Consider the following 106,746-nt stretch of genomic DNA (forward strand, 5'->3'; position numbering starts at 1 on the left):
CCGATTTGAAGAATCCTAGAATGGCAGATTTGAAAGGTACCCTAGTAGTTGCCTAGTCTAATCCATCCAGAGAAACTACAGCATCCCTGACCATAGGCCACCCACCCTCTGCTTAAATACCACCAAGCAAAGCAGAGTCTACCACCTCCTGAGGCAATCTGTCCCATTGTTAAATAGCTTTCAGCATGAGGGTGTTTCTCCTGAGGCTTAACCGAAATCTGTGTCTGCTGCAATTCCCAGCCATTCTTTCCGGTCCTGCCCCTCGAAGCAACTGAGCAACTCTCCACTTTATTCTGACTAGAAAAAAGCGCCTTTTTCATTGAAGGGAAGGGGTGATCTTATAAATAATGACGACGACTACAACGATAATGATGATGATACCCAGCCCATCTGTCTGGGTTGTCCCAGCTGCTCTGGGAAGCTTCCAACAAAATATAAAAACAATAAAAAACATCAGGCATTAAAAACTTCCTGCTACAAGGCTGCTTTCAGATGTCTTTGGAAAACTGTATAATTGTTGGGTTCTGATGGAGGGTGTTTCCCAGAGTGGTCACCTCTGCTGAGAAGGCCCTCTGCCTGGTTCCCTGTAACTTTGGGCTATTTTTGAGCTATTTTTAAGAAAATTCAGAACAAAACTAGGCTTCCAACATGTGTTTCCATTCATCCAGATTTTCCCAGACACTTCAACGATTTCTGTCCGAACACTGCTTCCGTCTGCCGTATTTCGGCTAAGCCCGGAAAATTCCCAATGTATGGCAACCCTGCTGTAACTTCACTTTTCGCAGTGAGGGAACCTCCGGAAAGCCCTCAGAACTGCACCTCTGGTGAACATGTCATACCATTTTGAGGGTCTGCCTGCTTCTTCCTGCTGTTTTAGATGCAGCACCCATTTTGTTTCATGCCACACTGCCTGTGACAGACGTTTTGTGACCGGTGGCTATGGCACTTCCTCAAAATTTGGAATGTGCCCTCTGGTTGGGTACTGTAAGCCTTAAAAGCATAGTAAGAGCCCTGAGAGATTAGGCCAAGGGCTCGCCTGGTTCAGCTTTCTATTCCCACATGACCAATCAGATGCCTATAGGAAGCACATGAGCATGTAAGGAGCACATGAGCACAATGGCCCTCTCCTACACAAAACCCCTAGCAGGGCTACACTGCCTCTCATACGGACAGCAACATGTAGCCATTATGACTGCAGCCTTATTTTCCACGAATCTGCATCCATTCCTTGCTTGTGCTTCCTAGATGCAGAGCCGGCCCACCCATGAGGCGAGGTGAAGCGCCCGCCTCAGGCGGCAGAAGAGGAAGAGACGGCACTCTGCCCATCCACCCAACTGCTTCCACCACCCAGAGGGAGGTGTTCTGGCCACCTCCAGGTGGAGAAGCTGAGCAAGAGGCAAAATTTGAGGAGTGTCTTAGCTGCTGCCAAATTCGGCAAGAGCCAGGGCATGGCACAGCAGGGGTCAGGAAGCAACCATCTCGGTTTCACCCTAGGTGGCGAAACAGGACAGGTTGCCCATGCCTGAGAACACCTGATTTCCCAATTTGCAAACAGAATGCTGGACTAGATTAATCTCTGTTTTGATGCTCCCCGTCTGTTCCTTATGCCCTCCAGGGTGTTTTGTGTGGAATCAGGTAGATTCCCTACTCTTCAAGAGAAAGATAACAACTGTTAGAGAGGGGCAGGAGTACAACTTGTTCTTGATAGACAGTTTTGCAAGCCAGGTTGTTTTATTTGGGGGAAGTTAATAGTTGACCCAGCCGGGCAGAAACTCAGAAATGGCGAGCTCCTTTCCTTGCCAAGCAGGATGTATTAAAGGTCAATTTCTGGATACAGCAGAATGTGAACAAATAGTACCAAGAGAAAAGAGAGGTTCTGGGGAACCGGGGAACCAGTGAGTCTATTTCCCAGAGCTGTTGCAGATTAGTTTGGCAACATATGCCCCCACTCTCAAATTATTCGTACCCATTCAACAATGCGATTAAAGGATCACCGGCTGACAAGTAGCTAACTGGAAATCTCATTGTGCCCATGCTGAGGGAAATTATTTTACACAATGTCTGAAACAAAATGTCCAGTCTTGTTAACAGAAAAGCCAAGAGTAAATAAGGTGTCAGGAAGATGTGGGGGTTTCCCAAATAAGAGTTTTGCAGCTAGAACTGAATATTGCAGGACTAGTGCTATAATGAGCGACCCGGGTGGTGCTGTGGGTTAAACCACAGAGCCTAGGACTTGCTGATCAGAAGGTTGGCGGTTCGAATCCCCGCGACGGAGTGAGCTCCCATTGCTCAGTCCCTGCTCCTGCCAACCTAGCAGTTTGAAAGCATATCAGTGCAAGTAGATAAATAGGTACCACTCCGGCGGGAAGGTAAATGGTGTTTCCGTGCGCTGCTCTGGTGCCGTAAACCCAGAGTCGGTCACGACTGGACCTAATAGTCAGGGGTCCTTTACCTTTAGTGCTATAATGAGACACGTTGCATGCATGTAATACATTTAAATCACATGACTTCCCCCAAAGAATCCTGGGAACTGTAGTTTGCTAAGGGTCCTGGAGGGGGTCATACCATATAGGCCACCATCTCCTTGAAGGCAACGGGCATTAGCTCATCCTTCGACACTGCATTCTGACAACACAGTCAATACCCTCTGGCTAGATTGTAGGAGTTAGGACGGGCAAGGTCTAAATGGCATGTGGTTGGCCTTACCATTGCAAGCATCTTGCCTCCATCCTCGGGTCTCAAATGTGGAAACTGATCTCATAAAACCAGACCAGGCAGTGAACTGGACAGCTCCTCTGAATTTGGATCAAATATGGCAGAGATGCCCAACAGGTTGATCGCAATCTACTGGTAGATCCCCAGGAGGTTTTGGTAGAATGTGGTCGATTGCTGGGTCCCTTTTCCTTAGCATTGCTAAAATCAATTCCAGTCCTGCCCCCTTGCCTCACCCTCAATTGTTGCACAATCTGCAGAACGGAAGACGGAGTTTACTGAGTGAGGCTGTTTGTTTCCCCAGCGATTTGTTGGTGAGTGGTTGTTCCTCATTTACCCCCAAACTCTTAAAATTGGGTCTTTCCTCCTCCCTAATAAAAGCTCAATAACTTTGACCTGACCCCCCCTCCAAAACGGGGCTTTTCTTCCCCCAAAAAAGTCAACAACTTTGACATGAACCCCCCAAAAACGGGGGCAGATCACTGCCAGTTTTTAATTCTGTAAGTACGGTAGATCCCAGTCTCTTGGGAGCTGGCCACCCCTGAAATATGGCATCCGACTTAGTGGAGAGTTGAAGGACATTATCCTCAAAGAGCCTTGCACACTTATCGCTGCAGCTGTTCAAGCAGTCCAGCTTCCCATTGACTGAGGCCAAAGACTGCAGATCCTTAACAATTTTGGGTTGTTACTTTGCTGCCTTCACCACCATGTGGGAGGCACAAATATCTGATCTTTGCGATGAGTTTTCCACCATTCACACTCTAACCATCTCCAATGTCTGAAGATCTTTGGAAAACTGGGGGGCATTGCAGGCTATGCAACTTCAGAGAAATCAGGAGCAACTGTCCCACTCGCCCTTCTAATCTCACCATTTCACAGTGAGGCCAGGCCTTCTTTCGCATTTCTGTACACCAGAAAACGAACCCCTATCCCTCCAGAGAGACAAAGTCACCATCAGTACTCAGAACAGCTCCAGAAAATGGCCTGGCTGTGGCAATAGTCCCAGGGTTCTCCAAAATAACCCCTGAGATGGCCTCCATACAAGATTTCAGCATGGAAAGTATTAACCACCAGCGTTTGGGTTAGGGGAGAGCGATGCCACACCAGAAAAAGCAAGTCCATGTTGAGAATTTTGTCTGACTATCCCTGCAATGTGGAGACTAAGAGATGGACAATGAAGATGGACCTGAAGTTCTCTCTGCCCTTTCTCTGTTTGATGTTGGGGCTGTAATCATCAGTCTCAGTTACAGTAGAACCTCAGGTTACATACGCTTCAGGTTACAGTCTCCGCTAACCCAGAAATAGTGCTTCAGGTTAAGAACTTTGTGCAATAAATGTTGGAAATGCAAAGAAAAAGAGGGGACATTTTATCATATGTGGTGGGAATGTAAAAAGGTGGAAAACTTCTGGGAGATGATATATAATGAGATGAAAAAAATGTTGAAATATACATTTATTAAGAAACAAGAAGCATTTTTACTTGGCATTGTAGGAGATGATATAAACAGAAAGGATTGTAAGTTGTTTTTATATGCAATGACGGCAGCAAGAATATTATTGGGAGAAAAATGGAAGCAAGAAGAATTACCGACGAAAGAAGAATGGAGGATGAAATTGATGGACTATGCAGAATTGGACAAACTAACCAGAAGAATTCGAAACCTGCAGGGCCAGAGATTCACAGAAGACTGGTGTAAATTTACGGACTATTTGAAAAGTAATTGTGATGACCAGATTATGTTTGTAGGTTTGCAAGAAATTTTGTGAGGTAAATTATTTGAATTATTGCAAAAATGTTTAAAGAGGTGGATTGTGAGTTAAGATAATTAAAGGCAATAGGAATTTAAGAAATGCAGAAGAAATGATAAAAATGGTGGCTCATCAGAGGTGCTGATGGAAGTCCAAAAAGATTGTATAAGACGTGAAGTTCTGTGGAATGTATAATAATTGGTATGTTGAAATCAATAAAAATTATATATATATATGAACTTTGCTTCAGGATGAGAACAGAAATCGTGTTCCTGTGGCGCAGTGGCAGAAGGAGGCCCCATTAGCTAAAGTGATGCTTCAGGTTAAGAACAGTTTCAGGTTAAGAACGGACCTCTGGAACGAATTAAGTACTTAACCTGAGGTACCACTGTATTACTTACGTAATTTCATAAAATTTATATGCCTCTTGATTCTTGTCGTTGTTTAGTCGTCTTAGTCGTGTTCGACTCTCCGTAACGTCATGAACCAGAGCATGCCTTGGAAACTCTCACATTCATCTCAAAGCTGCTCCTTTTTTATGTCCACGGAGTTTTCTCGGCAAAATACTGGAGTGGCTTGCCGGTTCCTTCTCCAGGTGGAGGCCAACATTGAGTTGGAGGGGGTCACATTACAGTTAAACCTTGGGTCTCAAATGCCTTGGCTCCCGAACAAATCAGCTCCCAAATGATCGAAACCCAGAAGTGAAGGTTCCTGTTTTCGAACGTTCTTATGGAAGCCAAATGTCTGACGGAGCTTCCTGCAGCCAATCACAAGCCGCGCTTTGGTTTCTGAACGTTTTGGAAGTTGAATGGACTTCCAGAACGGATTCCGTTTGACTTCCAAGGTACGACTGTATTACGAAAGAACAGTATTCTCCCTTAGTCACCCTCCCCACAGCCTTATGTTTTGCGTGACAAATTCAAGCACAGACCAGAACTTTAGGTTTGTGAAGTTAATGTGGATTAAAGGGCTCTGTTGCCCGGGTGCAACAAATCCACTTCCAAATAGAAATGAACTTTAATTTTATTTTTTTGCAGTTAAGAAAGTGACTGGGAAACACATTGAAAAGTGTGGAACCAGGGGTGCCAACTTGAATAAAAATATGGGGGAGGGCAGGTAAGCCCCATCCAACACAATCAAACACATGACGTGTCACACATGCAAACACCATTTGAATGGCAATGCCCATCAACTTTGTGGAGACTCTGGCCCCCTCAAATATTTTAGAGGGTGCTGAAGGGACTTTGGCCCCTAGGAATTGCCTCCTATGTGTGGAACAAACAAATGGAAGAGGCATAAATGACCCACAAGCAAATCAGGGTAACTGCTCATTTTCATACAACCACCTAGCAAACATATCAGAACGGAAGCTCAGTTAAGACCAGATACAAGGCCTCTCCATTGAGTATTCATCCTGACTTGCATGGCGGATTACATAATTAAATCTGGTCTTTATTTGTTCCGATTTGTTTACAGGATAGTTACACAACAATGAGCATACGGCTCATGCAGGCCTCATACGTATCACTTGGACCCACCCAGCCGTAACAGCATTTGGGAAGCTTTTAAAAAAATATTATTCAGCAGATGGCTGGTTGGCGAATACCAGCTGATCCATGTATGATTGTGAGTCACTTGGAAAACATTGCTGAAGCTTTTGATACAGAACTGTTGACAAACGTACTTCACCGCTGCAAAAAATTAATGCGTTAGATTATAGGAGAAGAGCTCCTTTCCCCTCATTGCATGATTTTGTAGGATTTGTAGGAAAATAACGAAGTAAGGGGCAAACAACACGTGAATGCAACAAACTCCATTGAATTTGTATAAAGTGGTGGCGGGGAGCAACACAGCAAATGGGATTGTTGAAACCTTCCCCTGCTCACCCTTTCTGCAGAATGCCCACTCTACCTGCCACATCAAATCACCAAGCTATATATGTTGTTGTTTAGCCGTTTAGTCATGTCCGACTCTTTGTGACCCCATGGACCAGAGCACGCCAGGCACTCCTGTCTTCCACTGCCTCCTGCAGTTTGGTCAAACTCATGCTGGTAGCTTCGAGAACACTATCCAACCATCTCATCCTCTGTCGTCCCCTTCTCCTTGTGCCCTCCATCTTTCCCAACATCATGGTTTTTCCAGGGAGTCTTCTCTTCTCATGAGGTGGCCAAAGTATTGGAGCCTCAGCTTCAGGATCTGTCCTTCCAGGGAGCACTCAGGGCTGATTTCCTTCAGAATGGATAGGTTTGATCTTCTTGCAGTCCATGGGACTCTCAAGAGTCTCCTCCAGCACCAGAATTCAAAAGCATCAATTCTTCGGCGATCAGCCTTCTTTATGGTCCAGCTTTCACTTCCATACATCACTACTGGGAAAACCATAGCTTTAACTTTGTTGGCAAGGTGATGTCTCTGCTTTTTAAGGTTTGTCATTGCCTCATATTCATATATATTTCCTTTAAGGAGCTCAAGGCAGCATACATGGAGGTGCCCTCCAAATTTGATCCTCACAACAGCCCTGTGAGGTAGGTCACACAGAGAGTTGGTAACTGGACTCAAGGTCACCAAACACCAAGCAACAACCTGCATTATAAGACATGCATCATGTTAACACCCGTCTTTATGGCCTAGTTTACACATACAAGTTTGCACACACCTGAGTGGGCCACCACAGCTCAAACCCAACACTTTCCCAACAGTTTAGTTGCAGCAGCCAGGCACCGAGGCATCATGCAGAAAAATCAGCTGTTTTGCCCTTGATAACTGGTCGCTGAATGGGTGAAATAACTCCTTTGAATAGTGTTGGCTGAGAGGATATGAAAGCTGAGAAAGCAAGAAGAGCGCAGTAAAAAGAAAATTCCATCTACTCCTGCATTCTGTCTCCCCCAACGTGGTAAATCAGAGATACTGGGTTTGTGGATCAACACATGCACATTGGCAAAGGTGTAGAGGCGGGAGGATGAGAGCAACACAGAAAAGAGTTTAACACAGGTGACCATTTTATTAGCTACTGCTTTCATGACCTGGGGAAGAAACACTGGTTTTCCAATCAGTGAGGGTGTATATGATTTGGTAGCTTCGAACAAATATAGCCAAGATCAGCCAGAAAACCACAAACCACTTGGTGGGGTGGGTGGGAGATATCAGCCCCTACCACTCCCCCACTGCAAAAACAAACCCTTAGCCAAAAATGATTACAGCATGAGAGACCAGAGAAAAGTAATATGTGCAAACCTAAGGCTGAAACTGAACTAATTCAAAAACCTCAACATACAAGTTCTTTTTGTCTTCCAAGCTGGAAAGTTCATGCAATTGATTAGTTTTCCTAGCATCTCTCTTTCCCTTGTACGTGGGGATCAAAAGCTTGAGGGTTGCTTTCTATTTTATTTTAAGGAACTTAAAACACCCCCCCCCCAAATCCGGGGCAGCTCTCAGGAAGAAATGTCAAAGAAAAGCAAGAGCTTCTTTTCCAATGGGTCTCCCTCAGATCTGAATGCAATAAAAGGAAATCGAGAGGGTAAAATGGAGCACAAGGGACTCCCATACCTTTGTAGGGTAGGGAAAGCCGGAAGGTGCTGCTTTTTTATTATATTATTATTATTATTATTATTATTATTATTATTATTATTATTTGAGAAGCAAAGCAGCTAGTAAGCCTGATCTTTACTGACATCTGCCAATTATGATATGAGAAATTGTACTCTCTGGAAATCTATTTTCTACCTAACAACTGAAAGTAACATGCAGAAAACAGCATTTCTAGAGAAATCAAAGACTGGAACTGAGGGAAGTCGGGGGGTGGGGTGGGTGGATTCTGTGGGGGGAAGGAGGGGGAGTGAGGAAAAATGCGGGGGGGGGGACAAGGATGATATGTTTTTGGATAATATGTCTTGTTATAATTTTGAATAATAAAAAAATTAATTAAAATTAATTAATAAACAAAGAAAAGAAAGTTACAACCCCCACCTTAGGTTGCAGAGACAGGATCCACTGCAAGGATACCAAATATAAAGGGTGCCATGAATATGCAATGGGTGAGGTTATCAGTTTGGGGCAGATGTCCCACAAAGGGTTCTGAGAATAAAAACACATTTATTCTTTATACCTCACCCATCTGGCTGGGTGGCCCCGGGAAAACCTAATGGGGCATTCATTCGACAAAATGGTTCCTCTTCTGACATCTATAATGATAAGCCACACCTGCATGGATTGACTGGAGCTGCGGTTTGGAATTCCTCCTAAAATAAATGGCATTTGTTTCTAAAATGCCAGTTGCAGGGATGACTTTAAGAAATCTCCTTTGGGTTTCCCCCAAAGAAAAGTCGAGTATCTGGAGCAAATTTTGGGATGGCTGCACGTGTGTGGTTGGAGGATGGGTGAGTGGAGTCTGCAGCCTATGGAAGATTTAAACTCGACAAGTTACCTTGTTTTGTCAGCTTCTCAGGTGGTTGGGAAGGCCAGGTGTTGTCGCTCCTGGTGCTCGAAGGTCTGGCTGCCTGAATAGCTGCAAGGGTCAAAGGTCGCTGGGGCTCTATCCAACTGCTGCTCGATGGACCTGGGAGTGGCAAACAGGAGGCAGGCAGCCCAGGGACCAAGGAGGAGTTTGGAAAGTCAAGAGGCTGTCTGGGAATTGATGGCTACAGCTCAAGGGGGCAGGAAAAATAAAGGGCTGAATGCAAAATGTCAGGTTGCCACCCCTCTGCAACCCATAGCTGTCAACTTACAGATTTGAAAATAAGGGATCAGCATCCAAAATAAGGGATTTTAGTCAACCAGCAGCCAAACAAAGCCTCAAGTGGTCGTTCCCATAGCGCAGCAACCCGGCAAAGGGGATGCAGCAAGGAAAACCACCGTCACCTCTCCGCTGGGAAGCGCTGAGCAAAGGCGTGTCCCCAGGCAACGCGGCCGATTTGATCGGCACAAGGCATGCAAGCCAGTCGTTCTTAGACTCCTTATTGGGTGAGCAACGCAGCCAAGCAACACAGTTGGTGCCTCCCTCCTCCCTGGCCGGCAGGCAGGGAGGGAGAGGAGCTGCTTCCTTTGAAACCCGGGAAATTTAAGGGACATCATCAATAAGGGACAGCAGCGGGAAACCGTGCTGGGATAAGGGACTGTCCCGCCAAATAAGGGACGCTTGACAGCTATGCTGCAACCCCCAGCTTTTGTGCCTTTCCCTTGTGCCTGCCATAGGGGGAAAGTTTTGAGATAACAGATGGTGTGCACACTATACATTTAAATACAAAATCTCCTGCAAAAACCCCCAATTTTCTGACGGTGGTGGGAATTATAGTTCTGAGAGGGGGAAACTACAGTTCCCATGATTATTATTTTTTAGGGAACCGTGTGCTTTAATTGATCTTAATCTGAAAGTATTGTTGTGTACACGGTCAAAGTGGTAGGAAAAACTTTGCAAAAGCTACTTTGCCAAAGGCTATCTAGTGAGTTCATGGAGGAAGCAGGGTTTCAATTGAGGACATTCCTGGCTTACAGATCAGGCAACAACTACACCATATAGCTCGGATGGTTAGAGCAGGGTGCTGATAATGGGGTGGCTGCATATTCCTGCATTTCAGGAGTTGGACTAGGTGATTCTCAGGGTGCCTTCCAGCCGTACAATTCCTTGATTCTATGATTCTACTGCTTCTCCACTGTTATGTACTGAGTTGAATAGGATCCAAAATGCAGCAGTCTGATTGGTCCTAGAACAATAGGATCCAGAATGCAGCAGTCTGATTGGTCCTACAACAATAGGATTCAGAATGCAGCAGTCTGATTGGTCCTAGAACAATAGGATCCAGAATGCAGCAGTCCGATTGGTCCACAGGAGCCACCCAATCCAGCTCCAGGTGGAAGTGAATCCGCAACCTGATTGGCCTACAGGAGAATTCTGGAATTAGCCAATCACGTGGGGCCCATTGTGTAAATAATGTATATAAAGCAGACATTCTGGGGGAACTTCCATTCCTCCTCACCACTATGAGCTGAAGAAAGAGCATGGAATCCACTCTCGACTCCGAGTATATTTCATCCACATTTGTGGAAACTTTGGGGGAAAGAACTGTGAAGGATCTTTAACAAAACTGCTGGTCCTTGCAGGGCTGTATATACTCTTTGCTGACAAAAGACTGGGTGGGAGGGGAGGAAGGAATAGCAATTCTGCAGCAAAGGAGCCCAATTTTTTCTCTGTTGCAATAAAAACTCACACGACGGGAGTGACTTTGAATAGGTTTGCTTACATTTCATAGCTCATTATGCTTCTCTGCTACTCTTTTGCATGGGCAAAGGGAATAAGTAAGGCATATGGAATAAATACCCACCATCCGTTGAACACTAGAAGTCCCTCTAATGTGGGATTCGCATGCACACGCATACATTTTAAAAAGCTGTCTTCGCAGTCCCAAGGGGTGGAAACGCGTTGGGGATCTTTACGTAAAAGCAGGGGTCCTTAGGAGGACGTGACCAGCAGTGCCAAACGATGTGCTTAATGCAGAACACACACAAAGTGCAGGTCCGTGGGATGTGCAAAAGTGCTGCCGTGAGTTGCCAGCGCATCAAAGAAAAGGGCAAGTGAAATCAGCAGCAGATGGCGATCCTCAATGTCCCTCACTGGAAAAAACACTACGGGTCCTCATCTTCCTCAGAAAACAGGTGTGCATGCTTCGTATCTTCAAAGCAGCTCCGAAAGAAGGAGAAGAGGCTCTGGCTGAGGTGGCGCTGGCTGGACTCAAAAGTGTGGCCTTCATCAGGGTAGATCTGGGCAACAGACACCACAAGGTTAGGGAAGTTTCCTTTTTTATTCTATAGCACCATCAGTTTGGTATGGCGCTTTAACACAATACCAGGGGGACCTTACAACCTGGAATGTTTTCTTGCAATCCTGGGTAGGCACACATGGAAAACAACCTCCAGTTATTTTTTTCATTCTGCATTCGCAATTTGTGCTCATCACGGCATCCCAGCATTTGTACGCTGTTATTTTTGTTGCTTCTTGTCCTTCTTAGTAACTTATTTTTCTTTCTTTCTTTTACAAAAAGTAAACTCAAAGCAACTCGCAATACAGTCGTACCTCGGAAGTCGAACAGAATCCGTTTCGGAAGTCCATTCGACTTCCAAAATGTTCAGAAACCAAGGCGCAGCTTCCGATTGCCTGCAGGAATCTCCCGCAGCCAATTGGAACCCACGAAGGACATTTGGGTGCTAAAGAACATTTGCAAACCAGAACACTCACTTCCAGGTTTGCAGTGTTCGGGAGCCAAAATGTTAGACTCACAAGGCGTTTGACTTCCGAGGTACAACAGTACCAAAAAATAAAAAATATCCATTTACCATATTTTTCGCTCTATAGGACGCACCGGACCATAGGAGGGGGAGAAAAGGAGAAAAGAAAGCTCCCCCTCTCTGCTCAGCGTCCCTTCAGCGAAGCGGCAGGAGAAACGGAGCTCCTTCCATTTCTCCTCCTGGTTCGCTGAAGGGGCGCTGTGCAGAGAGGGGAAAATGTGCAGCGCCTCTCCAGCGAAGCGAAGCCTGGAGAGCAAGAGGGATTGGTATGCACCGACCCCTCTCGCTCTCCAGGCTTCAGGCAGATATCCGCAAGCCTTCGGAGCGCAGCGGGAACTCCTGCTGCGCTCCGAAGGCTTGCGGATAGCTGCCTGAAGTCCCCGGAGCGCAGCAGGAGTTCCCGCTGCACTCCGGGGGCTTCAGGCGGCTTCAGCGAAAGCAACACGAAGCCTCCGGAGCGCGGGGGGAGTCTCCCTCTGCACTTTGGAGGCTTCGCATTGCTATCGCTGAAGCCAAGGAGCCTGCACTCGCTCCATAAGATGCACACACATTTCCCCTTAATTTTTGAAGGGGGAAAAGTGTGTCTTATAGAGCGAAAAATACGGTAAATCTGAAATAAAAGCATAAAATGTTAATATACATAAAAGTACCACCACTCTCTGGAAAAAAACATCCAAATTGGATCAGAACCACCGCACAGTGCTGCCAAACCCCGCTTCCCAACAGCTGCTCCAGAAAGATGCCCTAATCAATGGTATCGAATGCCGCCTGGAGATCAAGGAGAATTAACAGGGACACACGCCCCCCGTCTCTCTCCCAACAGAGGTAATCAGACAGGGCGACCTTTACCGTTTGCAACCTGAAACTGTTTTGGGTTGGTCAGCTTGCTTCATTTCCAATCTTTTCCTCCTGAAATCCCGTAACTTTTTATTATCTCTAATGTTTCAGTGTGTGGGGTGGCCCTGCTTTCATTGCAGCAAGTGCAGGAGCGCCCCTCCACACAGCGATAATGCAGGAATGTTGTAGAAACGTCACAAAACATCTTAATAAGGCAGAATGATGCATGGAGGGTTCAGCATAAAATCAACTCCACTTCAGCATAATTGCAGAATACACTCGCAAAAAAAGAAAAAACCACACCAGTCTGGTGGGGCACAAAGAGCAGTTCCTCACTGCCAGAAACCTGGTCCCTCTTTCCTAATCCATCCTACCTGGGTAGTGTAGTTGTTAGACTCCGCAGCTAGAAGCCGGATAAGAAGTTCAGCTGTATGTTGGAAATGCACTGTAGCTGCCAGAGGAAGGAGGGAGAATGTGAGACAATGGCTAGCACATCTGATTTGCGTCTGTCTGTCTCTCTGTAGGCTCCCTTCTGAATGGTCAATTAGGAGTAAGAGAAACTGGCGACAAGAAGGGGTGGCTTTGGCATATGGAAAAACCAGTTCTAGCATGGATAGAGCCATAAGAATTCTAAGGTCTCAAATATAAATTAAATGTACATAAATGCAAAGACATACATAAGTATATAAACCACGTGTCTGAAATAGTATAGGAGAACAATCTTGAAGCCCTTTTGACTCTCCCAGTGACCTCAAATATTCCTCTGCAGTAAGGGAGGGAAATGAGGAAAGCCTTCCCATTGCCTTTTCAGTTGCAAATCCTATCTTAAGGGATTATTTGTGTATGAATAGGATGAGTCTTTGACCTGGATTCAGGAATTGAAGTATTTGCTATCACGAAAGAATGGCCAGGCTGCCCAGGAAAAGCAATCAGTGACCATTAACAGATATCCTGGCAGACAGAATTTCTGCTGTAGACCGCCTCCTTCTGGTGATGTATATAAGATGGAAGGTGATCTTGGGCTACAGGGTGGGCAATTTCAAAAGTCTATATAAGGGCTTGTGCACTATTGTTCAGGGTTCACCTCCCTCCTGCATGTGGCGAGTGGGGACCCTGTTGCAACAGTTTAATAAAGATCAGGCTTACTAACTGCTTTGCTTCTCAATATACTCTGGTTGGTCTCTGTTATTTTCTCCTACTGATAGGGAACCCATTTAAGGACTTTATACTGGCTCTTGGACACCCCATAAGGGAAAAAGGAGCAGGTTTTTTCCTATGACAAATGCCTTAGCTGAGATTCCTATATTGCAGGGGGTTGACCCTAGGAGTCCCTTCCAACTGTGATCATTCCTGGAGAGAAAAACCACTTAACTAGGGGTGGGAAACCTGGGCCTGAGTCTAATTTCATGCGTAAAGGTAAAGGGGATACCTGACCGTTAGTTCCAGTTGTGGATGACTCTGGGGTTGCGGTGCTCATCTCGCTTTATTGGCCAAGGGAGCTGGCATAAAGCTTCCGGGTCATGTGGCCAGAATGACTAAGATGCTTCTGGCCAACCAGAGCAGCACACGGAAACGCCATTTACCTTCCCGCCGGAGTGGTACCTATTTATCTACTTGAACTTTGACGTGCTTTTGAACTGCTAGGTTGGCAGGAGCAGGGACCGAGCCCATTATGCAAAGAATATGCAGTGCCTAATTCGACTTGCATTGCACCAGTTTATTCAGATTACATACACAGGTGACTGGCAGCTGATTTCCCTTTTAATGCTTCTCGTTTTTAAAAAGCAAAATACTCCAATTATGCTTTTTAACCCCTGGAGGACCAGGAAGGTGTCAAGAGTTTCCACTACGCTTAAAGGTAAAGGTAAAGGGACCCCTGACCATTAGGTCCAGTCGTGACCGACTCTGGGGTTGCGGCGCTTATCTTGCTTTATTGGCCAAGGGAGCCGGCATACAGCTTCCAGGTCAGGTGGCCAGCGAACCAGAGCAGTGCACGGGAATGCCGTTTACCTTCCCGCCGGAGTGGTACCTATTTATCTACTTGCGCTTTGACGTGCTTTCGAACTGCTGGGTTGGCAGGAGCAGGGACCGAGCAACGGGAGCTCACCCCGTCGCGGGGATTCGAACCTCCGACCTTCTGATCGGCAAGTCCTAGGCTCTGTGGTTTAACCCACAGCACCAATTTCACAAGGGTGTCAAAGAAGGGGGGGAACTTAAGGGGAAATTATGAGAAAAAGGGGTGACACATGCACACAGGGGTGCCCTACCCACTTTGGGCTCTTGCCCCATCCACTGCCAACCTGTGCCCCCCAGCAGTCCTCAGTTCGGTGTGTGGGGAATCCCTACTGCTGCTTCTCCCTCACCTCCCCACTTCAGCGGCAGGAACAATGGCTTCCACTGCCCGTGCTCTTTCCCTGTGGGCAGATGCACAGCCTGGACCCAAAAGGAAGAGGACATAGACAAATGGGCAGAAAAGAATAGGGACGAGGTAAGCCAACTCAGGGAAGGAACCCACTAAGGGCATTACTCCCAAGGAGAAAAGATGGGAAAGGTCTGTTTCTAGCTCAGTGCTAGAACATCTGCTTTGCACACAGAAGGTAAAGGTAAAAGTCCCCTAGATGGTTAAGTCCAGTCAAAGGTAACTATGGGGTTGCCGTGTTCATCTTGCTTTCAGGCCAAGGGAGCCGGCGTTTGTCCACAGACAACTTTCCGGATCATGTGGCAAGCATGACTAAACACTTCTGGTGCAATGGAACACCGTGATGGAACCCAGAGCACACGGAAACGTCATTTACCTTCCCGCCACAGCAATACCTATTTATCTACTTGCACTGGTGTGCTTTCGAACTGCTAGGCTGGCAGGAGATGGAACAGAGCAATGGGAGCTCACTCCGTCATGGGGATTCGAACTGCCGACCTTCCAATTGGCTAGCTCAAGAGGCTCAGTGGTTTAGACCACAGCGCCAGCATCTCCAGGTAGATCTAGGAGAGTCCTCTGTCTGAAATCCTGGAGATCCACTGACAGAGTGCAGAAGGTATTATAAGGCCCCTTCCTATCTTCCTGTATAAGGAGGCAACTGTGAAGGAGGCCATTCCAGTACATTGTTCCCAGCTCCACCCCCCAAACCCTGGAGTCAACCTGAAGATCATTGTTAGGGGATGGGATGGGCGAGTGGGAGAGTCAATGGAGAGGTCAAACCTTACCATCTCCAGTTCCATGGGCAAGGAGGACATTTCTGTCCTTGAGGTGGGGCGCTTCCTCCAACACAGAGGCCATCTGGAGGGAGGAAAAGGAAAAGGGTGGAAGAGGCAGGAACGAAGCACCAAAATATCTGTCTCCCTCCCCACTCTGCTCCTGTACAGCAGCAACAAGGAAAGCTTTTCCTGTGCAATCAGGTTATAAATCAGGAGTGCACTTCTGCAAGCAGGAATTGGAGGAATTGCCAGCAGCCCAAGCTCTGCACGGACATGTTGTAGGTTCCGGCAAATCACACATGGATACACAGCTGGCAAAAAAAAAAGCAACCCATATTTTTCGCTCTATAAGACGCACCAGACCACAAGACGCACCTAGTTTTGGGAGGAGGAAAACAAGAAAAAAAATATTCTGAATCTCAGAAGCCAGAACAGCAAGAGGGATCAGTGTGCAGTGAAAGCAGCAATCCCTCTTGCTGTTCTGGCTTCTGGGATAGCTGCACAGCCTGCATTCGCTCCATCAGACACACACACATTTCCCCTTACTTTTTAGGAGGGAAAAAGTGAGTCTTATAGAGCAAAAAATACGGTAATTGGTGATTTCGTGGGGCAAGTGGAATGGGGAAGCTGGGAGCCACTGAGAAGGTAGCACCAGAGAAACGGGTTCAAAATGTAACAGCTCATTTTCTTTCCATTTCTTTTCTTCTCTCTTCTTTGGGGTCCCAGCAAAAGAAGAACGGGTACAAAAACTTATGGAATATGCAGAAATGGCAAAACTTACGGGAGAAATAAGAAATCAAGACAACCTTTTTATAAAAGAATGGAAATGGTTTATGGAATACAGTGGTACCTTAGGTTACATACGCTTCAGGTTACAGACTCCGCTAGCCCAGAAATAGTGCTTCAGGTTAAGAACTTTGCTTCAGAATGAGAACAGAACTCGTTATCTGATGGCGCAGCGGCAGCGGGAGGCCCCATTAGCTAAAGTGGTACTACAGATTAAGAACAGTTTCAGGTTAAGAACGGACCTCCGGAACGAATTAAGTACGTAACCAGAGGTACCACTGTATTTACAAAAAAATTGTAAACAGATAAGAACATTGGCAGGATTATTGTAATCACCCACAGTTTTATAAGAATATATATTTAAAGTAGATGGATAAACGAACAAATTAAGTTAATTTGGATATGCATAAAATATTAAAAATAAATTTAATGAACCACAGAAAGAGGGGGAACGAAGTCAAGTTTCGAAATGTTAAAATGATTGTAAAATTACCGTATTTTTCGCCCTATAGGACACACTTTTTCCCCTCCAAAAATGAAGGGGAAATGTGTGGGCGTCCTATGGGGCGAATGCAGGCTTTCGCTGAAGCCTGGAGAGCGAGAAGGGTTGGTGCGCACCGATCCCTCTCGCTCTCCAGGCTTCAGAAAGCTCTCCGCAAGCCCTGGGAGCTCTGCGGGAGTTCCCGTCGGCTCCCAAGGCTTGCGGATAGAAGCCTACATCCCGAAGCCTGGGGCGGCAAGCTGGGGGGACAGCGGGGAGGTGGAGCACCGCCATCCGACCTGGTTTGGGCTTCAGGCAGTTCTCTGAAAAGCATGGGAGCCCGGCAGGAAATCGCGCCGGTCTCCCAAGGCTTGCGGAGAGCTGCCTGTTCTGGGGGCTGGGATCAGGAGAAGCTCGGGCTTCCCCCGCCCCAGCCCCGCACCTGGGGGGGAGATAAAATTTTTTTGTTTATTTCCCCCCCCCCAAAAAACTAGGTGCGCCCTATGAGCTGGTGCGCCCTATGGGCCGGTGCGCCCTATGGGGTGAAAAATACAGTACTGAAATGTATAAAACTGAAAATCATAAAAAAACAATGAAATGTAACAGCTCAGGGTCTGTGTCTGCCAGCTCAACTGTGGGCCTCCACTGCATCAGTGATATGTTAGGTCTTCTTTTTACAATGGAGTCACTTAATTTTTTTTCATTCACAGTGTTTTATTATTTTGCTTTGTTTTGTATGTGAGTTTTACTGCAAACTTCTGCAAGCACTCTGTGACCTAGACAGTGGGGGTAGGGATTTTCAGAAATTAATACAGCTAAATAAAGCGAATCTTCCTCCTAAAGGATCCTGGGAAAGTTGTCTTCCCCTCATCAGAACCACAATTCGCAACACTCTTAGTAAACTACAGTCCCCAAGAGTCTTCAGGGGACATAGTAAAGGTAAAGGGACCCTTGACCATTAGGTCCAGTCGTGGCCGACTCTGTGGTTGCGGCGCTCATCTCACTTTATTGGCCAAGTGAGCCGACGTACAGCTTTCGAGTTATGTGGCCAGCATGACTAAGCCGCTTCTGGCGAACCAGAGCAGCGCACAGAAACGCCGTTTACCTTCCCACCAGAGTGGTACCTATTGATCTACTTGCACTTTGACGTGCTTTCGAACTGCTAGGTTGGCAGGAGCAGGGACCGAGCAACGGGAGCTCACCCCGTCGCGGGGATTCCAACTGCCAACCTTCTGATTGGCAAGTCCTAGGCTCTGTGGTTTAGCCCACAGCGCCACCCACGTCCTTTCGGGGGACATGGAGTCATTTAAATGTATGATAAAGTTGTGAGAGTGCGGGAGAAATCTCTCCACCTGAAAAAGGCAGTAGGGCAAGTGACACTCGCGCACCTTGGGAAAGAAAAAGTTGGACTTGATTCACACAACCTGAGCATGCCAGTGTTGCCTGCAGATTCAGGGGGCTTCTCTGCAAAAGGGGCAGTCAAGTAATGCTTGAGAAATAAGACCTGCCAGACCAGAGCCGGATTTACATATAAGCTAAACAAGCTATAGCTTAGCGCCCCACTGTCTTGGGGCCCCCCAAAAAATTAAAGCGGGAAAAAACCCTGGATGTACATTTCCCATATATAAGATAAAAAACAAATAAAATAAAACCTACATACAGCAATGGTGTTTTGTCTTGTGTAGGCTCCTATGATGTAAGTAATGGGCGCCGCCTGCTAGCCTGCTCCCTAAAATATCACTGGTTTGCTCATTTCTATATATAGGGTGCCTACATTCTGCATGGACTGGCTGCATGGCAACATGTGCAAATGGCTTGAGATACCTATTAGGTCCATAAATTATCATATAGCAGATATTCAACACAAAAAACCGTGACAATTTGTTGTTGACAAAGGACAGCTGGACATATAAAGGGCCCCATTACCTTCAGTAGCTTAGGGCCTCATCAAACCTAAATCTGGCCCTGTGCCAGACTCTACCCCATTCAATACCCAAGAAGGGGTGGGAAGGGGCAGAGGAGGGCACAAGTAACAGAGAGGCCCTCTTTCCTGCCCCTTTCTCCATACCGTGTACGCAGCATCCTCTCGGGCTGGCATCCCCAGGTAGCGTTCGGAGAAGGTGGCAGCTGTGGCAAGAGACAGAGTTAAGGGATCTTTGGAGTCGCTTCTTCCAATAAACACCTCCCCAGTACAGCTGCAGAACCCCAAAGCAGTGAAATGGACAATCACCTCTCCCCCCGGTAATATAAAAATATAATAATTATTATTTCTACTCCACCCATCTGGCTGCGTTTCCCCAGCCACTCTGGGCCGCTCCCAACAGAATTAAAAGCACGATAAAACATCAAGCATTAAAAACTTTCCTAAACAGAGCTGCCTTCAGGTGTCTTTTAGAAAAGTCAGATAGTTGTTTATTTCCTTGACATCTGACGGGAGGGCGTTCCACAGGACGGGTGCCACCACCAAGAAGGCCCTCTGCCTGGTTCCCTGTAACCTTGCTTCTCGCAATGAGGGAACCGCCAGAAGGCCCTCGGCGCTGGACCTCAGTGTCTGGGCTGAGCGATGGGGGTGGAGACACTCCTCCAGGTATACTGGGCCGAGGCCATAGCAGGTCCAAGGTTTTGTTGCTTCACTGTCCCTGTCTTTTCCAGTGAAACTGCATGATTTATACATGCAGCAGAATTCATCCCTTTTCACAGAGTATATCGTGGTGCAAAATTTAGATTCCTTTTTTTTAAAAGAAAAAGAGAAAGAAAACCAGACCGTCTCTACCGCTACTCACCGTGGAAACGGAAGCTAGTAATGGGTGCCACACCAGTTCCGCATTTAAAGAGGTCTTCCACTGTTGCCATGAGCTTCAGTGCTAAAAAGCCTCCATAGGCCTACACAAAAGCAAACATACATTTTATTTTTCATTCATTCAAAACGTTTTATTCCATGTTTCAATTTTTTTTTAAAGCAGCGTGCCATGTGACACTTTGAACTTTTAAAAGAACTATCGCAGCTTGAAAACAACAGCAACAAAACTGCAAACGGAATTTCAATCAGCAGCACATCATTTAAATCAGGGTTGGTGAACCTGCTGTTCCACTGTTGTTAGACTACAACACCCATCACCGCTGCCCATGCAAGCTGGGGCTGATGGGTGTTGGAATCCAACAACATCTAGGAGGGCCACGAGTTCCCCATCTTTGACACAAGGTATGAAATGTGTGGTCGCAGGGTGCAGGCACAGAGGAGCATCATGTTCTCAAGAGGCAGAGAACCATGTGATTTACCTTCCCGTAGACAGCTGTGCGCCTGCGATCCACGTAGGGAAGCTGCAGCAGCCACCTGCAACACAAGGAGGGGAAAACATGTTTATGCAACCTGATGCTCCTGGCATCATCTGCCAGCCGCCACCACTGCCCTTCTCCCTGGCTGTACATTTCCTTTGTGTGTGTGTGTGATTTTTATTAAGTTTTCTATTTTACAACTTAAAATATTCATTAAACAACCTGAAAATGTCAATGGCTTCCCTTCTTCGCTTTCCATGGTTCAATTTGGATACCATAAATCCCTGAATATTTTACATAAACTAAACTATTCAGTAAAAAGGGACGCGGGTGGCACTGCGGTCTAAACCACTGAGCCTCTTGGGCTTGCCGAGCAGAAGGTTGGCAGTTTGAATCCCCGCGGCGGAGTGAGCTCCTGTTGCTCAGTCCCAGCTCCTGCCAACCTAGCAGATTGAAAGCACGCCAAAAAGTGCAAGTAGATAAATAGGTACCGCTCTGGCAGGAAGGTAAACAGTGTTTCCGTGTGCTGCTCTGGTTTCGGTGTTCCGTTGCGCCAGAAGCAGCCAGAAGCTGGCCGCATGACCCGGGAAAACTATCTATGGACCAACGCCGGCTCCCTCGGCCTATAAAGCGAGATGAGCGCCGCAACCCCAGAGTCATCTGCGACTGGACTTAACTGTCAGGGGTCCTTTACATTTTTAAACCATTCAGTATTCCATTAGTACATCCATCAAAACCTGTTTAGGGAAGCTTTTAATGTTTAGCAGGTTATTGTATTTTAGTGTTTTGTTGGAAGCCGCCAACTAGGGAAACCCAGCCAGATGGGCGGGGTATAAATAATAAATTATTATTATTGTTTACATTGCTGAATTTATCTTAATGCTGCCAATGTTTTCAAGTGTACACAGTTTCCCCCACTATATTCAACAAGCATTTTCCAATCTTCTTCAAACATATGTTCTTCTTGTTCTCTTATTCTATATGTTCGGTCTGCAAGCTGCACATATTCCATCAGTTTAAGTTGCCATTCTTCTTTAGCTGGGACCTCACCCATTTTCCATTTTGGGGCTAACGAAACACGGGATGTAATAGTAGCATACATAAAGAGTCTTTTCCACCCACCGCCCATAGGTTCAAACCTCCAAAACAGCCCCATGCCTTTAGCTCCTTCTTCCATGTTAAAACCCTTGCTGCACAACTGCAGCAAATCAATGTGTTGATGTGGGTGGGTGTGCACAAGAATGCTTCCCAATCTTATCTGGTCTCTGTTATTGGTCCCTCATGGTATCAGATAGGCAGGAGGGTCAGGGACTAGGAGCACGAGCAAAGGGGGGAAAAAATAACGAATTCCTTACTTCCAACGTGCAAAGGGAACAATAGGGACATTGCTTTGCTAAGCCCCAACTAAGTATTTGCAAAAAAGTGAGTAAGCCTTTTAAGCTCATTGAAATTCTTAATTAGGTTGGATGTCAAATACAAAAAATGTGGAGAGGTGAAGAGGGGGAAATTATGCTGCTGGGCAAGACTGAGGGGGAAAGCCCTAGTCTGCAGAGTGTAATAGTCTTAAGATGGGGGAAATGTTGTGCAGACTGCAAACCGAAATCCAGTTACTGAAGAGTGAGTCCTACTGAACTTCACAGGGCTTAGGTAAAGGGACCCCTGACCATTAGGTCCAGTCGTGGCCGACTCTGGGGTTGTGGCGCTCATCTCGCTTTACTGGCCGAGGGAGCCGGTGTACAGTTTCCGGGTCTTGTGACCAGCAGGACTAAGCCGCTTCTGGCGAACCAGAGCAGCGAATGGAAACGCTGTTTACCTTCCCGCTGGGAAGTATTTATCTACTTGCACTTTGATGTGCTTTTGAACTGCTAGGTTGGCAGGAGCAGGGAATGAGCAACGGGAGCTCACCCCGTCGCAGGGATTCAAACCACCGACCTTCTGATCAGCAAGTCCTAGGCTCTGTGGTTTAACCCACAGCGCCACCCGCGTCCCATCTTCACAGGGCTTACTTCTGAGTATATATATGCAGTTGTACCTTGGTTTTCAAACGTCTTGGAAGTCGAACATTTTTGTTTTCAAACACCGAAAACCCGGAAGCAAATGCTTCCGTTTTTTGAACGAATGTCAGAAGTCAAATAGCTTCCGCTGAGTTTTCTTCAATTTTCTCTATTGAATTAGCGCCTCAGTTTTTGAAGCCAAACGGTCTTAAGGAACGGATTATTTTCCAAAACCGAGGTACCACTGTATATACATAGCATTGCCCTGCAACTTAGGATACAGGCCATGCTTGGCACAAAAAGATCTCCAGCTGCATGAAAGGCTGTGGAGACAAATAAGTAAAGCTGCAATCCCTTTTGAAATAGGAAAAGCAGAAAGAGTTGAATCTGCCTCTTGTCTCAAGGGATGATCGTGACTGGCTGATATGGAAGTAGTGATCAGTTTTTTTTCTTTCAACTGGTATGCAGACCCAGGAGTGGGAGATAGGTTTGGAATTAGAGGATCCCATCCCATAATCTATCCTGTGGAACAGGGGTCACTAACGCGGTGCCCACGGGCACCAGCGTGCCCACCAGCACCTCTTATTAAGCCCATAAAAGTTCTCAGTAAACAGATCAAAAATCCATAATGCACAAGAGACGGTTTGCTCTTCCTGCTCAGTTCCTGGTTGAATTAGCTCAGCTTCTCCTACACTGAGAACACCCCCTCTTTAAACATGCCTACATTTCACTGGATGCCAAGATAGGGCACCCACCTTCTCTCCCATTCTGAGCAGGAGAAGGAAGCAAAAAACTTCTCTTTGTTTGAGCGCACAGTGATGGCTGATGGAGGTACACGTTCCCCACTGAAGGGGGCTGATTCTGTCGTCTTCTGCTCTTTTAGATGTGGCAGCCATTTTGTTTTACGCTACACCCGCCCCCCATTTTGTGACTGGCACCCATGGCACACTCTCAAAATTCCAAATGTGCCCACTGGCCCCCAAACCTCAGGGAACCCTGCTGTAGACCCAAGACATTTTGCTGCTTGAGGCTTCTGTCTCCTTTCCAACCCTAGGTTCATTGTCCCCAAGACTGGCTAAGTGACTTGGCACCTGAGACAGAAAAACCCACAACTGCCTCTCTCTGTGCTGGCAAAAGTAGAACAACGATAAATCGACTAGCAAAGAATTTGCCGTCCCTTTCAGACTACGCCCAAAACCAGCTTCCTCACTCTACCTAATAGCAGGGCCGGTCCTGTGTTAAACAAGAATATAAAAATGTGAGGTTCAGGCGTCCTTACCGCATGAGAGCTACATGGTCCTTGACATCCAAGGAGCCCAGCTGGCGGCTGACCTCATGCAGCAGCTTGAGTCCTTGGTTTCTAGATCCCCGGGCATCAAATTGGACCACCACAGCACCCAAAGAGCTAGAAAGGACGGTGTCCCAATCAAGGCGGAATTCCTCAGTGGCCAGCTGGCCTCCTGGGGATTCTGGCCTGGGGGGAAAAGGCAATCAGAGGTTAGAACATGGATTAATATTACACCTACCAGCTAGTGGCCTAGGATATGTTTGCACCTGAAGTAGAACCCAAACCAACAGCTCTGGGACGGAGCTCTCTTTTTTTAATTTTAATTTTTTTACAACTTTCCACAGGGACAGCAGGGGGAAAAGGTACCTCTGCCATAATTCCCTGTCAAAATTTCAGGTTCCCCCCTCCCTCCTAGTCCACTTTCTCTCCCTATCTGTACTGGGCATCTTCTAGCTTGTTCCTCTCCCTGCTGATTCATTAATGAATTCACAGCTGTGAGGACAAAAACGACATGGAGGCAAGGCTAAGCTGGGATACCACTCACAGCTAGGAATGGAAGGATCTGCCAGTTGCAGTTCTCTCTGTTTCCGATTTCTCCAGTCTCAAATCCGGCTCTTCGCATTCCTGCAGCAGTTTATGGATTTTCTCTTTTGGAATCCGCCCAAAAATTATTCAGCTTCTTAGTGTAATCCCACCCCCAATAAACACATTTCTGTATGCAGTTTTGCTTAATGGACACACTTCTGCAAGAAGGCATTTTTTTGCATGTCATTCCCACTAACATTTATATCAGGGGTCAACAAACCTTTTCAGCAGGGGGCCAGTCCACTGTCCCCTCAAACCTTGGGGGGGGGACAATTTATTTTTTTTGGGGGGGGGGATGAACGAATTCCTATGCCCCACAAATAACCCAGCGATGCTTTTTAAATATAAGCACATATTCTACTCATGTAAAAACACACTGATTCCCGGACCGTTCACGGGGTGGATTTAGAAGGCAATTGGGCCGGATCTGGCCCCCGGGCCTTAGTTTGCCTACCCATGATTTACCGTATTTTTCGCTCTATAGGACGCACCTTTTCCCCTCCAAAAATGAAGGGGAAATGAGTGTGCATCCTATGGAGCGAATGCAGGCTTTTGCTGAAGCCTGGAGAGTGAGAGGGGTTGTGCGCACCGACCCCTCTCGCTCTCCAGGCTTCAGGAAGCTATCCGCAAGCCTTCAGAGTGCAGCAGGAGTTCCCTCCGGGCTCCAAAGGGTTGCGGATAGCAGCCTGTTCTGGGGGCTGGGGTCGGGGGAAGCTCGGGCTTCCCCTGCCCCAGCCCCAGCTCCGCGGCTAAAAATGAAGCCAAGACAGCAAGCAGGATCCATCCCGCTCACTGTCTTGGCTTCTGCCAAAGCCGTGCGCAGCCTCTCCCAGCTGGAGAGGTTGTGGATGACTAAAGAGGATGGATCCCGCTGGCTGTCTTGGCTTCTTTGCTCTACCCCAAAGGGCTGGGGGGGGGATAATTTTTTTTCTTAATTCCGCCCCCCCCTAAAAACTAGGTGCGCCCTATGGTCCGGTGCGCCCTATGGCGCGAAAAATACGGTAAATCTTTGTGCATGCTTTCTCCTAATGTATGCATTTTTATAAGCACTGATCGGTTGGACAGCTTCGTTGCCAAAACAGACTAAGTGCGAAATCCAGAGAGGGGGGTTATTTTTTGTTTAGTTTTGGAATGTGCAGATTGGATAACTTTGCCTTTAAATGCAATCTGAATCTTATTTCTCTCTCCTCCCCAGTACTCACAGCAGCAGGAGCAATGGACAGAAGGCACGCTGGTGTGGTGGCGGCAGGCTCACACGCACAGACAGGTCTGAGTCGTAAGGGAAACAGGAAGAAAAAATGTGACTGGATATAGGAGGAGAGGCCTTTGTTCTCGATCCAGTAGCATGCTTCTTATGATCACAGCCATGCAATGAACTTCCTGTGAGGGGCTTGGGAAGTAGAGGGGCAACCTTTGTATCCTCACCGTAGCTAGCAAGTCGAAACGACCTGAATTCCACCAACGGCATCTCTTTATGCATAAGGGCATCTTGCAAAAGGCGGTTCTCTTCCAGGAGAAGGAAGTCTGGGAGCCAGGAATGAGACAGATACCAACACTGTTAGTAGCTCCCTGCACAAGTCAGTTGTGGATGCCAGTCTTTTAGAAATGGTAAAGGTAAAGGGGCCCCTGACGATTAGGTCCAGTCGTGACCAACTCTGGGGTTGCGCGCTCATCTCGCTTTATTGGCCGAGGGAGCCGGCGTACAGCTTCCGGGTCATGTGGCCAGCATGACTAAGCCACTTCTGGCGAACCAGAGCAGCTCACGGAAACGCCGTTTACCTTCCCGCCATAGTGGTACCTATTTATCTACTTGCACTGGCATGCTTCCGAACTGCTAGGTTGGCAGGAGCAGGGACCAAGCAACAGGAGCTCACCCCATCGCGGGGATTCGAACTGTCAACCTTCCGATCGGCAAGTCCTAGGCTCTGTGGTTTAACCCACAGCGCCACCTGCGTCCCTTTTAGAAATAGTAGTTCCCCCACAAATATAGCAGATCTCTGAACTCATTCCCACAGGATGTTGCAATAACAAGGGGCAAGGCTGCTTTTAAAAAGCTGACCTTGAATTCAAGGGGATAGGACTTAACTGCAGCTATTAGGCATGTTTCCTCCTTGTTATGTAACTCACAAGGGAAGTAAACTACAACCATTATTGAGTCCAAGGTGAACAATGTAGCATATATGTTTTCAAATAACACCTGAACTCTTTTTAAGGTTTTTTTAGGTTGGGGCAGAAAAGCAGGTGGACAACTTCCCTTTGGACACAGAAAAATCAGCCACAATCAGCTCAAAGCAAGGCTCCAGACACACAGAAAGAGAACATTGCCCACACTGTCTCCCCAAACACCAGCTCCTGTGATCTGTTGAGAGATCAGTGCAAAGAAAAGCACTGGATACATGAAGATGGATGGGTTCGGATTTGCCAAACCAATGCAAACTCTCAGTTACCAAATCAGAACCACAACACAAATCTACTGTGTCTCAGAAAGTATCTAGATCATATTTTCCACCACCCATCAGACTAACACTGTTTGTTTGTTTGTTTTTAAAGCAAGCTTTCCCCTTTCAAATCTGATACTCACCATGGGGGTTAGCTGTGCGGTGAACAGAGACTTGAGGGACTCCAGGCCCTATGGGGTGGAGAAAACTCAGGTCAGTAGTAAACAAACCATAGGCCACGTTGGGCAATTCACAAGATAAGAACTGGACACTATTACATGCATACAGGACTTGCTTAAGTGAATGAGTTGTGTTGCTTCGAGACCATCTGTCTCTTTCTTTCCTTCATTGGACTTTGAACCCCTTGAAAAAGGGATCTATCATTTCCCCCTTTTCTTTTTGCTCTAAGAATTGGCAACATCTTCATAGCCAGGCCTGAGTAGCATCTGATTCTAGATAAAATATGTATATATGTGTGTATATCTAAATGCACACACACAGTTTGTGTGCCCTACTGAAAATTCCATCCTCCCCAAATCTGAAGACTGCTTAAGTAAGTAAAGAGGGCATTTCTATTTGTCTGCATTTTTTTTGGACTTTACAACATAGCTGTCAACTTACAGATGTGAAAATAAGGGACCAGCAGCCTTGAAAATAAGGGATCAGCAGCCTTGAAAATAAGGGATCAGCAGCCAAAATAAGGAATTTTCAGAGCACAGGTATGTTCAACATCTGAGCCCCTCCGAGCCAAAGGCAGAAAGTCCAACCAGCAGCCAAACAAAGCCTCAAGCGGTGGTTCCCACAGCGCAGCAACCCGGCAAAGGGGATGCAGCAAGGAAAACCACCGTCACCTCACCGCTGGGAAGTGCTGAGCAAAGGCGAATTCCCAGGCAATGCGGCCGATTTGATCGGCACAAGCCATGCAAGCTCCACCCCCCCAGTCATTCTTAGACTCCTTATTGGGTGAGCAACGCAGCCAAGCAACACAGTTGGAGCCTCCTTCCTCCCTGGCCGACAGGGAGGGAGGGAGGGAGAGGAGCTGCTTCCTTTGAAACCCGGGAAATTTAAGGGACATCATCAATAAGGGACAGCAGCGGGACACGGCGCTGGGATAAGGGACTTTCCCGCCAAATAAGGGACGCTTGACAGCTATGCTTTACAAGCAGTCAGAGTGTCCGTGCATCAACATTTCAGCTTTCTATCCATTGTGGAAGGTACCTTAACAATTTTGATCCTTCCATCAGACAGGCCCAAGTGTCATAATAAAAGCAGATATAAATATATGTATTTGGGTAAATCCACAAGTTTGTCTTGCACCTGTCTTCCCTTGCCGAAACCCACCTTTGCAGAACAATATAAAATGCCCCATCCTGGGGCTGAAACGGACATCTACAAAGGAGCAGCCAGGCTGCAGGCCGCAGGTCACACAGGTGCGGTTGAAGGAGCTGTCAAGTTCAACGCTGCCCAGGAAGAGAAGGAGAAGGGCATATTGAGAAGCCTTTCCCTTTCACCCCCAAGTCAGAGGGGGTGCCATGGCTTCCTCTCAGCCCCAGTGATGCCCTCAGTACCCATGGTGGGCCGAAGCGCGGCAGTATTGAAAACTAGAGTTGGATGTTGGAAAATCAAGTTCAAAGGATACAATGCACATAAGCATATGAAAACCTGAACTGGAACAGTGAGCTATATATAGATATAAGGTAAAGGTAAAGGGACCCCTGACTATTAGGTCCAGTCGTGAACAACTCTGGGGTTGTGGTGCTCATCTCACTTTATTGGCCGAGGGAGCCGGCGTACAGCTTCAGGGTCATGTGGCCAGCAGGACTAAGCCGCTTCTGGTGAACCAGAGCAGCTCACGGAAACGCCATTTACCTTCCCTTCGGAGTGGTACCTATTTATCTACTTGCACTTGATGTGCTTTCAAACTGCTAGGTTGGCAGGAGCAGGGACCGAGCAACGGGAGCTCACCCCATTGCGGGGATTCGAACCGCCAACCTTCTGATTGGCAAGTCCTAGGCTCAGTGGTTTAACCCACAGCGCCACCCACGTCCCATATATATGGATATACTGGACTCTAATAATTGTGATATCCTAATAATCCTCCTTTGATTCTCCCATTGTTGTTCTGCTTTTGTTTTAAATGACAACATTATTTAAAAAATAATAATTAAGGAAATAAAATCCGGTCCAAATGAAATTGGACGCCTGAAATTGGACCACCTCTCTTATGACATTCAAATAATTTGTTCCTCGGATCCTACCTTTTCCATGAAGCCCTTGGTTCAAGCCTCTGTTCCCATGCCTTATTCCAGCTAAGCCTATATAACCCTACCTTCCCCAATCGGATGCCCTCCATGGGATTTTTGGATGACAGCTACAGACAGCCTGGTTACAAACATCACTGAGACTGAATGGATAGGTACCTACAGATATGAAAAAGTGCCATGCAATATAAGCAATGGTATATTACCACATATATATATTTTTTAAAAATGCACTTAATGGCAGAGATGGAACCTGCTACACCCCCATCCTATAGATCAGGATTTCCCCAACTTGGGTCTCCAACTGCTTTAGGACTACAACTCCCATCATCGCTAACTAGCAGGACCAGTGGTCAGGGATGATGGGAATTGTAGTCCGAAACCAGCTGGAGACCCAAGTATGGAAAATGCTGCTATAGATGCATTAATTGAAATTGACAGAGGAGCAGCACCTTAACACATGAAAAACGCTTTTTTAAAATTTTCAACTCAGTGGAATTTTTCTATTTCGGTCTGAATATTTCATTTGCCCTGAATAGTCTGACTAGGGAGAATGGGTGAGATTCGGGATTCGGGATGTAATTCCACCTGAATGCCACTAGGTGACAGCAATTTCACACAGGCATTTGGTTGATCTAATTTAGATCCTATGCCCATTTAAAATGTGTTTTTTATCTGAGGGAGGGGAGGCTATGGGGTTGCTTTTGGTTTTATTAGTTATTTTGTGGTTTTATATCGTGATTTTATTTTGCAAACTGCCCTGAGACCCCCAGGTAATAAATTCAATAAAATAATAATAATAATAATAATAATAATAATAATAATAATAATAATAATAATCATTTACTCTTCGCCTGGCTCATAAAAATTAGAACGAGCAGTCTTTTGAAGCAAGGCTCTAGACCAGATTCAGACCCTTATATACCTCTACCGTGGAAGGGATACTTCTGTTCCTTGATGGGGCCACGGAGAAGTACAGTGGTACCTCAGGTTACATACGTTTCAGGTTACAGACTCTGCTAACCCAGAAATAGTACCTCGGGTTAAGAACTTTGCTTCAGGATGAGAACAGAAATCGGCAGCAGCAGGAGGCCCCATTAGCTCAAGTGGTGCTTCAGGTTAAGAACAGACCTCCGGAACGAATTAAGTACTTAACCCAAAGTACCACTGTAGAGGAGAATTAACAGGGACACATTTCCCCTGCCTCTCTTCCGACACAGGCCTTCATACAGGGTGACCAAAGCCGTTTGTGTGTCAAAACCAGGCCCCGATTGAAATGGAACTAGAGAATCAGTTTCCTCCATGACCACCTGCTCAAGAACCTTGCCCAAGAAGGGGAGATTGGTAATTGCCCAGTAATTACTTAGATTTTCAAACTGAGGGAGGTTTTCTTGAGGAGTGGCTTTACCATTGCCTCCTTCGAGCTGGCAGGGACCACCCCCTCTTGTAAGGAAACATTAACCACTGCCCTGGAGGTGACAGAAGGAGCTGTCCTCTCCATAGCTGTCAGCTTTTCCCTTTTCTTCTAAGGAATCCTATTCAGAATAAGGGAATTTCCCTTAAAAAATGGGAAACGTTGACAGCTATGGTCCTCTCCCTGATAGTTTTTATCAGCCAAGAGGATTCAGAGTGCAAGTGGTGGTCGCCCTGTCCGGTCCAAGCACCTTGTCTGCAACCTCAAGCCTTACCAACTCAAAGTCATCCAACGTAACAGGGCTAGACAGTGTTCTGGACACCTCTTGAGATTCACTTGCAGATGCAAGTGATTTGATCCTCAAAATGCTTTGCAAACAAGTCACAGCATACTACCATGGGACTGATTGATTGACTGATTAATTGATTATTTAATATACCATCCTATACCCGGGGTGGTCTCAGGGTGGTTCACAGAATAAAATCAAGATATAAAACCACAAAATACATAATAAAAATAAAAACAACAACCTGGTAAAGGTAAAGGGACCCCTGACCATTAGGTCCAGTCGTGACCGACTCTGGGGTTGCGGCGCTCATCTCACTTTATTGGCCAAGGGAGCCGGTGTACAGCTTCCAGGTCATGTGGCCAGCATGACTAAGCCGCTTCTGGCGAACCAGAGCAGCGCACGGAAACGCCGTTTACCTTCCCTTCGGAGCGGTACCTATTTGTCTACTTGCACTTTGACGTGCTTTCGAACTGCTAGGTTGGCAGGAGCAGGGACTGAGCAACGGGGGCTCACCCCGTCGCGGGGATTCGAACCACCAACCTTCTGATCGGCAAGTCCTAGGCTCTGTGGTTTACCCGTGTCCCGAACAACCCAATAGCCCCCCCCCAAAAAAACACATTTTAAAAAGGCATAGGATGTAAATCAGATCAACCCAAGGCCTAGTTAAAAAGGTTTACAAGAAAAAATAGCTTAGTGAGCATTGAGGATACTTAATGGGCACAAAATACTGACTGGTGGGGGGGGGGGAGAGACACAGAAAGCTGGAACAATGGTGGAATAGAGTTTCCTGGAATATGGCATGGCTGGTTAGCTGAATGGAAGGTCTTATTTGTGCTCTGTATAAATCCCAAGCATTATTAGTAGGGCACAAGCAGAAATACTCACCTGTACAAATGTTTAGAGCTGAGCCTGTCTTCAGAACTCAGGAAATATCTAAGGAAAAGGAGAGTGTCAGCAGAGACATAGTTTTCCCCACCTACTTCCGTCTGGAAGAGCTGCTCTGGGGCACGGATAGGACCGTGGCCTCTGGGTACTCACAGCCGTTTGCTGTTCTCATCATAGGCCAGGATCCTGGTGACGTCCCAGGTCCCAGAGGTCAGGAGGCGCACGCTGCTCTCCTTGCGACTGGGCTGGTAGGAGAAAGAAGGGGGTAGAGAAGACTCACATGTGTCATCACAATCCAGGTGTTGTTGCTATCTTCCCGCCACTGTTCCCCTCTGTTCCTGCAGACGGACATGCAAAATGCAAGCAAACTCAAGAAATTCACCTGCTGAACTTCTGCAAATTGAGTTGCTATTCCATGTCTAGTTAAAGGGGTGGGGTGGGGGTAGGAATCCCAGATGGAAAATGATTATTGTTCTTGAAGCTGGGGTTTCATGGTACAGTGGTACCTCGGGTTAAGTACTTAATTCGTTCCGGAGGTCCATTCTTAACCTGAAACTGTTCTTAACCTGAAGCACTGCTTTAGCTAATGGGGCCTCCCGCTGCTGCCGCGCCACCACCGCACAATTTCTGTTCTCATCCTGAAGCAAAGTTCTTAACCCGAGGTACTATTTCTGGGTTAGTGAAGTCTGTAACCTGAAGCGTATGTAACCCGAGGTACCACTGTATATTGAATATTTTCCTTCAGACTGAGCTGAGGATCACAATAAGGGACACACTCTTCTTCTCCAGTTTCCTGTGCATATTGTCTCTCACACACCATTCTAGTTTTCTTATTAACCATTCCCTTTGGTCTTCCTTCTTCCCCCAGTGCCCAGTCTGTGGTTCCTCCTTTTCCCGTTTGTTATGTACTGAGTTGAATAGGATCCAAAATGCAGCAGTCTGATTGGTCCTAGAACAATAGGATTCAGAATGCAGCAGTCTGATTGGTCCTAGAACAATAGGATCCAGAATGCAGCAGTCTGATTGGTCCACAGGGGCCACCCAATCCAGCTCCAGGTGGAAGTGAACCCGCAACCTGATTGGCCTACAGGAGAAATCCGGAATTAGCCAACCACGTGGGGCCCATTGTGTAAATAATGTATATAAAGCAGACATTCTGGGGGAACTTCCATTCCTCCTCACTACTATGAGCTGAATAAAGAGCATGAAATCCACTCTCGACTCTGAGTATATTTCACTATTTCTACCATGCCGTGAACCACAGAGAGTTTCCAAGTTTTGCTTTTCTTGACAGGGCTACTGTGCCTTTAATACCAGGCACCAGCCAACATGGTGCCCACCTGAGATGTTTTTGTTGGGCTCTCAATTCCCAGTAGCCCCAGCTGGCATGGCCTATGGCCAGGGATTCTGGGAGATGTAGTCCAACAACACCTGGAAGTCACCAAGTTAGGTACCCCTGAAAGATGCCTTATGAAATTCAGCCAAAATCCACACACCGTCCTAGAGGCACAAGTTGCCCAACCTTGCTTTCAAATGTCTCATGGGACACGGCATGAGATGGGAGGCCAGCAGGCATATGGAGAAGCAAACAGCAACTTCTGTAGGAAGCCGTTCCTCCTCTGAAAATGGGGGGTTTTAAAGTTGGCAGTCACATACAGCAGGTGGTTATCGGGTAGCTAAATTTACCTGCGTGGAAAGCATGGTGACGTGGTGGAATTCTCCACGAGGCCCTTGCTTCACAGGCACCGGCAGAAAAAGGGTCTCGGTGTCTTCAGAAAAGATAGGCATTCCTTGCTGGGATACATAGGAAGGAAGATGTGAATGCGTTGCTGGATACGCAGGTGAGTGTTTGGTATTATTATTATTATTATTATTATTATTATTATTATTATTATTATTATTATTATTTATTACAGTGGTACCTCAGGTTAAGTACTTAATTCATTCCGGAGGTCCGTTCTTAACCTGAAACTGTTCTTAACCTGAAGAAGAAGAGTTTGGATTTGATATCCCGCTTTATCACTACCCGAAGGAGTCTCAAAGCGGCTAACATTCTCCTTTCCCTACCTGAAGCACCACTTTAGCTAATGGGGCCTCTCACTGGCACCACACCACCGGAGCATGATTTCTGTTCTCATCCTGAAGCAAAGTTCTTAACCTGAGGTACTATTTCTGGGTGAGTGGAGTCTGTAACCTGAAGTATCTGTAACCTGAAGCATTGTAACCCGAGGTACCACTGTATTTGTATACTGCCCTAAACCAGCAGACCTGAGGGCGGTTACAACAGAAAAATCACAATATAAAAACAGAAAATACAAAACAAAAGCAACACAATAATGCCCCCTGCCCATTACATTTTAAAAGGCTATGAATTGAAACCGGAGATGCTATACGTACCTTTCCTTGCTTATTTGTTGGTTTTGTATCACACAAAAAACTTCAATAAAAATTATAGGGGAAAGGGGGTATTGGATGTCAATCAGCCAAAGGGCTTGTTAAAGAGGAACGTTTTTGCCTGATACCCATTATTATTATTATTATTATTATTATTATTAGACCTCCGATGGGTGTGGGCCTTCCCCCTCCTTTGCCCGTGTGCCTCCCTAACCCAGGTTGTGGTTATGCTGTTGCCCAGCAGGCTGCCCTTCTTAAAAACAGACTCTAGGCACCTCAGGTAAACTCACACAGAAACAAGTTAAGTGTACTAAACTGGGAGCCCTGCTTACACCTCGGCCTCCAGGCCCACTTTGGCTTGCTCCTCCGGTTCCCTTCTGTCAGGGAACTGCCATCGGAGCCAAGAGTGGAGGTAAGGCTCCCTAGCGATGCAGGAGAAGGGCCCAGCCGGGAGAGAGGGAACACTTCCAACACCTCCACAGAGACCAGCAGGGAGAGCCCAGGACCTCCGCTGGCCACACCCACTCTGCGCAGAAAACTTCCGCGCAGGGAGGCTAGGTGGCGACTTGGTGTCAAAGAGCTTTTATGCTGGAAGAAGTTCAGGAAACGCCCACTGACGGATTCTGCCAGTGACTGACACAGCCACGGAGAAAGTGCTGTTCAGCCCAGGGAAAGTTTAGCCAGAGAACGTTGCCAAGAGCAGCGGCCACTTACGCACAAGCAACCCCAATTCCCTTTACACCTTCTATACGAAGTTCTCCCTTCAAGTATTTCCCCTTTGACCCAGGACCTCCTGTAACTATACGTAGTGATAGGCAGCCATGCTCTGAACAGCACTGGGTGAACCGAGTCTAGCTGCCACCACGTTCATTTCCCACAGGGCCTCAGAGTGAGGCTCGCTTGGGGGTGTGTGGGAAATGAAGATACAGCAGTTAGACCCACCTGCCAAACTTGGCTCAAGTGTGCTGCCAGGCTGGACATTGATTAATTTATTTTACATGGTTCCGAACACCCTGGGTTTGCATTGCATAGGATGCTGCCTAACCATTAATCCATCTAAAGGTAAAGGACTCCTGGATGGTTAAGTCCAGTCAAAGGCAACTATGGGGTTGGGGCGCTCATCTTGCTTTCAGGCCGAGGGAGTCGGCGTTTGTCCACAGACAGCTTTCCGAGTCATGTGGAAAGCATGTCTAAACCGCTTCTGGCGCAACGGAGACCAGAGCGCATGGAAACGCCGTTTATCTTCCCACTGCAGTGGTACCTATTTATCTACTTGCACTAGCGTGCTTTCAAACTGCTAGGTTGGCAGAAGCTGGGACAGAGCAACGGGAGCTCACCCTGTTGCAGGGATTCGAACTGCTGACCTTCTGACTGGCAAGCCCAAGAGGCTCGGAGGTTTAGACCACAGCCCCACCTCATGTCCACTAGGTTTAGTACTGTCTACACTGACTGGTAGCAGATCTCCAGGACTTCCGGGAGGAGTCTCTATCCTGCCTACCACAGATATGCCAAAGATTAAACTATGGCGCTTCTGCATGCAAAGCCAAACCTTTCTCCCGCTCCACTCGGGTTGCCTTATGTCCTCTGTTTCTCCTCAACTCCTCAACCCCCAAGCAAAAAATGTTTCATGGTTTTTGGGTCATGGGCCAGGCTGTGAATATTCAGTAGGTCCTGGATTTCCTGGTACTTGCAGTGGACGCGGCCTGAGGCAAAGATGGCTGACCTGTGGCCCTCCAGATATTGTCTCCCATCACCCCGACCATTAAATCCAACAACATCTGGAAGACCGCACAGGTTCCCCACCCCTCAAGGACACACCGAAGGAACTATCAAAAGTCAAAACAACCAGCAGAAAAACTAAACACAAATAGTGATATTATTTCATGTTATGAAATGGATGAATAATTTGGAGAAGGCATTTTTAAGTTCTTGTCCACCATCTCTGTGGCTGTGCACTTATTGGCCAGAATATCAGAAGCTGGCAATAGGTTTGCTTCCATACACAAAGGCCTCTCCAAGCTGCTATTGCTTTTTGTTTTGCTTTGTTTGTTTGTTTTTTTAAAAAAATATCGACCAAGGGAGCCGGCGTACAGCTTCCAGCTCATGTGGCCAGCATGACTAAGCCGCTTCTGGCGAACCAGAGCAGCACACTGAAGCGCTGTGTACCTTCCTGCTGGAGCGGAATCTATTTATCTACTTGCACTTTGAGGTGCTTTTGAACTGCTAGGTTGGCAGGAACAGGGACGGAGCAACGGGAGCTCACCCTGTTGCAGGGATTCGACCCGCCGACCTTCTGATCGGCAAGTCAGTGGTTTAACCCACATCGCCACCCCCGTCCCTTTTAGCTGCTATTGCTTTTCTGCCATCAGCCAGGAGCAGAACTAGCTTATATGGGATAGCAAACATTTACAACTTAGGTTACCTGACATCCCTTCCTAAATGAATGGTCATTTTTTGTTTGCGATGATGATTGACATGGACATTTTGAAGAAAAAAATATATATATGTCAGTTGATTGACAGATAAACAGCAATTTCCTGATGAGAGGTGGGAATGTAGCTGGCCTGGCATAGGGAATAATAAAGGAGCAAAATGATCTCAAGCCTCTTACCTGCATGTCCACCCAGAAATCTGATGTCACTTTGTATCTCTAAGAGGTTGCAAAACGTGGTTAGCAAAGCGTTTGGGAGAAAATAGGACAAAACGTCACCCTGGTACCTCATTCCACACCCCCAACCACAACCCCACTCTTGTATTCTTTATTAACTCCCTGAGGTACTCCTCTATCCCCCCTTTTATGAAAGGATGCATTTAAAAGGTGTATTTTGAAAGGCTTTCTAAAAAACGACTTTTAAAAGGTAGCTATAGTACGGACTCCATGTAGAGAAACCCAGTTCTCTCACACACAGAAGTACACGAGGGACAATTTTGGTATAGTTGTTAAATACCAAGACCTGGAAGACCAGGTGTGAAACCCCCAATTCTGCCATCCAGCCCGTTGGGCCCAGTCACCATCTTTTAGCCCAGGCATCCCCCAAGTCAGCCCTTCAGATGTTTTGGGACTACAATTCCCATCATCCCTGGTCCCGTTAGCTAGGGATGATGGGAGTTGTAGTCCCAAAACATCTGGAGGGCTGAGTTTGGGGGTGCCTGTCTTAGCCTACCTCACAAGGTTGTTGTGAGGTGGGGGAGAATCAGGTGCCCGCCACTTTGAGCACCTTGGAGGAAAGGTGAGATAGACGAATACTTAGTAACGGAGCTCACCTCAGTGCAGGTCCCTGTGGCAGCTTCACACAGACTCAGCACAGACATGTTCTGCGGCCTATTTAACCACCGCACAGCCAACCGGGAGTGCCCCACCCATTTTACCATGGTGATGTAATATTCCCTGGAAAGAGAGCAGTAGAGAAACCAGCATGCTTGGGAGGGAGGAAACTACCGTATTTTTTTGCTCTATAAGATGCACTTTTTCCCCTTCAAAAATTAAGGGGAAATATGTGTGCATCTTATGGAGCGAATGCAGGCTCCTTGGCTTCAGCGATAGCAATGCAAAGCCTCCGAAGTGCAGAGGGAGAGCTCCCCCCGTGCTCCGGAGGCTTCGCGTTGCTTTCGCTGAAGCTGCCTGAAGCCCCCGGAGCGCAGCAGGAATTCCCGCTGCGCTCCGGGGGCTTCAGGCAGCTATACGCAAGCCTTCAGAGTGCAGCAGAGTGCACACCGATCCCTCTTGCTCTTCTGGCTTTGCTTCGCTGGAGAGGCGCTGCACATTTTTCCCTCTCTGCGCAGCGCCCCTTCAGCGAAGCGGGAGGATAAATGGAAGGGGCTCCGTTTCTCCTGCCGCTTCGCTGAAGGGGTGCTGAGCAGAGAGGGGGAGATTTTTCCCCCCCTGTTCTCCCCATACTATGGTCCGGTGCGTCCTATAGAGCAAAAAATACGGTAAACAGTCTTGGCTACCTCAGGGGTCATTTGGCAAAAAGTTCACCGATCCATTAGCTGACCAGCATATCCAGGCCTCTTATTTGTATTCTTGCCCTGCGCCGGACAGGAAGTAGAAGAAAAAAGAAAGCTTCTGAACTGACCGGCACAGAGAGATGTCAAAGAATTTGGTTTGAGAGGGAAAACAGCAATGGCTGTACTTTGCACGTTCTTCTGAGATCAGTAACAGAAATATGACTGGCATTCGCTAGCGTCGCTTTTTCAGTCTGCAAACTTGAGGTAAATAATTACAGGTTGCATGTGGACTAACTGTGGTGAATGCCATAGGAGCTGGTTCCAAGGGGCTGTAGGGACTTTGGCCGCCACAATAAAATATTTGAGGGGGCTAGGCCCCCACAAAGTTGATGGGCATTCCCATTCAAATGGGGTGTGTGCACCACATCATGTGATAGATGATGCAGGGTGGGGCTTACCTGGGCCCCCAAAATATTTTACTCAAGCTGGCACCCCCTGTTGGATGCTATACATTAAAGCAGGAGTGGGAAACCTGTTGCCCTTGTTATAAAAATTCTAAGTTCTCCAATATAAAATAAAAAGGTAAAAGGACCCCTGACCATTAGGTCCAGTCGTGACCAACTCTGGGGTTGCGGCGCTCATCTCACTTTATTGGCCGAGGGAGCCGGCATACAGCTTCCGGGTCATGTGGCCAGCAGGACTAAGCTGCTTCTGCCGAACCAGAGCAGCGCACGGAAACGCCGTTTACCTTCCCGCCAGAGCGGTACCTATTTATCTACTTGCACTTTGACATGCTTTCGAACTGCTAGGTTGGCAGGAGCAGGGACAGAGCAACGGGAGCTCACCCCATTGCGGGGATTCGAACCGCCAACCTTCTGATCGGTAAGTCCTAGGCTCTGTGGTTTAACCCACAGCGCCACCCACGTCCCCCAATATAGAATAAATATTCATAAATGCACACATATCTAAATATATAAACCATGTGTCTGAAATAGTACGGGAGAGCCATCCTGAAGCCATTCTGACTCTCCCAATGACCTCAAATATTCCTCTGCAGTAAGGGAGGCAAATGGTGAAAGCCTTCCCATTGTATTTTCACTTACAAATCCTATCTTAAGGGCATATTTGTTTATGAATAGGGTGAGTCTGTGACCTGGATTCAGGAACTAAAGTTCTAACCATCACAAAAGAATGGCCAGGCTTCTCAGGTAATGCAATCAGTGACTATTGTCAGGTATTGACCGGATTTTTGCTATAGATTGCCTCCTATGATGTATGTATGTATGTATGATTGGGGGGTGGTCTTTTGCTAAGGGCAATGTCAAAGTCTTTAAAGGTTCCTGCACACTTTTGTTCAGGGCCTCTCCCTTCTTGGAAGTGGGGCAGGGAACTCTGTTGCAACAGAAATAATAAATATCTGCCTTGTTTTCCACTGGATCCTGCCTCCATTCATTTTGACCAGTCATGGACTTAGGGGACTCCGAGCCCCATTGGGGAGTTGGGCTGCAAAAGCAAGACCCCAATTTTTACATCAGCCTTCAAGCGCAGCCCCTTACACATCATATTACAGTAGTCCAGGTGGGAGGTCAACAGAGCATGGTGATGATGACACTAGTAATAACAGCAGCAGCAACAACAAAACAAGAAAAAATTCCGACGAAAGAAGAATGGCAGACGAAATTAATGGACTATGCGGAATTGGACAAAATGGCAGGAAGGATTCGAAACCTGCGGGACCAGAGATTTACAGAAGATTGGAAGAAGTATATGAATTATTTGAAGAGCAACTGTAATCAACAAATTACTCTAGTAGGAGTACAAGAAGTTTTGTAAGGAGAAATATCCGAAGTGTTACAAAGTAGAAAAAGATTGAGATATTGGTTATGAGTTTGAAATGTAATAGGGAAGATAAGAAATGCATACTGAGAGGTTAGATTGGAAGATTTTCAGGCAGGATTGATGGAAGTCAAAAATTTGAATAAGATGTAAAAGTATGTTTAATTACTGTTGAAAATGATATGTTAAAAAAAACCATATATATATATATATATATATATATATATATATATATATATATATATATATAACAGCAGCAGTAGCAAGAACAATAGTAGCAGCAAATTTTTACAGACTTAAGCGGTGGTACTCAGGGGTACGCATACCCCTAAACATTTTGTACTCTTTGTACTTTTGTGTATTTATTTTTCCTGATTTGAACTATAAAATGGTGATTTTCTTGAGTCAAAATGAGAGTACCCCTCCGGGTATAAGGGGAACGAATTTGGATCGGAAGTGTGGCCACACGGCTCAAAGGACACGCTTCCTGAACTTGCAGCTGTTTGGATAAAGGGAAACAAAATTCCACCAGGCAACCCCGACCCGCCCTTCCCCTTCACCTGCCCTGGAAGGATTCTGGAGGTAGGAGCTCCAGCAGGTGAAGCGCTCCAGATAGGTTCACCACAAAGAGTTGAACAGAAGGGATGGGCTGTCCGGCCTGAGAAGAGAAGAGAAAGTGGAGAGACAGGAGGAAGTCAAGGGCAAGGAATACGTCAGGGTGGGAGGTCAACATGCAACAGAAGGTGCTGTCATCAGTCATAAGCATTCATGCACTAATAGACAGGCCTGTGGTACAAGCAAACCCTATTCCATAGGAATGGGGAATCTGTGACCCTCCAGATGTTGTTGGACTACAGATCCCATGAGCACTAGCTAGGATGGCTAGGGATACGTAATGTTGGGAAACTGTGTACATGCAGCTACTCACACAGAGTCACTTAAGGTTTGGCAGACAGCCAGGAGGCAATCTGAAGGAGTAAGTCTGCCTGGTGATATCAGAGGCATGGAGACAGCTCCCTGATTGGTCAAGCTCTCTCAAGGGAGTGATAATTAATGGCCTACTAACTGGAATGTGTTCAGAGTTCAGTGTGTCAGTGAGTGTAGGAGTTGTGAGTCGTGTCAAAAAGAGCTAGCTAAAGATCCGTGTTCTGTTCTGTAAATAGTCCACTGTATATAATAAACACCTAACTACAAATTCCTGGTTCCTGCTTCGTCTATCCTGTCTGCAGCCAAGTCGCCAATTGCTTCCGTGGATTCTGCGTTTACTCTGCTAGGTCTGGCTACGGTCCTGCAACTAGTCGGAAAGTTGTGAAACACAAATAGGTTTTGCCAATAGGTTATGGGCCCAGATTGGCGCAGATTGGTTGTAGTTTAGCAACATATTTAGGACTACAGGTTCCTTATTGCTTGCTTTGAGGTGCCAAGAGTCTACACCTGGCTCTGCAAACCCTTAAGACCAGACCCTCCAAGTGTCCCTATTTTCCAGAATTTACAGAAGCAATCCTGGTTTCTGATATGATCCCGGAATATCCCGCTTTTCCTTAGGACATCTCTATTTTCATCAGAGAGATGTTGGACAGCAGTGTAAGACAGGTGTGGGGAACCATTGTCCCTCCTGATGTTACTGAACTACAACCCTCATCATCCCCTGCCATTGGCCATGTTTTCTGGGGCTGATGGGAGTTGTGGTTCAACAAAATCTGGAGGCCCAAAGGTTCCCCTCACACCCAGTTTGAGAGGATAAATGTGCAAAGTTAGACCAGCAAAAACATGCAGGTTGGTTGGTTCCTCTAAGGCAGGCATGGCCAAACTTGGTCCTCCAGCTGTTTTGAGACTACAATTCCCATCATCCCTGACCACTGGTCCTGTCAGCTATGGATGATGGGAGTTGTAGTCCCAAAACAGCTGGAGGGCCAAGTTTGGCCATGCCTGCTCTAAGGTCACCTAAACATCCTTGTGACTGCTGGCCTCCCTCTCTAGTCCACCCCTTGTAGGGGAGGATAGAAGCATAGCTGTCAACCGTCCCTTATTTGGCGGGAAAGTCCCTTATCCCAGCGCCGTGTCCTGCTGCTGCCCCTTTGCTGAGCACTTCCCAGCGGAGAGGTGACGGTGGTTTTCCTTGCTGCATTCCGTTTGCCAGGTTGCTGCGCTGTGGGAACCACCGCTTGAGGCTTTGTTTGGCTGCTGTCTGGCTTTCTGCCTTTTGCTCGGAGGGGCTCAGAAGTTGAACATACCTGTGCCTGGAAAATCCCTTATTTTGGCTGCTGATCCCTTATTTCAAATCTGTAAGTTGACAGCTATGGATAGAAGTGAGACTCACCTTAGGATAGGGATAGTGTTGGCTGGTAGGGTATTTTCCTCCAAGAAACTGGGGCAGTTCCATCTTTGGCACCAGGGAGTTGTTGATGGAAAGATAGGCTAGCCACACGCTATCAAGTGAACACCAGTGAGCGCTGGCAGTCTGCAGGATCTCCTCTTGGAAGCAAGGGGGGGATATCAGATATGAGTATCAAGCAGTAAACCACGACTGCTGGAGCCCACCTGCCTTTCCTCATGAGAAATGCAGAATGCACGCAGAATGCACGAAGGGGCACTCTTTGTCTCCGAAAACATCTGCGTCTCTGTTACTTTCACCTAGATTACTTGTTCAGACCCCTCCCCTCTCATTCACCCATTATTTTCAGGCCTCAACAGGCAGGTCACTCTGAACGGTTCTACCAATGCCATCCCTGAAAGCAGCATGTTTACTTCTGGAAAGGTTAAATAAGGAAATAGCTCCCCCTGCAGGCCATGGAAGACACAACTGGCTAATGGACTTCACTGCACTTTGGAGTGCTTCATTTAACTTTAATTAAACTGAACTAAGCCTTTATCGATGTTTTGCTGAGTTCTTAAAAGACAGGAGAAAGTGCAAATTGCTCCTAAAGGTAAAGGTACCCCTGCCCGTACGGGCCAGTCGTGTCCGACTCTAGGGTTGTGCGCCCATCTCGCTTCAGAGGCCGGGGGCCAGCGCTGTCCGGAGACACTTCCGGGTCACGTGGTTAGCGTGACGAAGCTGCTCTGGCGAGCCAACACCAGCGCAGCACACGGAAACGCCGTTTACCTTCCCGCTATAAAGCGGTCCCTATTTATCTACTTGCACTTGGGGGTGCTTTCGAACTGCTAGGTGGGCAGGAGCTGGGACCGAAAGACGGGAGTTCACCCCGCCGCGGGGATTCAAACCATCGACCATGTGATTGGCAAGTCCTAGGCACTGAGGTTTTACCCACAGCGCCACCCGCGTCCCTTGCTCCTAAATGGCCATTAATCACCACTGTATGAACTCAGAGGAGAATTGAGAGGAACTATTTTTTGTTTATTTCATAAAATTTGTACACTGCTCGATTGTTAAAAAAAAAAAAGCCCTCAGAAGTAAAGGCAAGACTTTTAAAATCACAGGTGTGTGAAAGCATTCCACTGTGTTATTTCGGCACTGAAAAGCGGATGGGGCACCAGGGAGAAGAGTCGGCGGAAGAAGATTGGAAGAAATTCAAGGACTATTTACAGAAATATTGTAAAATTAATGAATGTTAGAATGATGTCGGATAGAAATTAGGTGGTTTCCAGCTGTAATGTTTTAAGTGATGGGGGGGGGAAAGGTATAGAAATAGGTTAAAACCTATCAATAAGGATTTGCTGAACTAACAAATTGAACTGGAGTACAAAAAAGGGAGGTATGAGGAGGTTGGGGAAATATGTTACTGAAAAATAAGTATTGTGAACTTTATGTGTTTTTAACTATTTTGTATTTTTGTATTTTTTGTTATTTTTTCTTTTTTCTTCTTTTTGATTTTCTTTTATTGTATTAACTTCAAAAACTTTAATAAATATTATAAAAAAAGAAAAGAAAAGCGGATGGGGCGATGCCACCCCCTAGAAGACTGCTGCCCCAGGACTCCTGACTGTGTTCACAGGGCCTTGACCGACTCACCTTCATATAGCCAGTCAGCAATCCCATTGAAGACAACTGCTTGGCGTCCAGATGTGGTGATGCGTTTGGCCCGGCTGGAGACTCCAGGCTGATAATAAATGTCGTTATCCAGGATAAACACCTGGGAAGGGAATAAATCAGTAAGATGACTGGATCAGCTCGTCCAAAACCTCTGGTTCTATGATCGCTACCAGGGATGCAATTCGGTAATTTTAGATTCTATACTGAATTGTATAGAATTGGGGGCTTCCCAATTCAAACAGCAAGGCATATTCCCTCCTTTACTTCAAAATGTGTTAAGCCAACCCTGCTGTATTTTCAATCTGTCACCCCCGCTCCCCAGGTGTTATGTACTGAGTTGAATAGGATCCAAAATGCAGCAGTCTGGTTGATCCTAGAACAATAGGATCCAAAATGCAGCAGTCTGATTGATCCTAGAACAATAGGATCGAAAATGCAGTAGTCTGATTGGTCCTAGAACAATAGAATTCAGAATGCAGCAGTCTGATTGGTCCTAGAACAATGCAGCAGTATGATTGGTCCACAGGAGCCACCCAATCCAGCTCCAGGTGGAAGTGAATCCACAACCTGATTGGCCTACAGGAGAATCCCAGAATTAGCCAATCACGCGGGGCCCATTGTGTAAATAATGTATATAAAGCAGATATTGTGGGGGAACTTCCATTCCTCCTCACCACTATGAGATGAATAAAGAGCATGAAATCGACTCTCAACTCCGAGTATATTTCACCAAGTCAGCAGAGTTCTTCTGCCCTAAAGTCCTGCCCCAGTGGCACCACGGGTGATCACAGCAACTTTCTAGGGAGGCTAACCTTAACTAAATAGGTTGGGGAGCCAAAGAGCAACTTCACAGGCAAATTGCTGGCTTATGTTGCCGTTATCCACTAGGGATCCCTTCTCCAGGTCTTGCCCACAGGGATCAACTGTTGTTGTTGCTGCTGCTGCTGCTGCAGCCATGCTCACAAAGCTCTAACTCAAACTGCTGAGGATGGAAATCAAGTCACAGGCTGACCTGTGTTGTTCTTGGTTGTGACATATGAAATCAACAACAAGAAAACTACAGTTGGGCAAACCTTGCCAGAGATTGGGGTGGGAAGGAAACAGAGGCAAACTGAAAATGTCCTGCTAATTCATTTCCACCCATTAGTATAAACTAGGGTTGCTTTAATTTGTCAGATTAAACCAAATAAACAAGGAATATTCAGTGTCATGTTGGAGGGGATGCCAGGGAACAGGGAATTACGTTCATATGTGGTGGGGGTGGAAATATGTACACTTTTTTTTTTACAAAGGGTGCTTAAGGAGATAACAGAAATCACTGGGTTAAAGCTGATCAAAAGTCCAGAGGTAGCATTATTTTCAATTTACAATGGGGTGGAAGGTTCACAGGCTATGAAGGACTTGCTCACAAATTTATTGACAGCTGCACAAATTATTATAGCTAGGAAGTGGAAAGGGCAAACAGAATATAAAATGGAAGAATGGTATAAAGAGGTGTAGGATATTGCTATTAATTATAAATTAATATGTGCCATTAAGGTAAGACGGGAAATATGCAGGAGAAACGATTTTGAGGGCGTTTGTGTAATTTGTACTGTTAAAACAGAAAGGGGTCAAACCACTGCAAGAGGTGTTGAAATTTTGGGAGGTTGGATAGTTACAATGGAATAGTCTCAGTGGTGGGGTGCACATTTTTATTCTTATTTATTTATGATTATTACTTTGTCAATAAAAAATTAAAAAATTACAAAAATAAAAATAAACTAGGGCTGCTGCCTGAGTAACACAAATTTGCAGTCAACAACTTGCTTTTCAGGTTGCTTGGTGGGCAAGACAGCTCTGTATTATTATTCCAAAATTATTCCAAAAAAGAGAGGAAAGAATGGGGGTGGTTAGGGTGGGGAAAAGCAATCAATGCCCCCAGTACCAGCCACCTGAGGTGGCAGCCTCATTCTACCTAATGGCAGAGCTGGCCCTGAATTTATGAATATGTAAATAAATTGAATAAGTTCTTACCAGCTGGTTATCCTGGGCTCCCCAGGCTGCATATTGCAGACGAACAGTATCTGCCTTGGGCACATCGAGGTTGCTGGTCTCCCTGGAAAAGGAAACATGAGACCACTTTCCTGCGGGAGAATTATTTGGGAAGTGCGGCAGGCGGAAAGAGGGCAGTAGGGCCTCTTATGATAACGCCTGGTCCACTGTTAGCAAGACTCAGTGGCATAGCGTGGGTTGTCAGCACCCGGGGCAAGGCAAGTAATTTGCGCCCCCTAAACCGTGGATTTTAGCACTCGAGTCTCTTCCACTAGATTAGCGCGTGCCCCCCAGATGTTGCGCCCGGTGCGGCCGGCCCCCCTGCACCCCCACACTACGCCACTGGCAAGACTGTGTAATTTGGGGGGTGGGGAGTAAGAGAGACTAAACAAGGGATTACGGTAATCTATTAGTCCCTCTCCAAAGCTAAAAGGGAATTTTGCAAAAATAACCGAAGATATACTGCCGTAGTTGCAACAAACAGCTTCAAATTTTTGATTTATGGTTTGTGCTTTTAATAAAGTAGGGACAAGGAAACTGCGGCTCACCAGCTGTTTTACAACCCCACCCAGCACAGCCAACAGTCAGGGTGATTTGGGGACCCCACAGCTTCCCACAGCATCCTTGAATATACTCAATATTTTTAAAATAATCTAGGCTTAAGTATATAAATACGAATTAAAGCGAAATGAAACAACCGTTAAGTTTATGGTACAGTGCTGAAACCATGGGGTTGGGAACAACGAACCAGAGCAGAAATATTTGGTGCTGAACAATCAATGACGCAGCCTTGTTTACTTAAAGATAATGGAGGACTAACCCAATGGGGAAAGGCTGAAGATGTCTGTGTAAATTTAGGAATATATTTCACAAGTTACAAGACTCCAGCACAGCGAGAACTTCTGGGTAAGAATTAATGTGAAACCTGAGTGTAGTATTATAAGATGTGACAAACCCCTCATGCGGTTTCCGCACACAGTACATGCTGGGAACTCAGCTGTGTATTCATTGAGCGAAAAATCCTAAGTATGCAATCGCTGAGCACTGTAATCTGCTAATGGATTTTACATTAATTCCTATGCATAGACCGTAATGCCTATTGAGAGATTTCGTAATGGCAAACTGGCTGTCAGCCTACAGGAAAGGAGGAAGGGTGTTTTTTAAAATAAAAATAAAAAAGATCTCTTTATTTAAATGTTCTTTTAACAAGCATAACTAATTATATAATTACTAAGACCACAAAGTATTACAAACACTGGTTTAAAAAAAAATATGTAAAGGGTGTCAGAATGAAGAATATGTGTGTTTATGTTAAAAGCTGCTCTGCCAATCCACAGCAGTAGGATCATAATTTTTGGTACTCACAACACATGTGACCCAGGTCCCAAAGGTTGTGGACCCCTTTAAGATATAGAAGTGGGGCATACATGATGGAATAGATGCAAATAACAATACAGCAAATAAAGACCTCGTTGTTCTGTTTGAATAAATTCGTCCTATGGTCCAGTTCTTACCTGGTGCCCAAGTTATAGATCAAGTAGCGAGCTGTGAAAGAGTAGCGGAAAACCTACAGACCAGCAGGAAATAAAAAATATGATGTTAGTGTGGAACAGTAGACGCTTCCTGGGACATCAATTCTCCCTTTTTCTGCAGCTGCTTCGGCTAATGATAACCAAGGTGGTTGGCTTGCCTGGCAATCAGATAGGAAGAAGTGATGGACAAGTTTTGCCCAAAGCTGGATTCCTTTGGAGCTTGAGTGGTCCAACCAAATCCAGCACTCCCCAGTCAACCACACCATGTTGGCTCTAAGACCCTTAGGAGCGAAAGGGATCATTTCCATTTACGCTACCTGCCTTTTTTAAATTTTTTGCCTTCACCTAACCAAGCTGGATGGGATGTGGGTGGCGCTGTGGGTTAAACCACAGAGCCTAGGACTTGCCAATCAGAAGGTCGGCGGTTCGAATCCCCGCAACGGGGTGAGCTCCCGTTGCTCGGTCCCTGCTCCTGCCAACCTAGCAGTCAAAGTGCAAGTAGATAAATAGGTACCGTTCCAGAAGCGGCTTAGTCATGCTGGCCACATCACCCGGAAGCTGTACGCCGGCTCCCTCGGCCAATAAAGCGAGATGAGTGCCGCAACCCCAGAGTTGGTCAGGACTGGACCTAATGGTCAGGGGTCCCTTTACCTTTTAACCAAGCTGGATAGGCTTATATACTTGGGTCACATCCACAACATATACTTAAAGCACATTTAGAACTGATGGCTTCCCCCAAAGAATTCTGGGAACCTCCGCTTACCCATTGCGGAGTTACAATTCCTCCCAGCACCCTTAAAGAACTACAGCTCCCAGGATTCTTTGAGGCAAGTTGTGTGCTTTAAAATGTATGGTGCAGACCTTGGCTCCACCTCTCAATCCCGTTGAAGACTTTGATGCCTTTTAGGTCCGACATCAGCAGGGATGTGGGTGGCACTGTGGTCTAAACCACTGAGCCTCTTGGGCTTGCCAGTCAGAAGGACGGTGGTTCGAATCCCCGCGACAGGGTGAGCGCCTGTTGCTCTGTCCCAGCTTCTGCCAACCTAGCAGTTTGAAAGCACACCAGTGCAAGTAGTAAATAGGTACCACTGCAGTGGGAAGATAAACAGTGTTTCCATGCGCTCTGGTTTCCGTTACGCCAGAAGCGGTTTAGTCATGCTGGCCACATGACTCGGAAAGCTGTCTGTGGACAAACACCGGCTCCCTCAGCCTGAAAGCAAGATGAGTGCTGCAACCCCATATTCGCCTTTGACTGGACTTAACCATCCAGGAGTCCTTTACCTTAGACGTGTGATCACAGATGCACTTAGATGACACTTGTGGACTGGGAATCCGAGGAGAGGCTTGATTTTCACTTATAATCAAATAACCATGGGATGGGATGAGGAAAGGAGTTGAGCTATGGCCTATGCAAAGCCCGATTTTTGGTACCTGCAAGGTGCTTTTGCAAAATATTGATCTGGCACTTCTGCTGCTGCATTAAATTTGGAAGCTCCTGAGTTTTATAGCTCATAGCTTATAGTTCATAGGCTTCTAGCAAGTCTGATGGCTGCTCAAACAGCCCTATAGCCTAGCTGCATCCTATATGATGTCAGGTGTAGGGCAGGTATGTGTGGCTTGGCCACAACAGTCTCGCAGTCCAAATGGGGAGACCTGGTGGGCCAAATCAGGCCCACAGACCAGAGGTTCCCCACCTATGAGATAGACTACAGTCCCATTAGAAAATTTTGGTGTATTAGCAGGAATGGATAAAGAAGCAAGATTAATTTTCCACAGCTGGCATGGAGAACGGTGACTCCGCACTTTTGCACATTTGTATGGTTTATAATTATCCAAGATGGGAACAGAGAAAGACGGCCAATTTCAGCACCAACTGGCCTGTTCAAGATTCTGTTAGTGATAAATCTTGACCCTTTCTGGGGCAGGTGGCAGGTGGATCGATTCCAGCACCTCAGATATTTAAAGGTTTTGCCTTTTTCTCTTTTTTTTTAATGCCTTGGGTGGAGGAATTAACCAGCCTGCAAGCACTTTGGGCTCTTACCTGCTGCACATCGCAAGCCAAAAGCAGGAACTGCAAATCCGGTGACACTTGGAAGCGGGAGGCTTTCAAGAAATGCTGTGGAAGAGGAAGGAAAGAGGGGATGAAAGAAGAATGGGGTTGTTAATATAAGATGGGGCAACTGCTCCTATTATTGAGGCTAAGCTTATTTTCTTTTTCATATTGAAGCCTGTCAGGTGCTCAGAGCCCAAGAACAGGTGAGCAACCTGACGAAGAGTCTGGTCTGCTGTGGCAACATAAGAAGCTGCCTTAAACTTAGTCACCTCATTGGTCCATCTAGCTCGGTGTTGTCTGCATCTCTTGGTACTGGGTCTCCAGCTGTTTTTGGACTACAATTCCCATCATCCCTGACCACTGGTCCTGCTAGCTAAGGATGATGGGAGTTGTAATCCAACAACAGCTGTTTGGGAAACTCCCAACAACCCTGAAGATTGGCTATGCTGTCTAGGACTGGTGGGAGATGGAATCCAACAACATCTGGAGGGCCAGAAGTTCTATGCTGACTGACAGCAGCGTTCCAGGGTTTCAGGCAGGGGTCTCTTCTCAATCCTACCTAAAGATGGCTGGGATGGAGCCTGCAACTTTCTGGCTTCAAAGCACTGAGCTGCAGACGTTTCCCACCTGAAGGAAGAACTGATAGCTGCTCTCTGTCATATGTAGAGCTCTGTATCAGGACAGGGGCACCCAAATTGATCTTCTGGGGTCACCTACCCCAGAAGGAAGATTCTGGGCATATCTCAGCTAGAGTTGTCTGCAGTTTTCTCTTGTAAACAGCAACACTTGGTGATGATACAGTGAAGGTGGAAGTGGAATGAGGGTGTCTCTACCGGGCAATTGGTTCCTCAAGCACCGAAAAGGGGCAAAATATTGATATGGCACTTTGGCCATTACATTAGATTTGGAGGTTTATGGGTTTTGTAGCTTCCCTCTTGCCCCTCCTGTGCATAGCTGTCAACGTTTCCCTTTATTTAAAGGGAAATTCCCTTATTCCGAATAGGATTCCTCACAAGAAAAGGGAAAAGTTGACAGCTATGCTCCTGTGGGGAACGCGGATGGCGCTGTGGGTTAAACCACAGAGCCTAGGACTTGCCGATAAGAAGGTCGGCAGTTCGAATCCCCGCGACGGGGTGAGCTCCCGTTGCTCGGTCCCTGCTCCTGCCAACCTAGCAGTTCAAAAGCACATCAAAGTGCAAGTAGATAAATAGGTACCGCTCCGGCAGGAAGGTAAACGGCGTTTCCGTGCGCTACTCTGGTTCGGCAGAAGCGGCTTAGTCATGCTGGCCACATGACCCGGAAGCTGTATGCCAACTCCCTCAGCCAGTAAAGCAAGATGAGCGCCACAACCTCAGAGTCAGTCACGACTGGACCTAATGGCCAGGGGTCCCTTTACCTTTACCTATGCTCCTGTGGCACTTGACAGTTTGCTGGCTTTCAGCAAGTGAGGCTTCACCCTCACAGCTCCCATAGCCAAATGCCTTCAGTTGTCCCTTTGACCTCATTGCTCCTTCTCTGTGCCTTTCAGTGAGTTCTTTCCAGTGAGCTGTGTTCATTCTGGACTCCCACTTGAACTTTGCCTGCAGCTCAGCTTTGAAAAGCCCTTCCTCCTCGCTGTGCAAGGACAGGTAAGGAGCATACCGCTCATTTCATACTCCAGTGCTCCAGAAATCTGTCTCATGATGCTCTGCATAACAATTTTTAGAGATCCTGGGTTGTATCCTGTCACGCAGCAGTAAATTAATCAACGCAGCGCCTTCTTTATAAACAGAATAAAACTTTTACTTGAAGAAAACAAACTTCTTCAGAAACAGCATAGTTAAAGAGCATACACAGAGTGCTCATAGCAGCTATCTGACTCTTCACAGAGGCACAGTCTTAGTTAGTGATTTACTAGAGTCCTGAAGCCACTCTGTCTGCCTTAGCTTTACATAGCAACAGCAGCAGCACTATTCCACAGACTACTAGATACACAATCCATACAGCTCTCTGACTGAGCCCATAGACAGGCTAGCTACTTTTTATAGGGAGAATAAATAATCATCCAAGATGAGTCCCGAGTCACAGTGACTTGGCAGTTTGCTGTTAGCAGTAACAGCAGGCTTGGGCTTGAATGATTGTGTAGGCCTTGCCTTACTGCTTCTGCTCTTAAGAACCTTAGTCTCATGACATATCCAACCTTTTCTGCCTGCTAGTACAAGGTCTTTTGTGCGAGTGGATGAGTTGAGCAAGGAGAAATCCAACGCAACAGGGTCACTAGGGGGAACTCACAGTGCAACAGATTGCACAATCTATTGTGCAAGAAAATTACCAGCAACCTGCTTCCACTGACACAAAACATTCCACTGGCAGAAAAAAAGGATTCCGCTAAATGACTTTAACGTAGTGCTATGTTGGAGACAACCCATAGTTTGGCTCCAAAGGATCTCCTAAACTTCTGTGATCAGCAGTGGATTGCAAGCCGCTGTTCTTACCAAATCTCTGTCCTCCACCAAGAGGGTGCTGTTCTTTTGGCCAATGTGCCACTTCATCACGGTCCCTGTACCACTGAGCTCCACCAACTCATCGTCTGGGCAAAGAAAAAGCAAGCAAGCAGGGTGCCCAAATTAACTTCTCAACTTACTTACACGCCACACTCATTTTACACTTCGAGAGGTTTTTGTGTGTGTTATGTACTGAAGTTCTCACCCTGGGCCAGCAGGAGGATACTGTAGATAGTTATGCAAATAAGGGATCGAAAGTGACGTTCAGTGATTGGATAGTTTTAGAAAATTGTTACTGTTGCATTGTAGTGGAGCTCTATATAAGCAGGCTGGCTGAACCCTTCAGTTCAGTTCTGTCCTGGCCTGTGAATAAACAAGAGCTGTTTGAAGAATCACTGTGTCGCCTGATATGTTCACCCACAACTTAACAGTGTGTGTATAGAACAACTAACAAATGCAAAAATAGTGATAAATGTAATACACAGAAGTTGGCTTCTTCTACAGAAGCACAGGAAAGGGAAGGAAACCACCTGCGGCTGAGAAAATAAAAGAAAATAGGTGGTTTGCTTTCCAGACCAACTCTAGTCAAACTTCCCCATTCAAGAAGCCCTCCATTGCAGAATTCACCTTTGCTTCCTCCACTAGGTTTTAACCCCTTTCCCACAGCTAGATGTTGAATCCAGACTTTAGAACATTTAAAAAGAAGTGTTGCTGTGGTATTTGAGGACTAAACTACACATGGCATTAATTGCATGGATGCAGTTGTTATAAGAATTTAAGGTCTCAGATAATTAAATTAAATATTCATAAATTTACAAGGCAAACACCTACATAAGTATGTAAACCACGTGTCTGAAATAGTACAGGAGAATAATCCTGAAATCATTTTGACCCTCCCAAATTGACCTCAAATGTTTCTCTGCGAGGAGGAAGGAAATGGGAAAGCCTCCATCGTCTTTTGCTTACCTGTCTTGAAGGACATCTTTGCGTATGAATAGGGTGAGCCTGTGACCTGGATTCCAGAATTAAAGTATTTACCATCACAAAATAATGGCCAGGCTGCCCAAGTAAGCAATCACTGGCCATTGTCAGGTATCCTGGCAGACAGGATTTCTGTTGTAGACTGCCTCCTCCTATGATTTATGTGTGATGTTTTTGGTGGTGGTCTTGAGCTACAGGGTGGGCAATTTCAAAAGTTTATATAAGGGCATGCGCACCATTGTTCTGGGTTCCTCCTCCCTCCTGCATGTGGTGAGTGGGGACCCTGTTGCAACAGTTTAATAAAGATCAAGCTTACTAGCCGCTTTGCTTCTCAATATTCTCTGACCAGCCTCTGTTATTTTATCCTACCAATAGGGAACCCACTTAAGGACTCTATACGGGCTCTTGGATACCCCATAAGGGAAAAGAAGCAGATTTTGTTTACATAACAGTCATGTGTGCCTTTTTTTTGTAAACAGCAGTCAGGCCAGAGCAGCCTCAAAAGTGTGGCGGGTGGTAAAGAGAAGTTTAATTCTTATTTCCCCTGCCACACTCCCAACAAGTCTCTTCTCTGAAGGTGTTATTTGCAGTTGAGGGGAAACTCCCACCGGTGCCAAAGGACACTTCCCTTGAAATACAAACGACAGCTTCAGAGAGGATATTTGTTTTGAGACTGCAACAGGGAGAAGAAAACGTCTCCCCACCCAGCTTCCAGGGTCCGCAAGCTACTCAGGATTCCCTACAGTTGCTGTTGGGAACCCCTTGGGCACTATGGTGGGGCAAGGCGGGAAAATAAAACAAATACAAATAAATAAAATAATCTCACATCTAATTTGACCCTGAAATGAGGAAAATACCATTATAGGTTTCAAGGGGGGAGGGGTCCCGCTAAACCCTATAAATTTCTAAATGGTAGGATTTCAGTTATTTGGGATTCTATATACAAGCTATAGAGGAATTCATGAACTAGCCTATGCAAAAAACGACCTGGTCAAGCTAGGCCCATTAAGAAACAATATAGGGCCATTGAGGGGCATTGAGAACTGACCTCTGCCCTTGCTCTAGGGGTTTGGAAGGTTGCCAGGGTAACTGGGTGTGAGGTGACAGGAAAAGAGAGTTTTAGCAGGGTGTTCTGGGAACAAGGAAGAAGAAGAAATACTTGGATCCATCTTGGGCAGGTTGGCTGAAGGCTGGCTGCACAGCTGTGAGGGACAAACCCCCCTTGAAATGGCCATGCTGTAAGATCTGGACTCTCTCCATGGAGACTGAAGGTGTAAATAGGTGCATAAACCACATTTCTTAAAGCTATGACAATCTCCATCATGTCTCAATTCTCCAAAGGACCACAGACCCCGGGTGAGTGCCTGGAACCCCATGGGCTCTTGCCACCGGGAGGCACCTAACTTTTGTAGCAATATGTTAAATAATCTAAGGGGCTGCAAGTACTTGGGAACATTCAAAATGGACTGAAGGGCAAGGTTTTCATTGGATCTGGATGTGACAAATTGATCTTGTAAAATGGTTCAACTTGTGCCTGCATAACCAATCAGCATATTTCTCATTCAATACACCTCCATCCCTGGTGACGACGTTTCAGGGTAGATGGAGTCATGATCAGGACATTTGTTGACATGTAAAAAAATATTTATCTTGCGATTCTCTAGCAAAACTGTTTTTGAAGACGGTGGACTTCCTGTGAAGTTTGTCAGGGTTTCCCCAAGGAGAAGGTCAGAAGGGAACACAAACTTCCATAAGAGCCTTTCTTATACAAAATCAGGCCATTAGAGTGTCTAGCTCAATCTTGTCTATGTCAGACATGGGGAACCTATAGGCTTCCAGTTGTTTCTGGGCTGCAACCCCTGGCAGAGGATTTTGGGAGCTGCAGTCCAGCAACATTTAGAGGTCCATAGGTTCCCCACCAGTGGTGTACATGGTCTGGCAGACATTTTCCATGCTTTCAGCAGGGTTTTAAGTAGCCAAGAATTGAACCCGAGATCTTCGACATGCTAAGCAGATGCTCTACCACTAAGCTACAGCCCTGCCCATGTCCCCAGGTTACATATTGCCATGTTATTGAATGCCCACTGCCATATGGAACCGTAGAAGAGGTTTTGGGCATTTTCTAGGCCAAACTGTTGGTTAATAAAAGACATTGGGGATGTTGAGGGGTCTTCTCAAGATGGCGGCTGTAACAACTTCTCCTCCGTGAACCCTCCTGGATTACAAACCTTTTATAGCCTTTTACAGCCTTTTATAGCCGTTTTTATAGCTGTTTTTATTAGACTTTTAATTATTTTACCTCTGTTAGAAGTTTTAACTGTTTTATCTCTACTGTTGGCCAGTCGAGGCCAATATACGTGTCAACAAGGATACTCAAACCTTCTGCTGAGAAAGCCAGCTGCTGATTAGAAACGCCGCCTTGAAGACTGGGTTATGTTGAGCAGTGGAGGAGGAGTAGCAGAGGAGTTGTGTCCACAAAAGATAAGTTCTCTTTTTATCTCCGTTTACCTCTACTTTTGACCTCCGTGGTCAGTGAGACAGTGACAAATGGGTCATGGCAAGCGACCAAGATCTGCTGAGAATGGTTGTTCACCTCCAAGAGTAAAGCAGTCCAAGACATTGGTTCCTCGTAAAACCACTAGTGTGGAATAAATTCCACCCAGCAGCCTTTAGTCCAAACAAATTGGCTTATTGAACATCTTATTGACACGTCCGCGTTCTAGCACATATCAGAGGAAAACAACTCACCTGTTACCCAATGTATCTGGGGTTGGTGGAGTTGGAAATCATCACTCTCCAGGTCATCAAGAGTCAGAGGAGTGCGGAAGCCAATTGGGGGGTCTTCTAGATATGGAAAGACAAGGGTGAACAGCTGGCTAGTAGTGTGCAGCGCCACTACTGTGTGTTCTGGGCAGATCTAGAGCACAGACAGGAAACCTGTGGCTCTTCAGGTGTGGTTGGACTACAACTCCCATCATTCTTGACCGCTGAGCCATGCTGGCTGGGGCAGATGGGAACTGGAGGTCAACAACAGCAAGAGAGCCACCGATTCCTCAAGACATATAGGCCTTTTATAAGGGCTTCGGCATGCATACTAAACATGCGAGGAAGGCAAAAAGTGGAACTGTGCTGCAGAGGCAAGGACTGTCAAATATGTCCATTTCCGTTTCTACTTTTTCCAGTCTTCCATTGAGTTCTGCACATTTCCACAACAACTGGCAATATTTTTTAAAAGTCCTCGGGGAATTTCACCAGCATTTTAGTGCAGATTTCTCCTAATTTGACCATTTTTACTTGCAATGTTGCCTCACATACCCATTTTTCCTAATGTTTGTATTTTCCCTAATACAATGCACTTCTGTACGCAGCTTTCACAGATGCGTACCGTATTTCTTGCTCTATAAGACTCACCTTTTCCCTCCTAAAAAGTAAGGGGAAATGTGTGTGCATCTTATGGAGCGAATGCAGGCTGCGCAGCTATCCCAGAAGCCAGAACAGCAAGAGGGATTGCTGCTTTCACTGCGCAGCGATCCCTCTTGCTGTTCTGGCTTCTGAGATTCAGAATATATTTTTTCCTTGTTTTCCTCCTCCAAAAACTAGGTGTGTCTTGTGGTCTGGTGCGTCTTATAGAGCAAAAAAATACAGTAATTATTATTATTTTATTATTTGTACCCTGCCAATCTGACTGGGCTGCCCCAATGGGTCGCACTCTTTATCCTCCTAGCCATATGCACTACAGATTTACTTGGCTGGAGAAATGGCTTGCCAACTTCAGAGAAGCACAGATTTTGAAGGACGGCTGTGTTTCAGTCTGTGTACTATTTCACAAAGCACAAATTGTGTAGGCTGGCCTTCAAATGTGAACAGATCCGAATTTCTCCGCGACCTTAGTTACAGGTGCCTGGCAATGTGCTCACTGCCCGCCTGGCTCCCAGACTTTTATAGCCAACACTTTTGATACAGCAAAGCAGAAAAGCAGAGTGAGTAGCTGCAAATCAGCAAAAAGATCGGCATTGCCATGGAGGCAGGGCTGTGCATCTTGGAAGAGTAAAAGGAAGGGAAACTGGGCTCACCAGGAAGAGAGCTGGCTCCTGCTTTTATATACACCTCTGAGTCTCCAAAGGGTATACTCAATGAAGCCTTGTACTTCTGCACGAATAGCCCATTATGCAAAGAATCTGCAGTGCCTAATCCGACTTGCATTGCACCAGTTTATTCAGATTACATACACAGGTGGCTGGCAGCTGATTTCCCTTTTAATGCTTCTCGTTTTTAAAAAGCAAAATACTCCAATTATGCTTTTTAACCCCCAGAGGACCAGGAATGTGTCAAAAGTTTCCACTACGCTTAAAGGTAAAGGTAAAGGGACCCCTGACCATTAGGTCCAGTCGTGACCGACTCTGGGGTTGCGGCGCTTATCTTGCTTTATTGGCTGAGGGAGCCGGCGTACAGCTTCCGGGTCATGTGGCCAGCGAACCAGAGCAGCGCACGGAAACGCCGTTTACCTTCCCGCCGGAGCGGTACCTATTTATCTACTTGCACTTTGACGTGCTTTCAAACTGCTAGGTTGGCAGGAGCGGGGACCGAGCAACGGGAGCTCACCCCGTCGCGGGGATTCGAACAGCCGACCTTCTGATTGGCAAGTCCTAGGCTCTGTGGTTTAACCCACAGCGCCACCCACGTCCCTTCAACTACGCTGAGGGTTGCCATATTTCAAGAAGTAAAAATCTGGACGCAAAAAAAGTTATGCTGTTTTTGGGAAGGTTGCTGAGTTTTTTTTTTGCAAAAAGTTTGCTGATTTCACCCCACACACTAATTCCGTCATTGGCATCCCAGACGTGCCCAAGAAAATCTGGGCGTAAGGCAACCCTAACTAAGCTACCGTCCACGAAAGCACCCTGCCCTGCTAATATTACCTGGAGTGAGCATCAGAATAGCCACAATGATGACTGACGCCAGCATCGCCACTACCAACATTGCGATCCCAATTCCCTTCCAGTTGCGAGGCGGGGAGCTGCTGAACCCCATGTTCTGCGTGAGGAGGGAGAGAAAAGATCCTCAGTTACTGCAAACCAGCTTGCTTCGTTCCAAGTTTAGCTATGAGTGTGTAACTCGTACCATGTTAAACCAAGCGGAAGAGGGCTATCTATTTCCTTCCATGAGTTATAAGACCGTACCTGCTCCCAAAAGCATTGATGTGAGATGGCCAGAAAGCATAAACCATGGTACGCTTATGAACCATGGTAAGCTTATGAACCATGGTGCCCAAACCAACAAGGTGGCCTTCAGATGTCCAGCCTCCATCATCACTGACCATTGGGGCTGATAGGACGTTAGAAACTTGGAAGTCCAGTAACGTATGGTGGGGAGGAGTACACTGGCTTGGCTTCTTCCAGTGGAGTTAAAAAGACCAGATTCCTAGGTGTAAACTGGATTCATGGAGTAACCTGGCTTTGCTCCCTCTGGTGGAGTCAAAAGGATTCCTAGCTGAAGCCAGGGTGTGGCTGATGTTGCATGCTGAAAGCTTCTAGGAGCCGCAGGTGAGAGCTGAGTGCAGGGTAGAGGGGCCAAAGATGGACAAACTACCTCAGAAGGAGCATGACATGTCCCCACTAGAAGTTCTGCCCCTCCCCTAACACCCCATAAACTCCAAAATACAGCACCACTGATATGCAAGAGTCCAGGTTTGCGATCATGGCAGGTGTGGCTGTGTGGCCTAATGGAGAAGTCATCTATATCCATGATGCCTCTTCATAAAAAACATCCCACTGAGTTCTGTGAATACAGGTTGTATGGCCTAAGGCAGTCTGCTCTTCTTCACAAAAATGTTCCTCAGGCTGGGATAGGATTCTAGGCTGGTCATTTATTACTTTTTGCTTCCCCTATAGAAACCAGGAGGTGCTAATTAAAAAAAAAAAAGGCTGATAGAGGCTAGCTCTCCTATTGATCTATAAACCCACAGGGCTTTTAAACTAATTGCCTGGCACCATTTCTGTTCTTTCCCCCCCTTGCGGGTATTTTCAGTCTTAATTAAGAGATCACTTCAGAGAGCTGCCAAAGCAGCTTGGATCAGAGCCCGGCAGGAAGAGTTCATGGCCCACCCAAAGCACATCTTTGCTCCTGAAACATTTGGACTTGGAAGCCAGAGTTTGGCTCCCCATGCTGCAATGGTGGCCCTACAGCTCTCTTGAGAGCTATGATTGATGTTCCCCACAACAGAGACTTTGTGGGCAGCTGTTGCGTTTAAAATTCCCCACATTCAAACCTGTCCCACCCTGGGCAATTGTGTTTCCAGTCTAAGGCAGGTCAAGGAACGAGCTTTTCCTACAAAGTAGGCATGGAGAACTTTTGGTCCTTCAGATGTTACTGGACTACAATTTCCATAATCCCTGGCCATTGGCCATACCTGCTGGGGCTGATAAGAGTTGTAGCTCAGCAACATCTAGAGGCACAAAGTCCCCCCACAACTGCTATAAAGGATGCTCCTGACCTCATCCTTGTACAGTTGTACCTCAGGTTACATACGCTTCAGGTTACATATGCTTCAGGTTACAGACCTAAAGCGTCACCCAGAAATTTATTGGGAGAAAAGCAATGACAAACCTAGACAGCATCTTAAAAAGTAAAGACATCACCTTGCCAACAAAGGTCCATATAGTAAAAGCTATGGTTTTCCCAGTAGTGATGTATGGAAGTGACGGCTGGACCATAAAGAAGGCTGATCGCCAAAGAATTGATGCTTTTGAATTATGGTGCTGGAGGAGACTCTTGAGAGTCCCATGGACTGCAAGAAGATCAAACCTCTCTATTCTAAAGGAAATCAGCCCTGAGTGCTCACTGGAAGGACAGATCCTGAAGCTGAGGCTCCAATATTTTGGCCGCCTCATGAGAAGAGAAGACTCCCTGGAAAAGACCTTGATATTGGGAAAGATGGAGGGAATAAGGAGAAGGGGACGACAGAGGACAAGATGGCTGGACAGTGTTCTCGAAGCTACGAACATGAGTTTGACCTAACTGCGGAAGGCAGTGGAAGACAGGAGTGCCTGGCGTGCTCTGGTCCATGGGGTCACAAAGAATCGGACACGACTAAACGACTAAACAACAACAACAACAAAACCCAGAAATAGTACCTCGGGTTAAGAACTTTGCTTCAGGATGAGAACAGAAATCGTGCTCCTGCGGCACAGCAGCAGCAGGAGGCTCCATTAGCTAAAGTGGTGCTTCAGGTTAAGAACAGTTTCAGGTTAAGAATGGACCTCCAGAACGAATTAAGTACTTAACCCGAGGTACCACTGTATTGGAAAATCCTAAAGTTAGCTGGTTTCACTATAAAGCAGGGACAATGAACCTCCAGATGTTGTGGTCCTCTAGATGTCATAAAGCCCCACATCACCCCTGGCTATTGGCAATGCTGCCTGGGGCTGATGGGAGCTGAAGTTCAGCCACAGCTGGAGGGTACAAAGTTCTCTACCACTGCAGGACAGAATCTAAGTACAGTGATACCTTGGGTTACATACGCTTCAGGTTACAGACTCCGCTAACCCAGAAGTAGTATCTTGGGTTAAGAACTTTGCTTCAGGATGAGAACAGAAATCGTGCTCCGGCGGTGCGGCGGCAGCGGGAGGCCCCATTAGCTACAGTGGCGCTTCAGGATAAGAACAGTTTCAGGTTAAGAATGGACCTCTGGAACGAATTAAGTACTTAACCACTGTACTGGATGAGGGCAGCTCCAGGTTGTGGGTGCGATTTAACCGAAGCAGCCTGGGCACCTCTATCACATCTGCCAACTACTGCCAAGAGCAGGATCCCATGGCATATCTAAACTGGTTCATTGCCCCTGCACCACATAGCCTCAGTAGAGGAACACTCTGCATATTCTCAAGACAACTAATAGGACTTCAGTTAATATTGACGGGCAGATGTCGCTGGTGAGAGAATCCCCATTTGTGGTAGCACCACAAGGAGTTAGGTGTCAGGAAAATGGTCAATAAATAAGATAAATTCAAGTCAGTAAATTCAAGTGACACTGGTCACTTTTAGCCATTGCATGGGCACAATTTAGTGGTGTCTGTGCTATATAACCTGGGCTAATTCTCCACCTTTTTCACTGTTACTTGACAGCCTTGTGTGCATGAAATTACTCTTCAGTCACCCTACCTGGGTAAGCCGCCCCTACATCTAGTAAAGTCACACACCATGGAAAGGGTTGTGCAAAAACTCTCTCTCTCCAATTTCCTAATTTATAGCCTGTTGAGAAGTCTGTTGTTGATTTAAAGGTGGGAAAGCGTTCAAAAACATAAGACACGTCCTGCAGTCTGATGCAGTGTAATCCAGGATTCTTAGTCTTATAACTTCATTCTGCAGACCGTATAATCACCTCAGAACTGCTCAAGTATTCCGCACTAGAAAGCATCCTAAGTCCCCCCCTCTCCTGAAGCCAAGAGAGAACAGCTGCCCCTTATCTAGAATTCTCAGTGTTAAATGTACCCCTTTAAATGATGCCTTGAACAGAAAAAAGGATGGGGGGTGGGAAAGGGAGATACCTGTTTAGATGAGTGAGGGAAACGCCGGCAATTCTTCGGAGCATATACAGTAACAGGTCTCATAATACCAAACAGATGAAACATTAGACATCCATTCAGTTTTTAATTTGCTTTGGCTACTGCCCAACCATAGCAGTATCACACATTGTGAACTGCAATATAGAATCACCTTGATACAGCCAGGACAAACGTTTTGGAATGCTTTTAAAAATATAAATATCAAATAAACTCCCCAATAATGGATGTTTTTAGTCAGGCGCTTCACTTCTTCTCCATCCCACCCCCTGCCAAAGTGCGTAGGAGATTTTTAGCGGCTGCAAAAGCCTCATATTGAAGGAGAAAGCACGTCTGACCCACTATGCAAAACTAATGTTAACAATTTGGATCTAACCCGCAAAGTGCAATGTGCAAAACAGCACATGTGATGAAATCAGCTTTCAACTAAATTAGGCCCATGGGTTTGGGGGTTTTCTACCAAAAAGATACTTTCCCAAGTTTCAATACTGGGGCGAACCAGAGTGCGAAAGACGCCTTAAATCTGTCTAATCCTCTAATCCAACTCTCTCTCTCTCTCTCTCTCTCTCTCTCTCTCACACACACACACACACACACACACAACACACACACACAGTTTCAGGGCAAACTGACTAGCTGAACCTACAGGCAGAACTCACCAGAGCGGTTGTCATGTTCTGATGGGTAGCAATCATGCTGAGGGTTTTTACTGGAGGGAACTCTCACCGCACAAGACAAGGAATGTATATTTTCCTCTCTCTTCGTCCCTCTGGAGATCCGTCAGGTCCTCTTGCTCTTCAGAAGTGGCAGCCAGCGTCACTAGGCCATTTCTTGCAGAAACCCCCCCTTGGCGAACACTTGATATACTGACCTGAGCTGGAGAAGGAGGGGATCAATCAAGATGACAGACCGCAATCTGGGCTCCCTCAGCAAAAAGAAAAGAAATAAAGGGGGGGGGGGAAATCCTGCCAATGGCTTGGCAGGGAGCATGGTCAATTAAGGAGGATGGAAGGGAGAAAGCAAAGGGAATGTTCAGGCAGGAACCTAGAAGGTACGTTAACTGTTTAGGATACAGGGTTGGGAAGAGCTAAATGATTACAGAGGGATGCCAAGTTGAGCGGCATCAGATCCCCAAATTTTCAAAGGGCTCGAAAGCCCTGAAAAAGTCACCAGATCCAAGAACTTACTCAACGCAGGGAAGCTCTGTCAAATAGCCATGCTATTTTAGGCTGCATCAACAGAAGTACAGAGTCCAGATCAAGGGAAATAATAGTACCAGTCTATTGTGTTCTGGTCAGACCGCTCCTGGAATATAGTTGTACCTCGGGTTAAGTACTTAATTCGTTCCGGAGGTCCGTTCTTAACCTGAAACTGTTCTTAACCTGAAGCACCACTTTAGCTAATGGGGGTCTCCTGCTGCTGCCGCGCCGCCAGAGCGCAATTTCTGTTCTTATCCTGAAGCAAAGTTCTTAACCTGAAGCAATATTTCTGGGTTAGTGGAGTCTGAAACCTGAAGCATATATAACCTGAAGCGTATCTAACCTGAGGTACCACTGTACTGTGACCAATTCTGGGCACCACGATTTAAGAAGGCAGTGTCATAGATTATAGCACAATCTCACGATTTCCACGTAAGTTTGTAATGGAGTTTGAAGTGGGCCACAATATTGAAAGCGGTCACCTACCCTTAACAATGGTACATGCAAGTCCACTCCTTAGCAATTCCTCCATAAAAACTCAATTTCTCTCCACTGCAAACCTATGCATAACCGCAGCCAATAGAATTAAATGGACCCCTTTACTTAATTTTGTTTCAACTCACCATCTTCATACAGATGATCTAAGGCCATACATACTGCCATTATATCACCTACTTCCGCAATTATTACTTGTAAACTGAAGCTCAGGAATGACTGACCGGTTCAAGGGCCTATGGTATGGTTTTGTCTGGTTTCTTGGCAATTTCCACTTATATTCCACTCAGGATGTAAATGTTGCTCTTGATTCAACAAAGCAGTAAGTATTCAAAAATATAAGCATCCAAGAGAAGAATGGAGCACCAAGTTTTAAAATTCAAGAGCATAAAACAGCTGGGCAGCCAGCAACATACCTTAACCTGAGGTCAGCCCACAAAAGTGAGGCCTGGTGTAATAGCTGCCTATGGGGACTGGCTCACTGTCATCTCATTTTAAGTACATTCTGAAGCTAACCGCTCCAAATTCAACAATTCTTGTTTAGTCGTTTAGTCGTGTCCGACTCTTCGTGACCCCATGGACCAGAGCACGCCAGGCACTTCTGTCTTCCACTGCCTCCCGCAGTTTGGTCAAACTGATCTTCATAGCTTCGAGAACACTGTCCAACCATCTCGTCCTCTGTCGTCCCCTTCTCCTTGTGCCCTCAATCTTTCCCAACATTGGGGTCTTTTCCGGGGAGTCTACTCTTCTCATGAGGTGGCCAAAGTATTGGAGCCTCAGCTTCAGGATCTGTCCTTCCAGTGAGCACTCAGGGCTGATTTCCTTCAGAATGGAGAGGTTTGATGTGCTTGCGGTCCATGGGACTCTCAAGAGTCTCCTCCAGCACCTTAATTCAAAAGCATCAATTCTTCGGCGATCAGCCTTCTTTATGGTCCAGCTCTCACTTCCGTACATCACTACTGGGAAAACCATAGCTTTAGCTATACGGACCTTTGTCGGCAAGGTGATGTCTCTGCTTTTTAAGATGCTGTCTAGGTTTGTCATTGCTTTTCTCCCAAGAAGCAGGCGTCTTTTAATTTCGTGACTGCTGTCACCATCTGCAGTGATCATGGAGCCCAAGAAAGTAAAATATCTCACTGCCTCCATTTCTTCCCCTTCTATTTTTTTCAGGAGGTGATGGGACCAGTGGCCATGAGCTTCATTTTTTTGATGTTGAGCTTCAGACCATATTTTGCGCTCTCCTCTTTCACCCTTATTAAAAGGTTCTTTAATTCCTCCTCACTTTCTGCCATCAAGGTTGTGTCATCTGCATATCTGAGGTTGCTGATATTTCTTCTGGCAATCTTAGTTCTGGCTTGGGATTCATCCAATTCAACAATAGGAAAATAAATTCTGTGATCTATGCAAATCTTTAGATGAAATATGGCAGGCAGCATTTTTCTCGGATTGGGCACTATCCCTCATAAGAAAAGTCTCCCCCCCCCAAAAAAAAAAAGTATTTTCAATGCTTTTTCTTTCCTTTGGGTCTCTTGACCAATCAAGCCTGAATATTGGGATTTGGTGCCACTGACAGATGTGTTACTGGCCAATGGGATCCTGGCATCCTGGCGTGTTGCTAATCCATAAAAACAAATTAGGCAGGAGAGAAATTGCTGTCAAGACAGATATTCCTTAAGGTTGTCACTTAACTGGGCACTTATCTGTCTGGAAGAAGTGCATTATGATTGAGAGGACAATGGGTGTGTGAGCCAGCTCTTAGGCTCCTGCCATTTCCTGGAAGGTGACTCAGGAGGAGCCTGCTGTCATGGAAAAATGCAGGGCGAGTGTTCAACGAACAGGTAAGTGCAGGCCTCGCAATGTAACCCCATCCCTTAGAAGCATCAGCCACAGGAGAAAGCAAGTCATTTTATTAAAAGTTTTGATTGTCAGCCTTAGGACCACATTTCATCGAGGGTAACATTCAGGGGAGGGTGCAAAGAGTGGGTGGAGCTAAAATTATGTAATATCCCATTCACAGCTATCCACTCCTACTGAGGAGGGAGGTAAAAATATCTGGCCCACTGGCTAGAAAAAGTTCCCCACCCAAAACCAACACTCTTAATTTCTCTAGCTGCTCTGCTTTTGATATCTCATTGCTCATGAGCTCTTCTCTTAGGGGCAAGTGCACATCCTAAACCATGATTGGCTCCATAGCATCCCATACAGAAATGTAAGGCCTGCCTTTTTCACAGATGAACTCAACTTTAGCTGCCATCTACCTTTTCGCCATTCATTTCCTCTCTACTTCAGTATCCCAATATATTCTCCTCTTTCTGTTTGATATTATGCCCTTTAAAATCATTCTCAATTCTGCCACAAACACTCTCTCTCTCTCTCTCTCTCTCTCTCTCTCTCTCTCTCTCACACACACACACACACACACACACACAGTGCACTCCCTGGTCATCAAGACTTGCTTGAGACAAGGTTTGGGGCAAAGTTCTGAAGCTGGAAGTGTTGTACAGCCTGGCTTTGTAGATACACATTAATGACATTATATTTGCAGGGGGGCCAGGGATGACTGCAATTCAAAATGAAAAAAAGAAGGCAAGCAAAGGAAAGGCAGGACTACAAAGAAGTATCTGAAGCACTGGCAGTGTTTTTACAGCTTGATTACATTTCGTAGACGCCTTGACCACAATTCACGGACAAAATACAAAACGGTTTAAAAGCCACGGAAGTCCCATGGCAGTGGAGTCCAGATCTGCGTTGTTTCAGGAACAGTTCTGAGCCAGAAGATAAAACAGGTCACCCAGCTCAACTCCGCTAATGGCATTAATGGACGCAGAAAGGATGGATCAGAGCAAGTCACAGATCTGGTTTCACTCACCCCTTTTATACAAAATATATGTGAGAATAGTCTGGCATTAAGTGTGTATGTTCAGCATTCAAACCATGAGAACAGCTCTTTCAGTGTAACTGTGCCCTCATGTGGTTACCAAAGGGTACCGCTGTACACACTCTCTCGTCCCTAGTTATGTAGGATTTCTGGGATCTACGAAGACTGGCAAGGAAAACAGGGACAGAGGCACTCTGGCAGAATTCCCCTGGCCCCTGGAAATGTGCAGAGTGCCTGCTAACTACCACAGCCTTCCCTTTCCATCCACGCATATGCATTATAATCCACGTCCTAGGAAGTCCAGGTCTCGGGGAGCAGATTCTTTGACAGTCCCCTCCTGAAGAGAGCACAGCAAAGACGGGATTTGGCGAGGTCTTGAGGATCAGAGGGACAGCACTGTTGGGAACACAGCGGCACCTGTCAGAGAAATATAAAAAGACAGCAATGGGTGAACCATGGAACGGCAGCCCGCAACCACCTAGCTCTAAACAACTTGTTGATAGGATCCATGTCCCAGCATCATAAAGAAGACTCTGGATATTGGGGAACCAAAGGTGGAAGGGTTTCCTGGAGGAAAGGTCAGAGATTTGAGGGATCCACATCTTGAACCAATTGGCGCAATAAACCTTTCAGGGATGCTATTTGCTCTTGGTGCCTGCGCATCACTGAAATCATTCTCCATATACAGTGGTACCTCGGGTTAAGTACTTAATTTGTTCCGCAGGTCCGTTCTTAACCTGAAACTGTTCTTAACCTGAAGCACCACTTTAGCTAATGGGGCCTCCTGCTGCCGCCGCGCCGCCGGAGCCCGATTTCTGTTCTTATCCTGAAGCAAAGTTCTTAACCTGAAGCACTATTTCTGGCTTAGTGGAGTGTGTAACCTGAAGCATATGTAACCTGAAGCGTATGTAACCCGAGGTACCACTGTACATAAGATGCTCCCACTTAAGTCTCCGCCGCATATCCTATCTGCAAAACTTAACAGTTTTAAAACACAGATGTGCTTTCACCTATGCAAGATTGAACGTGCTGTCGCTGGCTGTACTTGAGGGTCGTTTCCATCACATTACCGTACTTTTCCGTGTATAAGACGAGCTCTTTTTTACTCTAAAAGCATGTTTTAAAACGTGGGTCATCTTATACATGGGTAGTGCACGGGGGGAAGCGAGTGATTGGTTGCAGCCGGGAGCAGGAGCTTTTCAGCGGGGATTTTGTGGGTGATTGGTGGATGCGTAAAGCGCTGCTTACGATTGCTGCTGCTGCGTTTATTCAGTGGGTGATTGGTTGCTGCGGCAAGGGTTGCTGTGGATTGGGTGCCGCTTCGTCAACGGAGCGGGCGATTGCCGTCTGCTGTTGGTGAGCAGGCAGACGCAAGTTTGCTTCGGCGACGTGAGCGGTTATCAGCGTTTGCCAGTCGGGTTAGTGATTTTTTGCATTCCCCACCCCCCCAAAAAAGCTCAAAAACTCTGGGCAATCCTCCCCCAAAATAGGGGTAGTCTTATACACAGGGGCATGTTATACACAGAAAAATACAGTATGTCCATGCGGAGACGGCAGTATCGAATCTGCAGCACATGTACTACTAGCTTGTTCTCTGTATAAAGATCTGCAAAATGAGCTTATCGACCCTCTTCTATTATCTATACCAGGTCATTTATCTTACAGACCAACGTTACCAAGTGACAGCAAACGCAGCAAATTTTTTAACTGGGGCAATAAGAATAAGATCTACCATCTGACTAACCTGTTTAACGCCTAGAGTAAAGAAAGCCAACTCTTTCATGTGTTTTATTTCTGGTCAAGGACAGTCATTAACTCTTTCATATGCATAGATGTAAATTCTTAGAATGTATTTTGTACAGCCAACCAATCTAGTTATATCAGTATTTTATTGCATTTGATTCCTTTGCTATGGCGTGTTGGCGACACAAATAAAGATTCTATCTATCAATCGACATAAATTGCTGGGAATTCAAACCTTAACCAAATTCTGCTCATTGCCTGTAAGGTAAAGGTAATGGGACCCCTGACCATTAGGTCCCGTCGTGGCTGACTCTGGGGTTGCGGTGCTCATCTCGCTTTATTGGCCGAGGGAGCCGGTGTACAGCTTCCAGGTCATGTGGCCAGCATGACTAAGCCGCTTCTGGTGAACCAGAGCAGCGCACGGAAATGCCGTTTACCTTCCTGCCAGAGCGGTACCTATTTATCTACTTGCACTTTGACATGCTTTCAAACTGCTAGGTGGGCAGAAGCAGGGACCGAGCAATGGGAGCTCACCCCGTCGCAGGGATCTGAACCACTGACCTTCTGATCGGTAAGTCCTAGCCTTTGTGGTTTAACCCACAGCGTCCCATTGCCTGTAGTGGTGTGGGAAAAGGAGGTGAGGCATACAATTCTGAAGGTGCTGACCACCCAATTTTTATGTTGTGTGCATGTGTACAAAACGCAATAGGCAAGAAGGAAAATGACAGTCGCAAACACATAGATGGAAGTGGGCTTATATGTGGGCTCGGTTATCCTCAAGCACAGTCACACAGTGCTTGGTGGAAGATTGGTGGGATTATAGAGGTGGAAACCCAAAAGAAAATGCTAAAGTTTTTTATTTATGTAACAGCAGCAGCTAGGATTTTTTGTGCGCAGAAATGCAAGGAAGAAGAAGTCCCCACTAAAGCAGAATGGATAAGTAAGATAATGGACTATGCAAAATTAACAGCAAAATTAAGAGGATCTAATGATGAGTGTTTTAAGGAAAAATGGATGCCTTTTCCGGATTACTTAAGAGAAATACAATGAGCTCACGAGCAGAATTCAAGCAATGAGCCACAGAAGTAATTAGATTATAATATTGTGGCTACGATTTGATAGATAGGGAGAAGCAGAAGGGGAGAAACAACGACTGCATGGAAAACGGGATGGGAAGTAAACAAAAATTAGAGAAAAGACGAAATTGTGGTTTGATTGTATGTGTTAAAAATGTTGAAACTTAATAAAATGTAATTGGAAGGAAAGAAAGAAAACTGGGCCCTTACTCTTGGGGCTGCTTTGGCCATCAGGTTCAGGCACCCTCCAGTCCATCTTCCTCCCTTTCTCGTACAGGCCCTTCAGCACTTTGCGGAACTCCTCGGGCTCCAAGCCCCCAGTGCTCAGCTCCACATATTTCCTGTACAGCTGGAGGGCAGTGCGTGCATCTTCAATACTGTCGTGTGTCTCCCCTTGGATCTTCAGATCTATGGGAAACAGAAAGAATCCAGCCGGTGGCTAATGTTGCCTTGCCTGGGGAGGAGAAACACTTCTAACGGTTGCTGCTTAGGATCTGCCCTTCTTCAGTCTATCAAATCTAGTAAACAGCATACCCAACTTTCAGACCCTGGTATTGACCCAATTCCCTCCTCGGACCCTCCCCTCCTTGGAGCTCTGCCTGTTGATGTTCTCCAGTTCGGCTCTGCGGGCTCAAATTCTCAACTCTGAATTCTCAACTCCGGCACTAGGCTGGGGGCGTCAAGGACATTTTGAACCTCTTGAGACAGATGCAAAGGGAATTCCTGTGCTCAAGGGAATCCTTGGCAGCAAGGTCAGGCTGGCTGGGAGATGGATAGGCACCGAAGGAGGTCTGTACTGACCCAAAAAATACCAGGCAAGGAAGCGCAGCGAGATCATCCTCTTCCTGGGCATGTGGAACAGGTAGACGGTGTCAATCACCTGGTCCCTGGGAACCTGCAAGAACAGGCGAGGTCCAGTTATATTCTGGGAGCATATGAGTCCTGAAGGCACTCAGCTAAACAGTCCTAGACTTACAAAAAATCTAGGCAGAAGCATAACACTTGCTGCTTTTAAAAAGTTTTTTTCTGTTGGTTTTTTGAAGTTTTATTCAAGTTTGGGATTTTTACATACATTATATTACCTCCTTCCAATTTTAAATTTCCCTTACATTTTTTTCCTTTCCCTCCCTCCCCCCCCCACCCCATATCCATTGGAAGGGTTCAAACTATTATCCTCAGCCACGAGCATAGCGTCTTTAGTTTCCACCGGATGTCTTTTGTTTCAGTAGTTTTTATCCACTGAAGATAGGGGTTCCATCTGTTCCTCATCGTGGTGGACTTGATGGTCCCATTAAAGTTTGCCAGATGAACAGCTTATTTTGGCACAAGCATTTAGAGGCAACAATCTATTTCTGTGGTTTCTGAATCTTCCTACTGTCAAGAAAGCCTTTCTCCACTGATTTGTCTGCTAAGAAATCCCTGTGCGCCCCCTGTACATTGTCAGCTCCTTCACATACAGAGGCCCAAACATATATAGATAAGGGATATATAAGGTTCAAAACAGAGGCAGTCACCATGATGTTGATGACCCGGAAGTCTTTTTGCAATCCATGACCCACAAACTTGACCCCGACATCGATGAGGAAGCGTAGTTTCAGGTAGGTGGATTTGAGGGTGGTGAGGTGTTTGGAGGAGATTTTGGCATCCAGATCCCCCGGCTTGATTCCCGAGTACTGAGTGAGGTAATCCACCACCTAAGAAGGAGCAAAGGAAGATGAAAAGGAAGAAAACATTGCATGTCTGGACTCGGCCCCAGACACACTGATCAGATGCTTGGAGGCTGTGGCTGGATGGTTACGTGGGAGCCGGTTGAAGTTAAATCCTTCGAAGACAGAGGTCCTCTGGCTGGGACGGGACGACATGGGACTGAGGGGGCAACTCCCATCTCTTGCGGGGGTGCAATTAGTGCCAGCACCGTGCGTTAAGAGTTTGGGTGTAATCTTCGATACCTCCCTCTCCATGGAGGCGCAGATTGCAGCTATAACAAAGGTGGCATTTTTTCATCTCCGCCAAGCTAAGCAGTTGGCTCCTTACCTCTCTCGCCCTGACCTAGCCACTGTGATCCATGCGACGGTCACCTCCATTTGTAACTCGCTCTACGTGGGGCTGCCCTTGAGACTGACCCAGAAACTCCAGCGGGTGCAGAATGCCGCAGCGAGACTCCTTACGGGGTCTTCGCTTAGAGATCACATTCATCCGGTGCTATACCAGCTGCACTGGCTCCCGGTGGAGTACAGGATCAGGTTTAAGGTGCTGGTTTTAACCTTCAAAGCCCTATACGGCCTAGGGCCCTCGTACCTACGGGACCGCCTCTCCTGGTATGCCCCACAGAGGAACTTACGGTCTTCAAATAAAAACACCTTGAAGGTCCCAAGCCACAGAGAGGTTAGGCTGGCCTCAACTAGAGCCAGGGCTTTTTCGGCTGCGGCTCCAACCTGGTGGAACGCTCTGTCACAAGAGACAAGGGCCCTCCAGGACTTGACATCTTTCCGCAGGGCCTGCAAGACAGAACTGTTCCGCCTGGCCTTTGGTCAGGGCGCAGCCTGACTCCCTCCTTTGGCAATCTTTACAAAACTTTAGTTTATGGTTGCCATCAATTTTGATTTTAATTCATTTTTATAATGTTTTATAATGTTGTACTGTTTTAGTGTTGTTAGCCGCCCTGAGCCCGGCTTCGGCTGGGGAGGGCGGGATATAAATAAAATTTATTATTATTATTTATTATTCAATGCCAAGGCTTCTTTTAGTTCACAGAGAACGACAGCTCATTCTGTTCGCCTGGAGTAGGGAAACATTTTTAATCTGCTGGCCGTGTTCCCTTTCTGAGCAACGTCTTGGGACCACGTGTCAGTGGTGGGTGGAGCAATGGGCTGAGGCAAGCAGGAGGCTGTGTCTGGCAAAAACACTTAAGGAGGATGAGGGGTGTGGCCTATGGAAAGTCCCAAGGGCCAAACAGAGAGGCCTAGAGGACCACATTCAGCTCCCAGGACCCAGTGTTAAAAAAAGGTAAAGGACCCCTGACAGTTAAGTCCAGTTGTGAACGACTCTGGGGTTGCGGCGCTCATCTCGCTTTACTGGCCGAGGGAGCTGAAGTTTGTCCGCAGACAGTTTTTCTGGGTCATGTGGCCAGCATGACTAAGCCGCTTCTGGCAAAACCAGAGCAGCACACAGAAACGCCCTTTACCTTCCCACCAGAGTGGTACCTATTTATCTACTTGCACTTTGACGTGCTTTCGAACTGCTAGGTTGGCAGGAGCAGGGACCGAGTAATGGGAGCTCACCCCGTCGCAGGAATTCGAACCACCGACTTTCCGATTGGCAAGCTCTAGGCTCAGTGGTTTAGACCACAGCGCCACCCGTACATCCCCGTGTTAGCCCATCCCAAACAGCTTTCCGCATGCCCATCCCTCACCATCCAGGACTGTGAGGACAAGGACTGGACTTCACAGCACAGCTACTGCCATGTGGAATGGGGATAACACTATCCTATCAAGGAAAGTTCTTGAGATGAAGAGAGCAAGGGACCAACTTGTCTAAAACCTCCTTAGCAGGGAGAGCCAGATGAGCTCTGCAAGGTTTTTGCAGAGAAAGCTGCCTACCTGTTCTTGCGTGGAAATGTAATCATCGATGAAGGGAACGCCCTCGTTGGGACCCTGCCCCCTCACACACGTAATCCTGGCCACCGACATCTGACTGGGCTTGATAGTGGATTTGGTCCCGTCACTGCGAAGCTCAGCTTCCTCCTATTGTGTATTTTCAAGGGGTGAACGAATTATGTTCTGTGTGCCCTCCTCACAAAGAAGAGCTCCCATTGGCCCTTTGAAGAGGCCGCTGCTCAAAGGCCTACAGGCGAGAGGTTCAGGAACTACTGCAATGTGCTCTACGTGGGGCTACCTTTTAAGGAGACCCGGAAACTACAACTAATCCAGAAAGCGGCAGCTAGACTGGTGACTGGGAGCGGCCGCCAAGACCATCTAACACCGGTCTTGAAAGACCTACATTGGCTCCCAGTACGTTTCCGAGCACAATTCAAAGTGTTGGTGCTGACCTTTAAAGCCCTAAACGGCCTCGGCCCAGTATACCTGAAGGAGCGTCTCCACCCCCATCGTTCTACCCGGACACTGAGGTCCAGCGCTGAGGGCCTTCTGGCGGTTCCCTCACTGCGAGAAGCCAAGTTACAGGGAACCAGGCAGAGGGCCTTCTCGGTAGTGGCACCCTCCCTGTGGAATGCCCACCCACCAGACGTCAAAGAGAACAACTACTACCAGACTTTTAGAAGACATCTGAAGGCAGCCCTGTTTAGGGAAGTTTTTAATGTTTGATGTATTACAGTATTTTAATATTTTTGGGGGGAAGCCCAGCCAGATGGGTGGGGTATAAATAAATTATTATTATTATTATTATTATTATTATTATTATTATTATTATTATAGTCCTGCCAACTGACCTCCCCCCTCTCCCCGCAACGCAATGCCTACCTCGTTGAGGGTGACAAATTCAGCATCCAGCCCCACCAGGTCCCCCACCTGGGGCATCTCATTCAGCATGAGCGGGATGAAAGTGGCGTGACACTTGCGCTGCTTACGGGCGAGCGAGGCCTCGGCGAGCAGCACACTGGCTTCGATAGGGTTCTTAACTGAAAGAGGGAAAGAAAATCTGAGATCAGCTGTTGTGCTCAGTTCCAGGGTGCCTTCTGAGATGGCAGTCTGAATGAAGAAAGCAGCCCAGGGGAGTCCCACAGGAGGCCTCGTAGGTACAAGCTTCTAGTATACAGTGGTACCTCAGGTTACATACGCTTCAGGTTACATACACTTCAGGTTACAGACTCTGCTAACCCAGAAATAGTGCTTCAGGTTAAGAACTTTGCTTCAGGATGAGAACAGAAATCGGGCTCCGGCAGCGTGGCAGCAGCAGGAGGCCCCATTAGCTAAAGTGGTGCTTCAGGTTAAGAACAGTTTCAGGTTAAATACGGACCTCCGGAACGAATTAAGTACTTAACCTGAGGTACCACTCTACAGTTACAGTCATACCTTGGGTTACAGATGCTTCAGGTTGCGCGTTTTCGGGATACGGACACGCCGGAATCCGGAAGTACCGAAACGGGTTACTTCCGGGTTTCAGCGCTCATGCATGTGCAGAAGCACTAAATCACGCTTTGTGCATGCGCAGACGCGCCGAATCGCAAGCCACACGTGCGCAGACGCGGCGCTGCGGGTTGCAGACGCTGCAGGTTGCGAACGTGGCTCTCGCACGGATCACGTTCGCGACCCGAGCGTCCACTGTATATCCAATTTCTCAAAAACAGTGTAATCAGCAAGAAAAAAAAGGCTGGCTTATTCAAACTTACGTGAGGAAGAGAGGGCCCAGAAGAGTTTAAAGGAAAACCTGCCAATATCACAGGGCCAATTCAACTAGAGGATTTACAGTAATGAACCACAATACTTTAAAAGTTCGGGATTTTCCTGTTAAGATCGTATCCAGAGCACAGGTGTTCCAGCGCTGAAGCGGATCACATCGATCCCTTGTGACACAGGAAACATGCCAAAAGGGATCCGATGGTATGTAACCAAGCTCTGTCAAGCAGATCAAGTTTACATTCCAAATTATTCAAGATGCACGGACACTGTACAGCAGAAATGCCAAAAAACATTGGTGCCTGCGGAATAATCAGGACACTTGGGGCTGTGTAGCGAAGTGGCCTGTTTTACACAGCGGCCTGGGAGCTACACCAAGGTGCCAAAGTTTCACCCCAAAGCAGTGGTTTCTGGTCTGCATCACAAACGCAGACGATCCTTTTCGTGATGTAGTGATGATCAGTCGGTTTCACTTCCTCTTGATTTCAACACAGTTCCTTGCAGAACCCACTCAGCTTTGCCCCCTTAATCTCTGTGGCATATGACTACCACACAACAACCCATCCCTTGTGAAGGAGGGGAGAGCTATTTTGCTTAGTGTTAAAGGGATGTCTCACTGGAATTTCCTACTTGGCATCAGTATTAGGCAAAACAGGGAGGGGACAGATGTGGAGGTCAAGATATGGGGGTGCAGGGGCTGTGAGGGAGGCTGACAACCCAGGGGCTGTTTCAGCCACAAAACTATTTATCAACAGGTCTAAATTATCATATGAATACATCAAATATGTGAATAACGGATCAAAGATGAATAACCAAGTGGTGATGTAAGACACTGACTGCACGGGGAGGGGGGGAAAAAGAGGCACCATATTTTTCGCTCTATAAGACACACCTAGTTTTTGGAGGAGGAAAACAAAAAAATATTCTGAATCTCAGAAGCCAGAACAGCAAGAGGGATCGCTGCGCAGCGAAAGCAGCAATCCCTCTTGATGTTCTGGCTTTTGGGATAGCTGCACAGCCTGCATTCGCTCCATAAGACGCACACACATTTCCCCTTACTTTTTAGGAGGGAAAAAGTGAGTCTTATAGAGCAAAAAATACGGTATTTCCTGAGCCACACTGTGATGCCAAGCTTGCTACTGGAAAACAGGCAGAGCTATATCTAAGGAGCTCATTTAGGTATCAGCTCTCCAGCAATGTTTGAAAGGCCTGTCCGTGTTGTTTTGACCTGGTTATGTTGCTGAGCAATGCGATACCAGCACTGTCTGTCCATACTCCACCAACCATGGTTGGAAGGTGGAGCATTGGTTTAAGAAACCTAGCTGCCCAGGGAATCTGCAGCAGGCCATGGTTGAACCTGGTTCTGCTGAGCCCCCGAGTAGTATTCTCAATTTATTTTTTTTGTTCCAGAATCCAGCTCTTTCCATGTAGTCAAAGGCACACATGCACACACGCTCACTGGTTAAATTGTACTTGGAGTGCAGGTTCCTCCGCACGTAATAAAGGATGGCAGGCACCTTCCAGCTCATGTCGAATTGCACGGCCTCACACTGCGAATTCAAAAGCAAATAATAAATAAAAAAACAACAATGGGAGCATCATGCGCATTTGAGTTGTGTGTGTTGTTCTGGGGTTGTCTTCTTCCCTATTGTTTGTTCTTATCCATCAGAAAAATATGCAACTTCTCCACGGCAAAAAACAGGATGCATTGGCATTATTTTAATGTATTTCTTAATGTTTCTTACACTGTCTAATTTTGTGCTAGAATGGGTGCCTGAGCTAGTTGTCTTGTAAATGGAGACATTTAAGAGGTGTTTAAAAGAAGCTTTTAGCCCGTGTCATTGGAGAAAGAGTTTGGAAAAGTACACGGACCATCTCCAAAAAGGCTCTGGGCTTCTGTTAGGAAATCTCTTATGCTCTGCATTGGGCTGGGGAATCTGCAATCCTCCATGAATGTTGATGACTGGGGCAGATGGGAGATGGAGTTCAACATCTGGAAGGCCACAGATTCCTGCCTTTTCCCGACAGACATTTCCCCCCTTCCCTGCAAAACCTCTAGGGCTGTTGCCTCCGCTCGATACCAAAAAAGTTCTACAAAATGTGAGGGTCAGAAAAAGCATGCAAAGTGGAGTTGATAAAAAAAAAAGCTTATTTACGTACCTGTTACTTATGTATAGAAATTGAGAGCACAGGGTATGAATCGTCTTGATCTCCTTACCTTATCCACAGGCTCAATGAGAAAATCATTGAAAAGGTACCACTGTTGGTGTGTGACACCCTGTGCAAATGGAAGTTGCAAGATATGTGTCAATGGATTACCATTTTCAGTTACAGATAATGAATGAATCAGAGTCACACAGGTACGACTGCCTATAGCCAAGGCAGTTCTGTGACAAATATGACAACAGAAAAACAAGCGGGTTCTCCTAAGGCAGCCTTCCCCAATCTGATGCCCTCCAGATGTTCGAGTCTATAAATGTCATCAACCCTGGCCAACATGGCTGATAGTCAGGAATTATGGGAGTTGTAGTCCAAAACATCCAGAGGGACCAGCCATGGGAAGGCTGTAACACCATTGATAATTCAGTGAGATGTACTCTCTTCTGATTGGCTCACCTCCTTCCTTTGGTGGTAGGTCTCCCCCACTTTTATGTGCCCCACCAGGCTGCCCCCAGTCCGGGAGTCCAGAATGTGCACAATGGTTGCCATAAGGTCATAGACGTACGTTGACTCCTGGTCTTCCAACACAGTCAGCTGCAAAGAGGAAGGAGAGTTCATCAACTGGCTAGATTTCTTTTCAGTTATTTTAAGCAGCAAGACAAAACAAAACTGGCAAACACTGACACACTGTACACCAGGCCTTTAAATTCTGACTCCAGGGATCCAGCCTTTCTGAAATCCTGTTGCAATGGCTGCACAAACCAGGACGACGTCCCCTAGGCTAATGGTCCACCTTGGGCGTTCATGGACTACCTTAGGCAGATTCTCTCACAGCATTTTAAAAATTAAATTTAAAAAATTAAAATTATTTTTAAAAGGGGGGTGGAAAGAAAAGGATTATAATCACTTCCATATTAAATATTTTTATCAAACAAGCCTGGCTGAATCTGCTCACACTGATAGACAGACACCTATTTGAGATGGGGCGGGGGGGGGATATTTTGGAGGATGCTATTGGATCTGCCATAATCCTGCTTCCCGTTCTTCCTGCAGTATGGGCCTTTCCCTTCCTATCTTACCCAGAGGGATCATTTCACCTGCTTTACAAAAGTATTCCCAACATATGAAGTGCTACCATGCCCACTCATCTCTGGGCTAAACCTAACTCCTTCACTCTTCCCTCATATGACTGAGGAGCTGAATCAAAACTTTTGAAGTCGCAAGAGGCAGAACTTCTTAACTGCAAGAGCCACTTCACAGGTTGCAGGAGCGCACAGTGTGCCTGGGAGCTTCCTGGCGTGTATTCTACTTCATATTTTCATTTACCCAGCCCTCCATTTACAATCTCTGCTGCTACATCATCTGTTAGTCAGTGCCTTGAAAGATCGCATGAGAATTGTACAGGAAGGGGCCAAAACTGGCTCTACATTCTTCCATCCAACAATTAAAATAATTCTGTACCGAGGTAGCAAATGCCACGGCACACCTGGAGAGGCTGCCCTTAATTGTATCAAAGTGAGCACTGCACAGAATTCCTGAGAAAGCATTTAGAAACCAGGCACTATGGGGCGACTTTCTTGCCAGAAGTGATGACGTACTTCTGTGCTTTCATCCCAGTTGTAAACCTCCAGTTCCTTGTTCTTGGAGAGCTTCATCTTGATAGAATAAGGAATCCAGACGTTCTTCAGCTCTTCAATGGAGGTATAAGAATGCCCTCCCTCTGCCATTCCCAATTCGTTCCTGGAAGGCAAAAAAACACACAAACAGGAGGATTCATACAATACAATGCAGTCTGAGCTTTTCTGCAAGTTGTTTATCATCATCAATCTTTATTACGGTCCAGAGACCCAACAAATCGTTACAAAGCAATGCACAAGCTGTTTATACAGGATTCTAGATACCCTAGATATGATGTTCCACGTTTCCCAGTCTGTACTGTCATTGTCATTTTACTGCTGCAGTTTTCTGCTCTGTGGCCTTTCTCCTGCATAACGTAGTATAAACAAAACGGAGGTAGACATGATATCGCCTTTCAACCGTTAAAAAAAAATCGCTAAAGGAAGGGTAAGAACACAAGTAGTACTGAATTGGTAAAGGTAAAGGGACCCCTGACCATTAGGTCCAGTCGTGGCCGACTCTGGGGTTGCGGCGCTCATCTCGCTTTATTGGCCGAGGGAGTCGGCATACAGCTTCCGGGTCATGTGGCCAGCATGACTAAGCCGCTTCTGGCGAACCAGAGCAGTGCACGGAAACACCATTTACCTTCCCGCCGGAGTGGTACCTATTTATCTACTTGCACTTGATGTGCTTTCGAACTGCTAGGTTGGCAGGAGCTGGGACTGAGAAACAGGAGCTCACCCCGTCACAGGGATTTGAACCGCTGACCTTCTGATCGGCAAGTCTTAGGCTCTGTGGTTTAACCCACAGCACCACCCGCGTCCCTTGGTTGAATTGGAGAGAACAAAAAAAGAAGGCTTTTCTAGACAAAAAAAGTAGAGTTTTTATTCTAGGAAGCACACCTAGATGATAAATGCTTACCATTCCCCAACAGGTATTTCTCTACTTTGGGGGAGTTCCAGACCACCTTTCTTCATCATCAACTTCTTAAAGGCATACTGAAAATAAAAGGTAAACTAGAAGTAGAAAGATCTCTTTTCTATATATATTTTAAATGTCTCCAAAAATATTCCAAAACAATTATCACTGTATCCAATTTCTTCTTCAACACAAACTTTCTTCTTGACTTCCCACCCCTCCTTTCCTGATGTTTGTTTTTTACTTCTTTTTATTAGCTGTTTCACAACACATATGTTTTATCTCAGCTTCCTCGTCGTTAGTTCTTTCAGTAATCCACTGCTTATATTTCAAAGATCTCAATAAACGTACAGTCAAATGCCGAGTGATTTCACTTAACGCAAAACCCTGACTACCTCCTCATGCCGGTTCCAGGAGCGAGTCAAGATGAGGGGCCAGGTGGAATGTTAAAAAAAAGGTAAAGGACCCCTGACAGTTAAGTCCAGTCGCGAACGACTCTGGGGTTGTGGGGCTCATCTCGCTTTACTGGCCGAGGGAGCCAACGTTTGTCCGCAGACAGTTTTTCCGGGTCACGTGGCCAGCATGACTAAGCCGCTTCTGGCGAAACCAGAGCAGTGCACGGAAACTCCATTTACCTCCCCTTCGGAGCGGTACCTATTTATCTACTTGCACTTTGACGTGCTTTCGAACTGCTAGGTTGGCAGGAGCTGGGATCATACAACAGGAGCTCTTCTGATCAGCAAGCCCAAGAGGCTCAGTGGTTTAGACCACAGCGCCACCCGCATCCCTAGGTAAAATGTTATACTGTGCCAAATAGAAGGTAGGTAAAAGGCAAAGGACCCCTGGATGGTTAAATCCAGTCAAAGGTAACATTGGGGTTGCGGCGCTCATCTCACTTTTCAGGCCAAGGGAGCCACTGTTTGTCCACAGACAGCTTTCTGGGTTAAGTGGCCAGCATAACTAAACTGCTACTGGTTCAACGGAACACTGTGATGGAAGCCAGAGTGCACGGAAAAGCTGTTTACCTTTCCCCTGGAGCAGTACCTATTTATCTACTTGCACTGGTGTGCTTTCAAACTGCTAGGCTGGCAGGAGCTAGGACAGAGCAAAGAGAGCTCACCCCGTCGTGGGGATTGGAACCGCTGACCTTCTGATCAGCAAACCCAAGAGGCTCAGTGGTTTAGACCACAGCGCCAACCCACTCACCGCGCACATCTGCCCTGCCTCCAAAACCTCTGGCCATTCACATGGGGTTTCACATCTGAACAAGGGCCCAAGAGGATAGTCTCAGATTGTGAGGTCCATTTCCCAAATATTATTTTGGAAACAGACAACCTTGACATGAGCTTGCATGTGCTGAATTGTCTGCATATAGACCTTATTTGAACAACCAGTGAGGTTGGGAGTTGGCATTGCTGGTTGGCAGGGTCTGTGTGTGTGTGTGTGTGTGTACAGTGCACTCTTGCTCCTGCTCCCCCACAGTAGACAGGGAAGCAATCAAAGTATTGAGTGATCTGGTTTAAGGGTGCCCTCGAAAGGCAACTGAATGGAAACCGAAAAGAAAAAGAAAAAGGCACTCTCCTATACCTCTGCCTGCATCTTCCAGAATTCTGCCTCCTTGGAGCTGTTTACTTCACAGTTAATGACCAAAACATCAGGCAGGCAGCGGATGTTGCGGGTCTGGACCTTGAAGAGCAGAGAGAAGATGTGCAATGTAAGAGCAAGTGACACAGATTCATGCTTGGTACTACTGTTGCGGCTTTATTTTACAGCAGTGCTTCCCAAATTTGGGCCTCCAGCTGTTGCTGGGACTACAACTCCCATCATCCCTGACCTGCCAGCTTGGGATGATGGGAGTTGTAGTCCAACAACAGCTGGAGACCCAAGTTTGAGAAACACTGTCACAAGGAATGCAAATTGATCTAATAATCTCTTGCTTTTTAACAGATGGCACCACCAGAGGTTTCCTAAGATGCCGATGGCTGAAGTGAGCGGAGATGAAATCATATTTACCCCCTAGAATTTCTTGCCCCATCTGCGGTATCAGCTTAAGAATTTAAACTTCCCAGCGTAAGGATGCTTTATCTGAGACCGTACTAGCTGGAGACCTGGAAACTGATAGAAACTTTGGGGTGGTCAGTTCTCTTATCAAGTGCCCTGCAGTACTTGCGTTCTCAGGCCCAACCTGGCTGATGCAGCCTTGCAAAACACATTAGATTCCCCTGTATCAATTCCGCAGCCCTGGTCCAGGTAGTCCAGTTGCTCTATGCAACTGTTCCCTCCCCACTTACCGTGGGTTGGTATTTCTCACAGTTTTCGCACCAGGCTTGGGTGTTCTGTTCCAGGCAGATGCTCCGCTTTAAGATCTGAGCAAATTCATAATCCTTGATTTTATCTTAAAAGGAGGGAAGGAAAAAAGGAGGGGATTTTAATTTCCAAAAAGATCCAGTCAAGAAGTACCATATTTTTCGCTCTATAGGACACACTTTTCCCCCTGCAAAAATGAAGGGGAAATGTGTGTGCATCATATAGAGCGAATGCAGGCTCCTTGGCTTCAGCGATAGCAACGCGAAGCCTCCAAAGCACAGAGGGAGAGCTTCCCCCGCACTCCGGAGGCTCCGGGTTGCTTTCGCTTAAACTGCCTGAAGCCCCCGGAGCGCAGGGAACTCCCGCTGCACTCTGGGGGCTTCAGGCAGCTATCCGCAAGCCTTCGGAGTGCAGCAGGAGTTCCCGCTGCGCTCCGAAGGCTTGCGGATAGCTGCCTGAAGCCTGGAGAGCGAGAGGGGTCGGTGCACACCAATCCCTCTTGCTCTCCAGGCTTCGCTTCGCTGGAGAGGCGCTGCAAAGTTTTCCCTCTCTGCACAGCACCCCTTCAGTGAAGCGGGAGGAGAAATGGAAGGGGCTCCATTTCTCCTCCCGCTTCGCTGAAGGGGCACTGAGCAGAGAGGGGGAGAATTTTTTTTTCCTGTTCTCCCCCCTCCTATGGTCCGGTGCGTCCTATAGAGTGAAAAATACGGTAAAACTTAACCAGAAGAACGCAGAAGAAAACCCTAACCCAGCACCATTCTACAGATGCTCCTATCCTATTTTGAGAACCCTAGCCAGTGCCTTTCCAGGCAAGTTGTTCCAGCCCCGTAAGCTTACAAGACCCAACTGAAAGGAAACAAGCCCACACCTTCTGCCCCTGCTTTAAAGAATGAAACAATCCCCATTCCATTCAACTCTGTGCTTTTCCCACCCATGCACTCTCACCCCTTAAAAGTCATACCGTTGCTCTCAGGGTAGGACAACGTAAAGAGGAGTGTGGACGATACTCGGACAGTCTCTTTGCCACAGCGGCACATGCTGCAGTTCTCCACTTCGCAGCTGAAAAGCTGCCCGATGACCGAGTCCCCTGAAGATCCGAAGTTGCTAGAAAAGACAAGGCAAGATCAGCAGAGTGCCGGGTTCAGTATTTAGGAGTGGGATGCTGAAGCACCTCTACCAGTTACTTCACAAGACAACAGCTTACAAACATAGCTAAGTTGGGATTGTTGGGCCCTAACCATTTTCAGCTTTTCAGACCAATCTTAATCCCTAGCCGGAATTAAGATTGCTGGAAGAAATATCAACAACCTCAGATATGCAGATGACACAACCTTGATGGCAGAAAGTGAGGAGGAATCAAAGAACCTTTTAATGAGGGTGAAAGAGGAGAGCGCAAAATACGGTCTGAAGTTCAACATCAAAAATACGAAGACCATGGCCACTGGGCCCATCACCTCCTGGCAAATAGAAGGGGAAGAAATGGAGGCAGTGAGAGATTTTACTTTCTTGGGCTCCATGATCACTGCAGATGGTGACAGCAGCCACAAAATTAAAAGACGCCTGCTTCTTGGGAGAAAAGCAATGACAAACCTAGACAGCATCTTAAGAAGCAGAAACATCACCTTGCCAACAAAGGTCCATATAGTTAAAGCTATGGTTTTCCCAGTAGTAATGTACGGAAGTGAGAACTGGACCATAAAGAAGGCTGATCGCCGAAGAATTGATGCTTTTCAATTATGGTGCTGGAGGAGACTCTTGAGAGTCCCATGGACTGCAAGCAGATCAAACCTATCCATTCTTAAGGAACTCAGCCCTGAGCGCTCTCTGGAAGGACAGATCCTGAAGCTGAGGCTCCAATACTTTGGCCACTTCATGAGAAGAGAAGACTCCCTGGAAAAGACCCTGGTGTTGGGAAAGATGGAGGGCAGAAGGAGAAGGGGACGACAGAGGATGAGATGGTAGGACAGTGTTCTCGAAGCTACCAGCATGAGTCTGACCAAACTGCGGGAGGCAGTGGAAGACAGGAGTGCCTGGCGTGCTCTGGTCCATGGGGTCACAAAGAGTCAGACACGACTAAACGACTAAACAACAACAACCCTTTTCAGGTGGAAAACACAACCAAACAGGGAATGTGACAGTTGGTAGCAATCCCATGTAACCTGAGAAGAACAACGCTGCTGAATCAGACCAAGGGCCTAGCTAACCCAGTATCCTGCTTCCAACAGAGGCCAGCCAGAAGCCTCTGGGAAAGCTTGCAAACAGGACATGAGCGTAATAGCAATCTCCCTTGCAACTGGCTTTCACATTGCCACTAACTCTGAAAGCGATGTGCAGTCATCGTCCGCATGAGCCAATCGTGCAGTGCTCTGTAGTTTGCCCATAGTTCAAATTCTGAACTTTAGAAAGCGGATGGCACTCCAACAGTGTCATGGAATTCTACTCAATATTGATTCAGAGTAGAATCCCAACGTATTGTTAGTAGAGTTAAAACTTAAAACATTGCAGGATTCCCCAAAAATAGACCAGAGGCAATTGTATTTCATCCAGCAGAGCTTTACTGCTACTGACGCAAATGAGCATAATGCTCACAAATCCAATACATTCAGGATTGGCACCGTCCATAAGAAATCCAGTTGCTGCAGACTTTGCTTTTTTATTTTAATGTATTTTTTATTAAAGATTGCTTGGTTTACAAAAGTATGTGCAATGTCTCTTTTTTCAAGTTACATTTTCTACAGATCAGTTTCATTTGTTGAGACATTAGTGTTACATTAGGAAGAAAAGGGGGAAAACTGACAATAACTTACAGTAAGTCTAAACCTTAAAACTAAGGATGCTATGTACAGAAGGAAAAGAGATAGAAAGAAAAAGTGAAACCCAGGCTCCTTCCAGCCCTACTTTTATAGTCAGCATGACCTTGACAGAAAGAGATAAGAGAACCAGTTTAAGCCAGCTGTACTTAGCTTCTATGAAGGAATACAGTGGAACCTCAGGTTACGTACTGTCTTCCTTACGAACGTTTTGGGTAATGAGCTCTGCTAACCCAGAAGTAGGTCTCCTGGTAGAGAACTTTGCTCTGGGATGCGAGCAGAAGACACACGGTGGCACAGCGGCAGCGGGAGGCCCCATTAGCAAAAGCGCACCTCAGGTTAAGAACGGTTTTGGGTTAAGAACGGACCTCCGGAACGAATTACAGGTACCACTGTAACCCAAACATGAACCTTCTGCTTGTTTCTTTCGCGCACAGAAGCTTCCAGAACCCTCTTGAATTAATTAGAATAGGAAAGATCTCTACACAGTAGTTTATGTCGGCATAACACAGGTACACCCTCTGCGCATGTGTGCCTTACTTCTGTCACAGGTAGTCATGGCCTTCTCTCTCATGCATGGTTGATGGGAAGGCTGGTTTGGGGAGGAAAGTAGGGGAACACCCTTCTTCCTCTCAAACAGAATCGAAGGCTAGAGAGCCGACAGGAGGAATGAGAAGGAGACACAGCTTTTGTGTCTACTGGAAAGGAGATTTCTGCCAGCTGGGGGAGAAGGGGATCAAAAGCAGAGGATGATACTGTTGGTTTGCAAGCCCCCTCCATAGAGGCTGGCCCCTCTCACTGTCCTCGGAGCTTGCTTACCGGTAACCTGCTCTGGCTGATATCCAGACAGACCAAGGAGATTTTGATAGGCGACATTTTCCCAAGAGTGGGTAAAATGCACAACCCCTCCCTCCTGCTTCCTCAGGGGAAAGAAAAATAAGTCAGAAATCTATTTACATGATGTTTATTTCTGACATTACAGCACTAGAGAAAAACACGTCCTTTCAGTTCAGTTCTTCCAGCAAGTCTGAAAAACTTCCTGAACGTGCGCAGTCAAAAGGTTTCAAGTTACACTCTTCACAAAGACTTATCCAGCCAGTGAACGTCCTGGGAAATTCTTCTTTCCCACAGATAAGCGCATCATGTGATGTCAACAAACTGGCTGTCTGCTGCGGTGATGTTTCCATATACTGACAGATACATGGGGGAAACCTCATCAGGGTGCTCAGCCATGACTTTGGCTGTGCTCACCTGCGTTAGGGCATAGTCTGTATCTGAGGTCAGAACAGGACAGACTGAAACAATTTGGAAATATACTTTAAACCAAGTTAGACCTAGGAGAGGAAGCAGAAGAAACAGGCATGCAGGTTCTCAAAGTTTCCAAGAGATTAAAAAAAAAGGGGGGGGGGACATGACCGTTACCTGCTGCCAATGCCTCGGTAAGCCTGAGGCCCTTCCTGCTCTTGGGTTTCCTGATGGAGCTGGGTCAGAATGAAGCGATTCCAGCTCTGAACCAAACGGCCTAGATTCACTTTCCCTGTAGCCTCGTCAGAGTCCGCCAAGATCAGCCCCAAAGCAGCTGCCTCCGGAATGGTGCGGAAGGCGCGGAGGAAGTTGCTGCCCTGAAATGAAGGAAATGGCCATGTATTTCAATAATAATAATAATAATAATAATAATAATAATAATAATAATAATAATTTATTATTTATACCCCGCCCATCTGGCTGGGCTTCCCCAGCCACTCTGGGCGGCTTCCAAAAAAATATTAAAATACTGTAATACATCAAACATTAAAAGCTTCCCTAAACAGGGCTGCCTTCAGATGTCTTCTAAAAGTCTGGTAGTTGTTGTTCTCTTTGACAGCTGGTGGGAGGGCGTTCCACAGGGCGGGCGACACTACCGAGAATGCCCTCTACCTGGTTCCCTGTAACTTGGCTTCTCGCAGTAAGGGAACCAACAGAAGGCCCTCGATGCTGGACCTCAGTGTCCAGGTAGAACGATGGGGGTGGAGACGCTCCTTCAGATATACTGGACCGAGGCCATTTAGGGCTTTAAAGGTCAGCACCAACACTTTGAATTGTACTTGGAAACGTACCGGGAGCCAATGTAGGTCTTTCAAGACTGGTGTTATATGGTCTCAGCGGCCGCTCCCAGTCACCAGTCTGGCTGCTGCGTTCTGGATTAGTTGTAGTTTCCAGGTCACCTTCAAAGGTAGCCCCACATAGAGCGCATTGCAGTAGTCGAAGCGGGAGATAACCAGAGCATGCACCACTCTGGCGAGGCAGTCTGCGGGCAGGTAGTGTCTCAGCCTGCGTACCAAATGGAGCTGGTAAACAGCTGCCCTGGACACGGATTTGACCTGTGCCTCAATGGACAGCTGTGAGTCCAAAATGACTCCCAGGCTGCTCACCTGATCCTTCAGGGGCACAGTTACCCCATTCAGGACCAGGGAATCCTCCACACCTGCCCGCCTTCTGTCCCCCAACTGGGTGCGCTCAAGCCCAACCAAAACCCTGAAGAACTGAGCTCCAAAGTGTTCTTCTATGCCTTCTCACAGGCACAATAGGCTTGGAACGAATGTGTGCATGTGCACTCGCTCATGAACGTAAGAACAAAATGCAAGCTAGGCAAAGGAGGTGGGGGACTGAGTTGGGTGAGTGTCAAGAGGAATAGTAGCTCACGGATAATAGTGGCAGGCAGCTGTGCTGTTCTGACAGCTGCCACAGGGCAGGAGTAGCATGACATGATGAGCTCAAAGGCCTAACACACTCCCTCAGCCCAGGATAAGTCATTGTAGTCTGTTTGGGGACAAAGACCTACTCATTTTTTCCTTTTGTTTCTATTTTTTGGTACCTTGGAAGTCGAACAGAATCCGTTCTGGAAGTCCATTCGACTTCCAAAATGTTTGGAAACCTAAAGAGCAGCTTCTGATTGGCTCAAACACTCGTTTCCGGTTTTCGATCGTTTGGAAGCTGAAACGTACAAGTTCCAAGGCGTTTGGCAACCAAGGTACAACTGTAATCTCTAACTGAAAAGGTTTCAATAATAAAAAATAAAGTGATGCAAATAAAAAAAATGAAAAACACAAAAATGTGAATATACGAATACATTCAATATATGAGAAAATACCCTAAAACCATACACTCTTATATAAATTTGATATTATCCTAATACGTATGCAAATATTAATAGCCTACTACACTTTATATAAACATGTCCAATACAACGTCATATTTATCCAAAGTCTACATTTGTAAGCAGTCCATTCCTAAGTTGTGAGAGGCCTACTCAAGAGAAAGGGTATTGTACTTATGATTGGGGCCTAGAGCACGGAGCAGAAAATGACTATACAGAGGCACATTTTCTGATCAGCTCATAGAGTAAGGCTGGGGAGAAGGAGCCGGCAGTGCTTCTCAAATTCCTTCTAAAGTCTGGGGCAACCAGCCAAGGTCAGATGGGAACATGGCAGGGTGTGTAAAGCACACTCCCTAGACCAGCCCCATTCAATTCTTTGAGAGAACCTGGGTGGGATAATTAACACCCCAATTGTGCTACAACCTCAAGGAGACCACAGCCCCATTTCTGCCACACAGCTCTGCAGCACAATAGTTAGGAACCAGCACGAAGGGAGCTGCTACTTTGAATGGCAGGGCTGCCCTGGGCTGCCCCCACATGCAAGTGGCCTGCACTTTAGCACAGCAGATGGAAGAGTGTGAGTCACATTTCTGCCCCCAACAGTGCTCCACAGCTACGCACGTGTCTTGGCTGAGCCTCGGCCCAGCATACCTGAAGGAATGTCTCCACCCCCATCGTTCAGCCCGGACACTGAGGTCCAGCTCCGAGGGCCTTCTGGCAGTTCCCTCACTACGAGAAGTGAGGTTAGAGAACTAGGCAGAGGGCCTTCTTGGTAGTGGCACCCGCCCCGTGGAATGCCCTCCCATCAGATGTGAAGGAAATAAATAACTATCTGACTTTTAGAAGACAGCCCTGTTTAGGGAAGTTTTTTTATGTTTGATGTTTTATCGTTTTTTTAATATTCTGTTGGGAGGTGGCCAGAGTGGCTGGGGAAACCCAGCCAGATGGGCAGGGTATAAATAAATTATTATTATTAATAATAATATCATCATCATCAATGGCTCATCCCAGGACAGGCAGCCCCTTCTTCCACCCACCTGTCTGCCCACATGTTTGCCAAGAAAAAAATACAGTGGTACCTCAGGTTACAGACGCTTCAGGTTACAGTCTCCGCTAACCCAGAAATAGTGCTTCAGGTTAAGAACTTTGCTTCAGTATGAGAACAGAAATCGGGCTCCGGGAGGCCCCATTAGCTAAAGTGGTGCTTCAGGTTAAGAACAGTTTCAGGTTAAGAATGGACCTCCAGAACGAATTAAGTACTTAACCCGAGGTACCACTGTAATGCTAATCGAGGCCTGTTTCAGTCTCATAGGCTTTCCTGCCTGTGACTCCGAATAGACATCTCTACTCCAAAAAGCATCCTGTGAAAGATGGAGGGATTCTGCACGGTGCCTTCCATTTGCCCATCTTTACCTGACAAGGGTCTCCTCTGGACAGATCCAGCATGTGGAAGAGGAAGCCCAGCTCACAGCTCAGGCAGAACTCTTTCTGGCACAAGTGGTTCTGGACCAGGCAGCGCACCGGCTCTAGGAAATACAGGACCTGAAGAAAGGAAGATGGGTAGATGAGACCGAGGTTATCACAGGAAGGCGGAGGCAATGCATCACAGAGAAAGCAACTTTGCACCCACCTGGATCATGCAGTTGCAGTAGGAATTTGGAATATGGGGCTCTAGCCCGGCAAAGAGAGTCTTGTTGTAATGTTTGAAGTCAAAGTCCTCCAAGCCCAACTTGGAGTATTTAATTGTGACCTACATCAGGAAAGAAAATATAATTGTACAGCAAGGATATTGTTTACACGGGAGCACACACTTATTCGACACGCCAACCTGAGGAAGAGAACCACAGCCCAAGTGAAACTGTCCAAAGGCCCTTTGTTTCTGGCACACCTGCACCTCCGCAAGCTACCTGCACGAGCTCATCCGATTCTCTCGAGATCTTAATCTGCCCAGAAGCCGAGATCGCAATGCAGATTTCAAGGCTGTTCTCATGTGACTCAAACCCACGAATGGAGGTAACGCGAAAATCCCCATTCGCTTTTCTTGCTTCACAGATGGCAACATGAGGCAATCTGCCTCACAAGGAACGGGCTGTGCGCAAGACTTCTACCAACCCTGGTCTGGCAAGCTTTCATTATGCAAGAGAGAGGACTGTTCTACCATAGTCTAATTTATGTTGGGACAGAATGGGAATTTAAAGGGCTGGCTTCAAAGTGCATGGCCCTTCGTGCTGCCTTCTGGTGCCCCTAGAAAGCCAGTGTGGTGTAGTGGTTAAGAGCGGTAGTCTCATAATCTGGGGAACCGGGTTCACGTCTCCGCTCCTCCACACGCAGCTGCTGGGTGACCTTGGGCCAGTCACACTTCTCTGAAGTCTCTCAGCCTCACTCACCTCACAGAGTGTTTGTTGTGGGGGAGGAAGGGAAAGGAGAATGTTAGCCGCTTTGAGACTCCTTAGGGTAGTGATAAAGCGGGATACCAAATCCAAACTCTTGTTCTTCTTCCTAGTCACTTTTCTTCCTGAAAACACTTTGCATCTCCCTCTGTAGATATGGGGCAGGCTTCAACTAAGGAGTCCCGTCAGCAGAAGACCACCAGAAAGACTTCTACTTGTACAACAGGGTTTTTCCCCCACTCACCTCATGTGCCCCACAAAATTAGCTCAATGGGGTCGGGAGAACCCCTGGAACAGAATGCAGGGGAATAAGAGGGGGAATTGTTCTGTCTGTAAGCTGAAATGCTTGCCCTGACGAAAAGATCGACGTAGTACAATGCTGAATTCCTTCCATTATATATCAAATATACATTCGTTCATACCTTCCTCTGCAAAACATCCAACACCCTGGCAAGTGTTTAAACACAGACCTTCCTGTATTTCTTTGCCACCATGTAGATATGCGGTTCCTCTTCCCGTCCAATGGGGGATTCAGGGACCTGGTTGAAATTATCAAACTCGTTGTCCAGCTCTTTCAGTCGATAGGGAATCTGAAAAAGACAGTGGGATGCCAATCCACAGAGCTTCTGCACTGTAACCTTTGCAATTTTGGGCTTTCTAATATCAGAATGAGCTACCCTCAGATATCAGAAGAGAAGTAGGAGCATGTGAAAAATACCACATGTACCCTGTTTGAACCTAAAACACAAAGGAGCCTGGATAGCTCAGTTGCTTAGAGCATGGTACCGATAATGCCAAGGTTGCAGGTTCGATCCCTGTATGGGGCAGCTGCATAACCCTGCATTGCAGGGGGTTCAACTGATCAGGGGTCAGCAAACTTTTCCAGCAGAGGTCCACTGTCCCTCAGACCTTGCAAGGGGGGGGGGCAGACTATATTTTGGAAAAAAGAAATGAACAAATTCCTACGCCCCACAATTAACCCAGAAATGTATTTTAAATAAAAGCACACATTCTGCTCATGTAAAAACACCAGGCAGGCCCTACAAATAACCCAGAGATGCATTTTAAATAAAAGGACACATTCTGCTCATGTAAAAACACCAGGCAGGCCCTACAAATAACCCAGAAATGTATTTTAAATAAAAGCACACATTCTGCTCATGTAAAAACACCAGGCAGGCCCTACAAATAACCCAGAGATGCATTTTAAATAAAAGGACACATTCTGCTCATGTAAAAACACCAGGCAGGCCCTACAAATAACCCAGAGATGCATTTTAAATAAAAGGACACATTCTACTCATGTAAAAACACGCAGATTCCCGGACCGTCCGGATTTAGAAGGCGATTAGGCCCGGATCCGGCCCCCGGGCCTTAGTTTGCCTACCCACGGACTAGATCAGGCACCCCTAACTTGCGGCCCTCCAGATGTTTTGGCTTACAACTCCCATGATCCCTAGCTAACAGGACCAGTGGCCGGGGATTATGGGAATTGTAGTCCAAAACATCTGGAAGGCTGAAGGTTGGGGATGCCTGGAATAGATGATCCTGGGGATCGCTTCCAACTCTACAATTCTATGATCCTAAGGCTGCTGCTACCTGGCTTTTTCTCACCATGTTGGCTCCAAAATGCACATCCATGTAAGTGACACACAACACAACACAACACAACACATGGAGCTGCCTCTCACCCTATGAGGCAGAAGCAGATAGGCAATCAAAGTGTTAGCTGGCATCCACTTCTAAAGTAGCACACTTCTAAAGCAGCATTTTAAATTTCAGGTTATGTGAGGTTACAGGACGTGCTGGTTCTTAAGCTAAGCTATACCCAGCAGGATCTACCTTCCTTACAAACAAAACAAAAAATCAGCATATTCTGTGGCATTACAAATCTAAAGAAAACATATTCAGAATTCAGATGAAGAAATCAGTTCCCCAGCCACACCCTAAACCACAAGCCGTTCTGGAGTAAACAAGATACAGTGGTGCCCCGCAAGACGAACGCCTCGCAAGACGGAAAACCCGCTAGATGAAAGGGTTTTCCGTTTTGGAGGCGCTTCGCAAAATGAATTTCCCTATGGGGTTGCTTCGCAAGACGAAAAAATCTTGCGAGTTCCCGCGGTTTCCCCCCCCCCTTTTCCTAAGCCGCTTAACAGCTGATCCGCTGATAAGCCGCTTAACAGCTGATCGCTAAAAGCCGCTAGACCGTCAATAGCGCTAATCCGCTAAGCTGTCAATGGGCTTGCTTCGCAAGAGGAAAAAACCGCTAGACAAAGAGAACGGATTCTTTTCGTCTTGCGAGGCACCACTGTATTTAACAATACATAGTTAAAGCTCTGGTTTTTCCAGTAGTGATGTATGGAAGTGAGAGCTGGACCAGAAAGAAGGCTGATCGCCGAAAAATTGATGCTTTTAAATTATGGTGCTGGAGGAGACTCTTGAGAGTCCCACGGACTGCAAGAAGATCAAACCTCTCCATTCTGAAGGTAATCAGCCCTGAGTGCTCACTGGAAGGACAGATCCTGAAAGCTGAGGCTCCAATACTTTGGCCAGCTCCTGAGAAGAGAAGACTCCCTGGAAAACACCCTGATGTTGGGAAAGATGGAGGGCACAAGGAGAAGGGGACGACAGAGGATGAGTTGGTTGAACAGTGTTCTCAAAGCTACCAGCCTGAGTTTGACCAAACTGCGGGAGGCAGTGGAAGACAGAAGTGCCTGGCGTGCTCTGGTCCATGGGGTCACGAAGAGTCAGACGCGACTAAACGACTAAACAACAAATAACCATCACCCAAGAAGTACGACTCTCAAGGTGTTCAACAGGCATGAAAGTGCCAGACAGCCAACTAGCTACCTGGTTTCGGAGTTTGTTCCTGGGGTTTGGAGCATATCCAATGAAGCCAACTTTCTTCATGGCACGAAGGATCTCTGGGTCAACCGCTGGGGCTCGTCTACAAAACAAACTGTGGCTCAGACAATGCCTTCCAACCCCATTTGACAGTGAACTCCCCAAAGCAGCGAGGCAAGCTTCCCAAAGAGATGCAGCCATTTATGTGGGGAGCTGTGGGATCCCAGGGACCGTGCCCAGATATTGGAAGAATTTAAAATCCCCTACCTCTATTACTGGATGCAATGTTACCAGACTCTGAAAGGAATCTTATGTCCCTCCCAGGATACCCAGAGTGAATTAAAATAATATTTAAAGAGGGGTAAATACAGAATAAGTGGGACGCGGGTGGCGCTGTGGTCTAAACCACAGAGCCATGAGTGCCGCAACCCCAGAGTCGTCCATGACTGGACCTAATGGTCAGGGGTCCCTTTACCTTTTTAAATACAGAATAACATGCAACGTCTATACAGTGGGACCTTGGTTCCCGAACGTCTTTGTTGCCGAACAAATCAGCTCCCAAACGCTGAAAACCAGGAAGTGTTCCAGTTTGAGAATGTTTTTTTGGAAGCCGAACATCCGATGTGGCTTCTGAGTGAGTGCAGTAAGCTCCTGCAGCCAATCGGAAGCTGTGCCTTGGTTTTCGAACGGTTTCGGGAGTCGAATGGACTCCCGGAACAGATTATGTTTGAGAACCAAGGTACCACTGTAATGTAAAAGAACAAAGTACCGTATTTTTCGCTCCATAAGGCGCACTTAGTTTTTAGAGGGGGAAATCAAGGGGGAAAATATTATTTCCCCCCTCAGCCTCAAAGAGCAGCTTCTTGAGGCTGCTGGGGGAAGCCCGGTTTCACCCCCCCCAGCCCCAAAGAGCAAAGAAGCCAAGACAGCGAGTGGGATCCATCCCGCTGGCTGTCTTGGCTTCCTCTTTAGCTGCGCGAAACCTCTCCGGCTGGGAGAGGCTGCATGTAGCTATGGCAATTCCCCCACCTCCCGCAAAAGCGCACAGGAGCCTTGCACCCTTTAAGGAGCGTGCAGCTCCTGAGGGCTTTTCTATGAGGAGGGAGAAGAGACTGACTGGCCGCGTCAGTCCCTTCTCCCTCCTGGGGAAAAGCCCGCAAGAGCCGCGCGGAGCTTGTGTGCGGCTCTTGGGGGCTTTTCCTGCCTGCCTCCCCCCTGCATTCACTTCATAAGATGCACACACATTTCCCCTTACTTCTTAGGAGGGAAAAGGTGCGTCTTATGGAGCAAAAAATACGGTAATTAAATTACAGCCCCATATCAACAAGGAGCAGATTAGAAGAAAGGAAACCACCAAGAACTCTCACACCACCACCCAAGAAAGTGGGGGTGGGGAACCTTTTTCAGCCTGAGAACTTCCAGGGTCCACATGATGGTGGTGGGAGGGGCAAGCGGTAAAAGTGGGCAGAGAAACAAATGTGAATTTTACCTTTGTACAGAAGGCTAGTTTCTGCACACACGCCTCTCTATTGCCCATCTAGGCAAGAGGCATTATTAGAGCTCAAGGACACATTACAGCCAGACAAAAAGAGTACTGAGGGCCAGACAGAGACCCTCATTTGGCCCCCAGTTCTGAGGTTCCCCACCCCTAGACCCTAAAGGTCTGTACTTCTCTCTAGATTTCCTATTCTAAAGAACTACCTGGGAGCAGGGGCAGAGTTAGAAACCGGCCAATCTGACAACAGGGACTCGGTGGTCAGCGGCACAGGTATAAGCGACAGAGGCATGAGATCCTGGTTCCAGTCAAGGTGGGGCAAGGTGTCCACAATGCAAGGCAAAGCGAAGTCAGTCTCCCGGGAGTAGGCATTGAAGGTGATCTCGGGCGAGTCAGTCCACAGGTGGACACAGCCCTCGGAGTCTCCAAAAACCATGGCTTGTTTGCTGGCAGACACATCAAAGCTCATGATCAGCTGGCCCACGGTATTGACGTGGAAGATGTCGGCCGGATTGGCCAATCCAGTGGGTTCGCAGAACTGACACTGACCTAGAAAGGAAGAGCAAATCACGAATTTTAATAGTCAAAAAGTGGAAAACGCAAGAATTACCAACTGTGGAAGATTGGCAGATGAAGATGATGGACTTTATGGAGCTAGCTGACCTTACCGGAAGGATCCGTGACCAGAAAGAAGAGGAATATCAAGAAGATTGGAAGAACTTTAAAGACTATTTGAATAAATATTGTAATATTAAAAATTAGAAGTCACTTGAAAGTACCAAAGAGGCTTAGGATTAAATTAGTAGTTAAATAAATGAGATTTAGAATGTTAAGAAAAGTTAAGAAATCTGATTATAATTGTTTTTGAATAATGATGTTGGAAAACTGTTACATTCAGATACAAGGAAATTCAGATGGGAGGGACTAGAGGAAGTCAAATGATATGTTTATGAGATTGGAAGTTTAATTAATTAGCTAATCTGTGTTGTTTATGTGTTTGCTGTTGTATTTTCTGTTTTTATTCATTTTACTAGTTTTATTTGTTTTTTATTTTTGTACTTGTTTTACAATATGTGCTATATTTGTATGAAACTTAATAAAAATTATTGGGGGGAAAGAAAAAAACAGAAAGGAAGAGCAAATCAGATGTGTGGTTTCTCTGCAGGTCTTTTAATGCAAACTGTCCCGAGCTTGACTTGATTCGTCACACTGTGGGCATCTCTTGAAGGTGGCTAGATTCAAACAGGACAGGACTCTGAAGTCCCAGCACATCCAAAGCAGAGGGTGAGGCAACGTGGCCTCTGTGGTCTAGCTACCTACCTGTCTGGGAGATGATGGCAAGGCGAGATGTGTACGTAGGAATGAACTTCAGAAACAGAGGGTCAATGTGGACCTGCAGAGGTGTGATGGCTCTCAGCATGCGCAGGTCATACACCTTGAGGAAGCGATCGCAGGCTAGGCCATTCATTCGGCTGGAGAAGCCACAGGTCACCAGCAGGTTGCCGTGGACATCAAAATCTGACAGACTACCGGAGTAGGCATCAAACTCATGCTCCACAGCAAAAGTGCGGAGATCACGCAAGGAAACCTAAGGAAGGAACAGAAGATACCCTAATATATCTGATTTAAAAGAAGCACCACGAGAGAACAATGGAATAGAATGGTGTCGAGTGAATTAACTGGGCATTTTTCTCTCTGTGTTCCTCCTGTAAAGTCAGAGACCTCCTTTGTACATCACTCAGGTGCTGCACATGGCACAAATACAGTGGTACCTCGGGTTACATACGCTTCAGGTTACACACTCCGCTAACCCAGAAATAGTGCTTCAGGTTAAGAACTTTGCTTCAGGATAAGAACAGAAATCGGGCTCCTGGAGGCCCCATTAGCTAAAGTGGTGCTTCAGGTTAAGAACAGTTTCAGGTTAAGAACGGACCTCCGGAACGAATTAAGTACTTAACCCGAGGTACCACTGTACAGTCATACCTCGGGTTGAAGTAATGGAGCGCATTACTTCCGGGTTTTGCCGCTCGCGCATGTGCAGACGGTCAAAATGACATCACGCGCATGCGCGAAAGAGGCGAATCACGACCCACACATGCGGGTTGTGTTCCCTTCAGGATGCAAATGGGGCTCTGGAACGGATCCCGTTCGCATCCAGAGGTACCACTGTAAGCCATAGTATGACTTGCCATGTTGTTTGAAGCCAGAATGTGGTTTGTCAACTGCAAAAACCAGTCAGTCCTACTTGGGGAATAAAAGCTGCTCCCCAAGTTCAAATATAACAATCAGACTCTGTGTGAAGTGTAACCCGTACAGATTCCTACTCATTTAAAAAAAAATGTTAAAAAATACTCCAAGCCCAAATTCACCCCATCAAACCAACATATGTGGAAAGTTTGGCACTGGAACGTCTTGCTTCAATTTTAAAGGGGAAAAGAACTAATTTTCATAAGGCACAAGCTCTCACTGCGTTACTGGAGTGCCTGTAGCTCTCAAAAATTTGGGGGGGGGGCAGTGATGATAAGATGCTCAGTGTTACCTTTCCCGATGTGTGGCCACAGAAGAAGAAACGGTTTGACTGTCTCATGATAGTGACCCCAGGCACTTCCACTGTGTACTAAAATAGAGATATAAAAAGTGGGATTAAGATCTGGACAGAGGCAAAGCACACCACTATGAATATACAGATGCTACATTATTCAGGGGGAAAGGGTAGAACTGCCAATAATAATAATAATAATAATAATAATAATAATAATAATAATAAATTTTATTTATATCCCGCCCTCCCCAGCCGAAGCCGGGCTCAGGGCGGCTAACAACAATAAAACAGTACAACAGTGTCAAGCAGCGAATCCCTATTATTTCCCACGCAGCACCAAAGGAAGAAATAAGTTTGCTTAAAAAACAAAACAACCTGAATGACAATATAAGGAAAAATAAAAATAATTCAGTGGCAATGCCTTTGAATGGACATCTGTTTGCAAAAATAAAACATGGCATACAGCCTTCTTCTATCATAAGATTAAGGATACAATAAAAAAAATGAGGTCCAGCTCTAAGGGCCTTCTGGCAGTTCCCTCACTGTGAGAAGAAAGGTTACAGGGAACCAGGCAGAGGGCCTTCTTGGTAGTGGCACCCTTCCTGTGGAATGCTCTCTCATCAGATGTCAAAGAAATAAACAATTACACAACTTTCCAAAGACATCTGAAGGCAGTCCTGTATTGGGAAGTTTTTAATGTTTGATGTCCAACTGTGTTTTTATATCACGTTGGAAGTTGCCCAGAATTGCTGGGGCAACCATCAGATGGGTGAGGAATAAGTAACAAAATGTTGTTATTATTATAGCACTACATACAAACAAGATCAATAAATGTGTCCGTATCTTTCTATCCATCTATTGATCCAGTACATCCAGATAATACTATGGAAAGGTTCTACAATTTTTGTTACAGGAAAAAAACTTACATTACTTTCATACACACTATTATGCTGAGAAGCACCACTTTTAAAAAATGATATTATTAGGGAAGCCTATAGATGTGTTGCAACATTTTTTTCCTGAAGAATTAAAAAAAAAGGGAAAGTTAATACATTTTAGAGATTGCTCTTTTCATGAGGTCAGAAATAGGAATGTTGACATTTCACCTTCTGTTTGAACTTTCGAACTTTTGGCTTCAACCTGTTACTTTTATGTTAAATTAAAATTCTGGTGACAAAAACATTATATGGTTGTTGTTGTTGTTGTTGTTGTTGTTGTTATCGTCATCATTATTATTATATCTCCAAAGCATCTCTTTAGGTTGGGAGACAAAAATATTTTGGATTGGGTATAACAGGAGCCAAGCCTACTTGGATAAAGGTAAAGGTAAAGGGACCCCTGACTGTTAGGTCCAGTCGCAGATGACTCTGGGGTTGCGGCACTCATCTCGCTTTATTGGCTGAGGGAGCTGGCATACAGCTTCCGGGTCATGTAGCCAGCATGACTAAGTCGCTTCTGGCAAAACCAGAGCAGTGCACAGAAACGCCGTTTACCTTCATGCCAGAGAAGTACCTATTTATCTACTTGCACTTTGACGTGCTTTCGAACTGCTAGGTTGGCAGGAGCTGGAACAGAGCAACGGGAGCTCACCCCATCATGGGGATTCGAGCCGCCAACCTTCTGATCAGCAAGCCCTAGGCTCAGTGGTTTAGACCACAGCACCACCCGTGTCCCATGCCTACTTGTATACATCATCACAACGAGGAACAAGATCTCCTCCTGCCATTCTGCCCCAGATTAAACCAGATTAAACCAGTCATTTTGTTATCCACTGGAGATTCCTGTTCATCTTTGTGTTAGCTTAACATGACAAAACCTCAACATCTTTGGTTCTGGGTAATCATATTCAATGCAACGCATTAGGGTCAGATATGTGAGAAGCGTGTGTTACCTTTTGAGTTTCTTGGACTGTATTGAGGTCTATCTCTATCACATGGCTGGTGAGTCCCCCAACAAGCAAGGTGCTGGGATCAGTCAGTAGTAGACTGTGCATGTCCTCACTCTCATCCATGCTAGAGGAGGAGAAAGAGGAACTGTGAGAACCAATGCTGACCTAGTATTTTCCATTCAGTCATTGCTACATGTGAGCTCACCAAGTGAATCAAAGTGACATCAGAATCTTGCATCATGAAACCTTTGGGGACCATTCCAGGAAAAAGGAGGTGGCTAAACTATATTGATGCAAATTTCCCACCTAGATGTCCTCAAGCAATAAATTTTATAAAGGAAGCAGGAAATGCTACACTGAAGCACGTCCACATGCTTCATGAGGAGCAACAGGATATGACATCAAAGCCCTCTTCTCAAGCTTGCCCTGGAATATACCAAATAATTAAAGCCTGCAAATTGTGTACATCTCACACAGCTTCCCACACCAGATGTGTGACTGTAGTACATGGATTTCATAATATTCCTAAGGCTATAACTGGCATTCTTCCAAGTAAACTCTACACAGAGACCAAAGACTGGGCAGGGCCCATTTCCAAAAATGCTCAAACCACCACACCCCCAGCAGAAGGCACTTACAGGTAATCGAAGATTATAAGTCCCCCTCTGGACATATATTTGAGGTTGTTTTTGGTCAGGAAGAGTACCCCATTCTCTAGACTCTGGATCTGTCGAATGTCATCACTACTATGAACCTGGAAGGAAGAGTAACGCTCCAAGGCTGGGCCGAAGAAAGAAGTGGCATGACCCTGAAAAAGAGGGAGGCAAGCAACTCAAGTCACCCTCACATCAGATTTGACCTGTAACATATCCTGCATGTAGCCAGCTCATTTTAATATTTATGAGACCTTCTGGCTCCTTCATCTACTTTTCCACCCCAACCACAGTTCTCCGCTGAACAAGCCATATTTCTGTTGAATATAACACTAAGAGTTACCACGGTTTTAAAGACATAGGTGGACAACTTGTGTCTTTCCTGATAGTGCTGATCTCCTTGAGGATAGGATATACACTGAATTTAAAAAAGAAAGCTAGAATCCTTGGCATTCTAAGCCGGAACCTACAAGAAAACAAGAATCTTATAGGGGTATGTAGCCTTCCGCAATGGAGCTGAAATCAGGAGTTTCTAGACAATCGTATCATTAATCCCAACCGTCCTCAATGTATGATCCAGCATACTGTATAACTCTTCTGATCATCACTGACATGTAATGAGAATCCCTTACCCCATGGTTGCCAACCCAGAGCATTTCTTCATGTAGGTCAAAGTGTGAGAAGGAGACAGGAACGCCCACTTCAGAGACAACGGTGTGGAGCTCCGAGTACATGCCCTCCATGATATGCACTGAGTCAGGCACAGGGATGCCCTCCAATGGCACCCCTTCTGGATCCAGCTCCACATTCTGTAGTAGGCTAGCATTGAGGTGCGGATCCAGAGCAGGGTGCAGGGCAGGTACATACTCTGCGAGGGCTGGGTCAAGACCTTCAAAATTCATGGCGGAGGTTTACCTGCAAGGCAAAGAAAGGAATTCAAGAAGACAGAATCTTTCACTACCTGTGTAGAGCAAGCATGCTAGAGAAGTTAACATAATGCCTGCTATAAACACAATCTCTAATACGGACCAAAGCATAGGACAGTAACTGACAGATTGCAGCTTTCAAGATAAACATAAAAGGTAAAAGTAAAGGACCCCTGATGGTTAAGTCCAGTTGTGAACGACTCTGGGGTTGCGGCGCTCATTTTGCTTTACTGGCCAAGGGAGCCGATGTTTGTCCGCAGACAGTTTTTCCAGGTCATGTGGCCAGCATGAATAAGCCACTTCTAGTGAAACCAGAGCAGCACATGGAAACACCGTTTACCTTCCCGCCGGAGCGGCACCTATTTATCTACTTGCACTTTGACATGCTTTTGAACTGCTAGGTGGGCAGGAGCTGGGACCAAACAACGGGAGCTCACCCCGTCGCAGGGATTCGAACCACTGACCTTCCGATCGGCAAGCCCTAGAGCGCCACATATTCCTCCATAAAAATTGCTCCAATACAGCAATTCCTAAACTAGTTGCTGTAACTGCTGCCCGAAACGTGCTGTGCTGTGAAAAATATATTAATTTATTGCATCAACTGGGAACCAAAATATAAAATAAGAATAATAATAGAGTGGTACCTCTGGATGCGAACAGGATCCGTTCTGGAGCCCCGTTCAAATCCTGAAGCAAATGTAACACGCGACTGCGCGTACACGGGTCACATTTTGCCGCTTCTGCGCATGCGCGTGATGTCATTTTTAGCATCTGCGCATGCGGCGAAACCCGGAAGTAACGCGCTCCGTTACTTCCGGGTCGCCGTGGAGTGCAACCGAAAATATTCACCCCAAAGCTACTTCAATCCGAGGTATGACTGTAAGAATAACTATTTATTATTTCTACCCCACCCATCTGGCTGGGTTTCCCCAGCCACTCTGGGTGGCTTCTAACAGAAGATTTAAAATACATTAAAACATCAGTCATTAAAAACTTTTCTAAACAGGACTCCAGAGGAGGCTGCCTACTGCACCTCTGCATGACACTATTCTGGTCCTGCCTCCTTCAAAGCAGCCTTCGCAGGTGGGTAATCTTCTGTATCTCTGTAATGAGCGCAATTAAATTGTTCAATCACTCTCAGTGCAGAAATGTGGCAGAATTACTAGTCCTCAGAGGCTGCCCACTGCATCTCTTCATGAGTGACTACTCTGAATTTACCTCAGAAAGCATGCTCTGAACAGTAACTCACACAAACATACTGGGTGAACTTCTCTGAAGATTGACAATGGTTACTTTTTCCATACTACAAAGATAAGATTGTGCATGTATAACACAGGAGCGTGTATCCAGTCAGGGAGAAGGCAAGATTCAACAATCAGAAATCTACCCTAATGGCTGTTTACTCTAAACTGCCACAAGGCAAAGCGAAATTGGACAAGCGGCACCTGTTTCTTTGTCGACAAAAACTCCAGTCAGATAGGATGAAATGTGCTACTGGCACTGCTGGCACCCACACTTTGGTTGCCAACTTCTTTTTTAATAAACCTTGCTCCTGAACCTTCAAGCAGAAGCTTGGCTTGCCCTAATTAAACTGGCTAGGTGCAAATTCCTAACCTGGGGAGAAATGAATGGATAAATAATTCTGGAAACGACGATTTCAGGCTGCAAGTTAAAAGGCATGGGAGCAGGTTCATGTGAATAACTTGGCAACCCTACCCACAGGTTACCCCATGGGAAACCCAGCCAGATGGACGGGGTATAAATAAATAACTACCAAACTTTTAGAAGACATCTAAAGGCAGCCCTGTTTAGGGAAGCTTTTAATGTTTAATAGGTTATTGTATTTTAGGGTTCTGTTGGAAGCCGCCCAGAGTGGCTGGGGAAACCCAGCCAGATGGGCGGGGTATAAATAATAAATTATCATTTATTATTTTTATTATCCTCATCAACATCCCTGATGTACACTAAAACTTCAGCTGGAGAGTCAGCCCACACTCATGGGTTGTACCTAGATCTAGGAAGAGTTGCGGCAGTGGCCTCGTTACCACGTTTCGTTTCGGGAACTGCTGTTGTTTTTGTTGAGAGAAATAGAAAGGCAGCGAGGTGCAATGATGCAACTCCTCTGTGGTTACACAGAAGCAGCGCTTGCAGCCTGTAGTGCAAGGGAAGGCGAAAGCTGGAGCTGCCCACATCCTCGCTTCCAGCCAGAGACCCATAGCAAAGGTCAAAAGTTTAAAGCGCACCCCCCAAAAAACTTGGGCTGGGTACCAAGGGCCAGGCGGTTACCCATAACTCTTTACGTCACAGGGGCCAACTACCCAGAATCCACTGCGGGAGGAAGGGAAGTGAGACAATGGTAAATTACCCAGACCCTCCTAACCCATAACTTGGGGGTTGGGGGACGAATTAGTCACACTTCTCTGCTTCTGAATAACCCCAACTCTCCCCCCCCCCTCAGCCCATGCAAATTAGCCCAAGGTTCATTTTATGGGTTACCCACAATCCTTTGCTCTTCCGGGTCCCCTTCCCTCCGCCGCTGCCTTTTCCCCACCGCCCTCTTCGCCGCCGCTATGGCAACGCCAGCCCCTCTCCTTTCTCCCCCCGCTTCGGCTTCAGCCGCAGCGCCTCAAGCAGGGGAGGGGTGTGTGCCCGTGTGCCCTCGACCAATGGCGAGGCCGCCGTGGGGAGGGAACAACCAATCAGAGCGAAGTGGCGGCGGCCGCGCCTCCCTCGTCATTTACATGCTTGACGCTGAGCGCGCGCGCGCGCTTGAGGGATGGCGCTGCGAAAGGGACAAAAAGAGTGGGGTTTTTCTTTTTTAACGGGTGTGAGTCAGTGAATTAAAGGGAAAAGGTTAGCTGTACCTGTGAACTCCGTGCCCCTCAGTTTTTGCGTGGGGTGCATTTGGTGGGAATTGTACCTTTTTGTTTACTCCTGTTAGTCATGAGTAAGGAAAGCCAGGCTAGTTTATTTTGCCTAGCATGCAATGTCATATAGTATAAGCATGGCATGCAATGTCATATAGTATAAGCATGGCATGCAATGTCATATAGTAAAAGCTATGGTTTTCCCAATAGTGATGTATGGAAGTGAGAGCTGGACCATAAAGAAGGCTGATTGCTGAAGAATTGAAGCTTTTGAATTAAGGTGCTGGAGGAGACTCTTGAGAGTCCCATGGACCACAAGCAGATCAAACCTCTCCATTCTTAAGGAAATCAGCCCTGAGTGCTCACTGGAAGAACAGATTGTGAAGCTGAGGCTCCAATACTTTGGCCACCTCGTGAGAAGAGAAGACTCCCTGGAAAAGACCCTGATGTTGGGAGAAGGGGATGACAGAGGACGAGATGGTTGGATAGTGTTATCAAAGCTACCAGCATGAGTTTGACCAAACTGTGGGAGGCAGTGGAAGACAGGAGTGCCTGGCGTGCTCTGGTCCATGGGGTCACGAAAAGTCGGACACGACTAAACGACTAAACAACAACAACAGCAACAAGGAAAAGCCGGGCTAGTTTATTTTCCCTGGCATGCAATGTCAGGGGGAGGAGAAGCATGTTACTCCACCTGACTGGTATTTTGCTTGCCTGCAGCCATGCTACTTCATCCTATTTTTAAAAAAAAAGTTCAAAAAGGAATTTAATCTCAGAAATAAATCGAACAGCTGTACTTTCCTGTCACAATGAATCAGTGCCTTGCCCGGCGTGCAAACCATGCAGCTTCCTTTTGCGCAATGCTGCGAGAAACGGCAGCAACTTTCCGTGATCCAGTTGGTTTGGCTAGTTGCCCATATTAGGAGGGGCTGGAGACTGGCAGCGTGAGAAGAGCACTGGGGCATCAGGTCAAATGCTCATCTGTTCATCGCCGCCAACACCACCACCCTCCTCCTCCTCCTCACAGTGGCCAACTCAATCTCTATGGGAAGAGCAGAGACAGGAAAAGGCCCTCTGCTGTTGTTGGACCCATACGCCTCCTTCCAGCGTGCCCAATGTGTTGCTCTGCTTTCCTTTGGAACGCACCAGCGAGGCCAGGGTGGGGGGAGGTCTTGTTGTCTGGGAGGCCCAGGACCTCCATACTGTGATAGGAATTTTGAGGTCTTAGATATATGTTAAATGTTCACAAGTGTACCAACCAAGCACATACATAGATCAGCAAAGGAAGACCGACCTGGAACCATTTTGATTCCCAAACTGTCCCAAACTGACCAAATGTTTTCTCTGCAAGGTCAAAGGGAAATGGAAAAGCCTCCCCATTGTCTTTTCCTTCACAAATCCTGTCTTAAGGGTATGTCTGTGTTTGAATAGGGTGTGAGCCCAGGAACTAAATATTTATCATTACAAAAGACTGGCCAGGCTACCCAGGCAATCCAGTCAAGTAACCTGCCAGACAGGAGAAAAACAACATTCAAATTTCTGTTTTAAGACCGCCTTTTCTGTGATGTAGGTATGATGTATCTGATGGGTGGTCTTAGGTTACACCCCTTCTGTGATGTATGTGTGATGTTTCTGGGGGTGGTCTTGATCTACAGGGTGGGAATTTCAAAAGTCTTTATAAGGCCTTGCGCGCCATTTTTTGGGTGAGGGGAGCACCCTGTTGCAACAGATCAATAAAGATTAAGCTTACTAGCTGCTTTGCTTCTCAATATTCTCTGGTTGGCCTCTGTTATTTTCTCCTACCAATAGGGAACCTATGTAAGGACTCTATATGGGCTCATAATACCTTTTCCCCATAAGGGAAAAGGGCAATTTTTGTTTACAACAATACCCACTGCCCAGGCTTGCTACCCGGTGAAGTCACTTTGGTGCTATTAACGCAGTAGTTAGACTTCACCCCCGGAGGGGCACTCCATTGTCTCTCGAGACATGCTGACAAAAACATTGCCACTCCCATCATCCTTGACCATTGGCTACGGATGATGGGTGGTGACCCAAATTTGAAAAAACATTGCACCTGGTGCAGAAGCGGGCTTTGGTCTTTCAAATTTCAGTGGCGCCCTGTGCAAAGCCAAAATTCAGCATGCTTTAAATGTATGGGGTTGTAGCCTATTGTGTTCTACTCAAGAGTCGCCCCATTGAAATTAATGGACCTAAGGTAAGGGTAAAGGTTAGGTCCAGTCGCGGACAACTGGGGTTGCGGCGCTCACTTCAGTCAGTCTGCTTGGAGTAAAACTGTGATGCATAGTGTGGGTGTGACCTGAACTTCCTTGTGAATGATCAGACAAAAAAATGGCTTGCTTCACCTGAAGAGAAAAGTACTGAATGTACTTCAGCACGAGCAATTACAAACTGCTTCCTGTAAGTGCCTTTAGGTCCACATTCTCCACTTTCCCAGTAAACCTGGGGTTAAGGGTGCATGTGCCAAGATTACAAACTGGGTTAGTAGTCCTGTATGGCAGCATTGCAAAAGCCTAGTGCTAGTGGTGATTAAGAATTGCCTCCAGATGTCTATGAAGAGAAGCTTTCAATGGGAATAGATGAGGACTATTTCAGATTTTGGTGGTGAGAGGAAGAGATTATAGTGTGGTACAAGATCTGGCAACATCCAGTTTCCACTCTCGGATACATTCAGAGAGGAGCAGTGTATTTTTCAGGGCTTTATTGCTGTTCAGTATATTCTACAATATGTACTGTTTGGACTTCTCCACACTTTTTGCCCTGCACTTTTTAGGCACAGGTCCATACCCTCCAAACTTTCTCTGATGAAAATAGGGACGTTCTAAGGAAAAGCAGGACATTCCGGAATCGTATCAGAAACCAGGACAGCTTCTATAAATCCAGGACTGTCCCTGAAAAATAGGGATACTTAGAGGGTCTGCTCCTGAATGCATTCAGAGAAATAGCAATGTATTTTTCAGATATTTTATTTCATTATGGTTTTGTATGTTCCATAATATGTATGCATGATATGCACTTTCTAGGCATATCAGAAAGTGCTTTCCTGGTCCATGTCTGAGCACTTCCTCCACCTCCTGCTTTCCCCAGGAAAACCCGATCTTTATCTCTGAATTGGTGCAAACAGCAATCCGGGTTTTCCGCAAATGGTCCTTTTCTCCGATTCAGCAGTAAAGAGTGGTTTTTCAAAGGGAAAATAGAGGAGGTAGAGGGTGGGGAAGTGCTCAGACTAACCAGGGAAACACAGACCTGTGCCTAGAAACATGGAATGGAAGTAAGTGTGGATGAATCCTAGGTAAGTATTAGCAACAGGATAGTCACACATACACAGCGAATACACAGAGGTGTGAGACTTTTCCTTTTCCTTTTTTCTAGTGAAAGCCTTTGTCATATTTTATGTGGAACTGAGGCCCATTCAGTATGAAGTGTAGTCACTCGAAGCATGGAATCCAGCGAACTAGCTGGAGAAGTAGGCGTGTCCTCACACACTCGGAGGGAAGTTCCCCTCCAGCCCATCAAATATGACTTAAGACAAGCTAAGAACAGGGTTTTTGGATTTCCCACTCCTATTTAGCCACAAATGACTGATATGGTAATTTATCAAGGATGTGTGGTCAGCATGGCTACTAGTAACCTTTGTTTACTAATATTCCCTAGTGGTGTAGCTGCGATCAGGGGCGTAGGAAGGGGGGCGGCGGGGGCAGTCCGCCCCGGTTGTCATCCCTAAGGGGGTAGGTGACAAAATCCCCCTGGGTGGATCGCTGCCACGCCAATCGCCCCCGGGCAGATCAACCTGCCCCCGGGTGCACGACATGTGCACCACTCCGGGTGCCCGAGTGGCTAGCTGTGCCACTGGCGGCAATAGCCTGTGTTAGCAACCAAAACAGACTTTTGTGGCCCCTTTAAAGATGCGCCCCTACAAGGGTGTTCAATGCCTCTGTGGGTTGCACAAACCTGACTTTGTCATGTATGCTTTTGTGCCCTTTTGTCCGTACATGAATGCTTTTGCTTTTGTGCCTCCAAGTCTCTCCCCACCCCTTCTCCCAAATTTATCTTGGTGTTTTCAATGATATTCTGAAATCAGAATCAATAACTCAAAGGCTGTTAAGGGGCAAGTGGCCTGCAGGCAGTACTTGAAATTAGCTGGGCACGTTT

General features: G+C 46.5%; 2 protein-coding genes across 6 annotated transcripts; both read right to left on the minus strand.

The window, feature by feature from the left end:
• Window positions 1-10,173: 10,173 nt before the first annotated feature.
• Window positions 10,174-63,415, minus strand: LOC309362775 (inactive dipeptidyl peptidase 10-like). Of its 3 annotated transcripts, XM_081898565.1 has the most exons (27): window positions 63,098-63,415; window positions 61,935-62,151; window positions 57,634-57,748; window positions 55,466-55,561; window positions 51,728-51,822; window positions 49,242-49,316; window positions 47,183-47,235; window positions 45,651-45,732; window positions 43,614-43,734; window positions 41,964-42,118; window positions 40,204-40,301; window positions 37,124-37,247; window positions 36,471-36,509; window positions 33,152-33,259; window positions 31,619-31,710; window positions 31,466-31,513; window positions 27,958-28,076; window positions 26,760-26,807; window positions 25,604-25,702; window positions 25,381-25,447; window positions 23,585-23,779; window positions 20,315-20,369; window positions 19,819-19,918; window positions 19,104-19,162; window positions 15,778-15,850; window positions 12,948-13,024; window positions 10,174-11,211 (listed from the first exon to the last, which is right to left on the minus strand). In XM_081898565.1, exons 2-27 carry the CDS (start codon window positions 61,968-61,970, stop codon window positions 11,077-11,079), a joined length of 2,364 nt encoding a protein of 787 aa, XP_081754691.1. In that variant the 5' UTR covers window positions 61,971-62,151; window positions 63,098-63,415; the 3' UTR covers window positions 10,174-11,076. The 3 variants fall into 3 exon arrangements, with proteins under 3 accessions (XP_081754691.1, XP_081754690.1, XP_081754692.1); XM_081898564.1 differs by having other exon boundaries at window positions 61,935-63,415; XM_081898566.1 differs by lacking the exon at window positions 25,604-25,702 and having other exon boundaries at window positions 61,935-63,415.
• A 1,446-nt stretch (window positions 63,416-64,861) lies between these two features.
• PAN2 (poly(A) specific ribonuclease subunit PAN2) lies at window positions 64,862-102,359 on the minus strand. 3 transcript variants are annotated; one of them, XM_081898518.1, is made up of 26 exons: window positions 102,207-102,359; window positions 99,413-99,695; window positions 98,766-98,935; window positions 98,131-98,251; window positions 96,237-96,314; window positions 95,018-95,285; window positions 93,904-94,246; window positions 92,209-92,305; window positions 89,829-89,948; window positions 88,599-88,718; window positions 88,382-88,510; window positions 85,255-85,454; window positions 81,984-82,126; window positions 81,007-81,110; window positions 80,303-80,401; window positions 78,719-78,795; window positions 77,779-77,920; window positions 76,637-76,774; window positions 76,239-76,298; window positions 75,480-75,570; window positions 73,145-73,302; window positions 72,266-72,409; window positions 70,181-70,360; window positions 69,468-69,561; window positions 68,877-69,074; window positions 64,862-66,264 (listed from the first exon to the last, which is right to left on the minus strand). In XM_081898518.1, the coding sequence occupies exons 2-26, from the start codon at window positions 99,680-99,682 to the stop codon at window positions 66,230-66,232; spliced, it is 3,579 nt and encodes a 1,192-aa protein (XP_081754644.1). In that variant the 5' UTR covers window positions 99,683-99,695; window positions 102,207-102,359; the 3' UTR covers window positions 64,862-66,229. The 3 variants fall into 3 exon arrangements, with proteins under 3 accessions (XP_081754644.1, XP_081754645.1, XP_081754646.1); XM_081898519.1 differs by having other exon boundaries at window positions 102,203-102,336; XM_081898520.1 differs by lacking the exon at window positions 102,207-102,359 and adding an exon at window positions 102,072-102,143.
• Between the last annotated feature and the right edge of the window lie 4,387 nt (window positions 102,360-106,746).

This window comes from Podarcis melisellensis, assembly GCF_964234715.1.
Source record: "Podarcis melisellensis genome assembly, chromosome: 2".
NCBI lineage: Eukaryota > Metazoa > Chordata > Lepidosauria > Squamata > Lacertidae > Podarcis > Podarcis melisellensis.

What these genes read in the sequence shown, in the direction of transcription:
- PAN2 (XM_081898518.1), bottom strand. Translation starts at nt 99,682, where the DNA reads ATGAATTTTGAAGGTCTTGACCCAGCCCTCGCAGAGTATGTACCTGCC. An exon ending in GGAACAAACTCCGAAACCAG is followed by an intron (nt 89,949 to 92,208) that starts GTAGCTAGTTGG and finishes TGTCTTTTTCAG; the next exon opens with ATTCCCTATCGACTGAAAGA. An exon ending in CCTTGCCTGGTATTTTTTGG is followed by an intron (nt 69,075 to 69,467) that starts GTCAGTACAGAC and finishes TGTTTCCCATAG; the next exon opens with ATCTGAAGATCCAAGGGGAG.
- LOC309362775 (XM_081898565.1), bottom strand. Translation starts at nt 61,970, where the DNA reads ATGATTGCTACCCATCAGAACATGACAACCGCTCTG. An exon ending in TGGCTTGCGATGTGCAGCAG is followed by an intron (nt 47,236 to 49,241) that starts GTAAGAGCCCAA and finishes GCTGGTCTGTAG; the next exon opens with GTTTTCCGCTACTCTTTCAC. An exon ending in ATTTCTGGGTGGACATGCAG is followed by an intron (nt 33,260 to 36,470) that starts GTAAGAGGCTTG and finishes TATGTATCCCAG; the next exon opens with CAAGGAATGCCTATCTTTTC.